This window comes from Catharus ustulatus, chromosome 3, assembly GCF_009819885.2.
Source record: "Catharus ustulatus isolate bCatUst1 chromosome 3, bCatUst1.pri.v2, whole genome shotgun sequence".
Taxonomy (NCBI): Eukaryota; Metazoa; Chordata; class Aves; order Passeriformes; family Turdidae; genus Catharus; species Catharus ustulatus.
The window spans coordinates 81,009,938-81,136,261 of NC_046223.1; the positions used below are offsets into that span (position 1 = coordinate 81,009,938).

At 41.8% G+C, this 126,324-nt stretch overlaps 3 protein-coding genes across 9 annotated transcripts; 2 read left to right on the forward strand and 1 right to left on the reverse strand.

The window, feature by feature from the left end:
* The first annotated feature begins 502 nt into the window (after positions 1-502).
* On the forward strand, positions 503-2,143 carry LOC116994093 (LYR motif-containing protein 2-like). Of its 2 annotated transcripts, XM_033055529.1 has the most exons (3): positions 503-576; positions 685-825; positions 1,740-2,143. In XM_033055529.1, the coding sequence occupies exons 1-3, from the start codon at positions 532-534 to the stop codon at positions 1,818-1,820; spliced, it is 267 nt and encodes an 88-aa protein (XP_032911420.1). In that variant the 5' UTR covers positions 503-531; the 3' UTR covers positions 1,821-2,143. The 2 variants fall into 2 exon arrangements, with proteins under 2 accessions (XP_032911420.1, XP_032911419.1); XM_033055528.1 differs by lacking the exon at positions 503-576 and having other exon boundaries at positions 604-825.
* A 3,436-nt stretch (positions 2,144-5,579) lies between these two features.
* Positions 5,580-93,223, reverse strand: LOC116994136 (ankyrin repeat domain-containing protein 6-like). 6 transcript variants are annotated; one of them, XM_033055600.1, is made up of 18 exons: positions 93,122-93,223; positions 92,653-92,785; positions 48,542-48,683; positions 37,220-37,476; positions 28,629-28,727; positions 20,341-20,439; positions 19,734-19,832; positions 16,503-16,601; positions 15,532-15,630; positions 13,875-13,973; positions 13,571-13,648; positions 12,661-12,765; positions 12,274-12,411; positions 11,868-12,044; positions 10,007-10,159; positions 9,344-9,457; positions 7,254-7,593; positions 5,580-6,209 (listed from the first exon to the last, which is right to left on the reverse strand). In XM_033055600.1, the coding sequence occupies exons 4-18, from the start codon at positions 37,337-37,339 to the stop codon at positions 5,650-5,652; spliced, it is 2,379 nt and encodes a 792-aa protein (XP_032911491.1). In that variant the 5' UTR covers positions 37,340-37,476; positions 48,542-48,683; positions 92,653-92,785; positions 93,122-93,223; the 3' UTR covers positions 5,580-5,649. The 6 variants fall into 6 exon arrangements, with proteins under 6 accessions (XP_032911491.1, XP_032911487.1, XP_032911489.1 ...); XM_033055596.2 differs by having other exon boundaries at positions 12,274-12,414; XM_033055598.2 differs by lacking the exon at positions 93,122-93,223 and adding an exon at positions 92,878-93,001 and having other exon boundaries at positions 12,274-12,414.
* Positions 93,224-97,923: 4,700 nt separating this feature from the next.
* On the forward strand, positions 97,924-117,644 carry LOC116994099 (ras-related GTP-binding protein D). Its single transcript, XM_033055541.2, has 7 exons — positions 97,924-98,169; positions 104,637-104,932; positions 105,349-105,548; positions 106,524-106,638; positions 112,412-112,554; positions 114,313-114,461; positions 116,345-117,644. Exons 1-7 carry the CDS (start codon positions 98,022-98,024, stop codon positions 116,494-116,496), a joined length of 1,203 nt encoding a protein of 400 aa, XP_032911432.1. The 5' UTR covers positions 97,924-98,021; the 3' UTR covers positions 116,497-117,644.
* The last annotated feature ends 8,680 nt before the right edge of the window (positions 117,645-126,324 follow it).

The following is a 126,324-nucleotide window of genomic DNA, read 5'->3' on the forward strand; positions in this document are numbered from 1 at the left end:
AGTAAGCCTTCCTCAGCATCCCCCATGTGGAGGTGCCTCTGGGAAGGAAGAAGTGGGGAGCAGGAGAGACAGATGGTTTGAATCAACCAAAAAAAAAACCCAAAAACTCAAATACTTGAAACTATTCTGCGGTTTCAATACGGACGTTTTAATTGTTGCTGATTTTTGCCTGACGACAGCAGCAGGGAGTTACCTGAATCTTGCCATATGCTGATCCCTGCCTTACCACTTTACACTGTGAAGTTTGCCCCGGTCCGCGGCAGGCGTTGGGGATGTTTCAATAAATCCGGTGTCTTGGAGCACGGACGTGATTTTTCATTACAAAAGCTATGCATCTTGTATCGTCTGTACTAATAAAGAGAGGTACCGCTCTTTGTAATTACGACGTCTGTGCCTTGAATTGATGAAAGCCTCGGCGGAGCGGCCGTGGCTGCTGGGCCGAGGCAGGAAATGGCGGCGGCGGCCCCGCCCGCGCGGGGCGGGCTGGGCGGCCCCGTGGCGGGGCAGGGGAAGGGGAAGGGCGGAGCCGCCATGGCCGCCGGGCGCCTCCCGCCGGGCGCGCTCACCCTCAAGCAGGTACGGGCGGGCTGGGGGGCTCGGAGCTCGGCGGTTGTTTAAATGTGTGCTGCGCAGCTCGCAGCACTGTTCTGGGGCAGCGGGCAGACCTCCCTCTCTCCTTGCCAGTTCCTGAGGCGGCAGCAGGTCCTTCAGCTGTACCGCAAGATCCTGCGGGCTATCCGCGAGGTCCCTGCTGAGCAGGATCGCCGCTACTTAAAGGACTGGGCCAGGGAGGAGTTCAAGAGAAATAAGGATGCTACAGAAGAGGTGAGGATCGGGAATCCGCAACTCTGATGGCTTACCCTCGGGAATGGTCACTGCGCTGTCCTGTGTCTTAGGGGTTTGTTTTGTAGGTGTCGCTTCCAGACTGGTGAGAAGTCTCCTGTTACTATTTCCTCATGCGAAGAAATAATCCAGCATCTCTAAATATTATCCCCTCTCTTAGCTGTAGTAATGTTTCTCAAATTTCCAGAGAATAATGTGGAATTAAAAAACAAATACTCTGCTTACTGAAAATCACAGATCAGGAAAACCTTTTTGAATAATATGGTAACTAATACTAACTTAGTAATGGTTAAGCTTTTTATAGGTTTTTTCGTGTTGGGTTTTTTTTTAGCTTTAATTTCACCTATATTCAAGCAGAATGAAATCAAATGGGATGGTTTGGGATGTGAAGAAAGTGCAAAATGCAGAAACTTTCACATTTCTTGTATGTCTCATGTCCTCTGCTTCCTAGTTCATTCCATTTTCTAGCCAGAGCCAAGGAATTGGTGGCTGAATTATGCAGAAAAGGTCTCAGTCTTTAGATAATGTTGAGAGAAACCCGCACCTGCTCTGTAAAACCCATCTCCATAATGCTCATGTACCATTCTCACTACTGGCTTGTAAAAGCAGTACACACAGGCATAAAGAAAACATTTTTTATGAGTTTGAATCCTGTTAAAAATTGAGTTTCAAAGCAAAGCCACAATCAATTGTTAAGGAGCTGGAGAAAATTAATCCATTTATTTACCTGGTTTTAACCATCTCAGAGACAGCAGTGTTATGTCACACAAAAAGTAAATGACAGCAGTGCCAGTAAGAATTGTATGTAATTTAATGCATTAAAAGTCTGTATGCTTGTGTAAAAACCCGTGCTGTGTATGGATGTACAGTTCACTAGATTCCATTCTGTTTTACAGGATGCAATCAGGATGATGATTACTCAAGGCAACATGCAACTTCAGGAACTTCAGAGAACACTTAAACTGGCAAAATCCTGATCTTCATTTTGTTGACAGTTGGATTTTAATCTATTGCAAATACGCACAGTGTTTTTTCCAGAATGTGGTTATAATGACAGCCTTTCCTGGCAACTGGTAATGTTTGAAGGAGGAATCTACCACTGAGAGGGTTTTGTTTTTTATCCTTCCCCATCCATTTTTCAGTTTGGCTACCCTCAGAAGTGGAAATCACTTGGACACAAAGGACATTAAAGAACTGCATGGATAATTGTAGCATGTGCTGCAGGAAAATCAGAAAGCAACAAAAATTACAACAGCTGTGTTAATGCCAGTGCAATGGAAAATAAACATATGCCAGATTATTTTGTCTGCTTCTTACTGTGGTAGCTGTAATTGGTAATATTCACAATGACAGCTCCTCATGTACTGTCAAGAATTTTCACCAAAATTTGTGGTTAGAAAAAGAATTTGGGATAAATAAATTGGCCCAGAATAAATATTAAAAAACGTTTTGTTTGTAGATGTTGACTTTCAATAGTAAAGGAATAAAAGTTAAACGGGGAGGTCTTTATTTAGGAAGATGGGAGATTTTAGCCCAAGATGTTTATTACCAGGTACCTTCAAACTAGTGTTTAAAAGTCAATATATAAAGAAGAGTTACAGATAGAAAATACTAACTGCAAAAGTTGTGGTTTGTTTATTCAAATGTTACACCACTTCTAATTACTAGCTTGTAACTGTTCACACTTGCCTTGAGCTGTGGGTGTATCTTCTTTCCCCCCATATAATTTAAAAATGCCTGGATGAGCTGGGGATTTTTTCCAAATAACTACATGGGCAGCAGTAGATTGATGCCTGACTCTTTTAGGTTGTGATTCCAAGCCATGCAGGAACTCTTCCCTCTTCCACTCTGCTATTGTAGTTCCCTTAGGGAACACTCCTGCTTTTCAAGGTGGTTTTCTGCAGAGTTGCTGAGCTGCACAAACTGGCAGCAAATATCACCGCTGGCACCAGGGAAGGAGCAGGACAGAATTCCAGGCTACAGGAGGAACGACCCCAGTTGGAAGCAGGAGCTTTGGTTCAGATGTGTACAGACTGAAGCCTCTGAGCTTCAATTTGAAAAATACGTATCTAAAAATGCTTCATTAAAAATCGACATTTTGTTAAAAATTTTCTGGTAGAACAGAGTGACAGAACATTTTTGTGTATGGGATTTATTTTTCATGTTAAGAGAAAGTGCTGCTTAGAAAGGTATTTTGACTGAACAGCCTTAATCAATGTTGGCTGTTACCACAGTAGCCTTCCCTTCCCCTTCAGGCAGTGCTTGGATTTCTGTTCTTTAATCAGGAGACTTTATCCTGCTGCCTCAACTTTCAGGGCGTGGAGCCTGCATTACCCCTTTGACTCCCAGTTTGTATGTTTCCAGGTAGTGGGCAGTGATCCAGAACTAGGATTGACAGGTAGGGCCCTGGACAGGTGCTGACCTCTTGAGTGCTGCTGCTCTTCAGCTCCTGCTTTGTGGGTTTACCAAGATAAAGTTGCCAGCCAGAAGCCTTGAAGACTCCAAGTACAGCCTGCAAGGGTAAGTAAATTTACCTGAATAGAAGGTAGGTAGATCACACCTGTTTTATAAAGTCCTTCACAGTTTTGAAGAAGAGAAGGGTATATAAAGGAATTAGCAGAAAATACTTCCCTTTCTTTTACCATACACTCACTGGCTTCAGAGAACCTCTAAAATCAGCAACCTGCAGCATGGTTACTGCCTTAGATTACTTGGTAATTACTTGGATTTACTTAAATTACTTGGACCTATGAGTGTGGTCTGTATGGGAAGTAGAGCTGAAGCCACAGCCTCTCCCTTGAGCATGGCCAATCTCAGGAGTGTGTGTGTGATCTGTGCACAACTCAGCCCTGTGCCTGTAACTTCTGAAAGGGGCACCTGCACCCGCCAACAGACAGCACTCAGTCTCTGCAACCTCCCTTGGCACAGATGGCAGACTCCATTTCCATGTTACCTCCCTTGGCACAGATGGCAGACTCCATTTCCATGTTCTATAACCACAAACAAAAAGCTTAGCAGCTGAAGTCTGATCTTCTCCCCCTTCTGAGTCAAGTGAGGGGACTGTGTCAGATTTCTGTGGCTAGAAAATGTTACACCGCACATTTCTGAGCAACACTTACTTTAATTGCTTGGCAAAACATTAACTTCAGCCAGGTGATACAAAACTTCAATAGCATGCTTCTGCATTCCTACTGTAGCTTAAACAAAACTGTAAACATACCAAAGTGTCTATATTAGACTACAGAAGTCGGAGCAAGAAAACTAGTATTTCCATAGCTGCAGATACACTTCTCTTGTCGTGACAGTGCATTAATAGGAATTTTAAAAATATTGTTATATAATATGACTTCTTTTTGTTTTATACATCTGCTAAGAAGACAAAAGCTTAATTACTCATTAGTGAATGGAGTTTTTCAACACTGTAAAGTAATTTGTATTGATTTTAGAGCTCCTTAGTACAGAAAAAAAGTATTTTTCTCCTTGGCATAACAGTACCATTCTGTGTTGGAACTATCATGATCTGGTAAATAAGCTTACTTTTCTAGCAGAATCTAATGGAGCCTTCTCAGATGTGTAAGGAAGAAACCCTAAAGGGATGCAGATGCCATAGTTACAATGCCTTGAGATTTTTTGGAGTCTGTCAGTATGGACAGCACTGGTCAAGGAAAGTTCTGATTTTAAAACAAAACACAACAATTAAACTTGTAAAATGTTGAGTACTGTTTTGTGGGACTGTTTGTCCTAAAACCTGTAGATTCACCAGGGCTTGGTCTCCTTTTTAGAGATAGAAGGGGAAAAAACAGAGGAGGAATCATTCAGAGGAACAAAGGTAGACAGTCTGGACAAGGTGCCTGGGAAAAAGTCCTGACTACAGAAAAAGAAACATTTGAATACAGAGAGGCAAGCTTTCACTTCCTTAGCTAAAGGACTTTTTCAAGCTTCTCCAATAGTAGACAATTCAGCTATTTCCTGCTTGAAGGAAAAAAGATTATATAAACATTCAACCTAACAAATAGACCACAGTTACAGTAACATACTTGCCATCCATGCCCTAAACAGAAGTACTCAGTCAGATTATTGAGTACAGCCCCAAAAATAGTGTAACCACACCATTAAAAAAATAAATCACATTTAGCATTTGTTTTAATAATGGAAAACCAAGAGAAAAGCAAAGTGGTAGCTGAAGCCTCTGTACCTGATGGGATGAGTCACCTTAGCATCACCCTCCATGGGTGCCTTGCCCTCTCCTAGCTGGAAGCCTGCATCTGTCATCTGCCTGGGCTTTTAACTGGAGTGGGTTCTTTTGTTCCTCTCCACTGACTAAAGAGAGGCCCTGGGAGTATCTAAAATAGGATCAATAGCCCTTCATTACTAAGTAATTCTGTCAAAAGCTTTCAAACATCCTGGATTTATTTCAGTACTGGTATCACAACATGTTTACATGTGGTATACAGTAGAACCCTCTACTCTGTGTCCTGTGTGGAATTAGGGGAATTCCCTTTTCAGAAAGCAGTTTTGGTTACTAATGCAGTTTGGTTTCAAGCAGCATCTGGAAACTGAGAGTGCAATATTGAAAGACTCTTGGAAATAACAAAGAAAGGATCTGATCTGCAGCATCTCTTTGTTATCAATATAGTTTGCATATGAACTCTCCTCAGTTATGGAGTTTCCACAGTTATTTCAACTCCTGAAATAGAGTGTTGTGTTTGGATGTAACAGGCACTACATACATCTATCAATATTCCAAATTCTCATACAGCAGGCTCGAAAATGAGTCCTGTTTCTTGATCACCTGCCTGGCAGGTGCTAGCTCTCTTTCTGCACCTTAGTCCTTAATTTGCTCAGCTCCTCTTCTAAGCATTTGATGTGCTCCTTGAGCGCAGCTTTGTCTTGCTGCGCTCTCTGGTTCGCTTGGCACCGGGCTTCTTCTATCTTCCGCTCGTACCACTTCTCCATCTGTGTGGAAACGGCCTCGAAGAAATACTGGGTTATCTCCAGGGCCTGGGAGGTGTCTCTGAGCGGAGGGGCAGGCGGGGCCGAGGGCTGCTGCTCCTGGCCCTGCTGTGCCCCGGCATGGTGCAGAGCTTTGTGCCTCGACTGCCCACTTTTGCTGGACTTTTTCGTCTGAGTTCCTTTGTCGATGAAGTAGCCACTCTGTGGTTCAGTCTTTGCAGGTTCAGTCACAGGCTGCAAAGCAGCTTGAACTTTAACGTGTCTTAATTTGGAGCCCGAAAGCTCAGAGGAGGGCAGGTCCTGCTGGAACCTGTGAAACGTGCTGGCACTCACAGCTTTGTCCTTTGGCCTGACATCTTGAGCAGGGGCAGAAGAAGAAACTGGTCCACCAGCCACTACCTGTTGCTCTGTACCTACAGAATAAATTATAGACAATACAGTAAGAAAAGCTCTAAGCATTTTTTTTAGCACTCACAAGACCTCATTGTTTAATGAACGATGGGGTTTTGTGTGTACCTTGTACAGGCTTATACTAGTTCATCAGATCTTCACAGTCAGGTGATGTAATAAAAAGTCATTAGAGGAGAAAAGCTGGCACAGACAGTGAGGTGCTACATTGCAGCGGTGGGGCTACAGATGGACAACAGGCAAAGGACATAAATATTAGCCAAAAATTCTTCACTGTGAGGCACTGGCACAGGTTACCCAGAGAAGTAGTTGCCCCATCCCCAGAAGGCCAGGCTGGATGTGGCTCTGAGCAACCTGGTACAGTGGAAAATGTTCCTACGCATTGCAGGGGCGGGTGGAACGAGATAATCTTTAGGGTCCCTTCCAACCCAAACCATTCTGTGATTCTGTGACTTTGTCAGAAGGAGATGTAGCAAGTATCAGTCTAGATTTCCAAAGTAGGTTGTGTCTGCTGATATTTGTGAACTACCTGCTTCTAAAAAACTGGAAGTCCTGGTAATTTTGGAAAGGTCACACATTTCTATGCTTTTGAACTGTTCCAGTGCAGAATAGCTCACACTCAAGCACAAGATTTCTTATATGCCTTTCTATTTGATGGGACATCCATATCTGTTCACTTGGCATAGCATTTAGGGAACATATACATTATGTTTTACAGAAGCCAGGGCTCAGACAGCATTCTACTTTGCTGTGGACACCTGGTTGTTCTGCACATTTCTTTTCTTTTTTTCCTCAAAAGCTTCCAGGGCCAAGAGTTATTCAAAGCACCAAAGGACTTTTGCTTCAAAGACATAGTGCAAGCATCAGGAACAGCCAGTGGAATTCCACTCAGCCACCTCTTAAAATATTCCCAGTGGCTGCCTTGAAGTGAATTCAAATCCCAAGACATTAGGCATATGGAGGGGGGAAAGCACACCACCAGAATTACGTAGTAGTAATAATACAAGTACCCCTCAGTTTGCCCTTGAATGGATATGACAGCTAAGTACCTGGCATGGTTGTACCCAATGCTCCATCTTGTTTAACGCAAAAGTGTTGCCCAAAGCTTTGTTCTGGCATCTGGCCTCTGCTCCTTCCCCCATCTTCCAAGAGGCTATTTGGAAGTGTGATATAGGAATGCTGGTGGGAGCCCTCTGACTGCAGCACAGGCTGGTTGGCTTTACAGTCCTTGGCACTGTGGGGGTTGTCAGTATCCAGGGTCTCAGTGAGAGACTCACAAGTGGACAAAGTTGATTTTGGTCTTGATGACCTGGAGTCTCCAGAAAGCTTGAGCTCCAGATTCTGAATCTTCAACAAGCACCAGGTCTTCAGCTCATCAACCAAGGAAATCTATCAGAAAGAGACCGTAAATGACATGATCCTGTGATGAGATCCTATTGTTCCTGGGCTGCTGAGGACATGTGGCAGGGACAGAGAGAAGCAAGCTGGGTATCTGTGGGCTTAGACTCCCTGTTCAGATGTGCATGCTGCCACTGGGAATATTTAAAAGACTGCAGATCAAAAAAGGTGGAAAATATGCACTAGCTTATGAAAGGCAGGCTCTTTAGTATAAGCTACCACCTCTTAGATATGAATATGCTACTTCCAATGCAACTCTGAATTCTCTATCAGGGATGACTTGTTTAATCATACAGTCAATGGTACCTTTTAAGTGCAAGAACACCACATGGGCATTTATAAGAACGAAATTCAAATTAGACACTGCCGGGGAACAGCTTTATACAACTACCAACCTCTGCTTCTCTATTCATCCAGTGATGAAGGTGAGTCCCCCACTAAATGATAAATCAGTAACAGCTTTCAGATTACACAGATGTTTAATAAGTGTCAGCTGCAGATGGATTTAAATCATTTAAAACAGGAGTAGCTCTTTTCACCCTGTTGTTCATATGACATCATGAATTTAGGTCAGGCCCTCCTAGGCACAAAGATGTCCAGTCAGTGTGTTTAGTAAAGCCCAATTCTGTTTTTTCAGATGTTTCAATCAGACCCAACTGAGCAGGAGCAGCTGATATCACTTAATTCAATTCACTGATGTATCACTCCAGCATCTTGTGTCTTAAATGGAGATTACAAGGAGATGGAGCACAAGCCTAGATGTTCAGAAGCCAATAAAATACTTCTGTCTTTTATAAAATAAAAATTAAAGCTGCCTTAGTTTGGTAAGTACTTTTCATTGGTGAAGAGTGTATGGTGGATGTTAGACCCAAGTATCTTGACCAGTATCTATGCAAGGATTATCACATCTGTCAGTCTTCTTACATGGATTTGGAATGGTCTTAAAAACACTCATGACATTTCTCTAGCACAAAGTGTATTTCTCAATTCTTGGAAGAATACCAACAATGAGAAAACAAACTATATTTTAAATTCACCTGTGTGAGTGGAGAAACACAAATATCTCAGAAGGTTTTAAAGCGTGAGTTTTTGCAGAAGCTGGAAGGGCAAGAGCTGGATCTCTATAGGAGCAGTTCTTGTACTGCTGGTTGAACAAGAATACAAAAAAGGACTTTCCTATTGGCAGTAATACACAGCTTGGAGATGGTGCCATGCTGCTAACATCAGAGAAAAGAACCCTTTTATAAAATACATGGGGGTAAAAAGATCAGATAGAGAAGAAGGGAGAGATTCCCAGGGCGCACAATCAAATGGATGAGAAGGAAAAGAAACAGCACAGATCTTAGCCTGTTTTACTATTTGGATATGTTTCTGCCTATGTCCTCTAATGAAGCAAAAGTGGAAAGCACAACTGTGAAAAATTTAGTGCTGGAAATTTTTGCAAATCACTATGTTAGAAAAATGGTATTTTGTTGCAGAACCCACACTAGAGACACACCAAATTAAATAACAGCAGTGGGACTGGATTTCACATTCCTCATTTCTAATGCAAAAACTTCATAAATTTGGCTTAGTGACTAAGATGGTGGGTAGGAATAATTTGGACTTTGAAGCTCTTTTCCCTGTTTGAACAGATGTGACACATCTCTAATATCTTTTGCTTGCTGGAATGAAACTCCTGAGCTGACATACCAGGGGATGGACTAAGAGGGAGTAGGGGAGTAGCTGTTTCAAGCCCTACCTGCCGCTTCTCCCCCTCACTCTTTTCCAGCTCCGCGTGCTGCTGCAGGCGGTGAAGGCACTCTGTCCTCTCTGCCGACAGTCGCTCGGCCATGAGCTTGTCCAAAACTCGGAGCTGTGGGGAAAAACAATGTTCAGCTGAGATCATCATGTTAGAAACCGAACTCCCATCTGTGAACCCTGTACAGTCTGTTTTTCAATCTTTGTTTCTAGGAATGCTGCCAACTACAATTAGATGTAGCTTGCAAGGAGGCTCAATCACAAAATTACCAATTAATAAGTATTAAATTAAAAATAAAATTAATTTAGAGGATCTTGAATCTCAATGCATACATAATTCAGCAAGAGGGATTTTAACAATTATGAACTGACCAGTCATAGGACTGCCTTCTTTCCCTCTTAATGGCTGAAGCCCTTAAGGTTCATTGTCTGAAGAAGCACCAGACACCACTTAACACATTAAATGTGTTTTTTCTCAAGACCCTAGTTTGCAACATCAGTTCCCAGTGGAATGTCACGGTTCCCTGGACTTGAGTATTGGAGTTCAGGTTTGCTTTTACAACACAAGAAGCAAAAAACGAATCATTACAATGAAAATATTAATTAAGTTAATTATATGATTCTAAATCATATAGGCAAGAAGAACTTCAGGTCATGTTCTTACTTGATGTTGAGTTTTGCTTTCCATCTGGCCCAGCTTAATATTCATTTTATCTTGTACTGTCCCAAGCTCAGCTTTTATCTCTTCCACTGTTGCCTCCAGCTGATTCTCCAGTTTATTTATCAGGGGCTCACAACGACATCCATTTATAGGTGCCTGAAAGGAGTGAAAATACATTTACCTGCTACACCCCACCACCCTCTTAGCACACTTGGAACATTATCACAGCGACCTTCAGTCAGTCTTCGGTTCTTCTGTCCCATGTCCTGTACCTCACCCTCCTGACAGTATCTTACAGCAGCTCAGCAAATGGGCTGTTAGTTGAAAAGGCACAGCCTACACAAGGATTGATCTGATGTGTATGGACACACCCTAACACAGCAGTGCTGATTTCACTGGGGCTACAAGCAGCATTGAGCTCAGATCCTGGGTGCTGGCTGAGGGAATACATCACAGGCCTATACCCTGTGTCTCAAAGCTGTAATTCTCAATTGGAAAAAAAAAAAACCAAACCTGATTTTGTGGATGTGCGTGGGTTGTGTGCATTTGCTTTTTAACCTAATACCAATCACGTGCTCTGGCCTTTTTCAGTACTGAATGGCAAGGCCTGGCTTCTTCCGTTTACCCTCACCCTCCTGGCATTCAGCTGCCCCTTGCCTGCTGGGCACTCCTCTGCCTGCCTTTGACTCATGTGGCACCATCCCATGGTCCCTCTGCAAGGGCAGCAGCACTGACCACATTTAAATCTCTCAGGGAGATGGTCACAAAAGACTCCCTTAAGGGAGGACAGCTAAACCTCATCAGCTTCCTCTGCAGCCCAAAGGCAGAAACTGGCTCCTTCAGGGGCTGTGCCAGTAGGCCTAAGCAGCTGCTCTGAATCTGACTGCAGAGGAACCTCCCTTTTTTCTTTAGCCCCACAGCAGTGTTTCATAAACTGGGGGTTACTCCCTTGGCAGGGAAAGGTGGGTGGTGGTTTGCTGAGTACCTAAGAAAGCTTCAGAAGTACACATACTTCAGAAATTATGTTTGCTATTCATGGCCTCAAGGCATCAAAGAAGACAGACAAGCGAAAAAGAAAATGAGAAAGGAGTGTCATGTATTTTAGGAAATACTCTATGGGAGTCTAGCTCTATTAAGGTAATCTTTGTGAATAGATGAGATTTGTATACAAGTCCTGTCTGCTTTCTGCATCTCTCCACTCCCCAAGCCTTTCTGCACCTCTCTGTTCCTTCATCCTTTTAATATATGAAAGGTCCCTCAGCCTTCCTGGTGACTGCTGTAGGATAAATCCATAGCACCCCCTCTGGAAATTTCTCAAACGTTATGAGGAGAGGTTGGAAAGCAGTAAACAACCAGTAAAAACCCTTGCAGTCTTACTTGAATGGTCTTCAGACCTTCAGGGACTGACAAGAGCTGATGAATGTATGGATGCGGGAAGCTAAGGAAATAAAAGGACAGACCTTCCAGGAGTAGAGGAGGGTAATATTAAGACAACAATACAGATGTCTACAGTGTCTACAGGATAATTTAATGACTGTTTTTATCTTTCTTATAAATGTCTACTGGTAATTAATTGTGCAATAAAGTAACTAAAATATTATTCTCCAAACTGGAATAAATGCACGTGGCCTGGTAGCTCCAGGTTTATTTGTTTACCAGTTTCTATAGAAATCTGCCCGCAGTAAACACAGAATACCCAAAGACATGTTGCACAACCCAGAAAGCAGCTGAAGCCCAAGCAAGGAAAACCATTCTCAAGTCATTATTTCAGAGTGCAGTTAAGTGGAGCGTATTTTCTATGCATTACTTGTGTCCCAGCTCCACAGGCTGCTCGCAGTGTCTCCCTCTGGGGGCAGTGGCTCACCTGCATCACCTTCCCGTCCTTTCCTCGGTACAGCGTGTAGAGCTGGTAGGCTCGGACCTCGTGGGGAGGGGGTGGAGAGGAGCAGTGGTGTTTACTTCTGCGCTTAGGCACGTTCTTCTGGGGCTGAGGGAGTGTTTGCTGATCAGCTGGGGAGATGGGGTCCGAGAGTGCTGAAACCTGCATAACATACACACACTGTTTTGCCTATATGAGCACCTTGGTGAACTGTTCCTGGTGGGAATGGGCCAAATCCACTGTGACAATTACAGTGAAAATCACTTTTATCTGAAAACTATCTCTGCCCCAGGAGCATGGTGGGGCTGCTGCCACAAGACACCAAAGGGACCCACACCACCTCTGAACAGCTATCCCTTCTTTCTCTCTGCTGTTTTGAATCTACTGATACCTTTTCCTTTGGCTTTTTCTTTTTGCTCTTTTTCCCTTTGGGATCTGGTGAGGCTGACCGGGGTTTATCCTTCAGATTGTTCTTCCTCTCTGGGGGCTGGTCACTGCTTGGTGTGTCATCAGCAGCTGAGACACTGCCCTGCTTGAAGCAAAGACAGGGAGTTCAGAGCAGTTGCAGAGATGGGGAAAAGGAGCCTCTTTGATTGCCCAGCTTTAAGCTGCTCTGCATGTGTGAATGGGAAATGCTTTAGCAGCAGAGCATGACAGACTGCCTTGGGCAGCTGCTGGGGCCACGCACAAGTGATGGTGCCAAACAGACTGAGTCCTCAGTGGGTTTTCGTGACAGTCCCTCCTCACAGCAGATCCAGCTGGTAATGCCAGGCTGTACCTTGCTCTGTACCACTTCATCCCGTGGCACCGACTGAGCCCTCCTTTCCTCCTTCAGCCTCTCTCTCTTCTTCCTCAGGCTTCTCCCACGGTTAAAACGCGAGACCTGACAACACAACACACAGTTACTCGGTGATGTCATGCTCTTTCCTACCACAGAAGACAAGTAAAAGAGCAGACCTTTTCCTTGTCAGTCTGAAAGGCAACGGATAAAGGAGAGTGCACTGCCAGATGGACACTGGTGAGCCAAGCAACGTGCATGTCTATGGCTGTGAAAATGCACCAGCACTGAGCTCAATCTGTTGTGGCACTCTGCTGTCCCCTAGAAGGGTGAGCACCTCCTCTGCTGTCCTTGGGCTGGTTCCCAAGCCAAGCCCAGCCCTTTTCATGAAGAGGTGACAAGGAAGAGGAGGGCAAGGATTGTGCCTAGTCTCATGACCTTCTGCCTTCTGGCCTGAAGAGCATTGCACCATTTCACACACAGCTGCAAAGTATAAACAGGACATAAACATTTTGTCCCCATTGCAAAGCATACTCCAGTGCTACCCGCTCTTCTGTGGATGGGATATGCCTGAGGCACACAACAGAGTGACACAACTCAGGTGCTGCTTGGTACAGGGCAACTTTCTAACCCCTGGGCCACTGCAAGGAACAAGTGCTTCTGACTGCTCCATCCTCTGCCAGTCAGGACACAGAGACCTCTGACAGCACTTCATGCTGAGGCTTAATCTGCACACCTTGCTCACCCTGGGGGCTGAAAGGCTCTATGTCAATAGACCTGAGCCTAGCCCACAATGCCAGCAGAAATGTAGGAACCTTTCACAGCAGAAGACAAGGAGCAGGAGATGCAGCCTCCCAGGATTAAGTGGCGTCAGCTCCATGTGTGTGCTGGGGAGAGATGTTTCATGTACCTGTGATGCTTTAGTGAGCAGGAGTGCAACTTCGGGGTTATTGTGCTGTCTGGCAACCTCTAGAGGGGTCTGGCCTGCCTGAGAGAAAAAAGGAAACAGCATTTCCTTGAAAACACAAGCTACTGGAAACATGGAATTTCTCTAACCAAGTTCAGTACATACTCTGCACACACAAGAGTAAAGTGACAAATTGCGTTAATATACCCAAATAAAATGCAACACTTCACAACCAAGTATGTTGAAGGGACTCTTCATTAATATAAAATTAATATAAAATACCAAAGAAACTCCGTGTCCTGCTTACATTGTTGACAACGGATGCATCAGCCCCTGCCTCCAGCAAGAGCTTCACCACCTTCTTGTGATTTAGAGCAGCAGCTACATGGAGTGCAGTATCCCCTGCCTGCAAGTCAGAAAGCAGAAAACAAAACTTGTGACACTAGTCCTTGGGTCTCACCCTACAGAATTCACAGCTTCCTAAAAGATACTCAGAGATTAAAAAAGCCTACACTTAGCGATGCAACAACTAAGCTTAAATAAGGCCTGGTCAATAAAAAATGAGTGGGGAGGAAGATGACAGGAGGGGCAAAGAGCTACTTCAGCCTGGGTTTGAGAAATGCAGCTGGGGGGCTGGTGATCTGATTTATCTAAACCAAGTGACACATGATGCAGCTTGGCTCTACCTCCAGCAAATGGATATGACATCTGAGGGTAGAACAAGTTTTCCCACCACAATCTTTTCTTTTTTTTCCCCAGGTTTGATTATTTGGTGCGCAGGTGGTCACGTATCACATTACTCAGAAATACTTAGGTAAGTACCAGCAGCAAGATGGTTGGCATTCTCTTCACAGGGTCCCTCAGGAAAGCTGATTTTGGATCAGAGCCAGGAGGCAATCTGGGTCCAGCACTAACACACTGCCCTGCCCTTGTCCTGGTGCAGTGAGGTGAAGACAGCTGTGATCAGATTTGGGCACTGGTAACAGAGCCAGCAACTGTTCAAGTGAGACCAGACATGTGTATAATGCCTTCCTGTACCCCTGGTCTTGCATTTTGCCTTTGTAAAATTAGAATTCCTCAGGACTAGTGCCTGTTGCTAATTTAGATGAGGTGTGCTCCTAAATCAAATAATTCTATGGGCAAATATGGAACAACTTTGGGTAGTGCTGGGAAAAGAAGTCTCTCTGGGCCAGGTTCATACCAGTTGATCTTAACATTCAGTAGCTCATATTGCAAGTTAAAAAACTCATTTCCAAATATAATTACATAGGTAAATTTAATATGCTGAAACCCATTTTGTTTGCTATAATATCTCATAGTGAAGAAAGAACATTAAATGTACAGGTCAGAAAACATCTTTATGATCCTCAACTACACATGCAAGATTTCCCAGGAACATGAGAAAATGTGGGTAAGCACCACATAATATGTTTATTTAGCAGATTTAACATGTTTTAATGTCCTAATTTCATTCCCTTCTACCACCCAATTAGGCTATGCTATAGGTACAGCAATCAATTACTTCCCTATAAAACAACTATGGGTGATTAATCCTAGGCTGGACTAATCATTGCTTTGAATTTAGAGCATGCTTTGTCTTCACTTTTATGTCCTCTTAATTCCCTCTGCTGCAAAATGCAGCAAATAAAAGTATTCCAGACGAATTCACACTTTAATAGCAACTAAATGTCAGTGAGTTGTGCTTCACAATGTCTCTGTAATGGCTATAAGACCATTAAATCACCTCATAAATAAGCAATGCAGTAAAGAAATAATGTAAATGCGATGGCAAAATAATAAACCACTGATATGCCATTACTTTAAGGCTATTCTTAAAAGCTTAGGCATTTGGTGGTACTGTGGAACACACAGAGTGAAGCAGGATTACTTGGGTAGGAATTACTCTTCCCAACAACTGGCCATATGCAAAGGGCACAGAGTCACAATGAGGTTCATGCACTGACCTGGTTCTTTTCATGGACAGAACAGAAAGCACTGAGCAGCACCCTAATGATGGGCAAGTGATTATAACGAGCAGCCACATGCAGACAGGTATCTCCTGCCTGCAAACAGAAACAAAGCTCTGAGCATGTAATCACAGTGAGAAAGCCTGTACTTGTCATGATGTTCAGGGATGAAATAATCCTATTAAATCAGGAAGAGCAGTAAACACCACACATCTCCACAGAACAGCAATGCTGTCTTCTCTGCAGTACAAAATCTGCTATTATGGGTGGGAAAGGTTAGCAAGAGCTGGGGTCAGGCAAGGTGAGAGCATGAATTCTTTAACTACTGATGGGAAGTACTGGAAAAATAAAATGCTGTTTTACTGGCACTACAAACCCCGAGTTAGTTATATTTTCCCATTAAATCTGTTCTTCTGAACCCCAAACCAATGCAATTTGGAATCTCAGCTTAGGGTTCCACATAATGTAGAAAGCATGAGTGGCAGCCATAGCAGCATTCCCATGAAGGGTGACACTTGTGCAAAAACCCCACAGGGTTCAATTTCTCTGCCCACTTTGTTATCAAGCAGGGCAAAAATATCTGGCTTTCTTTTGTAGATTGTTTGGTTTTTTAATCTATCATTCCAGAATCATTATAAAATAGGAGGAAAGCTGTTTGAGACCTTGAATCTACCTCATTTGACAGACTGACACACGGAATATATGTTTTGCAGATCTGAGGCCTTTCACCACTGTCTGTGAAACAGCAAAACCCCATTTGGCTCCTTCTATCCTTGCTCAAGAGATGGTACAGTACTGCATCACTCAGTCCTACCAAAAGCATTCCTGTGCATGATGAATACAATGGTTGGGTAGTGGGGTGTTTTCAATATAATTTATAATAAAATCATCACTTAAAGCCTTTCTGAGTATTTCTACAAGTTAAAACAAAGTCACACAAAAATTAACATGTTATTCCCAAAACTCACATTATTTTTGAGGTCTGCTCGAGATCCTCCAAGTAACAAAACACGAGTACTCTGGGAATGGCTATTCTGGCAAGCCAGGTGAAGAGGTGTGTTACCTGCCTTAGAGAAATACAGGAAAATATAAAAACCACATTTAGAAATTGGACATAAGCATTGAAATATAAAACCTCACAGATCTTTGCACAAGAAGATCCACCCAAGGGTGGGAAACTGTCTCACAAAAATGTGAGATGAATGAACCTGGAGACTGAAATCCCCGCTTCATTCTGGCAGTGGCTTATCTGGCATATAACAAAGGCAGAAATAGGACAGTATAATGATATCTGCATTGGTCAAATCTGTTTACAGAACTCTAGAAACTCTCTCATTCTTTAGTCTCAAACAGCAGTGTTAAATATTTAATTTAAAGAACTGCAATTTTTGTGTTTCGGGTTTCTCGACACAAACACAAAAAGCAGACACAAAAAACCAAACTGCCATGGCACAGGACCTTTGATCCCAGTCATGAGTGCTGCAGGGCATTGAGCCGACCAGGGTCACAACTCCTGTCTCCTTATGACTGTAACACAAACCAGCCTGCAGTCTGGCTGAGTCTGTAGGTGCTCTCACTGGGCAGGATACAGATTTTAGGCTATCCAGAAGCTTTGATGTTCAGGAGGCATACTAATCTCCAGCCAAAATGGGAAAGGAGGGCAAAAAGCCACCCAAGCCCCAGAGAATCACATGCTGTGGTTCCTCAAAGAAGAAAATGTGCAGAAATCAAAGAAGTGCTGGCTTGTGTATTGTCTTTCTAACACTGTGAACGATTTTATGACAAGTTTTATTGGTCTGACAAGTTTTTCTGGCAGCATTTGGCTTTTTTTAGTCTAAAAACATTCAGGATTTTTGCCTCTTAGGAGCTAGAAATTAAATCACCTCCAGTAAAAAGGTTCACCAGGCGTACTAAACTGCCTGCTCACCTTGATTGTGTCCTTTGATTTGTCCCCCTTGCTTTCAAGACACAGGTCAAAGCCAACTCTTATATGCGGTCTTAGGCCTTCCATATTACAGACGTGAATGTAGTCTCTAAGATGTGGCAGACATGAACATTTTTCTTCTCAGATAAACTGTGTTTAAGTGCCAATTTTTTCCCTCACAGGTTTATCTCTGAAAAGTCTCTGCAATGCCTTTATCATTTTCAGGTTGGCCCTGGTGGGAAGGCTGAGGTCCTGTGTGGCAGTAAGGACCTCAGTTCTGGAAGAATCACAGTGCCAAGGGTCAGAGTTCACAGAGTGGCTCATCTAACTCATCTCCCATGGGGTGACAAATCTCTCACCAACTTCTGACAGGGAGAGAGGGTTCAAGTTGTACCAGTCTGGGAATCTTCACTGAAATGTACAGACTGATGGAGAATCTAAAAATAAGGCTATGACTGATCTCACTGGATGAGCTATCACAGCAGAAAAGGTTTTATTAAGAAAAATTAAATGAAAATAAACTGCACCTCCAGGGTGACTGCTGTGTAGAAGGAATACAGCTACCCAAAACACAGTGTCAAATCCTTCCCATCTTCTGCTGCTTTACAGGTTTGGCAAACCCAGCAGCCCATATCTGTCCCATTCATCCAAAATCACACAATGCCCAGGTATAAGTCAACAGACTGTGGGATGCTCCTGCACATGGCACTCAACCCTGGCTGCCAGAAAAGCTGTCAAAATGATAATGCCTTGTCATCAGTAACACAAAAAGCTGAGAGAACAGAGAAACCATTTTGGGATTAAGTAGACTTAAGCTGTTCATTTTTCTTGAAAACAAAGGGGGTAAAAGCACGTGCAAGCATGCATGATTCCCACATTTTTCAGCAGCTCCTGAGAATATATCTTGTCCATTAAAAACCACCCAAAGAGTGAAATGCAAAGGGTAAGACATCAAAGACTAGCACAGGAGCTGCTCAGGCAGTATTTAAGTTTGCCAGTCATATTTCAGTCATCAACCCTGCTGAGCTATTTTGTGCACATACTTTCCCAGAGAGGTTGCCTCCAGCTGACTTAAACTGGATTGTAAGCTAAATCTTCTAATTCCCCGAGGCACCCAAGCATGCAGGATAACCAGACTTGCATCTTAAGCCCACACCTTTGTACAGAAGTGTATGTGTATAGACAGACAAGCGTATGCAGGGAGAGCAGCAAAATGGTTCACAAGACTTACAGTCAAGCATGGGGAGTTTTCTAAAATACCCTTGATACAAATCTATGGGGACATTACAGCAAAAGTAATTACAGTAAATAAAAATTGGTAGTTGAAATAATAAAAAAGAAGGAATACACATGGAATAATATCAAAGATGATGTAATTGCAGACCACAAAGTCACCACAACTGTACAAACATATGCTTCTGTAGTGCCTATATACATGTGCACATAGAGAAACACTATGCCCAAGCTGTTTTAGAGGCACATTTACCAAAAATGCTCAGAGATTCCCATAAGCAATCCCAAAGTCCTCTCCCTGTCACACAGGGCACAGTGCCAGCCATGTGATCTGACCAACCCAGCAGCACACCTGTCCATACCCTGACTCTGCTCACACCATGGGCTGCTACCCCCATTTCCTGGACTGTTTCATTAACTTCTGAATTAGTGAACTGAAGTGCCTCTCAGTTATAACAATTAGAGTGGAACTAAGCCCCTTTACTTTGTTTTTCTTTCCTCTACATGGCTCTTAAGGTATTATAAATACCAAAAGGAACATAATCCAGGTTCATTACAAGATTCTGGGAAGAGACTTTGCTAATATATTAGGAAGAACTAAATAAGGCACTTTTTTTTTGTTTCCCTCTGTGGCTTACATTCTTTTGGCTGTTTAATTTCTAGAAAAAAGAACAGATTTTCAATACTATTTTCTTAGTAGTACAATTAATTTCCATTTTAAATCACCCCAATCACATTGAATCTCCTCAGTATAAATTAAAGCACCATGGAGATTTCCACAGGAATGGCCGTGTTCCTCAGCTGTAATTAATGTATCATTCAACGCGTTATTGAGTTTCTCCTGCGTCAGCTGTCAAAATATGAATTTACTAATGCCTGTGGATGAACCATCCAGGCGTATTAAAGGAAAAGAAAAAGAAAAAAAAAATCCCACTAAGAGCTGGTCGCCCACCTGCTGAGAAATGCCATGGCCAGAAATCTCCAGTTCTGAGAATCAACCACCTTAGACCAGAACTGAAAGCTCCTCCTCCATGGGTCTCACCTTGTTCTTGGCAAGAACATTGGCTCCTGCTTTAACAAGCACTTTGGCAGACTGACTGAATCCATGCCAACAAGCTTCATGAAGAGCAGTGTTCCCATCCTGAAGAGCACACACACAAGAGGAGAATGTTAGGGGCTGTATAACCAACCTACTCTCTTAAAAATATTTTCATTTCTTACTAGCTTATTTTCTATTTTATTTTTAGAAGAAGGTAAAAAAACTGTTATTTGACTGGAACTTGAAATTAGTTATATTTCCCCCTAAATTAAACTTACAGCCTGGGATTCTCAAGTTTCTGGAATAATCATGAGAACTGTGCAGTCTTTTGAGTAGTGCATAGTATGGTTGTACATTCCTTTAATCCACCCCTTAATGAGCTGAGAACAGACTCTTAAATCAAAAACTATCAGTCTAATATAAAAGCATAACTAAATCAGTAATTTGTATTAAAGAGATGGTACAGCTTTTTTTAAAATGTAATTGTTCCAATTATTCTCAAAGTGTCAGACACTTACTAAGGAGTATAAACTGTAACTTTCTCTCTGACACCTTGACATTACTGACTGCCAAAGCTGCCATCCCACAGGGCTTTTGTTTTGTCTGTTACCTTGTCTTGTCTGTCCAAAGCACAGCCCTCTTGAATCAGAGTTGCTATTACATCAGTGTTCCCTACCACAGCAGCCCGGTGCAATGCTGTCTGGTCACCCTGCAAAAAGAAACAAATTTGTAATTGGTACAATTCTCACCTCATTTTGACTTAATGCAAATGCAGACAACACACACAGGGGCTGCATCTTCAATACACATAACTGTTTAAATCCAAACTGCCTTTGAAAACAGTCCCCCTAAACAACTATCATAAAAGTTTCCAAGATTAGTGAAGTAACTGAAAGTATCAGAGCTACAAACCATTTACAGAAGTTTGCAAATCATCACAATCCCGTATACAGCACAGAAGCATTCTGAAAACATGGCAGCATTAGAAGGCAGTGAATTGGACACATTTGGCTCTACATGTCTAATAGTCATCAGTGTCTGTAGGGAACTAAAGGGAATTAAAGGCTGTCGTAATTCATCATAGTGATCCTCCAGGACTTACACTAACTGGATAAGGCTCTCCTGCTCTGGCTCTGATTGCTCCATCAACCCTGCTTAGGATAAGGAGCATGAGATGAAATCGGTCTCTTCAGCACCTCTGATGAATTTACCAATTAGTGCTGAGAGTGGAGGCAACATCACAATGAGAACCACAACTGCAGGACCATCCACTTGTTTCACTCGAGCAACTGAGCGGTCTTGAGGTCCAAATGACTTTCATTTCTCATTGACCCACCAGGTAGCAGCAACAAGCAAGTCTCCTACATCAGTTTATTTCCTTTAAGGCCAGCTTTCCAAAAGAAATCATGCGGATGTGGTCATCTTGTCTGACTGCCCATCTGTGTCTTCTCTAACAACTGCTGAACTCATTTGCTGAGCTGGAGAGCCCAAGGTTAGTTTTCTGTAGTCCTTCCAGAAACTGAAGACTAGGGAAACTTAAACCACTGTCCCTGCCCACCTATATGTTTTTATGCACATGTTGGTGAAAACCTGATGAAAGAGGAGAAAGATTTATGAAGCAGTGTGTAGGGATGTAATACAGAAATGAATGGGAAAATGAGCTGCAGTAGCTCCACTGCTGCCACAACTGGTCTTGGCTTTCCATTGAAGTTGCTTTGAACCAGCAGTGCCAAAGCACGGCCTGAGTCCAGGAACAGAGACAGGTTTCAAAGCTGCACACAGACTTTATTGGGATGAATAAACAGATTTGGAATCCAATCCATTTCTGCTTATCTAGATAATGGTCACCACAAACACACACAGGGCAGAGATATGCCATGTGTCCTAAAAAAAGCTTGCAGGAAACCAAGTCCCAAATAGACACAAAATTTCTCTGTTAAAATTTTTATCAGATAATAGCATATTATATTAAATACGACAATCAGAGGAATTTCTGTATTTTTATTGTAGAGTGTCCAATTCTTTAGATAACTGGCGTATTTGAACAATTTTTTCTCAAAGGCAAATAGCAGCTTACTTAAAAATTGCTCTTGGTGGAGTTCTTTTGTGCTAATGATACCAAAATAGTTGTTAATCTATAAAAAACTGAGCATTGCCAACCACAATCTTTCAGTAATCCCTACCAGTAAATCATTTAATTGGCTTACAATCATGAAGTTGATTTTTAAAAACTGTGTTGAAAGTGCTTTTTAAAAACCTGCTCTCTATTTTTTTTCCTGTTTCTAGAGGTTACATATTTTTACTTTTGGTTTTGCAACTGGAAATGTATTTTAGAAGATTTCAGCAAAGACAGTAAAGCTTCCAGGAAGTGGGAACAAAAAGTATTGGAAAATTGACAGCATGGCAAGTGCTCTGAACTCATGTACTTGTTCCAAACTCAAAGACAACCAAAATGTTATGGAAAATGTCCAAATTATACCATCTCACAAATACAAATGTCAAATAGTTACCAGTTACTATGACAACATGGAAATCTGCTCACCAACAAACTGAGGAAGAATTTTATATCTGATTTTTTATAATGGCACAGCTACTGTTACTGCAGTAGTGAGTCATGAGGGACAAAGCAAAAATAATTTTATCTGACTATCATGAAATGGAAAGTAATCTGCCAACCTACTCCTGCCAAGTAGTATTGATGTACCAGCAAACCTACAGAAGATATTATAAAAACAGACTAAAACAAAATGGCAACTGCCATTGCAGTGGATAGAATCTGAACAATGAATGGTTGGTTCCTACTGCTTTACAGTCAGGAAAAGTACTGTGGAGAAGGCAAATTTGGGGCAGGAATGGATTGTACAGGATTTGGTTTGCAATTAAGTATCTTCTTACTGGGACCATTTAAATCAAGGTTGTTCCTGTCCTCATCACAGTAACTGCAGTGAGGTCAAAGACTATTCAGCTTTTGGGGCTTTGTTGATATGACAGCTACTTCTATCAGTATTTCCTTTAATTTTTTTTACAAATAGATTTGTCTGTTTGCAAAGTGGGGAGCACACCTCACTGCTGCAAGACTAGGTCCCCCTTGGTAATCCCAACCCATGTGCTGGGGGGCCATGCACTGCGGATGCAGAGCAGCACTGGGGCAGTTTCAGCCATGCCTAAGCTTTGTCCCAAAATACATTCTGGTCCCTGAAACGAAAGTAGGTGAAAGGACACAAGTCCTGAAAATGGCAGGCTCAGGTGCCTCCTGTGCAAGGTATGGGCTCTGGTTATAACATCTTCCCTACACAAGGTCCAACCCACACCCTGACTGGACAAAATAAGCACCTCATCCATGTAACAGGGAGGTTCAAAGGATATCTCAAACCTTGTTTGACTGAGGCACCTCCCAGTGAAGAGAGGGCATGTATCATTGTCCTGGTGAGGGTCTGTCCCTACCACCACCACACCTCTCAGCCAGCAGGATAGGCCAGCAACTGATCCACTGTTCCCTCACACCTCAGCACAAACATTAACCTTAAACTGCCTAAAGTGCTGTGGAAGCTGAACTACCAGGTTGTGATGGCTTCTGTGTGACAGCCACTGAGCAACCCAGCCGTGGAGAGCACAGCCATCCTATAAACAAAGTGTCTACACCACTGCACTTTAACCTGCCTTCCCTCCCCATCAGCAGTGGAGCAAATCCCTGCCTTGCCTTTCACGGAGTCTCAGAAAACAGATGAGTTGTGTTTTGTTCACAGCATGAATTTTCAGGCAGTATAATCACCGACCTGTGTACCTTTTATTAATTGCTGAAATAAATGCCTCTGAAAGCACTCACTAGAATTCTGCCTTTAGCAAAGCATTAGGGGTCTGTTCCAGAGGCTCAGAGAGCAATTACACCGGTAAATGCGTATTAACTGTCCAGACTATTATGTTGGGCACAATTTATGATCCTGTTTCCAAGAGATTTATGCCTCAGGAACAGACTGCAGATCAGTAACAATGAAGAGAGACAACTCCCGTGCTGTGTCACAGAAACATGACCTTGACAGAAACAACAGTCTGCCCAAATGCAGATGTGGGCCCAAAGCCAAAAAAACTTAAGTGAGGCTCAACAGAAGTAAAGCACTAAGATCTACACTGGTGAATCTCAAACCCCTTCCTCAGACTCTTCTTAGCCCCAAAGGCAGCTCAAACTCAGGAGATTTCACTCCAACATGTCCATGCACCAGACATGTCAGCTTGCAAGGCATGTACAGGGCACTGCATGATGGTGGCATGGCACACCCTGGCCCTGCACAGCCCTAATGCAGGCAGCTCCCCTCTTCTCTCTGGCCCTGTGAGTGCCTTCATCACACACATGATGGAAGAAGATCCACACGTTGCAGGTACAGCCACCACCCTTCAAAATTAAGCTGGCAAAGGAAGTGGCCGCTGGCTCTTCCACAGTAGCCCAGAGGTAGTGGTACTCACTCACTTCATCTTACCATGGCAGTGCTGCAGTGTTGAAAGTGCCCACTTTTAGGAAAAAAATCTCGGTGTTCATCAGGATAGTAAGAGGCTGACACTGGGAGACTGGGTTAGAAATCTACATGCCCTGATGCAGAGGATGCAGGACTGCACATCTGAGAGCTCTACCTATAACAGGGCTCCTGCACATCACCTTGATCCTGGGAGTCAAAACTAGTATGTACAAAACTAGCAGGTACATTTCCAGAGCAGGGAACCATGCTCTTTACAGAGGGCTTAAACACCTGCTTTCAGGAGAAACTTACAGGCTGGGAGTCCTGAAGAAAGGTGGACACTTAAATCTTGATTTTTCCCCATGGACTTTGGTAGTACCCTTTCTTCAGCACTTCTCTGTTGGCATGGCTGTTGGCATTTGCTCAGTGTCCTGGTGTTTGCAACTATCTCCCTGAGCTTCCTCATGTGCTGACTATCTTAAAACAGTGGTTGCAACCACTGGCACAAGGCACTTGGAAATTGGGCAGGTATCTTTTTACATCTGAAGTTCACCCCAAGGGAAAGGAAACAACACAAGTGACTTCCAATGCAGTCTCAGGTAGACTTCTGACAGCTCTCCTGGGTTACTGGAGTTACTAGACTCTACAGCCCCAAATTAATGAGGTTGGGTTTACATTAGTTTGTAATACATGTTAATTTATCATTTCTCTGACTTAAAAAACCCCAACCTATAACTACATTTTTTCCTGCACATTCCTATTCTCCAGGGCATCCAACAGTTGTACAGTTTCCTTTAAAGCCCTTCTCCCATGTGACACTTTGCCTCCCTACTTCTATGTTTGCAGAAATCAACAGACTATCTTGCTGCAGGAGAACTGGACCAAAATCATAGAATCACAGAATCATAGAATGGTTTGGTTTGGAAGGAACCCTAATGATCATCTGGTTCCAATTCCCTTCCCATGAGCAGGAACACCTTTCACCAGGCTGCCCGTCCAGTCTGGCCTTACACACTTCCAGTGGCAAAGCATCCAGAACTTTGACCAACCAAAAATAAACAACCAAAACAACCAGAAAAAACTCATGGCTTCAATCCCTAATACAAAGTGCTGACAAGCACTTGTAAAGTCATATAATATAAAATCAAGCCACTAAATTTACAGTAGAAGTATCAAAATATTCTAAAGTTAAAATGTAACAAGGAGCATACAAGCATATGTGATATCCTGAAGCAGATGTACACAAAGGGAACTGAATATGCTCTCAGGTTACTCAGTGTCTCTGTTCTGCTCTCCTTCTCCTTTGCTACAGAGAGGCAGTCATGATACACAGTTAAGAACAACTTCACTCTGCACAATAAATGATGATGCATGACCAGCAGAAGTGATCAAGGCATGAAAAATAATCATGAACAAAACAAATTACAGCTTAAATGAAATAGGACCACAGGAATAAGCCACTTCGCATATTTTCACTCAGCTAGAAATTATTATGAACCCTGAGCTATTGTTCCATTTGAAACTAATTTTCTGCTTCTTAAACTGGAGCTTCCAGAGAGGAAGTTCTGGGGCCTTTGTTTTAAATCAGCTTGTTTTCCCGACATTTTATATTCCCAAGGGTGCAGGCAGGGCAGGAGGCTGGATGCAGAGCACGGAGCGTCAAGCAGCCATGCAGCCATGCAGCGTGGGGAGCTCGGCCAGGCCGCAGCGCCGCACCGGGGGTCGCAGCATGCACCCGGACAGGCGCAGCGCAGCGTCGATGCAAGAGAGCTCTAACCTCCTTCTCTCTTTCTGATCTTCTAGGTTCCTTCCTAGCCTTTCTCTTCTGGTTTCTCTTATTTTTTTCATCCTTGATTTCCTTCACCGGGACAATTTTCTCCTGGACTATTTCTGAGGTGTGTGCTGTGTGGACACTCATTGACCACTCAGAGATGGCACTGGGATCCCAGTAAGAGTTGTCAGCATTGGCAGGGAGAAGGAAGGAGTCAGCTCCCGGAGTGGCATATTCTACAGAGCTGGACTCCACCGGCTGAAATTCATAATAATCCCACTCCAGGCCACTGGAGGTCATTCTTCAACTAATTCTTAAGGCTCTTACCGTGTTTAGGGAATATATCTGTAGAATATGAAAGGGAGCATTTTAATCTCTCCACAACAATTAGTAACTTTTAAGTTTCTGCTTATCATCTGGCAAATTAAAACTTAGTCTTGAATTTGATCAAAACTCAGAATTAAAGTGTTAGGTTTCTCTTGTTAATTTGAAAATAAAATGTCGGTAATCTTTTTGTATTTTTGTGTGCTATCACAACAATGCCATAGACCAAAATCAAGAAAATCATTTGCTTTTCAATTAAATATAATACTCTCCACACTCAAAGGTGTTTTTATATCTGAACCTAAATCTCTGTTCCTGGAAAACGGCAATGAAACATACAGATGTTACTCAACACTTGAGACTAAGATGCCTTCACTGCCACATAAGCACACAGTAAAAGTGACTGGAGGCATAATCAATAGATTGCAACTAAAAGAGACTGCAAACATATTCTGTGGGGCATAAACCGTAAAAATTAATTATACAAGAAGAAGCCATAAGCAGAGAACCTTCTTTGAAGACCTATGTAAAAGGAAAGCAGAAATATTTTAGTTAATACCTATTGCAAGCAAAAATCTTCATTTGGAGTTTTAGACTTCCTCCTCCTACAAGAAAAATGCAAACATACCCTTTGAAATTCAGCAGCTCCTGAGGTTCTCCTCAATCCCAACCAAATTACTACTACTACTAAATACAGAGTTACACATCAAAATACATTTTAAAGATACAGTGTCTATAAATCCAGTATGCATCTACTCTGCTCATATTAATCACCACATTTAGAAGCATTATCCAGTTGTTGTGAACAAAGTCCCTGAGAAGCTCATAAGACAATACATCTATGAGCTGAATATTTCTACAAGTGCAAGAGTCTTCACTGAACTGAAATGATGCTAAACACTGGTTTACTGTTTTTCCATCATGGCTATCATGCTTACATATGAACAGCATAGACTTTATTCCAAGATGATTAAAATCAACCAGACTTATTCAAAAAACAGTTTCCACAGAAACTCAATTTGACCTAATTAGTAGAAGCTCTTGCTTTCTTAAAGCAGTAGTTTTCTTTTCTCAAGAAAACTGGCTGTATTTATAAAGTATCTGCAATTAAATACCTAATGAACCATTTCTGCTGGGAGAAGTCAAAAAGCATACCCAGGATAAATCTGAATAAACTGATTCTCCCATTGCACTTGCAAATCTGCTCCATTTCACAGATGGGCACAGGGAAAGAATAAAGAGCACAGGAAGCAAACTTTCTTCCCAGAAAAACAAGTTTCCCTGCAGAAAGCCGGCCACAGTACCCCGGCCCCAAGCTTGACAGGCAGACTGCTCACATCTCACAGGGAATCAGCTACTCATGCAAAGAAACAAACCAGTTTTCCAGTTGCTATAGACTTTTAACTCTCTAGATGCAAACAAATGCCCAAAGGCATTTTTAAAAGGCACCTAGACATTTCCAGTGTCCTTCCACTAGTCATAAAAGTGCCTCTACTAACACCTTTGGACCTCTACAGCCTTTGAAGACTCTCCACCTTATATATTACAGGGAAAACAAAAACAACCCTACCTCAAACTTCTTCCAGTGTGCCATCAGAAGTTAGCAATTAATTTGAAAAAATCATGGTTATTCAACTGCTACTGCACATTTCAGCATATACCTTTTTTACCACTGAGGGAACTAAAGTCACATTACCTGTCACTCCAAAGTGCCTTAAAGCCCAGTCCTAGATTAGCATTACTCTTACAGAAACCCAAGAAATTCCAGCAACTTAGGTATTTTACCAAATGAACACAAACCACCTTCTGCTAAATTCAAAGCTGGTTTTTGTGCTGATGCCTCACCACACAACCTCAGAGATATGACCACCCCCACATGAAGCATGGTGCCATCAGGATTATCTCCCCATGGCACAATACTGTGCTATGGGCAGCTGCTCTGGATGCTGAGGGATGTATCTACTCAAAAAGCATCTCCCACTTCTGGCAAACATCACAATGGGTTGTGCCCCCTACCTGATACCTTCCAGCAGGTTCCCACAATGAACTCCTGGTGCATTTCTACCAGAAGTAGCAGATGACAACTCTCACACCCATCTGACACAAGCAGCGCTCTTATAAAGCTGTGCATCTTGAACAAGAGCACTAAGCTATTCACTGAAAACCACCACATTTAACATTGTTTCCCATGCATTTTTGCATTTCCAAAATTAGAGGTTACATCTCTGACTTGGAAAATAGAGAGACAGATTTTGTTTCCATTTAATCCTACTTCAAAGACGTGAATGTCTACTGTTATTTGCAAATCACCTTTTCCCCTCCGCCCCAAGTTAGAAGGTTGCATCTACTTACATCATCTTGAATATCCAGATCACAACCTGCCTTCAACAAAACCTGGACAACGTGGAGATGACCCTTGTAGGCAGCAAGATGCAGGGGGGTCCGGCCATGCTATGAATGAGAAGAAAACAATAATATCTTAAGATGAATTTTTATGCACGGTAGTTGAATAGAGTTTTATCTCCTTTTTGTCATTCTTCTGCTTGTACCTCACAGTCTTGAAACCTGCAATACTAGCAACTGACATAGATTATTGTGTCAAAGGCTTTACCTTGGTTTTGTGAAAGCTGAAAACTTCTCCTCCACCTTCTGCAACATTTTAGTTTATCCCAACAACACTCTAAAAAAGGGATATTACACTCATGTAAAGGTACTTCCTTACAATTGCAGATCCAGCTCTGTGTCCATGCTTAAGCAGAATTCATGACCCTTTTGTTTCTGTCCCTCTGGAGCAGAGAACTGTCAACAGCTTTTACTTGCACTCTGTACAACCAAGTTGAAATAACTGGCAAATTCATATATTGTAAGCTGCACTGTCTTTGGAACAGAGGTAAGAATTACTGAGCTGCTGCACATGACAGATGCTCCTCTGAAAAGGAATGGAAGGCCTGCAGTCACTCCAAGTGACTTCACGTGTATGACAACCCACTTCACTTTGCTAAAGATCTGCCAGGTTTTTTAGACAATACTTATTTTTACCTCTCTCTCTAAAATCTCAAAGTGAGTGAAACACCTTAAGATCTGTGAAACAACAACACTAAAATTATTCACTGCAGATTATTTAATGTCTGTAAAGAAAATGGGATTCCAGCAATTGCTAAATTCACAAAGTATCTTCACAAAGAATGCTGTTTTCTCCACTAGGCATTTTCTATGAGGGTCACATTAAAAGTCACATGACTCTTCACCTGTATCATGTATCTATTCCTTCACTACCAGTGCTGTTGTCTATTTTTCCACCCAATGATTCATCCTGCAAAGGAAGAGAAACAGCCCTAATGCATCCACCACAGAAGGGGCAAACACTTCAAGAGCTGTCTGACTAGTGGCTTGAAGTACACAGAAGGCAACCATTGGCTCTCTGGTTTTAAGCATCTTCACTTCTTCAGTAAGAAAACTATTTCAAGTATATAGTAAACTAAGCTCAAGACAAGATTGTTTTCATACAACAAACCCCATACTCACATATCTGGTAAAGCCAGATATAACTTGGTCTCTTCAGTGCAAAAAGGAAAAACACTACTGGGAATCAAAGGAATGGCTAAGGGCAAAATGTCCCATTACTGATTAGTCGTGCTGTGCTTCAGAAACACTAAGTGTTGATTAATTGTCCTACATTGTTGACTTAAAGGGGCAAATCTGAGGACAAAATTCTCACTCACACTTACGACACATGGGTCTCTCAAAACCTGCAGGTTGTCCCCTGCTGGCAGCAGTTCATTCCCATGAGAGAAACTTCCATTCTTGCCCTGCTAAAGGCATGGGAAGGGCTCATTTTTGTTGTCACCGTTGCCCCTGGGCACCATCCAGCCTCCTGCCTGGGTGCCTCTGGCTCTATCTGGCCACAGGTCCCTAAAATCCTGACCCTGTATCGAAGGGCACTGAGCTGCACTGACCACATTTCTCTCTCCATCAGCCTGGAGGAGAGCCAGGGGTATGTTGCTGTTCCAGCTAACTCAATAGCAGGAGGCATAAAATCCCCAAGCAACAGAGGGATTTAAAAAAAATAAAGAAAAAAAAGAATAAAATTAAATTTAACAAAAAAAAAGGAAAAATCATTCCCAACAATGAACAGTATGTTTGGATTATGATATATGTGCTCCAGCACATTCAGATTTACAGGTCCTGACTTTCTACATTCCTTAATGCCAATATGTAAATCACCTAATCCAGGCATCTATCTCACTTCCTGGAAGGTTATTAATACACCATGAAAACAATTTATAGCAATCTGTGCATGGAGAAGGAAAAATCCCAAAGAAACCCAGCTTGAAGCCAGCTCATGTGCTTTAAAAACAAAGTGTCAACAACATGAATATATATTCCAGCAAGGAAACTTTCTGATAAGAAAACCAGCTCTAACCACAAAAAAATGCTGACATGCAGGTAAAGGTAACATGTTAAAAGTAAGCTATGAAAGCAGAATAGGAGTTTATTTGAATACAAGGGACATATTTTCCTCACCAAACACCTTCCTGGGCAACTGCCAAATGAACCATGTCTGCCAGCATATTTGAGCTGGAAGACCAAAGGATCACTTTTATTCCAGAGTGTTTGTGTGTTTCAGATTCTCTATCCAGAAACATAGGTTGAGAGGCATCTCACCTACTGGAGAACCCTGAAGAGAGGCTTCAGGAACCAGTTTCTGCACACATGCACTCCTTGAGTTCTTCCTACTTTAAAGGGACACTACAAACAAAAATATCATACTAACCAGGACAGGAGACTGGGAAGGAAGATCAATTCCAGCATATTACATTGATTAGAGGCTCAGGCATTTGGAAGAGCACTGATCAGCTCAAGATTAATCACAACCCTGCAAGAACCAGCAGTGCCAGATTTTCTTTTTCTTCCCAGCAACATCAAAATGTGAGCAGAGATGGGTGGCAGAGCTGGACACAGTTCCAGTGTGGGCAATGCAAATACTGGACAAACATGCAATCCCCACACAAATACACATACACACATGTATGAATGTACATACACATGCAAACACCAATCCAGAACAAACTGTGAGGAAAAGACAAAACAATTTGGGTGCCCCTCATCCTGTGATGACAAACTTGGAGCAGAGCAGGACAAATACTGAACAAGTCCATGCCACAGCAGCAAGTCAGGGCTGCTCTTGCCTTCGTATCTTTAAGTCAAACCACCAGCCCACCAAGTTTTTCTCTCACAGCAATTCATCCTACCCAAGATATATAGGGGGCAGAGAGATGAAGGCAGACAGACAAAACTCCCTCTGTGTGTCTCCTCCATAAAGACATTCTGCACTCAACACAGCAACAAAGAGGGGGTTTATCTGATACACACAAGGGTCCTAAGGGGAAAGAAAACATATAAACCAGAATGTCTCCTAGATGCTCACTTCAAGGACACAACACCAAATCCAGGGATTGTTTGACATACAGATTACCAAGTTAGAAGCTTGTGAGCCTTGCCAAATATGAACTGTAATGTTTTGGGGATTATTACAAATACAAATGAGAGACTGCTACAACTTGGGATTAATGAACCAATAAAGCAGTCATTCAGATGTTAAAAAAAAAAGCAATTTGGACTTCTATTCAAATGTAAACAATTGCTTCATCAGGCAACAAATCATACAAATGGCCCTGTGTCATGGACTTATTGACAAAATAAATGGGACCTATTGGACTAAGGCTGCAACTTCCAGCCATGGTGACACACTGCTGTAGCTGTGGGGGTGCATTGGGTTGCAGCCAAGCACTCTGAACAACCACATGAACTTCAGCAGTAAAAGGCAAGGGTAGTTTTGGTTTGCATTAAATCCGCTCTCTAACTTCCAGACATTGACAGGCACCTGTCAATACACACCACTCAAAAGCAGAGTCCTCTCAGCATTGCTGCCAATGCACATGCACTGCACAACCAAACCCACACAGGGGGGCCTTAGCACCACAAGTTCCATGATCTTTCTTTATGTTTATGCATCTGTAGGTACTTTTCTGCAGGTACACTCAGTTCTCCATCTCACCCTCCTCTTGTGATGCACAAGGACTGTTATTTATTCATCTGTTCTGCACTCACAAAAAACATGCCTGTCCACATTTTGTTGGAAACCCTGAAAGCAAAATCCATGTCCTGTCACATTGTTCACACTGATGATTTGTTAGACTGTTCTCCATGAATAACCTGCTCGCTCAAGTCAGCAGAAAGCTTCTCATTGACCTCAATACACATTCAGCAAGTTCCTAAGTGTTTGTTACTCCCTTTTAATTTATCTTTAATTATTATTTAAAACAGACACAAATAGCTCTTCAAACTGAAGGAGTGAAAAAATGTGAAAGCACCAAAATACATTTATTTTTTTGTGTCTTAGCTTAAAAAAGAAAAAAAAGAGAGACTGCTTTAAAGAACTCAACATGCTCTGAAGTTGAGACTTAAAGAACCGCAGCATTACAAGTGTTGCCATATGGTGTGTTCATAACATGACTACTTCAAAAGTTAAATCAAACAATCACTGAATCAAAACAGAAGCACTACCTTTTGCATTTCTTTAGGGCTTTTTTTTTCTGAATGATCATCCATTCTCTGCAGAATTCAATTTTATAACTGCTCCAGCACAAGTTTCTCATGGATTCACAGGCCCCTTTCAGGCATCCACCTGCTCTGGTATGGGTCTGCTTCCATGGGCATCTCTGCATCCCCATGGACCTCCATGGGCTGTAGGGGACAGCTGCTTCACCATGGGCTGCACCACAGGCTGCAGGAGAATCTCAGCTCCACCATCTGAAGCACCTCCTCCCCCTCCTTCACTGACCTTGCTGTCAGCAGAGTAGTTCTCACATATTCTCACGGCTGTTCCCTGGCTGTAGTTACATCTTCTCTGTAACATTTTTTTTTCTTCTTAAATATGCTATCCCAGAGGGGTTACCACCATTTCTGATTGGCCAAGCCTTGACCAGCAGCACATACATCTTGGAGCCCCCTGGCACAGGCCCTGCCAGACCTGGGGAAGCTTTTGGCAGCTTCTCACAGAAACCACACCTGTAGCCCTTCCTGCTACCAAAACCTGGCCACGCAAATCCAACACCCTCAGGAAAAAGACAACAACATCCTGCGAGGACAGCAAGGCACATCAGCTCAGCGAAAGTCCCAGGGCTTTTGTGCCAAAGATGCAGCTGTCACTTTGTGACCGAAAAAAAGCTCTACTACAAAAGGACTGAACGAAGGGACCAGCTTTCTTGTTTGACAGAAAAGGCTTAGTTTTCCAGTTTTTGCATCTTATTCACCCAAGTACCTGACAATGGCACCTGCCTTGTCAACCAGTATGTATGACCAATTGTTCAGGGTATTTTTGCCCTTTTCATAAAGGCATCAGCTACGCACTTCACACCTGTGAAGAATGTCAATCAAAAAGGTGTAAAAATGGAAATTGCTTTTTTGTCACATCAGGCAGAGCAGCAACAGAGCACCCTAACCAAGCAGAGAAGAGCAGAGCCACAAAGCCTCTGCTGAGCATCACACCTGCCCTGGGCCACAACCCCAGGTGCCTGGTGGCAGAGGTCCAGCACTGCAGTGAGTGCTCAATGCATGTGCCACGTAGTGCCACCTGGCCTCTCCCACTGTGGGCTCCCTGATGTCAGACTGCAGTCACCTGTGTGACCTCTGCCATCAGCTCCTCTTCACATATTTCAAAAGGCCCCAAATCTGGAATGAGCCTGAGTGTCCCTCACTGGAGTCAAAGGAGGTGCACATTTCCTTACAGATGTACAGATGCCCTGCTAGTAATGCTGTCAAAATGAAACAAATGCATCCTCACTGCAATGCTGAAGTCAGCACCTGGATGTGTTTGTGTATTCTCCATTGGATTTTGTTTCTTTCGTATTCTTCCTCTTTTTTTTCTGAAATCATCTACTCAAAAGTGACAAAAATGAAATACTATTTTGCAGCTGAATTATTGTTTACTGAAGCAACAATTAACTATATCATATGACCTTCCATACAGGACAAAACCAGAATTGGATAAATAAGCTATAAGGTGTTTACTAGTACTTGGTCTGTTACAGAAAATATCCTTCATTTTTCTTGAGCTATGCTCTATTAATCCTTTTTGAATAGAGAACTCTAGCATTTATCTCTAGATCCTGGACACTTTAATCTGTGGCTCTGCAGTGTTATTCACAACAATTGGTCTGTGCTTACAGATGCGGATCAAAAATACATTTAAAGCCTGCTGTGATGAGGGCACTTTTTCTTTCCCTCCAAAGAGCTTTGTCTCCATGTGTCTTCCTCCAGTAAAACCCAGAGAATTCAGCAGGAAGTTTGGTTGGCAAGTACCAAATCCATTTTTTTTTCTTTTTTGGAAGTAAACTCCTATAATTTATAATTAGGTAGAACAAACTGAAAACTGCTAATAAAAGCAGAAGACATACAGGTAAATCAGGACTAACGCATGCACAGGGATAAATTTATTTTTATGCTTCATTGTGCAATGAGTTTTACCTTGGGGGAGAAGAGGGTTCTGGGTTTCAATTTATCTGAAAGCTTGGTCTATTTTACTGCATTACAAAAAGTCTGCCATCCAATTTCCATTCTAAAATTAAAAACCTCTATGCTGAAAGCTGCTCTTATTTTGTGCTTGTTCTGCTTAGTAGAAAACTGCACAAGAACCTGTTGCTGTGATGACTAAAAAACCCCTCCAGATTTCCAGTTTCAATATACTTGCATCTAATTTATACATCCTTGCTTTTGTGACAACCTTGTCCTTAACTTTAAACAGCTCTTTCTCCTTCCAGCCTTTGTGTGTCATCAGATTAGCAAACCAAACTCTTCCAGGCTATGTTTATACAGCCTCTCGTAGGCAAATATGCACATGCTGTCCCTATGCAGATGGCTGGGTGAGAGCCAGATGCAAACTCCACGTGGTGTAAACCTGGACAGGACACCACAGAGCCTAAATGGATGAGCTCTGGTGAGGGCACCAGGCTGGTCTCATGCCTCTTGGTTCACACTGAGCTCAGCTCTCTCTGGCTCACAGTGTGGGAGGAGTAAGAGTCTGTGTGCCTTCAAAACCCCTCGTACACACAGCCTTGGCTGCTGCTCTGAGAGAGTCCCTGCTCCTCTGTGTGCACTCCTCCACAGTCTTGCAGATCTGACTTCATCTCTTCTGAGCAGGGCTTGTCACCAGACTACCCAAGTACAGCATCTGTACTGTCTGTCGGAGTGCTGGGATGCATCCAGAAGGACAACAGGGACAGCTTTTGTCATCTTCCCTCTCTGGGCTCCATGGGAATGACCCACAACTTCTAGGAAAAAATATCTACAGTGCTGTAGTAGCTGGTGAGCTACAGAGATGGCCTCAGACCTCACAGTTCTCCAGCATGGTTGGCAAGCACATGTCTCCACAGAAACACCAGCACTTTGCACCTGGTTGCAGTTTTGCTGCCAAATGAACTTTGTTTTGATTTTCCACACAGGGCAGAACAACAAAGCAAGGGACCCACCTAAGTCATATAGGAAAGAAAAACTTATCAACTCTAGGAAATCTGCATTATAGCAAATTAACCTGATTTTGTATTTCAAAGTCAAATCTACACTATTTGTTTCTTACTGTAATTAGTAGAGGTCCCTCAGCAGCCTCATGGTTCATCATCCTAAAAAACACCAAAAAACCCCAAAAAACAAAACAAAACAAAAACAAAACCCAAAAACAAAAGAAAAGACAACTACAATACCCTGAGCTACCATTCAGATAAGTCAGTATTTCCTGGTCTGTTACTGACTACCTTTTAATAGCTGTTCATCAGCTACAGAGCTGCTTGGACAACAGAACCAGCCAGCCATCTACATGGGACTATTAATGCTTATTACATCTGTGTTTTGTATGTACCAGTAAGAGGCTACTTATTTTGGCAAACAAAACTTACAAACACAAGTTTGTCCTTGGATCACTCCAACTTTCAAAATAAATATTATCTACAACTCAAACACTGTGAAGGGACTGAAAACAACTGTCAGTGACAGATAAGCATTCTGCCTTTTCCTCTTTTTATCAAATGTGTTTTCTATCTGTAAATATTAGCTTCCATACATATGTAATGTTCAAAACCAATAAGGAAAAACAAATAAAAGTAGATAGGATGGAGAACAACAGTTTATCAAAACAGCACACCCCAAATTTTATGTAACACTTCTAATGATTTGACTTACCTAGCTCGTTTTAAGTTTTTTTGCTGATGAAACCTCTGCAACAGGTAATTACATTTCATCTTTTCTAAGACAGTATTATTTACAACATGTTTAACATTAGGAACAGGTGAATATCAGTTTGAACTCACTTGAATGTAAACAGAAATCATTTGACTCTGACTTTTCTCGAAGGTAGGGGAACAAAATTTGCAACCCACAAGTTTAGAACTGACTAAGGGACTACATGGAACAAATAAGTGAAGATGTTGGGTATAAGTAAGTCTGCTTCACCAAGAGCAGCAGCAAGAAACACTTTCTGCATCCCTTTACCCTGCCACAAGAGGTGGTTTTTCCCCATCCCCTCACCCAGGGAGATGGGTGCCCTGAACGGCCTTCCCTTGACAGTGATGAATCGCTCCATTCATCAGGTCACACAGTGTTCAAAAGTCAATGTACGCTTTGAAAACTGTTGCTCCCCTTTGTCGATACACTGTGTTTGCAAGGACTAAGTGTTCATCACAGCTGCACCTACTGCAAAGGGTATAAAAACAAGGCATGCACTATATCACAAATTTGCGTGAGCTATTAAATGCAAACTTCCAGGAAATTTGAACACTAACTTCAGTCACATTCAGATTGGTAAAGCTAGGGGGCCATTTTCACAGACAATGGTCTAGAAGAGTTACATTAGTTCCCAGGGCTTTTGCAAAGCGTTTTTCTCTCGTTACCTTGGTAACTGCTACCTTGGCACCCCTGTTGATAAGCTGCACCACATTCTCCACTTGGCCTTTGTAGGCGGCTACAAGCAGGCGTTCTGAAAGCACGGCGACCACATCCTGCTGGCTCATGAATTAGGAGAGAAAGGTTTTCAGGTTTCTTCAGTCCAAAAACAAAGGCTTGGGATCAGTTCAAGCAGCATGCAGGCAGGCAAGGAAGGATTCCAGCTCCCTGGACAGTGATGTTATTGCTATACCATCCATTGGACCTATGGATCAGAAAACAACACTGCTGTCAGCCAGCTTTCAGAAACAGAGCTCAGAAACTACAGCAGCTCCTCTCTAAGCATTGATCTTTGTGTTGGTTTGGGAGGGGATCACAAAAATTCCTCAGAACCTCCAGAAGACATTGCACTTCTGTTGCAAGGTGGAGGGATGTAGACAGTAGCACATTTTCAATGTGCCCTCATTCCCCTTGTTTGGGACAAAAATCCTTAAACTTTCTGAGACCTTAACTCTCTTTCAGTTCTAACTTCTATTTGTGTGGCCCCTTTTCATCCTCTCTCCCCCCGCCAGGTTTCCTGGTCTTTAATTAGCCAAGGATGGGTTAACTACTGTTGGCCAAAGGAACAAGAATAGGTTATAGTTACTGGCTGCTGATATAAATATACAAACCTCTGCCCCGGAAAGATTGAGTGCAGTCAGCAATTAAAGGCAGCTGACTGTTCTCTCACGAGTATAAAATGCTTCACAGCCTCCCCTGAACAATCCCAAGGACACTGCTGGGAGAGACCTCAACCTGCTATTGGGAAACACTCATCTTTGCTGTCACAGAGAAATTATGTTTTCCCCACCGAGCTGACATCATGCCCCACTGAACACGGAAACAATTCAGATTTAGCAGTCATCATGCAAACTGTGAGTATGTTTGTCTGCCCAGGCTCCACTGACCCATCCAACAAGCCATCAGAGCTGAAAAGAGTTTTCTGATATAATTACAGAAAATGTATCCACTGATCCCTTTGAGCTGTGGGAAGTCTGGGAAGTCCAGTCTGGGAAGATTTCAGCTTTATGTGTGCTTTTCTCACTTTAGTATTTAATTATTTCAGTACAGGAAAAACACTTCAGGATATCCAGTGTATCTATCCTCCTCTCTTGAATTATCACTACACTGCTCCTTAACAGCCAACAGTACTACACACTCTGCATAGTCGAAGAGTAATAGGTACAGGATCCAGATGATCTTGGAGATCAGTACTAGAATACAATGTCTTTCACCCTTATGTTATCTTCTAAATCCATCTCAGAACACCAAACACTAAAACTGTAGGTTAATTTGTAGTAGTAGATGATAACAGAATTTAATTTGCCCTCCTAAGGTAATTTATATTAACAAATCTTAGAATGCTTTATGAACTTCAATTCTTACAACACCCTTCAAGGTAAATATGCAGAAAAATAGTACATGCATTTTAGAAAAAGACCCTTGAAAGTACCGAAAAGTTAATGCTCTCTCTGAGGTCAATAGAAAGTTATGCCAAAGCCCATAAAAACTCCAGGTAATTGACTCTTGCTTTCTAATTATAAGCATAGGTAATACCATTTCCAGGTAAAAGATCCAAGTTAGCTGTTCCTCACCTTTCTTTTCCTTTCTAAATGCAAATATATTTGGAGCAACATGGAAATAGCTGCACATTTATTCAGAGAAACCAGACAAAGAGTTTCTGGGCACCAAAGTCAGTCTAACATAGGGTAACAGAGGAGTTGTACCCTGTGCCACTGGACTGGTTTCATCCACACCCTCAGTGTGATGGACACAGTTTTGTACCCTGGTAGCATGGAAAATAGGGAATATGGAAGAAAACCCCCTCATGTACTTCACTAGCACATCATACCCTGCTCCTCTGGCAGAGTGCTGCACACATTGTAGTACAAACCATTTAAAAAGCACCAAAAAACACAGATGGCCTACACTTAGTAATTTGACCTGTGACAAACAATCCAAGTTTCAATCTTACCTCCTCAAGTATTTGATTTCCAGTGACTTGTGCTTCCAAAGCAAGCAGAACACCCACTCTCCCTCCATACCCCCCACCATCCACCCATGATCCCAGCCCCTGCTCCCAACACATGCCTCACTCTCCCATCACGTCCCAAAGTGGTGCTTCCATAACCCAGGAGCACACTGCATAGCTCCCCTCTGTGACCAGTACACAGTGCAGGGCGCACCTTAAAACAGGAAGCTTTTCAGGCAGAGGATGGTGTTTCTGTGCCAGCCCCTGCCTGTGCAGTGGTAATTTCCAGGTGAAATGTGCCATCACTTGTTTGTCCCCAGCCTTACTCCTAAGCTGGCTGCCAACACTTTGGCTTGAGGCATGAACAATACACTGACATCTTCAAACATCTGTGGTCAGAACCTGCTTGGTTTTCTTACCTCTTAAATTTAAGAAAAAAAAAAACAAACCAAAACAAAAGCAATGCAGTGACATCATTGTCACTGACAGATTTGCATATTCACTACAAAAATCTCAGTCTCAATGGAGACATCTTCCTGACATTTCCTGTCAGTGGGGAGACACACTGACATTTCTGAGCAAGTTTGCAGAAACCACAGATGCTCATCACAGCCACACCCCTAGAAAGACATTAATACCTCAACAATGTAGGGCTGGAAAAGTCTGGATAACCTATGCAAGGTAAATGCTGGAAATCATACTCCCTAGTCTGATTGCTCTCCCTCTCTAATGCTGCCTTCCCATTACTGCAGCACAGTGAGATCATGAACCTGCTCCTGCCATACCCTGTCACACTGGAGAGATGGACTGTGACAGCATCACTGCTATCATGGAGTTTGCCTTCTTGTCTTTTCCACCACTTGGATCATACACAAAAGCAAAGCAATGAGCTGATCCAGCTACTGTTCTTTTAGGGGAATCTCCTTTTGCCCAGGTCTCCAGCAGGTGTCGGTCCTGTTCCCAGAGGGCAGTCACAGCAGGAGCCTGGTTGCTGCTCGAACAACAGGTCACATTCCCTACCACATCTGCTTTACATCTCCGCAACTGGGATTATTTGCAATTCAGAAAAGTGCCTCCAATTAGAATAGGAAGCCCAGACAACTGAAAAACCAACTTTCCTTTTCTCCTGAGTTGGCAGAAGAAGGTGATGGGTGAACAGTGGAAGTGGGAATACCCTTCTGATTCCCCTCTCCAGGGACCCATCCCCAGCACAGTGGTTACACTGGCAGTGGCATCGCTCCCCCAGCTTTAACTCTCTGTGTGCCTCAGACACAGAGCGTCTTTCCTTGACCACGTCTGCACCCCCAGCAGCAGGAGGAAGGTACCAGATGCCCAAGGACTGCAATTAAAAGCTTGACTGCTCCTTTCACACCCAGATGGTGCAAAATGAACCCGACAACACGATTACAGGCACTGCATCACATCCCTGCTGCCAGCACCTGCTGCCCAGAATTAAATCCCTCATTATCACCCCCAAGATCCAGAAGCTCAAGGGAGGCACAGAGCATGAGAATATTCAAACCTTATGCCTTCAAAACAGAAACTACAAAAATTATTTTGCTTTAACAGTTTTTAAATGAAAAACAGCCATCTCTGTGCTTCTTTGTTTAAGATCAGATTACTTACCTGGGGCGGGCTGGGAACGCAACACCTACTTCCCAAGCAAGCCTCTCCAAGGAAACTGGCCAGATGTGATGCCCACAGGTTCAGCTGCTTTGTTGTGGGTCAATCCCTTCCGAGGATAACGTGCTCACCCCATCAGTGGAGTGTGGAAAAGGACAGGTTGACTGTGGATTAGTGTTCCAAATCGGCAGCCGCCAGGCACCATCCCCAGGCACGGAGGTCCAGCTGCATCCCCACGGATTATGCTCTCAGCTCACCGAGCCACACTGCCCTAGGGATGCTTAGGAGATGTCTGTCTGGGGTGGCACAGCACCCAGCGGGTGGGCAGCTGGCAGCTCGATGGCAGGGTTGTAAAGCTCCCAGCTCTGTCCTCTCTCCCATGCAACTGGCAGAGCTGGCAAAAAACACTCTCTGCACCTTTCCCCTCCCCAGCTCCCTCCCCTCCAAACTGCTGCCAGGCTGCTTCAGTGGCCCTAGCGCTTACACGTCAGTAACAAAAAAACCCCACAGGAATAATGGTTTTCAAAAGCCAAAGGACAGTCCAGGAAACATCAAACATCACAGATAGTGAAAGGCTAGGAGATAGACTCCTAAATTCCTGCAAAGGGTTAAAAACAGCAGCTTCCTCGCTGAGGGAAGAGAAAAAAGTCAAAACTATGAAAGATTTAGGAGCTATGAGCTAATCAATTTTAAGAAGTTCCCTGTGCTAAATGGAAAAGATGAAATGCCAGAGCACAGGTCATTCTCAATGCAATCACTAAGTTAAATTAGTATTTGAATAAAAGAATGCTTACATAGCTGACAAAAAGTTTCCATGTGTGCTGAAGTACAAGATGAAAGAGGAAAAAAGAAGGAACTGCAGTTTTCTGCAAGAGATCCCAAATTCTCTTTTTTAGTTTATTAGCAGAAATTATGCTGAATAAAACCACAGAATCACAGAATAACAGAATTTCCTGAGTTGGAATGAATCTACAAAGATCACCAAGTCCAGCTCCTGGTCCAACACAAGATGGCCCCAAAAATCCCACCATGTGCCTGAGAGCAATGTCCAAATGCTTCTTGAACTCTGGCAGGCTTGGGGCTGTGACCAATTCCCTAGGGAGCCTGTAGTCCAAAAAAAAAATGTCAGCACCTGGTAGCTTTATTTTATTCAAAACAAGCAATGGAATAAAATTAGTTTAAATTATTTTGGAATAGCCCAATATTAAGATATGGAGCCAGACCATCTTGTTATGGGAGACAAGATAAAAGCTACTAATTTACAATAATAGTCTAAGAAAATTTCCTACATCTAAATACTGCTCATCTCTTCTTTGCTTGACTCTCACAGCAAAATGGGTTTCTTTTTTTATTAGTATAAGATCTATAAAATGCTCTTTTTCTCATCCAGCCTCTTTGCAAAGCAGTTTGTCATACATAAAATATGATGCAAACAGTAAGATTGTATTCACTTTAGAATAACAACATTATTCAGCAGAGTGGATTATTGCATTAGAAAGAGTGGGTTTCTTGGAACTCATTTATCATTTACTCCAGGATGCTGATATATCTGCCATTTCTCTCAGTTGACTTTAAAAGGCTTTGTCCAAGACATGCAGCACTACTTCCCTTTCAGTGATTTTTCTTTAGTTCCACCATGGATCTAATATAAACTACTCAGGAAAAATATATTTTGCTAAAGGGAGGATATTGCCTCTCACCCCTTCCTGCCCCAAAAGACAGTTAAAAATCAGTCAAAGGTGTAATTGTGAAAGCCAGCAGCAGCTTTATCTGGGAAACAGAAAAGCCCCCCACCAGGTCGAGAACAATGTCCTTTTGATTCACACTTCTTTCCTTTACAACATCATTGATACTATTTTTTGAGTTAGGTTTTATACCAACCAACATTTTGAACTGGACATCTACATAGACTTTTCGTAGATTATATGTTGGTCTGGGATGGGGGGGTACTGTTCTCATTATTCATTTTATTGTGGCAAGTACAAGCATTCAGTTTTCATATGGACAGTTGCATATCCAACACCCTAAGTATCACCACATCTGAAAACATTTTCTGAGACTCCTTTCCCCCCCCCCCCCACTTGTTGTTATTAATTACTTCAACAATGACTATTTAGCAGCCTCCCAGGGAGCATCTACATGACAGTTGCTCATCAGGCTTCCCAGCACAACCAGAGCAGACTGATTGATGTCACTGTTCCGCTGCAGGTGGCCGCCTGCAGCCGGACCCGCAGTCGGACCACAGCCAGCACAGGGGGACAGCAACTGCAGCTTCCCCAGCTGCTCTGTCCTGTCCATCTCTGCTGCCTGGCCTCCACTGCTGGCTGTGTAAATCCTCAGCTGCCTGGCAGCTCTCAGGCAATGCCTTGGTACCATCAAAACCAACCTCTAGAGTTGCACCTGCCAGACACAATGCTCTTGGAGAGAGGCACAGACACATGGACATCAGTGATGAAGATCAGAGACAGTTTCAAGTCATTGCTTAGACATAACTAATCTTGTACGAAAACAATTGGTTTTTCTTCCCCTCTTACTTCTCTCTCTGCCATGTAGCCCTGACCTCCCTTATGCAACACACAAGTTATATACTTACCACTTTCCATATAACATGATTTGGGGGGTTTATTTGGCTTATTGAAGTTTCACAGCTTTGTTACTCCCCACTCTTTCAACACCTGCATACACACACGTCAAAACCACTCAGTACAAGCAAGCTCAACGCCCAGCAAGCCCTGTCAGTTGAGTGCTATTTACATGACAAAACAATATCTATTGTTTGATGAGGACAGTACCAGTGTGCAAACACACATGCATGACATATCTGCTCCCATTTGCATAAAACCAGTTAGGAAATCTTTCCAGCTGACTGCTGTTTAATAGAAGTGCTGGAGCCTAACCTTGGGAACAAAACAGACGCATGGCTGTGCTCATGGGAGAGTGGGGGTTTATGTTACCCTCACAAACAGTGGGGCTTCTGGGTGGGAGAACTGTCCCTCACCATCACCTTCTGTGCAGGAACCAATTAAAATGACTGCAGGATCTCACTGTGAGCAGAAGGCACCATAACCCTTTCCACAACCAACTCCCTCTCCTTCTCTGCTGTTCTTCCCTTTCTTATCCTTTGTCCTCTGCTGTGAGGGCTCAGGTTATCTTTAGCATGGACAGTAATTCAATCTGGGGACCCTGCTGCTGCCATGTCAGAGTGCTGGTGCAGAGGTCTCCTCCTGTCCATGTATGACATGAACCCTCTTCCCTGATAGCACAAACAGCCCCACACCCTCCCAGAGAGCATATAACAGTAACTCAGGTTAATACTGCAAAAGATACTCCAGAAAATTTCAAGCAAAAACTAATTCCTATACTTAGAGATTTTTTTTCAAGGCCAGAGAACACCACTACAATAATCTAATGCCAACCAGCACCAAGGCACGAACTCCTATTTGAGCTAGATCCTATATTTTATACACACTATTAAAGATGTGCAGCCAGGCAGTGATCAGGAAATGCTCTGGCTGGCAGAGCAGATAAGAAAAGAACACATTTACCAGCTTCAAAATATTTTTCAGCTGGCAAAAGAGCACTGGAGATGTTCTTCCTCTTCAAGAAAAACATGACTTAGAAGTTGCCAGCAGCGATGACACAGCCCCTCCTGTGCCCTCACAGATGATGTCTTGGGAGAGCAGTGGGAGATGTGGTGAGGTAGGGGGACCAGTGCCACCCAACTCAGCACTGAATCATGGAGACATGAGTACACAAGATGTTTGGATATTGGCACAATATTCCTCAATGTTGCTAGGCTTTTGGCACGAGAGCAAGAGCCTGGCAGGCGGTGTGTCAATTAAAAGCTTAACAAGGCTCAAGCTGAAAGTCAGTGGATGAAATCTTAGGGATGGAGTGGCCAGGGTGTAAGAAAGATATATTCAGAGAAGCATGGGTGGAAGTGCTGAGTATGTCCACTGTAACCCCCAGAGAGGTGTGTGCCCCTGCTATGATGCACACCATTACCATCAAGAGATCATGATTTTTTTGGTTGCCTCCCACCACAGGGTATTGTAACAGCAAGAGGAAGCACAAATATCCAGGGACTTGGCACACCCTGAAAAATGGGCAAGGGAGAGAAACTGAACACAGCAGGGAAGCAGACATGGAGGTCATATCTTTTTGCATGGAACCACCTCATCAGTCAGCACAGTTAGGACAGTAATTCCCATTTCCTAAACCCATGCACTGATCCCCCAGTGCTGCTGTTGAGAAACTGGCTCTAACTTCCAAGAAAAAAACATTAATAATGAGATAAATTAGCTGCATCTGATTCAGACAGGGAACTGCTTTAGGAAAGACCCCAGGAAAGACCTGCTGAGTAAGCCAGAGGGCTCTCTCTGACCTCAGCAGACATTGGAAAAGATCTGAAAAAACTAGGGAATAACTTTAAATCATCTCTGAGAAGATCCTAATAAGGAGAGAAAAGTGTAGGTTTAGGGACTTTATATTATCCCATGTGTGAGTTTGGGCCAAAGACAGCAAAGAATCTGATGCAGTGCACAAAGCCTCCATGCTGCATGTGTGTTGGGTTACACAGCAGCAGCTGAAGGTGACAGAGCTTTTCCTCTTGAGACCATAGGCTCAATTCTGTTTTGGTAGCCAAGTCAAGTCAGCTACCGAAACTGCTGTTTCCTGGCTATGCAGAATCCTACATGACACTCACAGGTCTCTACTCCAATTCTACTGCAAAGATGTTCACAAATGACAAAACTATTCCAACACATATCAAAGAATACACTTGTCAGCAGTCTCAGCATCTTGACCGAACTACCATGTGAAGGCATGTAAAGGCACAGAAACTGAGGCAATGAACAGAAATTTCAGTACTATGAATACTGTACCCCAGACAATTTACAACACTCTCTGCCTCACAAAATAAGCTGGTTTATCAAAATTATATACCTAATATTTGTCTACTATATTGACAAACATAATGAAGCATGGAAGATCACTCCAGAGGATCCCTGTCCCCTTCCCTTCTTCCATTTCCTTCACTGCTTTCTTGTCTAGATAAAACACTAGAATTTATTGCCACTCCCCTCTAGATAACTTATTCCAGCTCTCTGCTCATTCATCCCCTGACGTAGTTTTTTTGAGGCTTAGTACTCAAAACTATGCAGAATATTTGCAGGGGCTCTTGATGCGAGCAGCCCTAAAGCGCAACCTGGTTGCAAGGAGAGAAATACTGAGCACAATATATGTGCTGAAAGAGGAAATGCCTGCTGGACTGTGAGCCTGGGAACCAGCAGCATGTTTGAGAAGTTCAGTCAGCATTGTTCAAGGGCAGCTGGGTGTCCAGAAACCAGAGGCACACAATACCAAGGAATTTATCATCTGAAAAGGTGAAAGAAGTGGGAAAGGTGGAAAAGGGGAAAAATATCCTGAAAAAATAAGGTTCAACAACTGCCACTGGCTGTTCTAACTGCAAGAACAGGAAAACAGCGGTCTGAGAGGTGAGAAATCATCATCATAATCTACTGGTTCTCCCAGCTGAAAACCAGAAATCAATAGCACCTCTTGGCTGCTGAGGGAGTGTGTTGCACACCCTCTAATGTCTCTGTGCCATAGAAAGGACTTTTTACCCAAACTGGAGCTTTATCCACTGGTTATTTCCTGCACTGCTTGAGGTTTTCCAACACAGACTGAGCACCCCTCATGAACTTTCCACAAGATCTTCCAGACAAACTCTTCAGCCCTCATTAGGGATGTCTGGCTGACTTCCAGCTTTGTGACAAGGCTCATCATTGATGGTGTTACAGCTTGTTACTGTTCTAGTATTCCCCTGGGACCACTTCTGTATTACAGAATCCCTAAAATCCTCCATGGTCAAAATCTTCTTATTCCTGTAGGCCAGTTAACCCTTCAGGTCATGACAACCACACAGTTAATAATTCCCTCTGATCTCCTCTACAGACCAATTTCTGCATCTCAGAACCCTGGAGATGGGCTTTGCCTTTCTTGCAACTGCATCAGACAGATCAAATTCACTTCCCAGCACGCGCCAAGTTCTCAGACTTATTTCTGCAGCTTAAACAGTAATTCTCTGCCTTGTAGGAATCAGAGATCCATTCTTACAGTGTAGTGTTTGGCACTCAACTCAGCAGAGTTTAATCCTCTTGATTTTGGAGCTAGTGAAGCTAAATCCCCGTGGATTTCCTCTCCTTTTGAAGTTCCTGCATTGCCTCCCTATTCCACCCTCCCACACTGCTTAGAGGTCCCTTCTGTCCCACCACCCCATTTATGAATTGAGGGTTAAATGCTGTTTCTATTTTTCATAAGCTGGGGGCACCAAGAAGAACACAATTGAGAGTGACAAGCCCACTGGTCCTGTTTTAACACTCATTTCTCTGTAGTGACACAAGGAGGAGGGGCAGAAGTAGTAATAACTTGCAGAAGCAAAATTCACAAACATTTTAGGCAGCAGCAGAGAATATATCTACCTGGAAACCCTTTTATACTGCATTAAAGAATTGTTACATCCTGTCTTACAACATACCACAGTCCCCTCAGGAATAAAGCAATTATGTACTTTCATTAGCAGCATCCCACAATACACAGTACCTAAATAAGTCAAATCTTTGAGAAAAACAAGTCAGGGAGATAAAAATAACTTAAAAATAAAACTAAAAAAAATAAGGCGTTTTGGTGTTTCTATGGGCTGTATGCATCACATCAGATTACGTTTTTTGTTGCTTTACTGTATTGTGCTATTAACTTGAAGATATCTTCATGCTAATGGCACGGCTGATCTCGCTTTTATGTTGACTTGCAAGAGTGACAGTAGACAGCTGTGCAGGGATTATCTCAATGGAAAAATCTCTGGTGAGATCAGAAAGTGCACTGGTGATAGTATGATAATGAGGGATGCTTTACGAGGGAAAGGACTCTCCTTGGACACTGCCAGTTAATAGCTCTTGAATAACTCGCTCACCTCTCAAATCAGAGGTGTCCATCATGGAAGCTGAGTACAGTGGGACCAAAGAGCTGGAGCAACCATCTAAAGCAAACACTCTAACTTACCAGGGGAAAACACTCAGATTGGAAAAGAAATGCAAAAATGAACCGGTGCAGAAAGTATCAGCAAATCTGAGTAATGACTTGTCTTCTGCATGGACCTCAGAAAACACATTACACTCTGGGGTCTAATTTTTCAAGCCCTAGTCAGTGATCCCACAAAACCAGCAAGTACTCCAGCACTGAGAGTGCCTTGTTTACCAGAAAAATGAAACACTTAGTGCATGGAAAGCCCCTCCTTGTTCAGAGGAAGGGGATTCCTAAGGGGACAGTCTGTGACTTTGTCTTGAAGAATTCAAGCTACCTAAGCCAGACTCCTGCTTAGGGAAATCCCATTTCAATGGCATGTTTGACATCCCTCAAGCCACTGGTCCTTAAAAATGCACCTCAACAGAGGTGTACAAGGACAGCAGAGGAGGCAAGGAACTACACACCCCAAAAAACACAGCAGTATGATGTAAATATTATAACCCAGTGCCACAGGTTCAGTCCAAGCTCTTCACAATCCCTAGTTACCCAGGAACGGGAATGCATTTCTAAAATGCAAATCCATGGCATTATTAAAATCTTAATCCATGCCATTATTTTTATACATTTTAGATCAAGATTCTGAAAGGTTACATTTGTTTTCTTTACTCACTCTTAAGGATCTAAGGTTCAGTTTTTCCCGATGAACATTTTTAGCTGTGTCTTGCAAGGCAACCTCTGGAGAAGGACTATGGGGATGCCAGCTTCAGTTTTTCCCAGTGTTGACAACAACAGCAGGTCTCTGTGCACTGCTCCTGGGTGAGGAGAAACACATCAAAAATGGAGCATCACTGAGCAGACTGAGAAACACAGAAATTTAATACCAGTGTTTTCTGCAGCACTCAGCTGCCTGCATACACCTGGGCAAACCCAGGTGTTTCCTCTTGAGGTTTATACACCCACTTCTCATTATAAACAAGTTCCAACCACAGCTCTCCAGTTTGGCTCCCACTAACTGACCTCGGGAAATAAAACTGCAGCTCCCACTGCTTTGTAAGGATGAGGAAAATGCAACAGAGACCTTCATTTCTTCCCAGCAATCACGTGACAAATCAAAAAAATCAGGGAAGGGACAAGTTCACAACAGTGCTCACGAATGATGGAAGTCACTTGGCCTGCATGAACTTTTGAGAGTTGAAAACTGCTAGGGATAAATAATCTCTCTTGATCTCTGAAGCAGAAATCATTGCTGAAATGCCAGTTCAGTGACTTCAATTAGAAAATGCTGTTGGAAGACCTTACCATCCCTCTTTCCTACTAATTAAAATCACCACATAATTTAGCTGCTATCCCTTTTCCTAATACATTTGGATGAGCAGATGTGTTTAAGTACAAAAACCTCCTGATAATACATAAAGGCACTGGAAAACTAAGCACTAGTTATGCCTGTGACTTGACCTTTTGGTACTGTTTTGCTGACTATGTTGTCAATGACAATGCCACTATCTTGTGAATACACCTTGTTTCATTTTAATTGGAAATACCAACTGAAATATAAAGAAGAAAAAAAACCCCAAAACTGTATTTAAACTACAGTCACATTCAAGATGATGTGCAAAAAGGCATAGCCTAAAGTGAGAATCAAGAAATGGAACTTGGAGAGACATCTCCAGAGCTTATCCCTTCTTATAGTTTGGATGGACTTATATGCTACTTCTGTTTAGGAATAAATTGTGTACTCTGAAAACAGGTTCCTAAAATGTCTTGGACGTGGTACAAGTCCCATAGGTTATGTGCTGTCACAATTTCATGTAGGAACTAGAAAAATAGAAGGTTCTTTAAAAAAAAAAAACAAAAAAACCCAGCAAAACCACAAACAAACCATAAACATTCTTGCAGAAATGTAATTAAGCCTAATTCAAGATAATTTGATTAGCTGCATCATTCTGTTCACCTCACAGGTTCATCAGGAACACAGCTAATGTGATTTCACTGCATACTAACAGAAGTCACTTCACAACAATACAAATAGTCTACCTGGCAAATAGTATCTCCAGCATGAAATTAACATAAAATGCTGCTGATTTACACATTACTTGTTAAAGACTACTCACAGTTTGAAACTCGGTTCGAAGAAAAGGGTCCAAAAGGGGAAACAGATCCCTATTCCGTATTTGTGAGAAAAATCAAGCAGCAGTGATTGGACAAAGTGGCAGACAGTGCAGGAAGGATCCAGCAGCAATGCCATGAACAGTTTAAGAGCCCAGGCGTGCTACCCAAAATCTTGCATGAGATCAGAGAACAAAAGCATGGGCAGGATTTCAAGGACATCAGGAACTGCAGACAGATGACAGCTGATGTGAGGCTGAGGAAGAAGTGCACATTGTAACCTCTGATGAGGATGAGGTCAGAAAAGATACTGCCCAGAATGAAACCTGCAAAGCTGGACTGGAAAAGTCACTGTACCACCAACCACCAACAATTACTGACAGCACACTGAGCAATAAGGGGGAGAAGAGAATTGCAGAAGGTATCTAGAAGAGCAAATATAACTGGTGATGGTCTGGTCTTTTTTCATGCTGGAAGAAGTTCAGATGAGCTTATGCTGCTTGTGAAACCAGAGGAATGAGATGAGAGGGTGGATACTAAGAGAAGAGATAAAGCATTGAAATGGTCTGAGATCGTACATAATCATCAGGCAAGTGGAGGGGTTAGCAAGGAGGGCAGGCAAAGAACTTCTGCCTTTGGTGGAGAATGAAAGGCTTGTAAGAAAGGGGAAGAAAGTACAAGCAATGAAAAAGCTTCTTTTGCCAGTATTCTTTTCAAAACAATTCCTGAGCTCCTACACTGAGAGAGAGCTGGAGAGAGAAAAAAGAGAATCTCCCAGGAACAAGCCCATGCTGTCAAAAACCTCACTGGGGCTTATTTATAAACATATTTATAAACTGTCATATTTGCTTAGTGCACATGATTTAAGAAATACACAGGTATTTTTCAAAATGCACTCCAGTCCATTTAGGAGGAGGTATTTCAAATGAGGTATTTCAAATTTTCTTTAGGTGAGAATAGACAGTTAATGTACTTCTCTCTTTTGTATCAGTCATGCAAGTCTTTGTTAATAAAGATTATTAAACTCCCCCCCCCATTTTTGATGTATGCACAAATCACTTTAAAAAGCAACACTGTAACTGTGATATATAACACAGCCAATTTAATTGCTGAAGATCAACAACAGAACTTTAATTATCCCCAGTAAGACAAGAATTCGAGTTTAAGAAACCATGACTCTAAAACACTAATAAAGCTGTCCTCATCTTTGAACTGCTGAGTGTTAAGCATTTCACTTTAGATTAAATATTGCATTCATTTGATGTGCAGTATTCCTTTGTACACTGTATGCACACAGAAAAACACACAAAGCTGTACGAACCCATTGTTTTTCATGCATATTAAATATATTTTGGCAGCATAAATATTAGTTATTATATTGTACAAGAGCAATTGTTTCTCTCTAGAACCATCAACTGCATATGTTCATATAAATCAATTAAATGTTCATATACTTACATTCAATTAATAAAATGCAAAGCAACTATTTCACTACATTTAAAATATAAATATGTCGAATTCCACCATTCACGTGGTGTACCTAGCAAAGTATTTTAAGTGATGTTGGAAAATACAGTGAGTTATAAAGCAAAGGCTGACAAGGCTAGACAAAGTTGATACTGATGCTGTAATTATTATTTAGGTTTTAATCTTCTAAATCCAGGTTTTGTTTAACAGTTAGTCAACAGGACAGGATCTTTGAAAATCAGCTGTTCACTGACAGATGGTGTGTTTCCTCAATACTGACATTGAATAAGGTGGGGGTACATATTTATCACAATCAATCAATCATCATTGATCACACCTTATGAGGGTAAAGCCCACCTAGAGTCCTCTTGAAACACATTTGTTTTATTTCCTAATGGTGAGAAATCTTTGGTCTGCCATGCTAGAGATACAGAAGAAGAGAAAAAATTCTGAAAAAAGGCCAGTCTTACTGAGCAATGAGTTGCAATTAAAGCCTTCCACACATTAGCCATAAAAAACAGACACAAAATTATAGCATACACAGCAGCAATTTTTTTAAACTGAATATGGGACTGATTGTACAAACCTGTCCTAGTGAAGGGAGGCAAAAGAGAGCTAGCACTGTGCTTTATAATATATTTGAGGAACAGCACTCATAAATGGTAGTCTGTAGCCATTCACAGATGGTGCTCATATTTTGTTACTAACCAAGTCGCTTCAAGCTCTGGATGGAAGCAGAAACAGATATTCTCTTTTCTTTGAGACCTTTCTGCAAGTCCAGCCTCAGTGGGGACATGTTTGTCTCTGCACACCCTGCAGAGCTGCATTCTGACACCTCCCTGAGAGCTTGAGCCAAGAAAAAATGATTTGCTATAATTCTAAGAAAAGACGATTCTACTCAGTGCAAAACTGAGTAGAAAAAATGGTAGACTTAGCTGGACTAGGTTTAGCACAGTGTATTGGACAGTGAGTGTCTGAAGAGTGTTCAATAATGTGCATTATCAGGGCATGATATACTAAATTTCTTTCAAGATTACTTGACTCCACTATTAGTGCAAAAAACCTGGACTGGTTGATGTTGCAGCAGCCCTCAGTAATGGCAATAAATTGAGAGCACAGTAAAAACCCCTCTCACACCAGAGCATGGCAGAGAGACAGAGTCTGTCCAAAGAGGCACTGTCATAGCTCATACCTGTTTTCATGCGGCAGCATCCAGAGGGGGGAGGTGGTAATTGGGTCTCTTTGTTCATTCAGTTCTTAATCTCTCTGTTGAGACTGACAACGGGGGAGACCATTAGTGTCAGCTCTGCTGGGACTTTCTGTTATTAAGGCTACTTAAGCTTTTCCAAGTAAATTGCATGTGTCAAACTAACAGCACACAGTGATGGGCAAAAAAAGGCCATTAGACAACTGCTTTCCCTTTCTATTGATCCACCCAGGTGCAAGGGGGAAGGGAAAGAAAACCCTGGAGACTTCAGACAAATTCTCTGCAATTCCCTGTGTCTCCCACTCATTATTACACTATTTACAGGCAATACATTAGTCATTTCCTCCACTTCTTTCTCTTACAGGAGACTGAGGACTGAACACACAAGTTCCTCACAAAGCTTTGTAATAGTCACCAAGCTGGACACACTTTGCTGGAAAACTTAAATCTTTTAGGTTAGTTAAAATTCCTTCTACCATGGTTGGAGAAAGGTAAAAAAACTATAATGCAGGCACAGAAGAATCCCAGCTTTTTTCTTGCCCTCTCCTCTGACCACAAAGGGACATAACCTCTAATTTTCACACACCTCTACCCCATATGTAACAACAACCGGGTCATCCTTTACAGAAAATATCTTTCTATGTCAAGGCTTCTGTCTTCTTAGAGAAAGAGCTAAAAATTGTTTCTAGACTGTCTTCTGAACTGCATTATAGCCCTTAGTTCCAATCTGAGGCTACGGGATTCCCAGCACCTTTTAATCACCATTCATTTTGCTCTCATTAAAGCAGCAAAGCCATTCCTGGTGCCACCTTGACTATATCCAACCTTATACATGCAAAACTTTAAGTAGAAAATAAGTATGATCCTTGACCCTATTATATCACAGGGAATTTGCTGTTAACTTTGATAATTTCACTCCAACTCCTGATACACAGAGAGCTACAAGGTTTGTTATTGTTCATATTTACAAAAGGCTTTAAATCTCTAGGCTACTTTTTTGGATCTTGGAATATTTAGTCTGTGGATTTCAATCTATAACACAGCATGCTGAAGAATTCTTTCTGCTAGGTTTAATGTTTGTTATAAAATCCATGTAGGCTTTTTGAGGCAAACAGATTTCCACCCTGCAATACAGCTCCAAAATATTAATTGTAAAAGGAACAATTCTTAATTCAAGTATGAGTTCAACTGAACTATGGCATTTCTCCATCATATCTTACTTCCCTCTCTTTTGGTAGCTTCTTTACTGCTTTTCAGAAGAAAATCAAATGAGAAAGGGGAGAAACAGTAGAGGGGAAAGTTTAAGCAGCTAGAACTTAGTCCTTTTAAAGTTTGGGATGCCAAAGGAAGGACAACTCAGGTACTTGTAAAGCCACTGTAGGGCACACATTAAAACCAGATACTGTGACAGGCTGCAAGGCACAGGCACTAGAGAATCATTATGATTCTTGCAGGAAAACAAGCATTTATATTTATGAACTTACTGGTTGTTTATCTGTTCTCTGTTTAAAAGTTTCATGATAAGCTCAAGTAGCTGTGTCACTGTTTCATTAAGTACCCTGACATTTTAGCTGGATGTTTCAAAGAGATTTATGCCCCTCCATCCAAAGGGGGCAAAAAGAGAGGCAAAAATGAACAAAGGGCTCTGGAGCACTATGACCGTGGGAATGAGGGGCCTCCACATGAAAACAGAAGAGCTCTTTAGATAACAGAATGGACAGCCTATGAAATGTCACTTACTCAGCCTTCTATAAAGATGGGGAGTTTTAGGACCACCATGTGTAAGAATTAATTCAAATAAATGAACAAGCTGTTAGATTTTTCCTCTAGAACAATCTGATGGCCACACTGCCCCACCTTGCTCCCTCACCACCACCATTCAGGAAAAACAAGGGATTGGGGATACCTATCCACAGGTAGCCCAGATCACTTCAATGACTGCAGAGCATGCTTATGGAGGTTGAAACAGAAGGCAGTCCACACTGACATTTAATTTGGAGATTCTAAACATCCCTTTGGAGGAAAACATGTCTCTTTCCATTCATTAAAAGAGAGTCCCAGGCAGACAGGTTGGTTTAAGACCCAAATGTCCAAATTTGAGTAGCCTGATGTTTCAACTAACACCTGAAAGGCTTGGCAAAATGACCTTTCTCACATTAATTCCAAATCAACATGTTTAAAATATAGTAGAAAATACAAGAGCTATTTTCCTCACCTAATTTAAGCTAAAAAGCATACTTTTTGTGTATGTATATCAGGGCACTAGATTAGTCCCATTTCAGTTTTCGACAGTGAAACCCAAATATGGGACTCAGCCTCAGTGGTGGTTCCCACTGTACTGCCACTACTGACCATTTCCAGTCTTTCCATAAGATTCCAGCTCTGAGCAGATGCACAGATACACCTGGACAGGCAAGGCAGGTCTGTCTGAAGGCACATCCGCTGTGTTGGCAACTACATACCTGCTCAGCACACTGCCTGCTTCCCATCTGTGGCACAAATTAAAAGGGCAAAATGCTCAAAATCAGCAAACGCAACTGGATAGCTACGAACTGGATTATCTGCAAAAAAAATCCTAAAAATACTCCAAATACTTTCTGCTTTGTTTGTGCTCTTAAGAGTAAACTCCAATAGAAACAGCAGAAGAAAGCAAACCAAAAAAAAAAAAAAAGGTCAGGAGTTGAAAGGCAATGTTCAAAAGAAAATAATATATGTAATTTAAAGTCTTTTTGTGGACTTTTGTGAATTTTTATACACACCAACTATTTTCAAGGTGTTATTAATTTTGTATGCTCTGAATATATATTACTATAATAGAGTCAACAGCCATTATTTTTGTTAAGTCACTTGTGCACATGAAAGAAAACCAGGAAACCCATACCACTATTTGATGTGAAGGTCTTCAACTGCAACATTTGTCAAAGGTTTTACTCTAAAACTCTTACTAAATGTTTGAGGAAACTTAACAAAGATAACTGTCTGATTCCTGTTCCCTGCTTGCCTGCACAGGAGGGCAATTTCACTTTCAAACACAGACAAGGATGAAACCTCTGCTGACTTAGATGGTGTAACAGAGCATAACAGATAAATGCTTTTGCAGAATGAAAGAGAAAGGAAAAAAACAAGTATCTCTGCAGTTTTGTCAGACTTTTTGATTTCTGGTAACAATCAAAAGAAGTGCAACGATTTTAGAGGCTTACCAAAGTAGCACAAACTACATGGAAGAAGCCAAGTACTGAGATATACTCTAGTTCTGTCCCATCTACTCAGGATTCCTGTATGGTATGTAGTAATGAAGAAATCTGATTCTTTATTCAGTAGTAACATTAAAAAATGCATATCATACAAAATAATAAATAAAAATTTCCTTGACAAAAGAGAACCATATGGAATTTCTGAAACCAGTGATTTAATAGAAAAGCAATTTAAATGTCCATATATTTTTCACAAATTAAGGTAAAAACCATTTGATTGGTCATCTTGTTTGTATGAAAAACAAGAAGGAAAATATTGCCTGAAAGTAATTCATTAGAGTATCTCATATCTGGACTCTCATCTCATTAAGAGGGAGAAGTGCAGCAGGCAACAGCTACCCAGGCTGTCGCCAGCTGTAGTTCATGGCAGAAGAACTGGATGTGACCAAAGCAAAGCAGTGCACTTGTAAACACACCCCAGCCATAGAGCAAATAATTCTGAACATCTAATCCCTACCAGCAGCTAAATAGACACATGGCTGGGCTGATGTTTTGCCATTTCAACCCAGGAATACAACCTCCCACAACTGCAACAGAAAAAATACATTCCACTCAAACTCATGCCTTCTGAAGATGACCCAACCTGCCCTGGGATTTTATGGCCAAGAAGAAGATTCCTTAAGAGCAGATTTAATTGGCATGTAAGTGAGGTATTGAGAGGAACTGATTTAATTTTAAGAACTAATTTTTTCATGGGATTTTAAAAATGTGAAAGCTTGGCATCTCTGGTAATAAAGACACAATCTCTTGCAACAAAATATAAACTTTACTATAAAATTTGATAGTTCTACTTTTTAACCAAATAGATTCTGTATTTCCAAAAATGTCTATTCAGTACTAAGAAAAGTATTAGAAAACATTAATTGTTTGGTGTATTTTTCATACAGTAAGAACTCTACTTCCCAATATTGTGCAGAACTGCTTTTAGAGGGAATGTTACTTCAATTACAGTGGTGAAAAATAGTGGGTTTAAAATAGTTTTATTAATTATTCCAAACCACTTTAAAGACTGGCTACAATAAAAAAAGCCCCACATATAACATTTTTCTTTCTGATAATTCACCAATTGTTTTGGGGTTTGGTGCATTTAGAAGTTTGGGTTTTTTTATTTTTAACTCTAAGTACCCACTCTCTGTCAAAGCCTACTTTGAAGAAATCGAGTACCAGCTCCACTTTGCTACACAATCTTAAAAGCAACATGGTTAGCTAATAAGATTTTGAAATCTTTCACATAGGACATATCAAGTAACTTTTGACACAGTCAGCAAATAAAATTCATATTAATGGAGCACACATACACTCGAAACATCTGATACGAAACAGTTAAAAGAACAACATTCATTAAAGGGCATTTCCAAATCAATTAAAAGACCTTGAAAAGGATAAAGATCAAAAGAGGAGTAGAAAGCATTACTCAAATTAAGCTGCACATTTCACAGCAAACACCTGCACCATCATCACAGACACCTGCAAGCTCCAAAGCCAAAGTCCAATCAAGAAAGAAGAAAGCAATGATCACACACTGGTGTCATGCCTGCTACTAATCACCTACTATGGAGCAAAGCCACCTTCTCAGCAGGAGGGAAAAATAATATATAAATATAAATAAGTGTACATATGCCTCTGTAACTCTCTCTGAATGATAGATGTCTCATTAGACACTTTCACCCAAGTAGACAATATACTGTAATTGTACTTGCCAAAGTTTACGAGTGAATTTCAGAAACTTCACTTCCTTGCCTTCCCTCAGTGCTGATGGTTCAGTGGAGAATGGGCTCCCCAGATGCTGTGGGATCCCGAGATCAGTGGCTCCTGTTCCTGAAAGGTCTCTTCTTAGCACCTGGGGTGTCTCTTGTCTTCCTAGCCTCCACCTGATTTCCAAAGAGGCCCCCAGTGCATTATTCCCCACCCTGCAACCCCACAGAGGGAAGCAGGAGAAGAAACCCTCTGTGCAGGATCACTCAAGATTATATTTAGCCCAGTTTGATCTTATGCTCTGTAATTTGGGCAACAAATTACTGGCTCCACTGAGGGTGGGGAAGAAGAGCACATGCCCCAGTGTGCCTGATCCTGCTCTAAGTAAACCAACTAATCCCCTTCTGAACTATTTGAGTCCTCCAAAGCAATCATTTTAGACCAGACAGCAGTCAGTCTGTATTATCAATATTCAGAGATTTCCATAAGGCTCTTGGATAAACTCTCAGCTGTTTCTTTCATGCCCTCAGTGATAACCAACTGATGCACAGAATTGTGTGCATCAGGGTGTGCAGGGTTGTGCACAGCTTTGGACATCTCCAGCAGGAAGAGCCAGTAGTACCTGGCTGCATCAGGTGGTCAACACACAGCAACAGGACTCAGTGCACAGACAGAGAGAAGGAAAGTTACGAGGAAGCAAAAATAAAGAGCATTAGAGGTTCCTGATAAATCTACATCATCATAAAAGCTGCAGAGACAAGAGACATACGCTGCTCTGCCTGTCAAAACCTCCTGTAGGGCTACAGTTCTAAGTAGGCAGACATGAGACGTGGTTACAGCTGCCATTCATCAAACTTCAGCATCACCAACACAGAGAAAAGGAGAGTAAAGACAAAGTTCAGACGTCAACTTAAATTCTGTTTTCAAACTTCACTCCTTCCGTGTAACATAATATCATAAGAAAAGGGAGCAAACAGTTCATCTGCCAAAAGCTTGTCTAATTACCGCAAATTTGTTTGCTTCACATTTCTTGAATTCCTTTCTCTTTGCCAGACAATTGACTAAGAAATACTCCTTTCCTCAAAAAAGCACCGAAGCAGAATAAATAGAACAACTAATATAAACTGGCAGCTGTAAATTAATCTATATAGTAGGCAGTCTGGAAGGCTTTGTTCATCCCTACGGCTTTGTCGGCTACAAACCAGAGGAAACAAAAACAATCCCAAATACTCATGCACATCTGCACACTCTTCATTAAACAGCAGCACTAATACTTAATCTCACCAGATGCCGGGATGAAACAAGCAGCCCAGTCTGAGTGCACTCAAGTGGTGCTGTGCCAAACAAGAGCTGCTACAGCGCTGGCACAATTGTCTGAAAAACAAGCAAGCAGCCGTACACGCCTGCATGCGCAAGCCGGCAAGTGAGCAAGGGCTTCCACTGCTGCCTCAGTTCCTTCACACTTTTTAAACTGGTATCATTTGAGCCTGTTACAAACAGATTACAGAGTAAATTTATGTTATGTTTTTCCAAACTAACCCCTGTGTCCCCAATTTATATTCATGCACGCTTAATGAAGAATTTCAAGCGATTATACCTATTTTTGTCATTTTTTTTTCCCATTCTTGTCAATTTAAAAGAAGGTGAACCTAAGAAAAAGGATGGAGTTTGCACAGTGAAACAAACTAATTTATCACTCTTTGGCAAGGAGAAGAAACCCACAACTGTTCTGTAACAGTTAGTATAGTGCTGGGTTATTAAGTTCTTTATTCCTCAGACATATCTCAAACATGTTATTACATCTTAATCACTCTACAACTACAGAAAAATATTTATTGAAACCTCTGATGAGTAGTTTTATAACTATTTTTCTAGCACTGATCTTGGAATGAAAACACAAACAAAGAGGGCGGACTCGAAATGTCTCTTACATTCGGGTAATGATATTTGCCTCAGAGATACATTATCCAACATAAAAATCTATAGTTTTATTCAACATAAATAGAACAATATGTTCACGTGAAGCATTCAGATCTAAGCTCCTGGGCTTTTCAGGGGAAAAAGCAAAGTCAGTAAAAGCAATTCAGCTTTTTCAAAACTCTCTCTTGATTTATGGTATCATAAGGAGAGAAAAAAAAATTTGTGTATAACTGCTCATATTACATACTGCAGTATTCAAATATCAAGGGGGAAAAGCAATCAAAATAAATCAGAATCTACTCCTTCCCTGCGATTTAAATGTATAGGAAAGTAACCTCCATCTGATTACTTGCAGCAGCAGCAGTAAGAGTGTGTCACAGCTCATTTACCAGAGCTGCAAGAATGAAGCTCCTATGCTGGAGATATACCTTCATAAACAAAGTGAACAGGTGCTTGTGGAAATACCTTCTTTATGAGGTCTTAGTTTTGGGTTCTTGGTCTGCAGCACCACTACCTAAGAAAGTTGACAGTTTCAGGTAACCAGGTAACAATGCATTAAAAAAAATTAATACTGAAAATGAGTTATCAACCAGGTCAATTCATATAGCAGTAGAATAAGCTTCTCAAGGAGGTGCTGGGATAATAAAAACATTAATATGCTGAAACATTAAAAACAGAAGTAAAACCAACTGAAAGATAAAGGAAGGTACATTTTTGCCACTGCCACCTTATGGTTTGGAGTGGATCCATTATATTTTGAAGGCAGAACATCCACAGCAGTGGACAGATAAGCATCTTCCATTGAGACACCACTCACAAAGCACTTGTCCAAGTACATTTGCCTCATTCATGTTCATTTCACCCTAACTCATCTTGAACCACAGTTGCTGGGGGCTTTTTTTTTGATCCTTACTTCTGTCAGATACTTGAATGACAAAAGTGCAAGACCACCAGGGTTGAGCATGGAGACCAACAAGGTGAGCAAAGTGAAACTTTCCTAACCAATGTCATATATATAGATATAGATATAGATATAGATATAGATATATAGATATAGTTATATTTGACACATTTATATATATACCAAATATATTAATGTAGATATGGTTTTATTCACATTACTTTCTACACTCTGCATTATGGTTTATAGATACCTTAAGGTGATTTTTCCCTCCATCACCTATCACACTGAACCTGGTAACCCTGCTCTGGGCACCTTATGTATCCCTATAGCTGGGCTCTAGCCAGCTCCAAACCCTGCAACTCCAAGTTCCAGGGCTAAGGCAAGCCCTGGCTTCACCGATCTCACCACCAACACTGTACAAAACCATCCTGCCATTGTAGAAGAAAGCTTCTGCTCCCCATCAAATCCTCTCTAGTAACAGCTGGACCTGAGATGTCTCCTCCAGGCAACTCCCACTTCTCTTTGCATCAGCAGTCCCTCCACACTGCCCTGGCACACGATAAGCATGAGTCCAAGAGAGCTTGTTTTTGGTCTGGCTTTGCACCACAGGTCTTGTGCTCACACTCCCACCTAGGCTGAAGGGAACTGCAGCAAGCCCCAAATACCAGCCCTGGCACAATCTGCAGCTGCTCAGCTGGGAGGCTGCAGGGAAAAGCACTTGTGGAACTCTAACCCCAAGTGAACTGATGCACACATTCACCCTGTCTGTGTCTGGAAGGACTACATCACTAAAACGTGGAAAAAACCTTGGCAATAAGGGCTAAAAGGGTTACAGCGAACTATCAACACACCCATTTCTATCTCTGTAAATTGTGCAATTCCTTACAGGATTATGTCCCCAGAGCACCATGCTGTGGCCAAAACACACCCCCACACCCCTCCTTGCAGTGCCTCCCTGGATAATCCCTAGCAAATAAATCCTCTCCCGTGCAAAGGTGCTGTCAAGTGCAAACAGAAACAGTAGCCTGCAGGAGCAAAACTACTTCCAACCTTCAAAGGCAAAGCCCCCCACAACTCCAGGCCAACACATCCCTCCACTGAAACATAAATACAGAACAAAATTACCTATGAACAGCAACTATGTTTAGTTCTCCTACTTGTGTGTGCACCTACATGCATGTATATATATATATGTATGTATGTATGTATGTATATATTGCACTGCCATCTGTCAGAGGCTTCTACCAGCAGCTGCAGAAGGCAAATGCCCCCCTGCCTAATCCCCTCCCCATGTGGGAAAATAGCTCATTTTACTAGCTGAATGCATGCTATATATTTTCTTTATTTATATGTATCATTAGACATTCTTTTCTCTGTGTCATGAATGAATTGGGGAAGAGTCACTGATTTCTAATGAGGAAGAGCAGAAAGGCAGGGTGACAATAAAGGGACCCTGTATTAATCAAATGGCCACCACAGACAGAAATTCCAAGGCCTTAATCTCTGTCTGGGAGAAGTGTTGCTTAAAGCTTTCACTCAAAGAGAAAAGGAGAGATTTCACATGGCAGGTGCTACACTTGTTGCAGCAGTGTAAAAACTCCATTATTCCACATTTCTGGTGAACATTAAAAGAGAAAGAATGAAAAGAAGAAAGGAAACAATACAAGCAGCAGCCTCAGTGCAGAAGGAAGTGGGAAGGAATGGGATTCCTTGCTAAATTCTTACATTATTATGCATTAATAAATTTAAACAGACTAAACAACGTGACAGGCCAACACACTTGCTCCTCATCTGTAAGTAACTCAGATGAGGCCACATTTTGTTCTGGCACTGGTCCCCACGTGACTGGTAGTGGCCCATGCAGGACAGAGACAGAGCACCAGAAACCATGTGTCTGCATAGCTCCACAGCACAGCTTTGCCTTCACATCCCTTGAGCTGGGAGTCTGCTTTTGTCTCTTCCCAGGAGAATGTTCCTGAAGGCCTCTTCTGTGCCCATCCAAATGCACTGCAAAACATTTCCCTGCTCATGAAATCCGGAAGAGCCTTTGTAAACCTCCCTCCCTCATCTACTTTCTAACTTATTTCAAACCCAAGAAGAAAATGTCTTGCCTTTCTTGCCTGAGCTTCTTAATGTCCCTCTGTAACAGAATTACTTAAGTGAAGTGTTTTGGCATAAAAATTGTGTGGAAGATTCTTAAAAACGACCTGCCAAAGAAAACATATCCTCAGTCCCTGCAATATTAAATTACATATTAAAGTGAGGAGAAGGAAAGCTCCTGTTTATTACTTATATTAGAAATTCATGTCTTGCCTCTCCTGGGATGCCACATGAATGACTGGAAAGGTGATGTCAGAGTAAGCATCATAGCAGAAGCGCCAAAAGAAAGGAAAAATCCTTTCTGTTACTTTGTTTTGTTTTGGATTATGTTCAGGAATATGCATCACTTCAGTACAATTGCCAAAGTGTTTCCTGCATCATACCAGACTGCAGCCTAGAGCTGGACATTGCCCATCCTGATCATGCTGGCTCTCCATGGAGACCTCCAACACATTCAGAGAAGACAGTGGTGCTAGAAACACTGTTATAATGGAAAGTAAAGCAATCAAGGGAAACAGCAGACCATTTCAGACTTGCTGTAAGCAACACTGAAATAGAATTATACAGTTTTCTTCTTTCATTCACAGATGAACTATAAGCAAATAAAGCAGTGGGTTTGATTCCTAGACGTAGTGAGGTGTTTGCAGAGCCTAATCTGCCCAATCATCAACTTCATAAAACACACAAGTAACACTGACACTCACATCTCATGGACTAATCTCTGAAACTTATACAAATTTACAGCTCTTCAGCTCAAAGCACCATGACTTCAGTACGTTCACCCAGCTGTATCAAATGTATCCTGCACCTTGTATTTCTCTCCTATGGTTTCATCAGTCTGTAATCCTTCTTTCATCACTCTTCCCTACAAACAGATTTCTGTTTTCATTTAAAATACAAGCAATGCTGTTTAACCATGCTTATATCAGTCATGTTCATATCCCCAAAATAATGTTGCAGTCATTCAATTTTCACACAATATATAAGTAGTTGCCTTAACTTTCTAGGTCAGGTACCCTTTCCAAAGTCATGCCACAGTTTAGAATAAAGGAACACTGCAGCTACTACTACAGTCGTAGGGCAACATCAGGAAAAATTACCAGAAAATTCTGATGAAGATATAAGCATTTATTATTTAAATATCCAGAAACAATTATGTTGCAGCAAAGGAACTGTTCTACCTTCAGAAACTAGTACAAATATTAATTTATGGAATTTAGGAAATCAAGTTTAGGTCATTGTTATCCATCTCCTTCTTATCCATAAAAAGGATGATGTAGATATTGAAGATTCATATGCAGTCAAGGGAGACATACACTTCTGGCAAGGAGGAGAAGCTTTTTGGTCCAGATAAGCCAATATATCTGCTCATTTTCCTGCCTTGTCTTATTATACCAAAAAAAGCTCATGAGATACAATAAGGGGGAGGTCAGAACATTCTGGAAAATATGATAAATTAAAATGCTCAGCCAATGTCCCTACACCTGTTTAGGTTCTTATTTATAAACTTGCTGAGAAGAGAGAAAATAGGCAAATTCTACAAAGGAAGGTCAAGATTGTCATTGAAAAGGTGAAAAGAAGAAAAACTAGAAAAATTACAAACTGCCACCCTCCCCTTACCACCAGAAATAAATGGTTAAGCAGCCACAAGTAGAATACAAGAATGGAACTAAGATAACAAAATTCTAACAGCACAAAAATAATCAAAAATTATGAAATTATGTCTGATGTAATATTCCTCTTTGACAGGGTAATCTCTCAGTAAGCAAAAAGAAAATCAGTATATGCATCTTGAATTCAGTAAGGCTTTTGACACTGACTCAAAGAAAAGAAAATACAATCAATGGGTACAAGTCAGTGGTTTAGAAAATCAATAGCTGAGTAGTTATCTCTGAAAGTTTTTTTATCAAACTGTTCTGAAATTTTTGATAGGCTCCTATGTATGTATATGCTGGGTCCAGTTTTGTTCAACAGTCCCATTCGGAATCAAGCAGAGATGCCACTTGTGAAATCTGTCTCTAATATCAGAATGGGTAAAGTTTCTTTAGAGAGAGACAGGTCACTTATCAAACTAATTTCAAATTGCAGAAATGGTACAGAATAAAGAGGATGCAATCAATAAAGTGCAAAGTTCCACATTTACACAGGAATAATCAACTCTAAAAATGCAAAAATAGGAATTGACTAAGCAAGAAATCCCCTGTTAGACACAGTGAACCAAAAACTAAATGAAAATAAGGATATACTGCTGAAGGATAAAACTTACCTCTCAGGCTGGACATGTTAGTAGTGGCTAGAGAATTGTTGGTTCTAGTAGGTAAAGGAAGAAAAATGCAGAGGCTCTTTTGTGTGAATAAGATATGCCAGTATGACTTAGATTGTGAGTTAAAACCAACTTTATTAAATGGACACAGAAAGTAGAGTGATGTTGTTATAAAGCAGCCCATGTTCAATTAATTTAGCATACCTTGATAAAGAAATCTTAGATTACTTATCAGAGTTACTTATGTTCCTCCAGATCTCTTCACCTCAAAAATGGGACTAAGAAGTATGATAATGTATATTTTTCACTTTATTCACTTTGAATGTGACCACTAGACCATATTAAATTACAGTAAAACTCACCAGCAAGTTTTCTGAGAGAAGCAACTTCTACACCATCCCATTTTTGCTAATCAAATTGCTTTAAAAATGTACATGAAAAGCTGAGCACTTGCAGCTCTTTATTGGAAACTGAGTGAAATCAAACAGTCCCAGTGCCAAATCTCTCCAGTGTTAATTCCAAACCAGCACAGGTCTTGCCACTTTCTACAGAGCTAAACAGCTTTTTCATTTCAGAAATAAATTTTAACCATCTTTATGTGACAAAACTGATTTTAGTGTGCTCTTTTATTTCACAACTAGAAGCATTCAGCATACAGGATCATTGTATTTATCACTATTAAAATCTCAAAAATATGAAAGCCTCCTTTAGCAAGCTGCCAATTGCCATCCTTCTTACAATGCAAGGTGGAAGGTGCTCTTGCACTTTGACTATTAAAGTAAAATATGCATTTCCCATTTAACATAATCCCCTACTGACTACACCACATCAATTGCACAGTACAGTTAGAGACACCAGGGGATTTTCAACAAACTGTCAAAAAGACTTCGTCTACTTTAGGAAATATTCAATCTTTAAATAGAATGGTGTCCACATTTACATAAATCAGAAATAATCCTGAAGACCCCATTCTCCACAGATAACAGCAGTTACATGTTCTGCAGTCTTTTTTAATAAGCTGTGTATCCATATCCCACCATATTATATACTGAGCATATTTATAATACCAGAAGAAGCTGTGTCCTATCGGTGTTACAACCATGCTGGAAAGCATTATAGAGAGCCAGGTGAACATGTACACCAAGGCAGCTCCAGAGTGGCCAGGCCTGAAGCAACCCAGACTGCTTGAGAAGACTCAAATTAGGAGAGCAATGAGATGAGAAAGATGAAAAGGTCAGACAGACAGGTAAAGTAGCAACTAGACACAAAGGCAGCATGGTCCAGCGATGTGACCAGAATATGTATCTATATTTCAGTCCCAGGTCTGAGAGAGGCTTTCTCTGTGCTGCTGAGAGAGTAATTTAATTTTCCTACACTTGCGGTTTACAAGCTTTAGAGACCTGATTTTGGATTTACTGAGACATACAGTGGTATTGCAAGAAGTAATGCACTACCATTTACACCCAGCTAAGTTCTGTAGAAGGAACATAAAAGATGACAGTAGAGAGTAGAGGAAAATTATGTAAGGGAGGAGAAGGAAAACACAAAGAGGAATACAGAAATAAACAAATAAAATCCCCAAATAAACAAACAAACCCCCCCTGAAACAAGGAGCTTGCAATAGAAGTTTGAAACTGATTCTTTAACTCAAGATTAGAAGTTTGAAAAATCATTAATGTTTGTGAAATACAGGTTTCTGTTAAGCCATGTTATGGTAAGAACTCCACCACCCAGCACAAAGCAAGCCAGCCTCTTCATAGGGTCTATATAAATAAATATGTACAAAAAAGGGGTATGTTTATTTAAGGAATATTCTCCAGGATACTTCTACTGACCGATCACAATGAATCGGGGCACCTGTTCCAGGAAAACAGCATATTAAAAAAAAAAAAAAAACCACCAAAACTGATTTTCTTTCTGAACACTTACTTAGGGTACATTATAAAATTGTCCATGTGGCAAAAATTTCTGCTGGCCAAAAGGTACCTCTGATTTCCCCAAGCTTCGGACACTTATTTTCAGGAAGAAAGGAATACTGTGTGAGTGTTCTGAAAAATGGCTTTGTTGACTCAGTCTTCTACTTTGAATGGAGCAGAGGTTCAGAGGCAATGTAATTTCAGAAATTACTAATGCTACTCAAACAACCATATGCCTCTATTTTTACACTGCCCTCCATTCTTCTGCCAGATGCCTCTCTTCTTTCATTTCATCTGCTTAATGAAGCTCAGCTATTTAGGCCCCAGTGCTTTGATTTTAGAAAATTATGTAAGATACTTTATAAAAATACATTATCATTATTATTAAGAAGATGACTGACTACCTCTTTTTTTTTTTTCTCCAAAAAAAGTAACATTTAGTTTAGTTGTTCAAAAAGGTACTTGGTGGTGCCAGTATCCCACCTTGGGTGGGATACCTTGGGTGAAACCAGAGAGAAATATCCAGACATAATTAAAATAAGCACAGGATACTTAGAGCAGATAGGGACATACACATGGAACTGTACATGACATTTTGTCCCCATTTAGGTAGTGGGATATTTTTTTGCACTGACAAAGAAATGACAATGTAATATGAAATAACTAATAGTCTACAGGTCTGGATGTTTATCTAGGATCTCACTGTACAGGATTCCAGACATGTGGATGGTTTGACTATCCTGGGATCCCTCTGAATCTAGCAAATCTCAGTCTGTTATTTTTCACATCTGTAAAGAATTTCTATTGTAAGAGCCCCTGAAACCTCTCATTTGATCTTTATGCCCCCATCATACTCAATGAATTCAATCTGCTACCTTGCATGACCTTAGAATACAGGCTGCTATGTGATTAATTTTTAATTTGCCTTAATCAAAACACTGAGGAAAGAATATAAAAGTCAAAAAGCAATATTCAAACTCACATTTATTACTACTCTCAAGGGTGCAATTTATCTACCCTGAGGAAGCCAGAGAAGGGTGGAAGGTCTCATTTGGATGTTTTCTGGCACAGCAAGGACCACTGTGACAAAAGCAGAGCATAGCAGTCACAAAAAATTGTGCTGCTCTGGGTAGAGGTACAGAGCAGATGCAACCTCCACAAGGAGCCCTCACAACCTAGCATCTGAGTTACAGAGTGGTACCAGCACTTCTGAACACAAGTGAAGAGACAAGGCAAGCAGCTCACAGCTGTAGGTGTTTAGGATCAGCACCAAAAGCTGCTCTTACTGCCACAGGGTAAAAGGAATTCTAAAACTGCACTACAGCTCTCACCGCATCCACAAAAGCTGCTGCACTGCATGGGAACACAAAGCATCTCAGGTGTCCCTTAATGCAATGGGCAGTTCCCAAACTGTCTAGGGGACATGCTCATAAGGTGAGAAAGGCACCAAGGGTCAGTAAATGACACGTGAGTTTTAGGGTTGACTTACTCATTTCTGTTAGGCAGAGGGATTGCACTTCCACATCGCCCTGTTACATACTGTGTTATAGGGCAAAACAGTGTTTTCCTTCACTAGATGAGCTGTGCTTTTGTATTTCATAACACAGCTGTTTTTACTGACAAGTGAGATTTTAAAGACAAGTTAAACTTCTTGCATACAAAAGGCAAAGAGGAAAGAGATCAGGTCCCCACCTGTGTCAGGAAGGAAAACATTAACACAGCTTTGGAGCAGTCAATTCAGTGTTAGCTCATCTGCTTTATTTTTAATGAACCATGAACAAGCCAGCAACTTTGACTAACAGTTCATACCTTGACATGGCACATATATAACACCAGACATAGCCCCAGGGAACAGGTCTACTCCCAGGGTCAATCTAACCAGGAGAAAAAAGTGTTATATATGGGCTTGGCTTGATCTAATTCAGCCACAGCACAAACTGGGGCCAAATACACTGCAGAAATGACCCTTGTGCAAACATGGCACAAGGGGCAGCTGACAGGTATTACGCAGGCCAGAAAAAAAGAGCCTATTAATGCAGGGCTGCAGGAGAGGTTTCATAGCATGCAGTGACCCTTCTTCCTTCCGCGCCTTCCACTGCTCAGCAAAATGACTATGCAGGGTACTGGAGCAAAAGCTGTTCAAGAGGGTGATGGCTTTCTGATCCACCAACTAAAAAGAGAAATTCAGCAATTTGCTTTCAAGAGGTATCTTTTTAAAATAGTTTGTGATATCTATGCTGCAGATAATAGGTGTTGCAAGAAATTCTCTTAGCACGAGGAAATTTACCCAGGCTCTTCTTTCTCCTCTTACTTTAGGATGATGTGATGATTCCCAAATCCTAATGCACATATTCCTTCTGATTTGCATCTTACAGCAAATAATGACAAACACTTGCCTTGAGGGGCTGTAAAAGAAACTAGACTGTTACAACTATTATTATTTCAGTTCTCACATGCCCACAGCAAAGATTACCACAGGACCGAACGGCCCTCCTAACTTGGCAGTTAGTCTATCCTAACAGATGAATTCAAAGTATTTCTCTCTTTCTTTTCTGCTTACAGTAGCTTTTTAGGCAGATGAACACAAGTGGCAAAATGGCCTTTAATTTCAGCAGCAGCTGGATCCAAACGATGTCAGCATACAGGAGGTAAAGAAATACAGAGGACAGGCTGGAAAACTAGTAATGAAGTAACAAGAACCCTACTGAGTGGGTACTCCACTCTCCTTGTCCACTTTGGAAAGCCATAAATGCACCAAACATTTCCTGTAAATGGCAACTGAGGAGAAGGGGATTCCTAAACTTGATCCCTTTCTAGTCCAAGGAAATTGTAACAAGTTTTATATTTATGCCCAAACCTTTAAAATACTAACATTAAAAACTCATGAAATAAAACATGCGAGCACAGTCAAAAGCATTTCTGAGAAAAAATTCAGTGTCTAGACGTGGCTGGCACCCTGTGGTCACCCTACTCCTGTCCCCGACTTCCATTACTGACTAAATTATTCCCTTCACTACCCCATTTATTTTTTCCTTAAAAATATTAGGAAATGAAAGCTTGCCTTCCTTCCAGTATATGAATGGAAAGTGAGAAAACGGAGCATGCTCACATACAGTAAATCTCTTTGAATGGTGAAGACAAAGATCATGCATTATAACCACCCACTGCCATGGAAGCAGGGCTTAACTCTGACATCAGGGAAACACCTGCCTCCAACATCACCACCAATACCTTCCAAAAACAGAAAAATCAGCTGATGCTGACAGATGTGTAAGCCTGGGACTAGTATTGCCCTATGTGGTATTTCCTCACCTGAGCACACCAAGGACAGAACTGGCAAAGAAGGGGAGTGGAGGTGGGACATGGTCACTGATTAACAAGTCCAGGCACTGCTGCTGCTCAGCTCAGCAGTAAAAAAAAAAATCATCTGATTGAAGAACTTGGCATTTCTTGAGCCCCCTTTCTGGTCCAAGTTGTTCCTTGTGGTGGTTTAATCTCAACTGGATGCAGGTGCTCACCAAAGCTGCTCTATCATTCTCCTCAACTGGACAGGGGAGAGAAAATAAAATGAAAGGCTCATGGATCAACCTAAGGGCAGGAAGAGATCACTCACCAACTACCATCACAGTCAAAACAGACTCGATTTGAACTCATTACCAATCAAATCAGAATAGGATAATGAGAAGTAAAATCAAATCTTAAAAGCACCTTCCCTTCACCTGTCCCTCCTTCCTGGGCTTAACTTCAATCCTGGTTCTCTGCCTTCTCCCTCTGGGGAACCAAGATCAGGGGAAAGACTCCTTACATCCTTCCCCTGCTCCAGCCTGGGGTCCCTCGCACAGGAGACAGTCCTCCACAAACTTCTCCAACATGAGTCCATCCTACAGGCTGCAGACCTTCACAATCTGCTCCAGTGTCAGTCCCTCCCATGGGTTGCAGTCCTTCAGGAACAGGTTGCTCCAGTCTGGGTCCCCTGCGGGGGTCACAAGTCCTGCCAGCAAACCTGCTCCAGTCTGGGCTCCTCTCTCCATGGGGTCTCATGGGGCTCCAGGAGCCTTTTCCAGGTCAGTCTTCCTGTGGGATCACAGACTTGTCCGGGCATCCACCAGCTACAGCATGAAGTCCACCATGGGCTGCAGGTGGATCTCTGCTGCCCCATGGACCTTATGGGCTGCAGGGGCACAGCTGCTTCACTGTGGGCTGCAAGGGAATCTCAGCTTCAACTCCTGGAGCACCTCCTTCCCCTCTTTCCTCACTGATCTTGGTGTCTGCAGAACTGTCCCTCTCACATATTCTCACTCCTCTTTTCTCTGGCTGCAATTTTGTCTCTGTGCAGTAACTTTTTCCTCTTCTTCCCTCTGATATCCCAGAGGCACTACCACCATCAGTGATGAGCTCAGCCTTGCCAGAGGCATTGCCTGTACAGAACACAGAGAAAGCTTCTGGCAGCTTCTCAGAGAAGCAATCCCTGTAGCCCACCTGTTACCAAAACCTGGCTGCACAAACCTAATGCACTCCTCACCTGGAGAAGAGCCATTCCCAGCTTCCTGCTGGCCTGCCTGATCACTATGGTCATGCAAGTCTTTATGCAACTGGACATTAAACTTAGGTCTGCATCGGTGAGTTAGGGGTTTGCTGCCATTTGAACCTGAGTAATTGTACTGCCAATGTCTATTTGTTACTGTGCTGTTACTTAGAAATTAGCTATTGGTCTGGTGACTGATACAGTACCCTGCACCAGATGTCAATGGGGCTGTCTCTAAGATCCATCAAGAACTCATTCACTCATTCCTTAAACATCTGACCATCAGTGGTTTGACAGACAGCAAAGAAAACAAGGTAGGAGAGGAGGGAATATCTGCAGATATCCAACACCTAACACAATTTCAAATATTCACAGGCTATAAGTTTGCCATGAAGAAAAGAGAGACAAGTGCAAGATCATCAGGATAGTCAACCACCAGCACAAATCTAGGAATGAGAGAAAAAGTGGAGGAGAGGATCTCTTTTTGGACACTAGTTTTGTGGCAGCAAGAGATGTTGATCTCTTTTTAAAACAAAAATCAAGAGATTACTTTTTACTAGCTTGAAATTTTGGCCAGCATGACCACTCTTCATAACACAAGATGAAAACTTGTAATACCCTGTTCAATCACTCTCAAAATGAATGACCTCCTGACAAGATTTCACTGCTTCACCTATCAAGCTGCATACCCAACACAAACCTCTTGATGCAAACATCCTTGGTTGCTTTTTTTTTCTGAATGGCTACTTCTTCATTATTGTCATCACTTTCACCAGATGCTCATTGCTCAAAAGCTCAGCCAAGGGTGAAGGACAAAAACATGGCAATGATGTAAGGGCAGCTGTGAAATGATTGCTTGAGATGAAATCGATAGCAGTGTGCTACTGTTGGGAGATCAGCAGTACAATTGAAAGCTACTGAGCCAAGCTGCTATGGCTTCATCTTCAATCAGGAAAGCACAGTGTATGAGGATCTGATTTAGTTTCCTTCAGGTTTTTTTCAGCTTCACTGTTCCACCAAATGAAGTGTGCAGCTTCCACAGATCTCTACACGTCCCTTCCAAACCCAACTATTTTGTGGTATGAACAAGATTAGAAAATATTAATCAGCATATATACTGGGAGAATATGGAAAGACTTTAACACTTCTAAAATAAATTAATTTGTACAACGACTGTAGTAAGAATTCAGTTTCAGGGCTTATGTTGCATGCATTCTATTTGCCAGAAAAAATACAAGATACTAGTGGGTCAAAGGATGGTTTCATATGGGAATATAATTGTATCCAGTGGTGGGTTGAACACTCCTTCAGCAAGGGAATATTTACAAGAAACCTTTTTTAAATTGTGATACACAATTTAGCTAGAAGAAAAAGTTACACATCCTTCTCTGAGAGAACAGGAGGCTGCTACTGCTATAAAGTCATTTTGTGACTGCCTTAATGGTGTAATTGCCCAAGACAACTACTGGCAGTGACTTATTCTATACCTCTTGTTGGGAGAAAAGTCCCAAAATGAAATTATTCTTTAAAGACAGGAGAATTAAGCTCCTTTTCCATATAGACTATGCAAGTTCTCTTTGTAAGAGATTTTCACTGTGCATTAATAAGCACAGTCAATATTACTTCCAAAGAACAATGTGTTAATGGCATAACACATGTTCCCTGAGACACATGCTCAAAAATGAAGAAATCATGTTCTGGTTATTGAATTTGTCCACAAAATGATGGATGTGTCTTTCTAGAAGCAGTTCTGAAACAACAGTTTATCAGTCCTGCTTTAATTGTATGCCCATCAGGAAAGACAATACTGTAATATGTGCTGGCTCACTTGGAGCACAACAGAAGGTACAAAAGAAACAGTAGGAATATCTACGACAGATGATCAGAACCAGCTAACTAAAAGCACATTCTATAAGGAAATCTTAGCTGCTTCTTCCACGAGAAGCCAGGGACAAAACAATCCCAATGCCTTTATACAAAAATAGATCTGCCCAAATTTCCCTCACGAAAAAATGTGATCTAAAATTGGTTCTTTTAGAGATTCTGTATAGGTTTTCACATCTATTTGGTTTGCCAGCTCAGAGGCTTTCACATGTGGTGAGACCCAGCTCCACATTTACCTGTGTGAGCAGCTGGCATTGTTCTTCCTCAGCACTTTAGAAGGGACCTAACTCACAATACCATCCACATCAACTTGCAGCAGGAAAGACTTGTGGCTGCACAGATGGTGCCACACTACAAAGTATTCCTAACCTGCCTTCCCTTCCTGCATAGGAACTGAGTAAGACAGAAACCATTCTTACAGCTACAGATCTCCCTGAAATAGAAAACACCAAACACCTGGTACCATTCCACCAGCTCTCCTGCAACACTATCATATTACATTTTCACTATCATACAATAAAGAACCCTCTGTCTTCATTAAGTGAATGAGGAAGTGGCAAGCTGGGGTTAGAGAGAGGAGGGCAGCGATGAGAGAGCAAACATCCTGCAAAACATGTTCAGTCCTGGATGCTACATCTTGGAGATCTGCAGCAACAACACTAGGCAACAACCTATTTTTTTGGTTTAAAAAAAAAAGAGCCAAAACAAAGCACCCAAACTTTCAGAATGGGCAGAAAACTCCTCCTCTCCCTGCCATTCTACAGAAAGTGTAATATACAGCCACAAATTCTCTTGGGCAGTGCACATTACAATTTTAAAAATATTCAGTATTTTCTGACTTGAATCAGTAGCTTCTATGAGCCCATAAAAATACCTAGGAAATGTCTGAAGAAAACTGAGGATACCAGCTCCTCCATCTTGCCTTAAGAATAGAGCCTCACTTTTATAGTAAGGTTAAAGAGTTAAGACTGATGAAGTCCCTTTGCTGGGAGGGGAGACTGTCAACTGCTGGCACAAGAGAAAAGGATATCCCAGCACACTTGCAGGGAACCATGTGTCTACAGCTCTATTTTTTGCAGGGGTCTATCTATCTGCTTCCCAAGAGGCCAGTGCTGCACTCCCCTGCAAGAAGAACAGACTCCACAGGGAATTTTCTCATGTGAGCAAAAGCAGCAATGTTGGTTTATGGCAGAACTCATTTCCTTAAAAATGCTTTATGCCTCCAATACCAGCTTTCCAGCAGGGTGGAGAACACAACTGGTCACAGAAAGCATTTTTTGAAAGAGGAAAGTGCTTGGTAGGGGGAAAAACCCCTACACCAGGAGCAAGTTCACCATATACTACTCACTCATCTGTGGTATGCAAGTCGGGCAGGCCTGCTCTACCCCTGTAAATGTGGGAAGCTTTCCAGAAGGACTGTGTTCCTGGAATGCTCTGCCACAACAAAACCATCAGAGAGAGCAGAGAGCCCATCTGACATCTTCAGACTGCAAGGAGAAGGGAAGAGCCACCAGTGCAGCTCTGCATCAGGTGCAGCTGGTGGCATGGGCTATGGGGGTGCTTCCCTCACAAGTACAGGGAGAAGAGGCTACCTTGCTCTTGAAACTTGTACCCACTCCCGGTTTCTCCCCTTTCTTGCCTGGTGATGGAGGGAAGTAGCCTCATCTAGCCAGATATCTTGCAGTGCTCCTCAACAAACACCCTGCCAGGGCATTCCCCCAGCATTGAAAACGTTTGGATGTTTGCCACTGCATTCTGAGGTCTCCCCCAGAGATCTGAAGGGATGCTGGCTGCTGCAACTGTTCAGAAGAACAAGCAGCACAGAGAGGGAGCACAGTCAAATTCCTTGTACATAATACAGAAGTGAAACACACCACTTGGTGCAGTATGGAAAGCAGCTGCCTACCTCCTGAGTTAGATATTTTGTCCAGAAGATTTCCACACAAAATAACCATTGGAGTCTCTAAAAAGCTCCCCCAGACAAGAGTGGCTGCCAAGCCGATGCACCAGCAGCCAATACAAAAAGCTGGAAGAGTCTGAGGAGACAGGGCAGGTCCCTTGAAGCTGGAATTTGATGGCTCTGGCACCAATGCTGAAAGGATGCTACAGTGTTTGCTGCAGCAGAGCTGCCCACTTCAACTTGGGAGAGAAGGAAACATTGCAAATGGAGACAACAGGAGCTTCCACAATAACTGAAGAGGAAAATACAGAACTGTTTAAAGACACCTCTCTCTCTCTCAAGTTGTTTAAGTTTAAAAGCATCATAGGAATTTCAAATAATGGATTAATTTTAAAGCCATTTGTATGATACCCTGTCAGACCTACTGAAGAACTAAGGGTTTGGAGAGAAGTCTGTGACACTCAATTCTGCTAACTGCAAGCTTTCGTAAGCAAGGAGCCTGTCAAACTAGAAGGCAGCTCCTCCATTGCATCAAGTGCCCCTTCTCGAAGTAACAGCTCACACATCTATGTATACATGTTACTTTTGCCTATTAGTAATCAGATATTACCATTTGAGGTATGATGGTTAACTTCACCAGAGTGAACTGGGACACAGCTGCTGCAGCCCTAACCACACACTGTACTCCCACCTTGTTAAGACAGAAACTGCCATACTTCTCCTGTTACTACAGGAAAACTCTATGTAGGAAAAAAAAAAAACAAAACATGTTTGGGATTCTGACATAGCCTGGATAAAATATACATGTAACTCAAATTCTCCTTGTAGGAAGCTCCAACCTGAAGTATCAACAAATAAACCAAACCTGAGAAGTTCAAAATCAAACTTCCAACATAAATTTAAATATCCCAAAATTGTGTAGTTTCAGAAGTGAAGCAATACAATTGCTGCATCTTCAGAACAAACTGAGTCAACTGCCTCTGCATTTTCCCCCATCCACCCCACTCCCTGTCAAAGCAATTCACCCCTCTGGTAATTCAGGTATGCTAGAGGGAAGTGTTGCAGGACAACTTAACATATCCTCCTCTCTCCAGCAATTCAAAAGAAGGCAACAAAAGACTCGGTAATTGAAAACTATTCTCTGAATGAAAAGGTCCAATTTTACAAGATTCATCACAAAGTCTCTTATTCATCAGCAGCCTTGGCACTCTTACTCTTCTACCTCACACAGACATTTCTGGAATGTGTTTCAGGGCTACTGGGGGGGAAAAAAGGTAGTTCAACAGAACCAGCAGAGGGTAAAGAAAAGAAGAATTTGAAATTGATCCTGTTCCTGTCCTACACAGCAAAACTTCTGTGAGAAGCATCAAGCAGAGCAGGACTATGCCCTTGGTGAGCACAGCTTCTCTTCTGTTTTGGTACCTCCAGTAATATTGACAAACTATTTACACAGAAGAACAATACTTGCAATTTTGCATCAACAGACTTGTAGCTGCTCTCTTAGAAGGCATCTGAGATTTTATATAAACTAGAGTTGAAGATTGAGAACAACAGATTTGTATTTTCATCTGGTTAAAAAAAGTTCTACTTGAAAAGTTTCCTCCTTGCTAGACTCCGTGTTGGTTTATTGACAGACCTGCTAGGATGAGAATACACAGAAATTCACTTCAAAATCTGCAGGAGGTTTTGCTACCCTTTTTATGAAATGAATATTGCTCTTGCTTGCTCTGGTTCAAAGCTTACAAAACCAATTAAGAGATTGAAACTAAGTCAGCAGAACCAATACAGGCAAGAAATGTCTTATTGGAGTACTGGACCTGGCATCTGGGCAACATTTGCAACAGAGTGTCAGTCTCCTCTCAAAGAATACTTTCTCTGCATATTCAGACATGGTTCTGCTTTGGACCAACAAGGGACAAAATAATAATAAATAATAATAGTAATAATAATAGTAATAGTAATAATAAACAACCATTATTGATGTTGTTATTGTTTCATTTCTTGGATTTAAACTCATGTGAATTCATCCTTGCTAGTGCAGCGTAAACAAACTTCCCTGGAGATCTAACCCCTCAGTATAGTATTTAGAGATATTAAAACAAGGAAACAAAAATCCTGAAACACATTTTTTTCAGACTTGTGTGCAGTGTAAATGCATGCAAAAGAATACAGTAAAAGCGAGGTATGCGCAGAAAGTTATCCTAGTTTTGATGAATGTGTCTGTTTGGGAGTGCAACAAGAAACCTAAGGAACTTGTTTGCCCCAGATTAATGTAAGTTAAAGGAGGAGTTAATCTAACACTCAAACTGCAAAGCAAATCATAGAGAGAGCAGGATTAGTCAAGCGTTTCTCCCGATGGTGTGAGCCTACTCTTGAGTTCCAGGTCAGGGCTTCCACACAAAAGTGCACTCTTACCTCTCCAGAGCCTTGCCCAGTCCCTGCTTGTCCCACGCACCACTCAGGGCATGTCTCCCACACAGCAACAATACTTGATGACGTCTTTAAGGTTTACACCACAGTGTTCTCCTCTTACAGTTTTTCATGTTTAATTTCCTTTTTAAATAAAAGCCATGGAAAACCAAACACCCAGCAGTACCCCTTGCCTCTGCATTCTCTCATAACCACTTGCTATGCTAATGAACCACAGGACTTGCACTCAAGGGTGTTTAAAACCACAGTACACACCCACTCCAGCACCTGAACTACAGGAAAAAGTGCTGGAAGACACAGGCATATAAGGCAACAGAAGAGGACTGGCTAGTGGTGAGGAACAGAGTCAGCTTCTTGCCACAGACTTTCACATATGTTTGTAAGATATGAGAAGAATGTTGGGAGCCAAGCTTTTTTTTTTTTTTTTTTTTTTTTTTTTGAGGGGGAAAGGAGAGGGAGGTGTTACCGAATAGTGAGAAATTACATCTAGTGGCTGAGTGCAGCATAAATGAGAACAGGTTTGGCACTTTCTGAAATGCAGTGAAGATCTGATAAGACTTAGGGCAGCTGTTGTAACTGTGGCCTCAGCATGGGCTGGAGTGAATTTCTATATCATGAACATGCTTATGCATTATGATTCTGAATGTGTAAGTATAAATAATGCAGAATGATTACACTTGCTTTATTTCTGTGGCTGTAATGTAGTCTTCAAAAGAAAGAAATAAATGCATACATTAACACTTGTGGGCTGATGAAAGGAAACTAAAAGTGAAGACGTTGCCATGTTTGTCTTACTTTGTACAAGTTACAAAAACCTCCTTAGAACAGTACAGCAAACTGCTAAAAAACTTCTCAGCTTTATTTCTCAAAGACAAGTTATAGGAAAAGTTTTCAGCATACATCCAATGCTGAGGCCCTGAATGTTTATTTAATCTTCAATATAGAATAAAGACATCTAGTCTTTTACAATTCCACTTCCCTTTCTCTTGAACTGTCTTGCATTTAACCAAAGAAAGTCTGTACTTCTAAGTGAAAAGCAGGTAGACATATGGTTATTCCATTTGCAAAAAGTTAAGCTGTTATCACCATAATGTTGAAGGCAAAAATTTTAACAGCTAAGAAAATAATGTTTCTGTGATTATTTTTATCTTTACCACAAAAATCAAGCCAGGAATTTGAAAGCAATTCTCATTAAAAACACCCTTTGGGTTCTTTGAAGACATGTGGTGGCAGGCCAGTAAAACTTTTACAACTGTAGATTTTGGGGGAGGAAGGAGAGGTACACTTGAGAAAAGCCATGAGCTGGGACAGACTGCACAATAATGACAGCAGCAGTTTTGGTACAAGACCTTTGTTTCATTAGAACATACTGGGCTGAATACAGTGGTAGGACACATTTGCTGGCTCACAAACTACAACATGAGAATCCAGGAGTAAGTTTAGGTCATGCAAACAGAGTCTAAGATAGTCCCTGCATTGGGTGAAAAACATCAGTTTGAAGAAGTATCTGCAAAAAGCCTTCAGCTGCACCAGTCCATTTCACACCCTGGCCACTCTTGTTTCACCTTCTCCTTGTCGTGGTCCTGCCTGGGATAGAGCCAATTTTCCTAGTATCAGGTTCAGTGCTGTGTTTTGGATTTAGTATGAGAACAATGCTGGTAACACACTGGTGTTTTAGTTGTGGCTCACTAGTGTGTACCCTGAGTCCAGAGCTTTTCAGTGCCCCTTGCTCTGCCAGTGAGGAGGGACACAAGACACCAGGAGTGAGCACGGCCAGAACAGCTGACCTGAGGTGGCCAAAGGGATATTCCATACCATAAAGCAGGTTCTGGACTTTGGGGACCAGATTAGGGACTTGATTCCCCACAGAAATAAGACTGATGTTTAAAGCACTCACCATTATCAATATATAGGGACAGAGTGTGATGCTACACAAATATTCTCTAAGTTCTTCTGGAAGGAAGGCTATCACAGGAAACACAGGCTATCTTCAAAAACGAATCTAAAATTCCCCTTAAAGCTGTAATACAACAAGGTCAAATTTCCCTTCACAGCTGTATCTGTATAGGTGATGTTTATGAGTAATCTCCAAACAAACAAAAACTCCATGCAAACAAAACTGCAGAAATTCTGATTCTCTTGCCTGGACCATTGGCAGACGTAGAGCTGAAGGATCTCTCAGTGGGTGGTAGCACCCTCTGTGCTATCTTTATTACTTGCTAAATTCTTTGGAAGCTCTGCAGAAGACTCTTCCCCACTGCACGCAGAAGTTCACTGGAGGGACTCTCAGACAATATAACAAAAGTGATTCACTACCTCAGGGTTCTTTTGTTCCAACCCAACTGAACAGCCAGGTCTCAAAATGTCCTTCCTCATTTGTTCTCTGTGAGCCATGCAGAGCAATAGTCTCAACTCAGCATTTGATTCAAGAGGAATGCCTCCCCACCAAACCAAAAATAAACAAAATCATGTTTTTGTCCCATCCTACTTATATTGCAAACTAGATCTCAGTTAATTTCAAAAAGCTATGCATTGACTAAAAATACTTCTAGAACAAGTAACTGAAGTTAATCTCTCTCAGCTCAGGCCACAGCTCAATTAACAAATCTCACTGTAAATATCACAATCCTCTTCCCTGAATCTTGAGAATCTTGCCAACTGTACTAACATAGGAACAACAGAAGTAAGTAGCTAACACAAAATCTTGGCTCTTGCATCAGGTGAATGAAATGAACATTGCACAAGGGTGTTTTGATGTTATAAAAAGCCTAAAAAAAAAGCCAGGGGATTGGGATGTATTTCTTGCTGTGTTTACTCTCTTAGCAAAGGGTACTTGTCATACACATGCCATCTGCTGCATTGAAACGCGATATCCAACCAGGTAAAATAAAAATCTCCCACACCAGCGGGCTCTTTGTACAGACTAAAAGGATCACTACTAATATAATTTTAGGTGTTTCAAGAAACTATGCTACAGAGACTGCATTTCTTGAAAGCTTTTCCTCTTGTAGGACAGAACCTCAGCTCCTAGTGAAGACTCTGCCCTCATAGCTGCACACAAGAAGTCAGGGGTTTATAATCCAGAAGTATTTGTACTCTGTCAAGTACAGAGAGCTCAGAGTGCAAAATTTACACAAATGACCCCACTCCCCCTCACTGCTCCCTGATCCCTCTCCTTCCTCCTGTATGCTCACAGACAATGCAGGAACCCAAAGGAGCAGTCCTGCAGTAGAAGCCATCTCTCTGGGAAATGAAACTGGCTTTAAAGACACTCAGTCTCTTAATGCTTGTGGATATTTCCCACAGCCTAAAAGAAAGGAAAATCTGGAAATGCATTACTACATGAGATTACCTACAGCACCTTGCTAAAGTCAGGATCCCTTAGTACAAGCACCTCCTTGGTCAGCCACTAATAGGAACCATGGAGGATGTGCTATTTGTTGCACCCATCTCAGTCTCCTTAGGTTTTTTAGAGTCCTTTTAAAAACTCTCCTAGGTTTTTTATTTGTCTTCAGTCAAAACAAATTTGGTCTATTTTGAGTACTGAAAAGGATCGTGCAGTTCAGTGTATCTGCTTTATAGTTTCTGAAATCTCAGCATATCTGAGTCTTCTTCATACTTTACAAGAGGCCAGCTCATACAAGATTGTGTTAAAACATGGAGAGCATTTTACATTATCTGCCCACAAAGGCTGCCCAGGTCCTAAAGTGGTAAAAAGCAAAAACACCCCAAAACTGATGACTGAAAAAGAGAGAAGGACAGGATCATGCTAGAGGGACCTCATATTCCAGGACCATGTTTCCAGAAACAGGCAGGACTTTTCTCATGGCCATCTCATTCCCTACCCTCAAGAAGCTCAGCACACTCATGCCTCTTATATTTGAGGACACCCTTTTGAAAGAGATTCCATTTTCACTTTTACAACACACAAGAAAAACACAGTAAAAATCTCAAAGAGAGGGCAGTTCCTGTCCAGCAAGATAGAAAGAGATATTCCTTAACCATCACTCCTACCAAGGAACAGAGTGGACCATTGTTATCAAAAAGCCAGCACACTGATAAGGACTGCAAGCCTAGCAAAGCCAGAAGCACAGTCAGAAAAGCCCATAAGCTACTGATGTTGGAACAGAGAGAGTTGAAAGCAGTCGGAGATGGAAAAACATTCCCCAAGACCACAAAAAAATTAGAGTTGAAGTGAAAGCAGAAAAAATAAGATTGCAGATTGAGACAGGTAAAGGCTGGAGGACAGGATGAGGAAGAAAATACTGAAAATAGCTTTAAAAAAGCCTCAAAGATGTATCATGACAATCAATTTGATCTGTAAAGATGACCTGGAAAGGTATGGAAGAGGGACATGTATCCTTTTACATTCTCTCGCAAACCCTTTCTTAAAGGATTGTCGAAAAACAATCTCTATTTAATATTATTACAAATCTCAAAACAATTTTGCTCTATTCACATCTCTTCTGGGTTTTAATTGTTGACTCAGTACTTACTAACCACTGTTAGAAGCACAACTAGCAAAACAACAGGGGATTTGTAGGGGATGAGGAATAGATCAAAGAAAAGCAGATGATTCATTAATCAAAGATACAAAAGCACTAGGATAAAAGAGGGGGGAAGACTAAACTGGGGAACAGAGCAGAGCTTTTAGAAGTGGCACAGAATGAAGAGAAAATGGGAAAATTAAATGGTAAAAAGGTCAAAGACATCATCTTTACCTTAAAATCACAGGAGTGACCTAATACGGTAGAAGCACTCATTGGTGTTTCAGTGCAGACAAGATCAAGCTTCACTCCTGAACTGTGCTGCTCCATCTCTGGATTTGCAGGTACTGCAGTGTGAGTAAGGAGGAGGTAACAGCAGAGTTCTGCTCTGTCGGCACTACAGGACTGAATCACACCTTACCACTGCCACACAACCACCAGCTCCCAGTGGTGTATAAAGCAGAGAGAGAAAACAGAGGAAGAGGAGGATTGACTCTAGTGCTGTTTTCTTACAGTCTCCCCCTTGTTTTTTTGGCTCAACACAGGGAGGCAAAAAGGAGGGGTAGAAAGAGAATGCAAGTAGATTATATATTTGTATTCTTGTTTTCCAGTCCTTCCAGAATGGCCAGTTTTGTAAACAGAGAGAAAGCTGAGATTTTCTTTATCTTGTTAACTACTCCCATGACTGTAACACACTGTGCAGAGTTCACAATTATCTCTCTGCTCAACATTATCAAAAATGCACTGCACTTCTTTTGCAGCATGTTATTTTAGTCAGATTATCTACACCTAAAAACACTCAGCCTATTGTTTCAACAGCACAAACCTGCATGTAGAATTACAAAAATTGTCTAATATCATATTATCTTGGCTACAGATTTAATTTCACGGAATATGAAACTTCACTGAAAATCATTGTACAAGACAAGGAAACACAAACATTAATTTCTTTTTTTTGTCTTTTTTTCCCTTTATATTAAGTGTGAGCCTACTACAACTCCCTCTGGGAGGATATTTTTCATACAAAGCCACATTCTTTGGGTCTTATTCACATAAACATTCATTGAACTGAATGAGATCAGCCACAGAAGCAGGGAAACCAGGTTTTGATCCAGCATTACTGATACACAATACAACATAAAATTCAATTCTAAATAAACAGGATAATAAGCATCCATCTTTAAACTATCTAATAATGCAAAAACTAGTCAAAAATTTTGTTTTTCCATTCTACCCTTCTGAGATTTAATACAGTAAACTAATTTTAATTTTACTACACACAATTTGTTTATAATTAACTCTCTGTGGTCATATTGTTATTTGAGTACAAATCGTGGGAATGTTTTAAAGTCATTATTTCAGTATCACTTTATTAATGATCCTTAATTAAGCAAGGCCTGAAAATCCTACTTACAGAGCATAAGGGAAGTGATTTTCAAATGGTACTTGGTAAAATACAGTAATTTCACGAATACAAGCCGCACCAATTTGACCAAAATTTTGGTGGAAACCCGGAAGTGCGGCTAATATTCCGGGGCGGCTAATACATTAACAAAATTCTAAAAGCTGCCAACACGGAAGTGAGAGCCCGCGGCAGCCCCAAGCCAAGCTGGAGCCCGGCCGGCCCCGGCTGAGGTGGGAAAGCCTGGCAGAGGCGGGGCCAGCAGTGTGGGGGCGGGCGGCAGAGCCTGAGCCAGCAGGGCGGGGCAGGGGGGGCGGCAGAGCCCGGGCCAGCAGGGCGGGGGAGCCTGGGAGAACTGGGGCTAGCAGTGCAGGGGAGCATGGCAGAAGCAGGAAGGCCGACGGGTGGGGCTGCCTGGCAGCGGGGGAAGCCCAGCATAATCGGGGCCAGCAGCGTGGGGGAGCCCGGCGGTGCGGGAGCCTGCAGTGCCGGCCAGGGCGAGGAAACGCGGCGGCGGTGCAGATGGGAGGGGGCGGCCGGCGAGCCTGGCAGCGGCGGCAGCGGCGGCAGCGGCTGGCCCGCCGGCAGGGCGAGTACGTAAACGCAGCGGCGAGGCGGCCGGCATGCCTGGCAGCGGCGGCAGCGGCTGGCCCGCCGGCAGGGCGAGTACGTGAACGCAGCGGCGAGGCGGCCGGCATGCCTGCCAGCGGCGGCAGTGGCTGGCCCGCCGGCAGGGCTAGGGAACGCGGTGCGGCGCGGCTGGCGAGCCGGGCGGCGGCAGCCCGCCGGCAGGGCTAGGGAACGCGGCGCGGCCAGCGAGCCGGGCGGCGGCGGCGGCAGCCCGCCGGCAGGGCTAGGGAACGCGGCGCGGCCAGCGAGCCGGGCGGCGGCGGCGGCAGGCCGCCGGCAGGGCTAGGGAACGCGGCGCGGCCAGCGAGCCGGGCGGCGGCGGCGGCAGCCCGCCGGCAGGGCTAGGGAACGCGGCGCGGCTGCCGAGCCGGGCGGCGGCGGCGGCAGCCCACCGGCAGAGCTAGGGAACGCGGCGCGGCCGGCGAGCCGGGCGGCGGCAGCCCGCCGGCAGGGCTAGCGAACGCGGCAGCGGGGCGGTGCTGACGGGAGAGGGGGGCCAGCGAGCCCGGCGTCGGCGGCAGCACCACCCGGCCAGCCCCGTCGAGCCGTGGCGCTGAGCTGGGCCACCCGGCCCCGTCGGCAACCATGAGCGGGCCGAGCCTTCCTGGCCCCGCCCCGAGCCAGTAAAGCCCGCTATGCCGCGATCCTGTTACTAATTGGCCAATTTGTGAAAGCTGCGCACGGATTCTCGCGACGAACGAAAGTGCGGCTAATATTCGGGGTGCGGCTTATCTATTGACAAAGACAGCAACATTGTCGAGGCACCGGAAGTGCGGCTTATAATCCGTGCGGCTTGTATTCGTGAAACTACTGTAATTTGATTACAGACACTTTTACCTGACTCTGTTTTCCCTGAAATCCCATATATATTTTGAGCTAAGCTTAACATATACAAACCATGAAAACTTTTTGTTAGCTGAAGAGTGGATACTCATTCTCAAAATTTGAATCATGACAACTGATCAACTGAAGGTCAGTTTGCTTTTTATAAGTAAAAAGCACAGGCACACAACAGATGCTTGCTGCTATATTAAAATTCACAATGTGACTTCATTAATAACAATCAAACTAAGACATAGCCTATATAGTTAATGATTTCCAAAATCTCAGTATTTTGGGGAAGATGACAAGTATACAGCTTCATAGAATGACAGAAAAATCCTTTATCTTAGTGTGAAACACTGTAGCACATATTTACTAATGTGCTGAGAAATTCCATGGTAGTGTCACTCTCCTCTGGTAACCTTCCCTGGCTTAGCTTACTTGAAAAGCACATTTAGTGCTTTTTGCACTAAGGCAGAGTATCCGTGTGTTTCATCAGAGTTACACAGGACTGAAACATAGAGCAAGTTCTCAATTACACTGACGCTTTTTATTCCATGTCTGGGCAAGACTGAGAATGGGTCCCAGACAAAACTAGCTTTACACCACAGCCTCCTGAGTAGCTCAACACTTATTTCACCCAAGTCAAGGAGAGAGTCTTAATTTCAAATTCCGAAGAGAACAAATAAATCTTTAAAATGTTGATTTGCTTTTTTCTTTCAAGTGCTGTGCTCAGTTCTTCTGAATGCACCCTTACCTGTTTTGCTGGTGTGCCTGCTTACCAAAATCAGCTCATCCCATGTAAGTATATTCAGACACTTGCTGCATGTACAAACCCATATATGATATGTAAGCAAATTAATATTATTACGAATTTAAAAAAAAATATTCTTAAAAGCTTGAAATACATGTGACTAAGTGCTGTATGTTTGATTTTGAATAAAATATGTTTCTGTCTTCCATCCCAAGTATCCTACTTTCAGGATTACAAACAAAATGAAGAAAATCTTGCACAATTCTAGTAAATGAAGCAGCAACATCCTCCTCATTTGTATGTCTGCAGTTATAGACATGAAAAGCTAAAGTCTCTAAAAGAATATGGAACCCGAAAGTATGCTTTTAAACTTCTCAACCATGTGTTGCTGGGCAGAGATAAGGGGAAAGGAGGCAGAAAAAAAATTGTTTGGTTTTTTTTTAAATCTAAATTACTCTTGTATGGAGACTATGAATCTGGGAACAATTTCTTAAAATAATAGGTTTTTTTCAGTTAAGATACTCTGCCAAGGACCAGCGCTTACACCTACGAATTCTGCTTTGATTTATTGATATGGCATGCTACTTAGTGCAAGTATTCATACCACTCTTTTAATTCTGCCATTCACTTTCCCACTGGGACCCATCTTGCTTCCAGGTAAACATTATTTATTGAGAAAGGATGAATAGGCAAAGCAGAGCTAAATATAGAAAGAGTCAACCTGCTCTGACAAGTAGGAAGAATGAGAAGCAGAAGTGAGTTACTGTAATACATGCGGGGCTCTCTTTGACCAAAACTAAATCCCAAATAGAATAGTGAGACTTATATTTTTATGAAGCAAGCTGGGATGTGATTGCAATATAGATTAGATAGAGCTGAATGTTGATTGTTTGGATGCAGGACAGATGTTTAAATTAAGCTACAATACATTTGTGATGAGTGTACTTGTAGCCTGTTACCGCAGTTGCACTGTCTTCAATAACTCATGTCCAATCCCCAAAGATTCCCTACAAAGGAAGGAATGCTGCTTAAAGAAAAAAAAAAAAACAAACTCACAAAAAGAAGTCCGTATTATAAAAAGTAGGCAGTCATGGGGTAACAGGAAAAGTCCTCATCTGTACAGAGAACCAGTTAGACAGGAAATAAACAGTACGAGGTCAGTCTTCCCGAGAGAAGGACACTAAGCCTGCAGTCCCACAGCCATCTGCATTAAGCATATATTGTGTTCATTATACCCACTAATGAATAACAAGGGGACAAGGAAAGATTATAACTGTTAAAATGGTTGGTAGATTTCAATACCATTTAAACAGTCTGGTATTTGTGGTGAGAAAAAACACCTCAACTTCATATGCATAATGATGGGCTTGGGATGACTCAGGAATGAAATCCTGGATTGACAGTGGACTGTTCTTATGAAAGCATCAGCACAGTTAAAAAGCACAAAGGGTGCTAAAAAATTATTACTGCAGAGAGTACAGCCAAACTCACCTTTATTCAGTCATCTAAGAAACTCAATTGCATCTCTGAAGTTGTAAGTCTGGCCTTCTCCTCTTTGAAAAGGTTTAGCAAAACTAGAAAAGCTTCAAGGAAGAAGAACATAAGACAACCAAAGGTAGGATATAATTAAATAGAAGAAAATCAGGTTGGAGAAATACTAGAAGACATCAGATTAAACCAGCATACTTCAAACTCAAAACAAGTGAGAAGAAATAGCTCTTCTTATCAAATAGCAACTTTCATGCTGTGTTTGTCATAGCCTTTCTTCTCTGATTTTCTCAGGCTGTTTCCTGTTCACTCACATTCCCTCCTCAGCTTGAGAGTCACTGATATGGATGCCCTACAAGAGTGAAAGGCATTAAAGAAAATATGTCATCTTTCCCAGCAAATGAAATGCAGCCAACTTAGAGATGAGATTGACCGGGCTGACCATGAAACTTCACCCATACCTCCAAACCAGGCTCATCATACCTGCAGCCATGGGACTTGCTCAGCTCCTGGCCACAGTGCAGGAAGAGCTGAAAGAAATCTCCCCAGACAGACAGTCCTGCCCTAGTCAGCAAGAGATGTCCACCTCCCACTGCCTTCAACCAAACTACGATTTGTAAAAATGGTGATACAAGAAGTTGCTAACGTTAGGCACTCTGTTATGCCAACATGTCAAAAGCATTTAGGTCACTTGGTAAGTTTTTGAAAACTCTTTACATTATTAGAATTTTTAAAAATTAAATTTGATCTTGTTTATTTTGAGGCTAGCAGTAACAGACAGCCAACATCAACACCCTCTCCTGACTAAGCTGTCCTCATTCATCCCCAAATCCAGTTCTACTTAATCAGGCATGATGGTAATGAAGCTACTCACCTGCACCTCCACTTGTCTGTCAAGACACCAGGGAGTAAGTGAAATGGATGACAGCCTCACCCAGTGCATGCCAGGTCAGGATTTCTTAAACCCTGGCTTCTCCAAACTGATTAAGTGTAGTCTTACAGGGATAGAAGAGAATCCAACTTAGTAGCTGGCTGTTCATTAATAGTATACTATACTTCAAATTCATGTTTAAGCTTACTATTGTCTGACATTCATAGCAATACTTACACCATAAGCTTTAAAATAAACATTAAAAACTACCATAAACTTAAAAATTAAAAAGAGCACATGGAAAGAGTGTGACAGGATTTTACAAAGAAGCTGTGAGAAAAGAACAACACATACTTGCAAGAATTCAGAAGCTGCTGCAAAATCTGGAAAAAACAAACTGATAAGGAAGTGCTGCTGGATTCAAACCAGAACAGTAACATCAATGAAAAACTGTAGTTGTCAGGCAGATAATTCTGGAGCCAGAAGAAAGACACCGCCCTTCCCTCCATCCCGTAATACTCTTGAAAGACTTCAGCCAGACACAGTCAAAAGCACTCAGACAGAAAATGAAGGAAAATTACTCATATGTAAGCTTTACAAAATACTAAAAAACTGAGTTAAGCAACAGGTCTGCCTGGCAGTTATTAGTGCAATTATTTGCACCAGTGAAAAGATCACATCCTGCCCAAGACTATGAACCAGCTGCAATTTCTGCATCTGTTGCACTGACATCAAACCCTGAACAGAAGTAAAACATACCTAAAATTATTCACTGTGACCACTATTAAAAAGTTACTCAAATATTAATCTCATATGTAATTTCCATACATTCACGGTGCTTTCTTAGTTTAAAAGGCTGGCACTTTTCCTCAGTGACTGACCCAACTGAGACAATTTAGGGCACTTTAACTCAGAAGTGTAATGGCACAATATAAATAGACCTAGCAACAGTTCTTCCTAAGATGTCACATTACAGATGCTGTTAAAACCAACAGAAAATATTCCTGACTGGCTGAAAGCAATTGGCATCTCAAACTGGAAAAGGAATTATCCCACTGCAATGCAGACACAGTGAAGATGGACACCCTTTATGAACTAATTTCCATCAATTCCAAATGCATTTTCCATAAATCAAATGAAAATGCTTTTGTCTAACAGCATGCCAAAATACGCACACAAAACCTGTATCTTCAGTGGCTCACTTCACAAAGTGGATGATGCTTAGGCGGGGAAGGTGGCAAATCATGAGAGAGTAAGGGATAGGCTATTAGAAGAAGCTTGTTTAAATCCAGGGTTTGAAGGAGGTGTGATTTAATGATTTGAAGAGTACTCCAAATACGCTTTTGATCACATAAGATTAAAAAACCTAGGACTTTTTGGCATAGGAGTATATTAATTTTTCTTCAGGATTACAGCAATCCCACTATGCTCAGCACATCACACCCCAGCTGCCCTGTAGCCCCAGTATGCTTCATCTGGCTGGCATCCACATCAGATACTTTCATCCACCACTTGCCACAGATGTGCCCCAAATCCCATCCCATCCCTAATCACAGCCAGATTCCCCCCCATGGCTGTGGGCTTGGCTATGATGCACCTAGGGTTTGGAGGACCAGCACTGGGTGTGGGGAGCGGGAAGGAGAGAGCCACAGAGGAAAAGCAGGAAGACACGAGTGCTGGCTGGAAGAAAGAGTCTTCCAATTCATTCCAAGGACTGTTAGTTTCATCTCACACATGGCAGGATCACTGACAAGTGATCAAAAGTGCAAAAGCAAGCCAGCAATCTACAGGCCTGCACTGTATCATAAGCTACTTATGCATTCAATATTGCATCAGAAGTACATCACTGAGGCTACTCTCCACAACTGGATAATGCAAGAATTCAAGCTGATATTCAAGTAATTCAATCAATTAGGTCACCCAATGGGGATTGATTTATTGCAACAGGCTATATCCAACTAACTGTTAGTGTTAATAAGCTAGATTGCTTTTAGCCTCAAAGTCCTGTGTAGCCTTTTAATGCTTCATTTATCATACACCTCTCAAAAATGTCAAAAATGTGCCCTAAATTGTCACTCATTTCATCTTTTTTTTTTTTTTTAATAGCATTCTTGTCCCTGGTATCAAATTTCTGCACACCAACAGTATCCTTCCTGCTTTGCTCTCAACACCTGCACATCTCCAACTCGACCTCAGTGTTTTCCAGAAAACAAGAAAAATACTTGTCTAGCCAAACCAGCAGCACTTTGAATACAAAGCATCACTGTGTCATGCACAACCTGTCAAAGAACATCCCAGTCACCGGGAGCATCCCAATACTCATGCATCTGAAAGCTATGCAGCAACTAATCAAGGACTCCACACATTTATTCTGATTCTTCCTAAATTTGGAACACCTCCCTTCACAAATCCAACAGTCTTCTGAATGGCAGCATGAGATAAACCAAATACAGACAAAAGGAGTGGAAAAAGTTTAGAAAGAGACCAGTTCACATAATTCAATGACAGCAAGGTCACAAAAAGACATAGGGTATTTCAGGATTTCACTATTCTCACAACTGCTGTCAATGAACTGTAACAAACTATTCTTCAGCAGCACCTGCTAGAACGGAGTGGTGTAGTCAAGTGAGAAGTAACTAAGCTTTTCCTAAAGAGTTAGCAATGGTATGCAAGAATATTCTAGTATTGTACTTTAGAAACTATTCTGGAGATTCTTGGGATCAAAATAGCTGGAGAGAAGGCAGGGAAGAAAATTAGCCCCTTGCTGCTACGAATTAAGGTCTTTCCAAAGTGCAGCTCTACACCTATTTTTGGCTGGATCATTTTTGAGGAAATAACATATTTACTTCCCAAATAAACAAAAGGAACTAAAAATACCTCAAATTTTTATTTGCCCAAAGCAATTACGTACAATCAATTCAGGCATTTGACAAATATCTACCTAGATCAATCTTGCCAATAAAATATGGCACCTCATTTGTGGTTTTAAATAAAATACTTCCACCAGGGACGTGTTGTACTGATATATCTCTAAAAAAAGATACAACTGTGAGTTCTCTGCAAGTTCATCCAAAGTCCTAACTGTTGAGGTAAAAAGAGGAATTGCACATCTGAAACTAAGGAGAATAAATATAGTTGTCTGTATAATTAACTTAAGAATCTGGTAGTGCTTTAGATACATTTGCTGGTACACCATCTATTCAAACCAAGAAGCATTGTTCATCCCACTATGTAGATTTAGCGAAAAAGGGACAGTAAAGTCTTTCTTTCACATCACAAAATGACTCATTGGCAAAGACAAACAGAGGTGAAGCTAAAGACACATGGAGAAATGCAGCTTGAGGCTCAATTGCTCATTGCCACACTCTACAAGCACCTTATTTATTAAGGTATCATTCATCTCACCTAGTCCAAGAACATCCTAAGTTTGACAATCTGAACTCCAGAACGTGCCACCTGTGACAGGGCAAGATGCTAAGCTTGGTGCTGCAACTACATTGTATCAGCCAACGTGGCAGCCCCATTAGTGCAGACAACTTCTCACAATTTCTGTTCCTTCACACACAAAAAGACCTCTGTGAAAAAAAACTTGAAGTAAAGTACCTGCACAAGCAGGAGGTTTTCACTTTATTTTTATCAATCATTTACTGGCTATTTCATTTATTGTGTTCAAAGCCAGTCTCCCATATGAGGTGGGTAGCACTGTCTGGGTAAATCTTAAGGAGCAGGGGAAAGTGAAAACGTTCCAACTGAGTACTATGAGTACTACCACAAAACCCCTTTCAATTTTATTATTTTCAAACAAAAAGCCAAGGAGAAAAGCAATGCCATTACTACTGCTTCTACACAATTCCCATTTACCCTTGCAGACTAATGGGTCGTCACAGACAAACAGGCATACATCATCTACATACCAGGCATCTAAATACTTTATGTAGCCACCCAACTGCAGGTTTTGCTATGTGCAGTGTATTTAACTATTTTTGAGTATTTTCTGCTCAGAAATTGTTATGAAGTTCTGAAGGAGAGTCATTACACCATGTCTTGTGGTCTGCAATGCAATGGCAGATCTTACATGTAATCACACATCTCCAGAAACACCTTGTTTTCCAACTATCTAGAGAATGAAGATTACACAATACTTGGAACCTGAGCCTGCCAAAATAAGTTGTTATAAAACTAGCTGCACAGCCTGACACATCACCTTGAAAGAAAGTAAATAACATTCTCCTCAGAATAAACCATAGACTCAAAACAGTTCTACCAGGGGATCTGATCCATGCCTAACCAATGGTCACATTTTTCTGTCTTTGGACAGAAGCAGACTTACTGATCCTCCTAATTACTCCTTTAACATTGGTAGGACATTCGAAGTTCATTTAAACAACTCATGGAGCAAAGATTCACTGATCCATCCACCAACAAGCTAGTTTCTAACCCTCTCAGTGTTTTTCCTGTGAACAAAATGTATTCAGTAGCAGACAACACATCCTTTTGGTCATGTGCATTGCAGAAATACCAATCAAAAACTCAAACAATCACTTCACATATAATTATAAAAATATGAAGATATTGGTTATGCCTTTTTAAAAAAACAGAGCACTGTCTACAGCCTATGCTGTAATACACACAACACCCCAGGGCACGATAAGCTCTTTATTAATGGTTGCAATAAAAAGAACACTGCAGAACAACTACATGCCGTAGCCATGGATTTCCACAATCAGAGCTCTACCACCAGCCAGCGTGTACTCACAAGGTATTGAGACCTCAGGGGAGGATGATGTTTGCAGCAAACTAGTGGAAATATTTCCAGTGGAGTTTTCAGGTGATGTCAACAACAGGAAGGATGACTTTGAGCCAGATTTCCATTTCTCATCAGACGCGGCCTTCAAAGTTGGAACAAGAGCGTTAAAACTCCTCATTTTCACTCCCAAGCCTGCATTTGAACCCCTACGTGGACACAGGCTCAGGCACCTACGCGGCATCCCGGAGGGTGCGGGTCTGTCCGACGCGGGTGGTCCCCCCACGGGCTGGAATAAGGGAACACTTTCACTACTCCGGGGCACTGGCTTCGCCGCGGTCGTCCCCAGCTGCAGCCCCGCCAGTCCGGCCACCACCGCCATCACCTGTGCAGCCCCGCCGGCAGCGCCTCCGCCCCGCCCGCCTCCCGCCGCCGCTCCGCGCTCCCCCGCCCCACCGCAGCCACACGCACCCGCGCTCACCTGCACGGCCCCTCAGCAGCACCGCTCCCGCCGGGCCGGGCCGGGCTGGGCTCAGCACTGCCCCTCCAGCGGCGCCTCCGCCACCGGGCCGGGCTCTGCACTGCCCCTCAGCGGCACCGCTCCCGCTGGGCTGGGCTCGGCACTGCCCTTCACCGGCACCGCTCCCGCCGGGCCGGGCTGGGCTGGGCTCGGCACTGCCCCTCAGCGGCACCGCTCCCGCCGGGCTGGACTGGGCTCGGCACTGCCCCTCCAGCGGCGCCGCCGCCGGGCCGGGGCTGCCCCGGGGGAGGCGCCGCCGCCGCCGTGCCCGCTGTGAGGGCGACACCGAGCGGCCGCGGCGGGCGGGCAGCGCCCATCGATCGGCCCGGGCCGCTCCCGCCCCGCCGGCCACGGCCGAGCCAGGACGGACCCCCGGGCCCCGGCCAGGGACACAGGGCTCTGACCGGAGCAGGTTCCACGCCCTGCTAGGCGCTCTCCTGGACCGAAGCTCCTTAGCACCTTAATTATGGAAGCTCATCATAATTTGCGTGGGAACAGAAGCGCTACAAAAGCACAGAATCAGAGTGGGTCAGGTTGGGAGGGACCACAGTGATTAAACAGGCTCGTCCTAGAGTGGAACAGGACTGCGTCCTGAGAGCTCTTGAATGTCTCCAGTGAAAGAACTTCCACAACCTCTCTGGGAAATCTGTTCCAGTGCATGGTCATTCACAGAGTAAATAAATTCTTCTTATGTTCAGGTGGAATTTCCCTTGCATCGGTTTCTGCCTGTTGCTTCATATCTGAATGGTTGAGACCACCAAGAAGAGCCTGGTTCCATCATCTTGGTAACCTCCCTTTAGATATTTATGCACACTAATGAGGTCTCCCCTCAGTCACATCTTCAGCAACCAGGTTCAACTCCCTCAGCCTTTCCTCATAAGAGAGATGCTTCAGTCTGCCAATTGCCCTCATTGTCCTCCACCGGACCCACAGCAGCTAGGTGTCCCTCTTGTACCGAGGAGCCCAGAACTGGACACAATAAAATTTCCCCAATTTCAGGGAGGCCGGATACCCTTCCCTCCAGCAGGGAGCCAGTCAGCGGACCTTGAAGTCTGAGCTGAAGGTCAGAGAGGGAGATGCCTTGAGACCTGACTGTGCCTGCTTAATACCTCACCCAGCCCTGCAGCTATCACAATATCACTGGGACCTTCTGCTCACCCAAGTCATGTGTTTGTGTGGGCAATTATGGGTGAATGTCAGTAATTCACAAACTGGTAGGGAGGCAAGTTGGACAGGACCATCTGTAGACACTGGGAGAGGAGAAAGGAGTTTGTATGAGTAGGCTGAGTAAAATTATACAAGTGGGATTGGGAGAAGGAGACAACAGAAAACAAGGAGCTGTTCTCCATGCAATGCTTGCTCTCACAGGTTCATCGCTTTTCCAAGGCTGTTCCTCTGGCTTGAAGGCATTCTCAAAATGCCCTAATTGAACTGATGCCCTAAACAAACTAAACATTGAAGTATCACAGGCACTTCCTAGTTATGTCATGAATATATTATTTTGAATTTTTTTCAGATTATTCTACTTACACCTTTTTCACTAAACAATTACTGTGGTAATTATCGTTCTGTGGCAATAGTCATAGGAGAGGTTCACACCTCACCTGGTTGGTGCTTCCCAGGAAAGATTGACTGACTGACTGGATTTATTGATTTATTGACTGGAGTTCTGATGCCTCCCTGATCTCAGCAAGGCTTTGTCAAAACTACAGCATTAATCTGAATTCTGATGTCATTACTTAAGTTAAAGTGTAGTTGCCAAAACACATAAAAACACTGTGATTTTCACTACACACTACAGTTTTGTTTGCTCATTTCCATATTCAGGATAGGCTTACTTAATGTGAATTTTATTTCATTTTATACTGTGAAAAATTCTAATGTAGGAATAGAAGTATTTGTGTGAGCAACAGTTAATGTCTATGTTAAGTAAGTTCCGTATATGTAAAAGTTTGCAGAACTATTTTGGTTATGTTTGATCATTACAACTGAGAAACAAGATGTTAGCACATTGTAGAAAAAAGCTTGCTTGGCACAGATCTGTCACCAATGTATTTCATAGAAATTTTCTCTCTTTATCAAGAACAGGATGAGACCCTATCGTGATCCTGCAAACATAGGTGCAGATAGGCTCCTTGATGCTATGGATGTCAGTGGGACAATTCCCTGTGCCTAAGTAACATTAACCTTTTTGAATGTAGACAGTAGGTTTTGTATTCTTCTGGATTTTTTTTTCTGGTGGGGAGAGAAATGAATGACACAGAAAGAATATAATGTCTATGAACTGAAGCTCTCAATGGACAAAGTCCAGTCACATTGTACATGTCATATATGCAAAGACTCAGCCTCGTATTTACCTTCCCTTACTACAAATCTCGTGACTGGAAGGCTGGGTGCAGTTTCATTATGTGCACCCAGCTTCGAAGTCAAGTGACCTGACAGATGGAAAAGAGGAAAAAGGCCCAATGCAGAGGGGACTGAAAACACCCTGGTGGCAAAGGGACAGAGGAGGAGCAAGTCCTGAGGCTTATGCAGAGTCCATGACAGATTATATTGCCAAGGGATTGGCAGAAATGCTTCAGCCCTACTCTAAAAACCTATCTGGCAATGGGCCTGCAATCTATGTGGCTTTGAACCTGAAGCTGTGGTCAGGTAGGAGATGGCTGATGTCAGTTGCGAGAAGGCTGTGGGAAGAGCTGCATTGCAACCAGTCCTCTTCTTTGAGTTTCTACACCCTGATGTAGTATTTCAACATATCCAAATTATTCTCTCTCTCATTGTTTGTGTTTCATAGCTTTTTGTATAGAAGAAACCTAATACACACATTTCTGGGCAAGACCCCCTTGGCCTTGATATCTAACAGTGCTTTGTGCACATAAGTGATCAGCTGGTGTGTGAGACAGATGGTCCTTCATTACACACTTGGAAACTCTCTTCCTCTTTCCATCAGTTTTCAGCAGGCTAATGTCTGTCAGGGCTGTCCCAAACACAGTGCTGGTAAAAAATGTGACACAATGCGTCTGGTAAAAAAATCCTGCTCCAAAACCAAGTCCTGATTCCTTTTACAGGATTTAACTTTGAAAGGTTTCCCATAATCTTTTAGTACATTGTTAATCTGTTCAAGCAAAACTTCCAAGCAGGGTGATATGTTGAGAATAAAGGCAGGCCTTTCAATAAATTTGTGTATTAATAACAAGGGGGATTTCTCCCACCTCTAGACAGATGTGTATCTCCATTGGGTTGGTGCAACCTGGAAGGGCTGGTGATAAGATTGTCATGGAGAACAGAGGTGGGAAAAATAATCAGCTGCAGGAAAAAAGTGGAGACTCCAAACAGAAGTCTAATCAATATACTGAATGCAAGGAGGGAGAACAGGACAGGAAGAAGTAGAAAGAGATAAACAAACAGAGGAAAATTTGGTTTTGGAGAATGAGGAATTCAGCTGCCAGTCACCACAGCGGAAAGCATGGGATGACAGATAGGGGCTAAGACACACACTCTGGAGCTTAGACTGGTACAAGATAAGAGCAGCCCTGGAGACTCCTGAGAAGGGGCTTGGGTAAGAGGCAGGAGGTCTGATTTTGCAGAGCAGGCCTGGAGGAAACAATGTCAGGGAGATGAGTACACCTTGGTCTGTCAGGGGCATCAACTTCTTTGGAGATTTCACTACTATGTCTCTCTTTAGTGCTCCTTATTAATCAAGTTATAAAAATAATCTAACTCATACTGCAAATACATTACCTCCCACCATCAGTGCCTGACTTAACATTTTGGGCTTGCCCATGTGATGACAGTGGCATGGAAGGAGTATGGGTCAGGCAGCAGGCAGTGCTGATGGGACATTTGGGGCTGGAGCGGGCTTGGCAGATGGGTGACACTGGTCCTGCCCATGTCCCAGAGCCTCCCACATGCTGGAAGTGTGTACAGATGATGCAGGAGAGTCCTAAGTTTGTCCTTGGGGTTTGTGCAGGGTGAGGTTGCAGGACATGACCAAGAAGAGGAGGCTCAGGGAAGACCTTACCATTCTCTTCAAACTGACTGAAAGGAGTTTGTAGCCAGATAGGGATCAGACTCTTCTCCCTGGCAGCCAGTGACAGGAGGAGAGGACATAGTCTTATGCTGCCTCAGGGGAAATTTAGGCTCTACATTGGGCAGAAATTCTTCACAGAGAGAGTGATTAGATTCAAAATGTTCTGCCCAGGTAGATGGTGGAGTCACCGTTCCTGGAGGTGTTTAAGGAAAAACTGGATGTGGCACTTAATGCCATGGTGTATATAGTCGACATGGTGGTGTTCAGTCGCAGGTTGGACTCGATGGTACCAGAGGTCTTTTCCAACCTATTTGATCCTGTGACTGTAAGGAATCTGAGCAGGGATGCTTGTAATAGAAACGCCAGGTGCCATCTCGGTGCCGCTGCCGGGCACACCTGGCCACTCCGCTCACCCACCGCGGCGCCCCGCACGCCAGGGGCAGCGCCTGGCGCGTGCACCGCTCCCACGGGGGTCTCCCGGGACAGCAGGGTCGGGGCGAGCGGCGGCGGCGGGCCCCGGACCCGCCGGTCAGCCCGCAGCGCCCGGCTATGCCCGCCGGCGCTGGGGTGCCAGCGGCGCGGCCGGGCTTGGGAGCGGGCCCGGGCGGCTGCGGAGGCCCTGGCGGCCCGTGACCGGGCGCGTCAGGTGACGCGGGTCACGCCGCCTCCCCGCCCGCCCCGCCGGCAGCTGCGCCGCGCTCCGCCAGCGCCGGGCGGGGGGAAGGAGGGGAGCGGCGGCGGGCGCGGCGCCAGCGCGGGACCTGCGCCCCCCGCGCCCCGAGCCCGCCGCACGCAGAGGGGCCGCGGAGCCCCGCGAGGAGCGCGGCCGGCATGAGCCAGGTGCCGAGGAAGCTGCCGGAGGAGGAAGAGGGGGACGAGGAGGAGGAAGAGGAGGAGGAGATCGTGGGCTTGGCGGGCTATGCCGACGGGGCCGAGTCCTTCTCGGACGGCGACGCGGAGAGCGGCGGCGATGAGGCGTGTGAGTGCCGCTCGCGGCGGCCGCAGCGGCACCGGGGGCGGCGGGGAGCGGCGTGGCGGCGGCCGCGGGGCTGCGGGGGCGGAGGCTGGGGCTGCTCCTGGAGAGCCGAGGGGCAGCACCGGGCTCGGAGGGGGCCGCGGGGTAGCGGCGGGCAGTGAGTGCGGGTGTGGAGTGAGGCGGGGCGGGGGCCGGGGTGAGGCCGGGACGGTGGCGGGGACACAGGGCCGCCGCCAGGAGGTGAGGTTTGGCGGCCCGCGGATGTGGGTCAGGGAGGAGGCGAGGCTCCCCGCGGGGTTTGGGGCATGAGGGGAGCCAGGGACAGCGGTGCGGGAAGACGAGCGTCCGGAGGGAGAGCAGGCCCAAGTGGGGACGGGGTTGGGCGCTGAGAGGCCGTGCCGAGCGAGGATGCTGCGGAGGTGGCCATGGGAAGGGCCGGGACAGGGACAGGGTGCTCGGTGGGTCAGAGGGTGAAGGGAGCTCTGAGGAAGGAGCAGGGCAAAGGCTGACAGGTAGCAGGAAGCGCTGGGAAAGAGGGAGGAGGCAAAGGGAGTGCAGGCAAAGTGTGTGTGTCTAATTTCTTATCAGTGTTCTTCGCGTCTGGGGTGAGAGTTATTAGTTATTAGAGGCCACAGCTTGATGATGTGCCCCGAGTGTGCCAAGGCGGTGGGGGGTTGGGTGTCACGCTATAAAAGGCAGCGGCCACACGCAGCTCTGTGTCCGGGGCTGCTCCGCAGCTGCGAGTGTCAGTCCCACAGTGGCAGGTTCTGCTAAATGTCCGTCTGTCAGTGCCTGTGGAGCCGCCTTACTCACTGCATGTCCGTGTCAGTATGGATGGTGATGCTGAGAAGGACGGGCTTACCAGGAAAAGCAGTCTGATTCAGTAGAAAAAGGAAATGCCAGCTCAGAGCCTGTTGCATTCATTCAGAGCCTGAATTCATTCTTCTGAGACATATTTCACAAAGAAGCTTGGAGAACTCTCAGTATCGCAGGATAAAAAAAGAAGTGCTTTTTTATAAGAGCATAATAAAAGGCCACATGTTTTAAGTCTACTTAGATATTATCATGCAGAACTCTTCTCCTTAAAGGCCCAGTCCTCCAGGCTACCATGGGAGGTGCTGCATTGACTAATGTAATTTTGGGGAGTGGAGGAAGGTCAGTGCTTTTAGTATAAACCTTTATGGTTAAAAGTATAGGAATGTTAGACTGTAGAGCTGTACAAGTGTTGTATAGCTTACTTAAAGTTTTACTTAAACTTGCTAAAGAATTGCCTTAATTTTGATACAAAGAGAATAAATTTTAATGTGTTTCTTTAGTGCTCTACTAACTTAGTATTTTCTGTAGAGAAGTAACCCATATACTGTCTTCAGACAAATTCATTTGGATATTTTTGAATAGGAAGTTGTTGGACCGCTAAAAATTCCAATTGCTTCTTTATAGTAAACACCAAAATATTGTACTTAACAGAAAAGAACCTTTACATACTGAATAGCAGGAGAAGACAGTCCATGCAGGGACTATTTTGCACAGGATTAAAACAAAATCCATTTTAACCGTTCAGATTCCCTGGTTTTCTGTTTCATTTTGAATTCTCTAGAGAAAGAGGCATAGAGGCATACAACACCTGAAATGCAGGGGGTTGGGATTCAGGTCTGTGTTTTGTGTAACATTGGGCTGCAGGGCAAGGGACTCTCCCTTTTTTATTGTCCTTTCTTCCTGGCTCTCTTCAGCAAGTAGTCAAAAATTCAGTGTCACAGCCTCCACTTTTCTACAAAGAAAGGATGAAAAGGGCAGTATAAGAAGAACAGTTTCAATGCTTGGCTGTTGACAGTGAAAAGAAATGCCAGGCTTAAAAGTAAAAGCATAATTTCTTCTTGTAAGCATGTGGAAGATTTCAAAACTCATATTGGTCATCCCTCACCCTATACTGGGTTTGTGTCTCCAGCTTCACTGCTGAAACCATGGCTCTTGTCCTTAGTTTACACTTAGGGTCATGTTCAGAGGCCTGAAAACACTTGAATTTACATAAAGGCTAGTCATTTTTTATAGATGCAATTAAAAAGTGTTTAGAAGCAGGAAAGCCCTCTGCAGAGTGTCCAAGGAAGTGGCTTTAAGACATACCACTGTGGAGTCCTGCACTTGTGGCAGCGTGGAACCAGGTCTTCTGGTTCTGAGTCTTTTCTATAGCCACAAGAATTTCCTTCCATGAGGCATTTCTGCAACGTTTATGAGCCCACAGTAGCTGAACAGCCTTCTTCATTGCACAGGCTTTTTCTGTTAACTCCTTAGTCTCAGGCCATCTGTTAGCGTTGAAGATTTTCATTGTATATGTTTTGTAAGGGCATTGTCTTGACAGCAATCAGAAGTGCTGCAAACACCACAGTCCCAGCAGTACTGGAAATGCTTACAAGATTAATGGGTTTGAAGGTAAGAGTAGAAAGTTTGGGACTGCTACCTCTTCTTTACACAAAAATGGTTAAAATTTAACTGCATTAGTGGGAAAAAAATCATTATTAGCTGTATTAGTTCAGAGGCTTGTTACTGTGTAGATGATAACTTGAGCAAAAGAATTCCTTTAGGCTTTATGTTACTTGAACAGATGAGCTGTAATGTTTTATTTGGATGTTTGTAAGCTAGTGGGATGTACAGAACGTGGCATCCCCATCCCATACGCCTGCAAAGCAGAGATAGTCACCTGCTTTAACAATTAACTGCAATTGATCTGGAATTCAGCATGGGCTTCAAAAGCTGGTTTAATTATCTATATATATCTAATAGCATAAAGGAGATACTGAAGTATTCATTGTGTACTGGTGAGACAGGTTAGGACTGCTACGTGCAGTTCTCAGCTCCTCGGAGCTGTGCTCTTCTGCATGTTGCAATGCATGCAAAACACCCTGTAAGCAAGGACACAACTGCAGTTAACAGCAGTTTTATAAGGAATTGAGTGCTTCTCTGGGGGAAAGTGCTTTTACGAGTGTTGAGTTAAATTTGTGAATACTTCGAAGGAATGATCTCTAACCAGCATGGTTTCTGTTCTTCATGGATGCTTAGAAAACTTGAAATGTGAAGGGCTGTTGATATGCATTAGGACTGGCATTTTACAACATTTACTCTTTGCAGAAGTGAACAAAGCAGGACATGTGTTGCATCTCACAATAGGGAAAATTATCTTTCCCATTATAGAACAGAGAAGAGTTTAGTGTTTCTCTTGAGCGTATTATGATCTCACTCAGTAACCTAGTCTGGGAAGTTGCAATGATACATCTACTGGCATTTCTGTGGCAAATTAAAAAAGGAGTTGTCATGTACTCCTGCAAAGGAATGTGGGCAGGCAATGCATCGTCCAATTCCTTTACATATAAGGTAATCTCTTAACTCTCTGAGAGGGAAGTGCTGTAGAAGCCTTGCTATCTCATCGGGTTTGGATGGTACTCTTACATTTCCCTGTCTTTGCACTGGCAGGATTTCAAAATCTAAGTAACAGTCTTACTAGCAGAAGAGCTGGTCTTCATTCTTCTCATCGCTTGCTAATTCTGTTGGCAGTTGTATTTTTTTTTTTAGTATGGCTTTAATAGAAAGCAATTTCCTGCTATTAAGCATTACAATCAGTAAAAATCTAACAGCCTGGAATAATTTAATACCACAACATAAAAACTCCCGAGTTATTTAAAATATTTCTTCAGGTATATGTGGGTTTTTAGCTTGTTTCTCAAAGAGGAGGGAGTTAGGTAGGTAACCTGTCCTCTGGTTGTCTCATCGGTGGTCAGAATCTTGGAAACTGCTGTCCATCTTGAACAAAATCTGAAAAAAAGATGTCTCAGAGGTTATTAAGTTCCCACAAGTTTTGGAAATCTGTCATTCAGAAGAGAGGAGAAAGCTAAATGAAGTGTCCCTCAGAGGGACAGGTGGGCAGCTTTGTGTGTTCACTGTGGCAGCAGTGGGTGTACACAGTGTAGCCAACTGAAATGTGCTGAGCTCCACATCAGCCACAGCATGTCATATCTATTGTTTGGAGGAGATGTCATAAGACATACAGGAGGAAGTTGGTGTTATTGTGGTGGGAAGAGGAAGGGGACACAAAGTACAAATCCATGGTAGATGAGACTTTGTAAGTTCAGTTGCGTACAGAGCAACTGGGAGACATTTTAACTTTTTGAAGCATGTAATAAAGCCTCAGCTTAAAGACTGTACTTTATATGCTTTTATAAAGTCTTTATAAAGTTTTGTATAAATTATTTTCTCTTCTGATGGCCAAAAAAACAGAGATGGAGGATACACCATTAAATCTTGCATGTTTGGTTTGGTTTATTTACAAGACTGTACCCCCAAAACAAAAAATACCGTTACATCATCCTAGAGCAGATGTTTATTATTCTTCTGGAGGTGTGAAGTGCTGTAGGCACGTGTTTCTCCTGGCCACAGGAAGTACTACCACTGTTCGGGTTGATGCGAAGCGTAGAGGAGCGTGTTGACCTGAGTTTTTTACTTGTAAAGTTGTGTGTAGATCAGCAGAAATGGCCCTTGCTATGTTTATAGGATTACATTCTTGCAGAGTTACCTGTCCCTGTTCCGCCTGAACACTGTGCACTACTCCTGCCTGGCAGTGTTCCTATGTGATAATTGACAAGACCACAGTAAGTAAGGCCTTTCAGTTGTCTTTGAAAGGGACAGGGTCCCTCCGATAATGTGTTGCAAACTTGTGTTAGCCACTGGTGACATGGACCTGCACTGAGAGGCACAACCTCTCACAAACCAGTAGATGGTGCCAGGAGATGTTTTATGCTAACACTGCAATACCTTCAGTTTGAGAAGCCCTACTTCTCTGTCGCTCAGATATGGGAGGCACAAACAGACATGGACAGGCTTCTGTACCCACCTGACAGACATACCCTGCTCTGTGTTTCTGAAAGCTGTGAGTGAGCCTTCAGGCACACAAGAAGACATAAGATGTAGTCACCACCCCTGGGTGCAAAACATGCTCCTGGGCAAAGGATTCCTTTAAGCTTTCCATACTTTTTGGCTGATAAAAAAAAATTTGGCAGGTTGAAATTGTTGTTGAGGTTTCTTGTTTTGGATTTTCATATTTTGTAAGTAAAGCTGACCACTTAACATATGCAGGGCATATCCAAGAATGATGCATGTGAATAAATGTGTGTTAGTTTTCTGCAATTCAAAACTTATCCCAGCAGAAAAAAAGAAGAAGAAATGCAATTATGTTGTGCTGTGAAGTATAATCTGAATGGTCTGTAGTACAGTGGATGGGAGGAGGTCTACCAAACCTCACTGGATAGTATGTTTAGCCTGTTGTGTGATCAGTATTTTAAACCTGACCTCTGTGTACTCTGAGTTGCACTCTGTGGGTTTAACACACAGACAAAAATGACAACTCATTTTTTGCATTGCTTGTGTTTGACACTGCAGAATCACAGAGGTGTTTCAAAGCTTTTTACATATGAGGGCAGTGCCATTTCACCTCAACACCAAAGGACACTTCAAAGTTTTAGGCCAACTAAATGCAGCAATTTAGACTGCTTTAGGTGTTTTGATTAGAGATACCTGAAGCTAGAGTTGGTATGCCTATAGGAATAGATAGCTATACATTCATGTCCTTATAGATGTAACAGCATAGTTTACTGTTGGAACTACTTGATGCTGATATAACTGCATCAGCACCAGAAAAAGTGGTGCCAGTTTCAAACTGGGGTAGGTAACACAATGAAAATCCTGCGTTCCCAGGCCTTTGTTTTGCAAATACGCAGATGATATGCTGTAATCCAATTTATTGGATAACAAACCTTTACAGATCATAACATAAATTACTGAGCAGCAGGTGAAATCCTAAGCACCTTAGAAAAGGACTCCTCATGAGCTCAGTACTCTGAGTTCCAACACAGAAGCATTGTGTGCCTGCTGAGTTGAACTCTTCTTGTAGCTCCTTGCATGTGTGATTTCATTTATTTATTTATTAATTTGTTGGTTGGTTGGTTGGTTGGTTGATTTTAGAGAAAGGAAGCCCTCAGGTAGAAAGATCATGCAGAGGTACTTAACATAGTCTTACTCTGTTCTTCTAGCAGCATGATGTAGCTGTCTGCTGGAAAGGGTATTTGTTATCAGATGATACTCTTTTAAAGAAGAATATATGTGGCATAGTGTTAATAAGAGTAAAATTAGGTATTTTAAGATGTCTATGTGTGATAACAGATTTTTCTCATACAAACAGAGCAGTCAAGCCTTCTGCAGTTTCTGTCTTGGAGGTGAGAAGTGGATTTTCTGATAGTATACCCTAAGGGGCAAATAATTCAAGTGAAAATGCCTGTAGCACTGCTCTCTAAAAGCTTAAACACTGGTAACATTTGCATAAATTAATACAAAAATCTCACAAAATAAATATCAAATGCATGTTATCTGGCCGTTACTAATTATATTGCCATAGTATATTCCTTTTCTTCTTGTGTGATTTTATTCAGTTTTGGATTTCAATGATCCCTTCAGTACTGAAGTTAAGCCAAGAATCCTGCTCATGGGATTGAGAAGAAGTGGAAAGTCTTCCATTCAGAAAGTTGTCTTTCACAAAATGTCGCCGAATGAGACTCTCTTCTTGGAGAGCACAAACAAGATCTGCAGAGAGGATGTTTCCAACAGCTCCTTTGTCAACTTTCAGATATGGGATTTTCCTGGGCAAATTGACTTCTTTGACCCTACGTTTGATTATGAGATGATTTTCAGAGGCACTGGAGCACTGATATTTGTTATTGATTCTCAGGTAAAAAAAGGGGCTTTAAGCTACTTTTTTCTTTTCTTCCTTCAGCAATAGACAAATGGGTTGGAAAGCACAGTTTTTTTCAAAGCAGATAAATAATCTACATAACAAACACACATTAAAAGAAGTCATTAAAACTTGAAGAGCTGCTTGGCTATTTTTAATCTCTCTGCAGTTTGTTCGGAAGTCAACTAATTTGTTTTAACATCTCAACGTTCTCGCTCAGATTCCTAAGTGCTGACAGAATGAGATTGGTGCACATGCTGGATGTAGGCTCAGGCTTCTACTTATAAAACGTTAAAAAAATCAAGCTGTTGTTGAGCTGTAGTACTATCTAAAAATAAATATAATAAAATTTAATATATACATATTTATTTTAAAACTTTCCTAACTTGTAGCTCTTCTTTTCCCTTTATTAGGATGATTACATGGAAGCATTAGCTCGACTGCATCTTACTGTGACCAGAGCCTATAAAGTGAATCCAGATATCAACTTTGAAATCTTTATCCATAAAGTGGATGGTTTATCTGATGATCACAAGATTGAAACACAGAGGGATATTCACCAGAGGGCAAATGATGACCTTGCAGATGCTGGATTGGAGAAGATTCACCTCAGGTGAGAAAAGTTGTTGTGCAGAGAATGCTAAGAGGACAGCAGCTTATTTGACAAGTTGCTATTTTCTCTCCTCTTGAAGTAGCAAGCAACATGATTTAGATACGTGAAGGAAAGGGACAATAATTTGACCTGGGCCAGAGTATCCTGTTTCTGATTGCTGTCTTGAAGGGAAAGATGGAGAGCTGGTTAATAACAAATTACAAACATGCCAGAATCCTATCAGTTTTTGCTGCAGTTGTTGTCTTGAAATAAGTTGGCTTGGACAGTGACAACAACCAGTAGAGTTCCAGGCAGTGGAGTGTATATGCCACTACATCACTTTTGCCTTCTTTGAAAGCTCTCTGCCACACCGTCCCCTCCCAGTCACTCATCCTCTCACTGCTGCAGCCTGCTTGGAGCCGCTTGGGAAGACCTGTGCTGTATCTTTGCCTTGTGTCTTCTGGTAAAATGGGTTGATGTAGCAAATAATGACAAGTAGTGGATTTGGAGACTGGGAACCAGAGGACATCAAGTTGTCTTGGCTTTCTTATCGCTCTAAAGCCAAGTACCAATATATTAAAAAGAGAGGCCTGCTCCATGAGCATGCCAGCTCTTTGGAGCTCTTAACTACTCAACTGCATCACTGGACTGATAAGTGGGTTCACAACTTTCAAAAAGTAGATCATAACAGACATACTCAGTAATACTTCTCTCCTGAAATTCAATAAATATTTTTGTAAGAATACCAGCATGGGAGTTGCATTAAAAAGTTCTACATCAAGTTCTAGGTTTCAGTGTCTAGGCTGGGGGCTTTTTTAATATAGAGATGAAGTCCTGTGCTCCAATCAATCATATCATGACTTTTGATCACAGGGAGTAATTGCATTAGTGTAGGCACTTAATGTCTGACAATATTTTATTTCACTCATATTGTGAAAGGTACATCATGTTCACAGTATGTGGCTAAAAGGAAAATGTGGTGACGTTTTTTTCCAGCTTTTATCTGACAAGCATATATGATCATTCTATATTTGAAGCATTTAGCAAAGTGGTACAGAAACTGATTCCACAGCTCCCAACACTGGAAAACCTGCTTAACATCTTTATTTCAGTAAGTACTTACTATATCCTTTGTTGTAGATCTGGCTGTGTCCAACATGATTGTTCAAATACTCTGTTCACTGCCTGCTTAGAGATCATGAGCGATGTGAACTCTCAGAGAAATTATCAGAACTTAGTTGAAGTGCACCTCCATGCAGCTTGGCCTCAGCTCTATGTCTATTAAACAGCTTTGATGAGGTGCTGAGATACTCATAGTATTTCCTGAACCTCATAAAGTGGGTTAGCAGCCATTGCTTTTCTGCTTATAACATCATTCTGAATGTTGCAAAAGTCTGTACTGCATGTATTTAAGTTGCACTTAAAACTTGTATAAATAAATATTTAAAGGAACATAATCTAGTCTGACTTCATAAGTGGAGCTGTCTGTAGGGCTTCCCAGAACTAATTTTATTTTGTATCAGAAGTTTACGGAGCTTAAAGAAGAAAATCTTCTTAGGTAGTGAAATTTTTAGATGTAGAGTCCACCACACCTTTAACCACTTCTATAGTTACTCCGAAGGCCAGTTAGGGAGTTTTGTGTATCTAGTGGTTTGTTACCACTGTGGAAGAGATTGCTTGCTCCACTCATCCTGTATGGCTGATCCCTTCCTTTCCCTTTTACTGATTCTGACACTCCCCTGTTCCCTCATGGGGTTACCATACCATGCACTTATGCACTGTTTAATTTAGTTAAAAGCAGGTGGTGGAGGAGTCCGACATGATCTTGTTTTGACACAAGGTAAGATATGGAAACATGGGGCAGTGAGTGAATGGGAGCACAGTGAGTAGACTGTAAAAAGGGGAAGCTCCTTTTAGTAGTCATTAAATCAGGTCATAGTGGCTCCAAAAACTGCACCCTTTCTCACATTATTCTGAGTTTGTGCTTTGCATCTAGGACTAATTTCTGAAGCTTCAGTTTCCAAGCAAGATACTTTGTTGTGTCTTTTTGTGATTTTGACATAAGAAATTACTTAATATTCAACAACCTGTATGATAAAAATGGTGGTTTCTCAGTGTGAAAATGGGGAGATAAAAGTTGGATGTGAAAGAGAAAGCTGGGAATAGGGGAAGGTCATTCCAAAACTTATTCTCTTACTATTAAACAGCGTATTTATACTGCTTCATAATGAATAGTTTGCTACAAAGATCTGTTTCTTCCAAAACAGCTGGACTGCATACCAGTTATTTTTGTGTAGTCTCAAAACTCCATGACAGAAAGGTAGTGAAGAAATGATGACAACGATTCTAGAGCAACGATTCTAGAGTGGTTTTGGCACTCAGTCTTACAGAGAAAGCTGGCTAAATAATAGTCTCTCTTGTGCCAGAGTCACTCCAGTCACTCATTGTGATCTCTTTATGGAGTCTCCTCACTGTTTGGAGTTGGTGAGGGGTTTGTACAGGATCTCCACGTGAACTGAGCACAGGCAGCTTCCTGAATGACTGACACCAGTTGCTGGTGGGTCGGGAACACCCAGCTCCAATTATACCTAGAATATCAGGTGTAGTTTGTAAAGAAGAGCAAGTAGTTCAAATGAAAGGGAAGTCCAGAAAAGTGAGGGAGGTGTGCTGTTTCCCCTGTTCAGTACGGGAAAGAGTCTCGGACTGTTTCTTTGCTCCAGTTTCTTAGTGACCTAGGACCGTGTGTAGCTGCATCACTACGTCCTCAGCAAGCTTGCTGCTTTTACAAGTATCTTCTGTCTGTAGACAGAGAGACTCAGAATGACTGTTTGCAACCACAGGAATATTAAACATCGTTTTCCCTCATACAATTAGTTAGGGGGTGCCTCTTTACCTTGGCAATTTAGTAACAACAACTTTTGGCATGGATTTTGGTCATGTCTCACCTCAGGAAAGCCAATGTGTTGGATATCAGGGTGTGGGTGTATTCATGTTCTACTTTTGGTTTGCAGCAGCATTCATGAGGAAGTGCTTTCATTTATGCCACACAGTCTTCCAACACAAAAAGCTGGTGATTACAAAAATTGATCTGTGATCACTCTTAAGTTCACAGCAGGTTTTTTGCCCAAGTTTATAATGTCACAGTGTGTGAGCATGTTTGAGGAACCACCAGTGTGATAATGCTGCTTCTGCATTCTGTAATGTAACTGCTTGTAAATCATTAAATAACTGGCACTCAAAATCCTTACCTACTCTTACCTAATACATTTACCAGCTTCATATAGAAGGATGCCTGTTTCTTAATTACTGTGGCCTAATAAACCAATCATTTTGTGTGACATGGGAAAATGAATTTTCATTTGAGAGTTGTTTGGTTTGTTTTGAGAGATATCACAAAGTATGTATTAAAACAAAAAATTATTACAATTAAGATAAAATAATGTACAGTTTTGATAATTTAATGATTTAAATTTTGTGATCTGTAAATTCAAATGTAGTGCTTAAAGTTAATTAAATTAACAAAATTTGCTATGTGATGTAAAGCCTGTTAAATAATTGTCCAAAAGTCATTACTAACTGGATGTTACTGGCTCTATCTTCTTAAGTTCCTTTGAGAGTCGTTTTTTAGTTCCAAATTCTGGCTTACTTTTATACATTAAAGACAGAAAAGGACAGGCCTCCTTAGCTATCCTAGGAATTGGAGGAATACTACTACTTTTACTGAACCCATTCTATTTAAGGTATAGAAACTATCTTCTACAGCATCACACCCCATATAATTGAGAAATATGGTTTGATTTTCAAGTACCTCATAGTTTTTACCTATCCAAAATAAAATCTCATATATTCATTGCGTATTTTTCACAATGACTCTCTTGGTTCAGATTAACCATGGAATATTCTTACACTGATTCAGAGGGCTTTTAGCACGTGTTGCATCTTCTCTGCAGACTGTAGGGTTGTGTCAGAGAGAACTGGTCCTTACTCAGACCCTGCTCTCATTTAATCAATGGCAGCCTTTCATTCAGTAAGGAACCCACCAGCTCTAGTAACAGAAACAGCTGATTTCTTACTGTCATTTTCCCTAGGCATTAATGATGTAATGTCTCTTTGAATAATGTCACTTTTTATCCACCTTTTACTGGTTTTTTATGACTTGTTATTATTGTTTCTACAATTTCTGTTCCATTTTTTTTGCAGGCTAGGGGCAGCAGGTGGGAATTGGGGTGTTGAGTAGTTTCTACAAAAAATTCTGGGAAATCCTTTGATATTTTGGTTACAGTTGTACTAAAAACCCTGGCAAATGAAATATTTGAAGGCATGTGGATAAATCAAGTGGTTGCTACTCCCAGCAGTCCATCCTACCATTTCACAAAGGTTTCTGTCACCGTAAAAAGTTCTAAAGAAGCAAATATGTGCAGTTTCTCAGCAGGTCCTACCACAATGGATCAGTTGCAATTGAAAACAAGCATAGTTTAAGTTAAGAGACCAATTTCTGCCCTTAACCAGCAGGTGTAACTGCTGGCATGGCAAATGTCTCAAGATGTTCATGGCAAACATTCAGAAAACTTTCTGAACTCTCAATGCAAGTACAGGCAGGCTGAAGCACCAGAAGTGCTAAGATGAAAAAAAATCACTTCTCATTGTTAAATGTTACTATATTGTCACTGGCATCTTAATAATTAGAAGTGCATCTTACCTGTACAGCTGAAATTGTTGCCATGTCTCTCTTTGTGTAATACAGAACTTTGTAATTGACTTCTCATGAATGACACTGCAGGGCTCAAGTTTCAGCTTCTTCTGTCTGAAATGACTTGTATTTTCAAGTACAATTTTGGCAATGAGTTACAACTATGTAACATGATATTTCAAGAGAGTCTTGTAATTAATCTTATTTGACATCATCTGTTGAACTGTGTAAGGTGCTGTCAGAATTACTATTTAAAAAGTGAAATTATAGAACTGTGTATGTGGCCAGAACAACCAGCATAAATAGGCGTACAGTTTTGTTCTCTGTGCTCAAAGAACACTGAATCATAGAACCCTGTAGGCTGAAAGGGCCCTTTAGAGGTCAGGTGCTGCTCAGAGTCAGGCCAGTTACAGCAAGTTGGTTATGGCTGGGTCCAGTGCAGCTTTGTGCATTTGGAAGGATAGGAACTCATGAGACTCTCAGGTCAGCATGCTCCCAATCCATCACCACTGTTACGATATGGTTTTTTTCTTGTATCATGTTGGAATTCCAGCCTGTGCCTTTTGGCTTCTGTCCTTCAGTATTGTAGCTCTGAGAGGAGTTTGGCTCTGGCTCTGGCTTCTCTGAACCCTTGCATTAGATATTTGTAGATAGCAATGAGTCTTCTTCAGGGTGAACAAAGCCATTTCTCTGAGACTCTCCTTGTACTTCCTGTGCTTCAGCCCATCTACCTAAGGTATCCACAGTGTATACTTCGGTTTGGATATTTTTTATTGCTGACTTAATGAAATATGCCACTCAGTATTTTACATTATGAAATGCAAGAAATTCACTTCTATACTCTGTTATTACTAATGGATGTTTGCAGCCTTGGCTCTGTGTGCAGTGATGGAAGAATGACACTTCTTTAAGAAGAAAATGCCCAAAATACTGCTGGCTATTGTTCAATAGCATATCTAGTGTTGGAAATTTTTCTGTCTATTTCAGTAAATATGAAAAGCAGGATAGTCACTTTAGCCACTTAACTATATGTTAAATAGCTGACTTACAAAAGAAGGAAGAATAAATTGAAAAGTTCTGTAACTGTACAAAAGAAGCTGAAACTGTTAAAATTCGTTAGGGATTTTCAGTGTTGGTTTTGGTGGTTACAGAACTACAGCAGTCCCAAACCATGTTAAAATGGGAATCCTGTATATGGAGACAATTCAGTTGGATGGAGAAAGTTGCTTGTCTTTCCATATAGGTGTATACTGAAGAATATTTTATAGTTTGTGCTTTAGCAATACTGTGACATTGCCCTTTTTTCATGCTGGGACAGCTGCGCAGGTGTAATCCCTTGACATCAGCCAGCAAGGCTACTGTTTTCAACTAAGCAGTAAACTTCTTTTTTTTTCCCAGGAAGCAGAGGCTTATGGCAGTTTACCTTATCTACACAAAGAGTAAGGAGCTAGCATTCCTGGCTAGTTTCTCAGAGCTGTGAATACGATACATCTCCAGTATGGAGAGCGTCTTAATTAGCTGGCAGGATGACAGGAACATAGCTGTCATCACTTTAGCAAGCCTTAGCATTTTAAATATGGCTTTAACCACCAATGCTACATGAAACCTAAAGGCACCCTCAGAACAGTGGTTTCTCTCCTGTGATTCTAAAAGATGTTCTACAGAACCAGACAGTAGAATAGCTACAGACTGCAATGAAAAAATTTCTTCATTTCCTTGAGAAAATCAGTTCCTGAACAATACTGTCTTCTTTGTCCATCAGAATCAGAATTTTCTTTCCTGTGTTTCTATCTTCTCATATGCCCAGCTAGAACAACTTTAGAGTACAGCTTTCTTTTATGTCTGTTGCTACAAAACCAAAAGCTTGAACTTGGACGATTTTTCTGCTCCACCCTTGTCCTCCATTATTTTCACTGAAAAGAAATGTAATCACTCCAGGTGGAGAAGTTTGGGAGTGTCACTTGGCATTATGTCTGCTCAGAGGCAGAAACTGTTGGAAGGTTTGTGACCATTATGTTTTGCTACAAATACAACAGTGCTCTATGTACAGTTCTTTCAAAATGAGCTTGATTGCAATTTATTTTCTTTAGCCTAGCCTTTTTTTATAACAGGCGAGTAAGGGAACAGAAGAGCTTGGGATTAATTGGAAAACATGGATATCACTTTATTTTTCTTTTTTTCTTCTCTTGAATAGAATTCTGGGATTGAAAAAGCATTTTTATTTGATGTAGTCAGTAAGATCTATATTGCAACAGACAGCACTCCAGTGGATATGCAAACTTACGAGCTCTGCTGTGATATGATAGATGTTGTGATTGACATTTCTTGTATATATGGGTAAGTAAATTGTGAATGTTTTCCATAAAGCTGTGTACTGAGAATCTGAATAGCCTCAAAATTAGAGTGATGTGGGTATAAACAACAGTGAGAATGGGTATTTGCCAAGACAGGGAGGAGGAAACGGCTGGGTTCTCAGGGACTGATCCTTTCCAGCAGCAAGCATCGCTCCCTGTTCAGTCTCTTTTGTGAGCATCTTCCTCTTTCTATGCTAATAATGTTATTTGGAGAAAGAAGTGAGAAGAAACAAACCTAAAATAAAAGGAAACATCATGTTTTTGTTCCCTAGGGATGAAATCAACAGAAGGATACCTCCTGTTTTAAAAATAAGTGAGGCCATATTTAGTTTTATTTAATAGCCAGTGGCCTCTAATAGCTTCAGAGAGTTGTTTCACTCTCACTTCAGTTCTCTTTTTGTCCCCTATTCCCTACATGACCTTTCTGGGGTTTTTCAGTTTCCCCTTCTTGTACATTAGCAAGTGGAAATCTCCTGGGCTGGCATGTACATCTCCTTGCAAGTTATGTGTTCAGTGGCTTGGCCCTTGGCCAAATGTAATGCCAGCCATTCTTAGGAAAAGCAGGGGCACATTTAAGAATTAGTGCATTAAGATTCTTATACTTGGAGGCCAATGCAAACATGATAGGATTGTGATAGGCTGGGCTAGCTTTGCATTTGTACCCACTGAAAGACTTCTTGCACTCTTGGAGAAGGTACAAGGGAGAGTCCTGGTGCAGATGTGCAGTAAGCACTGGAACAATAAACTATTGAATACTTAACCTATTATCCTTGAAGTTTGTATGTTCTACCGTGTGTTTCAGATTTTGGTGTCATCACTTCAGTAACTGTGTATGAACTTGTTTTACAGAAGTATAAAATAAAGGATGCTGATTTTTATAAAGAGAAAGATTCTGCTGTGTAGTTCAAAAGAGTGTGCATTTAATAATTATCTGTACAACACCACTTGTGGGGCTCTTTATTTACAAAATATCATTCTGCCACTGTGGTTATGTAGCCATTTAGCATTTATCACCAGAGAACTGTTTGCATTTTTTAGCTACAGACTAAAGACATGATATTACAATTCATTTCTTGTCCTCTGTTCTTGGAGCATCTGTGGAACTTGCCACTTTAATATATTACTAAGACTAATTGTTCTGGGAGGTTGGTGATAACCATCCATTTAACAATATCTGTATGTGCATTCAGGAGGCTAAAATGACAATGTTACAATGTACAAAAACATAATACAGTGATCATCATGACACAGCATCTGTGAATGAGAAATCTCTTCATAATATGTTGCAAAAGCTAACATCTCATGAGGAAAGTCTCATGATGTCTTAAACTATCAGTCAGCTGCTACTGCTCAAGCAAGGTTACTGGGTTTGGAGTTATCAGTACAGACCTACTGTTTCACATGTTTATGATAAGTCATATTATAAAGCACCAATTAAAAGAAAAGCAGCCTTGTGGTAAGTGGGTGGTAACTTAGAGGAAAAAATAAGGTTCCAGTTCAGGTACTTGGCAATCTGATTTCTAGCCCCAGATCTAAGGTTTGGTGTGTGATAGGATAAGCAGTTTAGCCTCTGTCTTCTTAGTTTGCATAGTGTGTAGTTTGAAGAAGAATCTCCCTGAAAGATTAAAATGAAGATTTCATGAAGTTTGAGATTCTTTGGTGAGCGAACCAATGCATCAGTACTTTTGTTAGCTAATCTGATGTCTTACCTTTTCTTGTTTGTTTGAATATTGCTCTTTAGGCTTAAAGATGATGGCACTGGAACTCCTTATGACAAAGAATCAATGGCAATCATAAAACTGAATAATACAACCGTCCTTTATTTAAAAGAGGTGACAAAATTCCTCGCTCTTGTTTGTTTTGTCAGAGAAGAAAGCTTTGAGAGAAAAGGTATTTTCGACTTTTCTGGTATTGCATTAATCTTCCCTTTTATTAGAGAGTTATTGAATAACTCAGGTTGTTAGTAGCTGATAACAGTTTCTAACTGTATCCTAAGTATTGAGGTAAGTACAGCTTGATAAAGCTTACATAACATTTTTAAAGGGATGAAAGTACTTGTGCAAGCATTAAGATGGGATGAAATCATAAATGTATTTGACAACTTTCTGCTATGGAAGCTTTTGAAAGTTTACATCCAGTGCAGTAAAGCTTCCACCTGCCACTGTAGACTGTGTTAGTTTATCTTGACTGACACTGATTTGTACGTGTTGACACGTACATACACATTTGGAACAGGTTGCCTGCCAAAACCAAGGGAAAATTTTTGAAACTGATTGATAGAATGTTCTTGCTGCTCTTATATCTGAAAGGAGGCTATTGAAAAGTTGTGTATTTAAAACCTAGTCCTATTTAGGAGTGTTTTAATATTTTGCAGTTAAAGTGCATAAAATTTCTTTGTTATCTTTCTGACCCTGGTCCAAGTCAATACTGTAGCCTTAGTTCGTGACCTCTCTGCTCACTGGCACAATGTTTACTGAGTTGCTGCTCTGAGACCAAAACTCAGCAGCGGAAGAGCAAGGCTGTCATCTGGGCTTGTGTGCCCCATCTTGTGACACTAACTTCACCAGTCAGTGTTGGTGTGTTTGTGAATGCAGTGTTTGTACCGTGTTTACTGTTTGACAGCCTGTTGAGCTTTTGATAGAACTTAAACTGGTCAAGTGTCTCTTCCATACCCCTACCACATTTATTGCATATTAATGTTGAATACAGTCATTTTTTGTTGAAAGCATAAGAAGTGTTACTTCTGCATATTTACTAACAGCACTGTTTCAGAAAGACACCCTGTTAAATAAACATTCTTTAGGGTTTGTCCATAACTGTGTAAGCTTGTTGTGTCTGCATAGCTGGGATACTTTGTACCCTGCACTCTTCTGCAGTACAGTTCTGCTATTGCAATGGAGATGAGCTTTTTGTCTGAACTGTAGGGAGATGGAAAACAGTTCCTGGGAAAAAAAACCCAAAGTGTAACACAGTGGATTTAAAGCACTTAAAAATATGTATCTCCTGTTAGGAAAATTGAAGTGGAAAATGCTGCAGTATTTGAGTTAAGAAAGCTTATGGCATTAACACTGAAAAGTCATGAGCTCAGTACCAAAATTATAAAATTGTATTGTGGTATTACAGAATTTTAGCCCTCAGTAAGTCTTCCAGTTGACTACCAATATGACTTTACAGCTTTTCTGTAGGATCACATTCAGCCCACTGACATGGTAATGTTATCTGCCTTTTATGTAAGTATCCAATCTAACAGCATCTCTATTGTGTTACTTTTTAATTACAGTGCAAGATGAAATATAGCTGGCTGAGATTTGGTAATAGTTCTATCAAGTATCCATTTCCAAGTTTATGTAGTGTCAAAAAATGAACATTTCTTGATTAATAGATACTACTTATTTTTATCACAGTTATTCTGTAAAGCAGCTTTCCAAAATTACACCATATTTTATAAAAGATTGCATTATTCTTGTAGTATACTGAGCACTTCTTCAAAGCCCTTTATTAAATTAAGGATGTGTTATCTGCAAATAACTTCTAATTGTTTTCTCTTAAAAGTATATTTAATAGCAAACACATTATCAAGTTGTAATGCTTGCTGAATTATTTGTGTTTATCAAATATGGTTTTGCTTAGCACAGAAAAAATTCCTGGACAGTTCACTGAACATGATCTGCAGACAGACAGTATGGTATTTCACTAAACACACACTATAAGCAATCATTACCTTATTTATGTGAATGTCTTTATTAATATGTAAAACATTTTTGTCTCTGTAGGATTAATAGACTACAATTTCCATTGTTTTCGAAAAGCCATACAAGAGGTATTTGAAGTAAGAATGAAAGTAGTAAGATCTCGAAAACATCAAAGCCACCTGCAAAAAAATAAAAGACCCACTCCCAATGGGACACCAAGAATGCCGTTGTAACTGTGGTTTTCTGGCAATGTGGCAAGCAAAGTTTTCATGAAGTTGACGTGACTTCTGCATCTCATTGCACTGAGTGAAGAGGAAAACAAATGGAACTGATGTATTATATGAATTTTCCCTGAACGTTTAGAAAGCACTGTTTAAATATTTTTATCCAATCAGTTTTTTTCATATAGTGAGCACTTTGAGCAAAATGTTGTATATATAAACATTGAGGTGAGCACTTGTAAGAATTTTCTTAATATATGCTGTAAACCTTTTTCATGCCATATTAAGAAAAAGCAGCTGTGACAGAAATACTGGGTACATAATTTGCACTTTTTCATGTTTTCCTTGTGGACTTGGACTTTGATAAAGTTAGTTTTTATGGTGATTTTGATGCATGGTGTCAGGTAAAATGTATGCTGTAGTTTATTTACCTGCTACAATCAAATTGGTTAGTAAACAATTAAGAAAACTTGGTACAATGCCTTTTTAAATTTGTGACAGCTAATATCTAACATTCATACAGATCTAATTTCATATATTTTTCAATTTGTAAACTGAAGAATAATATTGAAGTATTACAGCAATAAGCACCTTACCAGGGATCATAACTGGTAGGTAAATATTAGCTTTTATAAAACAGGCTTTTGGCCAAATTTCATCCGGAGTTCTCCTATTAACACTGGTCATGCCCTCTCTTGGGTCTGGTTTTATTATTTACCTCAGCATATACCACTAAAATACCTTTCTATAAAGATGATTGTTTTGTAAAATGGCTCTATGTTGCACTGGTATTTTTATAAGGCTTCAGAGGAGTATGTTGTATCTGTATGGCTGGATTTACATTGCTAAGTTTGTGTCGAGAGCCTGCACGTGTACAGTTGGTGCAATGAAGAATCTGTTTGTATTTTCACCGTGGCATTCTGATGTACTGATAAGTCATAAAGGTGTTAGCACTGGGTTCTGATTCCCTCTAACAGGGGTGCATCTGTGATTGAAATCAAGATGAGACTATTAAAATGAGGACTGGACAATCTACCTGCTGTAATAATCAGCGTACATCACTACTTTTTATATTAATATTGAACATGGGCAGATTTACCACAAGATCAGCCAGGATAGCAGAGCACTCTCAAACCTAAAAAGAAGTAGCACTTACTTTCCTTGTTCTGTATTTGGTGTTTTTATTTAATTAGTGATACAATTTTTATTTGGAAGGGAAACTAATTTTTACCAATTGCATGTGCAGTCCAGTGGTTTTGTTTGCAGCTTTTGGGACTGAGAAGAACTTGACCAGAATGGGAGGCAGCTTGCTGTACACCAGAAACAGGTAAGGGGAAATGTACCTTATTCACAGCCAATCTGCCCCTAGCCAAAATGGCTCTGGAGGCAGGCAGGAAGATAGAACCAATTGCTCTGTCAAGAGTTGTGTAATAGTAATGCAGTTCTAGGGGCTCAGGAAGGTAAGAAATACTGATAATAGTGAAAACCAGTGATCCTGGTGCTGATGTGAAGAACAGTGACAGTAGCTGTAGTCAAATCAGAGTGTTTTAAACCCACAGAGTTCAGATGCCTTTTGGTACTGTTACCATCCATCATCTTAGTTGAGGATGATTCTTCTGACTAACCCCTCAGTTAAAGTAATGCAAAACTGTTTTCAGAGTTTACTTAAGCAGTGATGGGTAAGAGAAACCTTTTAGCAGCTGTCCAGTCCACAGGACTCATTGTGAAGGGCTGCTGTAATTTCTGGCCATGTTTTGTCTTTAATTTTGTTGAGATCCCCCATTGGGTTACAATCTCTGTCCTCCCTTCAGCCCACTAGGTGTAGGTGGCTATGTGGGACCGAGAACACCTACCAGGCTGCGTCAGTTTTTGGTTTTTTTATGTGTAAATTATCTCATCATAGTGGCTATGATATGAGTCATAACTAAATGTAGCTTCCATATATTTTGCCTGAGTTCTGTGTAGCCATGCATGCCCTTCTATTAGACACCATCAACTTGTTTAAGACAGTGAAGTTACCTCTTGTAGTCCCCTCTAGAATTTAGAACAGACTATCTAGCATAATTTAGTGAAGATGACTTTAGCCAACATAAAACTTCCAACTGGATATTATCAGAGTAAGTGTAATTTTCATCAGATTATTTATGTTTCAAATATAAAGTTGAAAGAATGTTAAAAATTCATTAGTTTTAGTGTTTAACTATGGTATTTTCAGGTTACATGATGACTCATTTCACTTTTGAGTAATCATTTTTTAATGTTCTAGCTGAAGTGATTAAGCACTGAGTGAGGCATGCAAGGTTCTTTTTAAGAACATATTTTAAAACTTGCTTTTACTTAAAAAAAATCTTTTAAATTTTATTGAGATTCTAGTTTTTATTTTAAAGAAATTAAATACCCCATGTGCTACAAGAGCCACTTAAGGCAGTGTGGATACACCTTTTCTAAAATTAGAAATTGTGGAAGAAGTAATTACTTTCCAAATAGTCCAATATGTATAAAGCACTTGATCCATGAGTTTCCATTTCTTACTTATCATTGAAGTTGACTAGAAATGGTAGAGACCATTAATGAACAAGCTGTGTCTTTTTAAAACACTGGTCTACAATAACCCAAACCAATTTAGCATCCCATAGACATTTTAAAGTCAGGAGCTAGATAACTATAAAATACTGGTTCCAAGAACTTGTTTTAGTTGAGAAAATCCCTGTAAGTAAAGGCAGCAGCTCAGAAGTGTGAAGGATTCTCTGAAGAGTTCAAATGCACCTTTGAGCATGCACTGGAATGGCTATTTAAAATGTTACAGTGCTGGAATATGTTACTAAATCCGGTGATTACCAACATGCTGTGCGTTAGCATGGAAGTGTAATTGATGGAGCTACCTACTCTTATAAATCATTATTCAAGTGGATCATTTGAGATCTCATGTTTCACGATAGAACAATTTTTTTCCCACTAAAACAAAATTCTGTAGTTTCTTGCATGTGAAATTGTACTCCTGATGGTTGGATACTAAGGGAATTCATTCTATGAAAGTACTGCAGCAATTTTTAAGAGAGATGTTAACCTATGAACTCCCTCCATTTTTATATGCATCATCAGATTAAGTGGAGGAATTAAAATAACCCTTGTCATTGTATACAATAGCAACTGTTTGCTTTAATGACATATTTACTGTGCTGTCATTTGCAATAATCATTGTAGATTATTTTTTCTTAAATTGAACACTGAGGTTTTCCTATTTTCATACTGAGTGATGTAAATGTCATCATGTCATGATTTTTGTGCTGTAGCTTTGTCCTGTTTGATGGACAGATACAGTAACACCAAAATTTCTTACTCAAATTCTGAATAGTTGCATGTGAATTTACTCAATTACAGATAAACACATCAAATGCTCCCATTTCAGCTGTGGGGAAAATGAGAAACAAACTTGGTTGGCAAGTTCTTTTGGGCTCCTCTTATATGGTGGCATATGGTTGACATCCCACTTGATTTCTCACTGCATTAATATTTGCATATTAGCTCATTCACATATCTTCAAATAGCTACATTTAAAAATGACACTAACAGATTGCTGCTTTTAAATTGCTTTCTCCTTGGTATCTTCTATGTTACCTTTCTCAGTTTGCTATCTCTGAATTTCACATTTTGCTGTAACCAGGTCTGATACCCAGTCTTCTTGGTTCCTGCCAGCCTATTCCCTTTGGCTTGAAGGCATTGAACCACAAGCTAGGTCTTGAGCTAAAACCTACTGAAAGAAGTACAAAAACATTTACATTCCAAAAACCTATTACATGCTATTAACATCCCTAAAAAGACTCAACATATTTATGTAATCCTGGTTTGTATGCATGCCATCAAATATGTATTCATATTGAAGTTACAGTTTATGCTCGCAGTCAGATTTTAAACATTTCTTAATCATGTCCGGAACATATTTTAAAATTTAAAAAAATATATAAATATGTCCAGGACAAATGCCCCTAGTGCAGCAGTCTATCACAATGTCTCTTGGACTAAACTAACATATTTTTAATAAGGTAAAAGATTTTCATGCAACAAGTCAGAGAATATACTCTACTGAATATTTCCCTGAATACCTGGACCTGTACAAGAGTGATTATTTATTTCAGAATTGCTGAGTAGCAGAAGAGAAAAAAACCCATTGATGTCTTTTCTTTAAAAAAAAAGCAAACAAAAAAATAAAAGCAAACCAAAAATAAAAACAAGCCAAAAACGAACATGCACTAGCCTAAATTGGGAAGTACTGGGATTAGACACATGGATGAGTGCAAACATGAGAGGCAAGAAAAAAACAGAGTGGCCAAAGGTACAGCGTGTATGCCAAGCTGCCTTATACAAAATGTTCAGGTTGGATATTTGTTTAATCACAGAAAGGGTGATTAAACATTGGAATGGGCTGCGTGGGGAGGTAACGGAGTCAGCATCCCTGGAAGTATTTAAGGAAAGAGTGGACACAACTCTTAGTGCCATGGTCTAATTGACTTGGTGGTGTTTAATCAGATTGGGCTTGGTGATCTCAGAGGTCTTTTCCAACTGAATTGATTCTGTGGTTCCATGAAAATGCAGACCAAGGAAAGATAAGGGGCTTATGACAACAGGGTCAGCCACGGGGAGGTGGTGTGGGTGAGGTGAGTTTTACCACATGGTCCTCAAAGGTCCAAGTAGTTGACCGGGACAGTTGATAGGACAGTATCAAAGCTGCCTTTCCTATTATAGCAGGATTTACCCTTTCTGTTTTTATCTCCATTGAGTGCAAACAAAAAGCCATGCTGAACTGTGCTAAAGTGTAGTGTCAGTACAAGTATAAACCATATGAACACATTCACACTGGAAATGAAAAAGAATTCTAAAGCAGGAGAGAAGCATAGGGAGAGCAAATAGCCTGACTGTATCTGAAAAGAACCTCAGCTTGTCAGTGAAAATGGGTGTAAGTCATGGTGTGTCAATTCCTTGAAAGTGCTACCATCAGGGAATGCTATAGTCTTAACTCACTTTCTTATCAGCGCTGCAAGTTTCTGACCCAGATGAACTCGTGTTTGCATTTAGGTGTTTATGTGTCAGGTAGGTGCCCTCTCGGCCAGTTCAATCCATGTATCACTGCAAATTCTTGGTCCTCAAAACTGTGCTACCTCCTTACTCCTTCCCACACAAACCCCAAGTCTCATACCTAGTGCATGGTTCCTTGATAAATACTGGCCCAGTCCTTCCTCAGCTTTAAGTTATCTGGATAAAACAATCATCCAACAGTTTGGGAGCCAGTAGTGCTTTCAGACTCCTTTATAACTAGTGCTGCAAGCTCTCTTCTGCAGCTGGAGCTCCTCTTAATGCTGCCGATAAAACTGCCTATTTGGATAGAGTAATGGATGCCCCAGCAATAAACTTAAAACTTGCAGCAGCACTTCTGTTATTTTTAAAAGCCACACCATCCAGTGCAGTGGTATCATTCACCTCTGACTTGTTCTGAGGTTAAGCCAGTTGTGGATTGAATTCCCCCTTTGCTTATGCACATCTACATCTGGGTTTGGGGCTACTTTGATAATGAGAGCCATCTGGGCTGTGGGAAATGTAACCTGTTTCAACTCCTTTTGCAAAGCAGTATACAGAGAGAACAGATGTGCCTTTTGGGAAATCCAGTAGTACCAGATCATAAGGTCCTGGGACCATCTTTGTCTCCAAACCCTGTACTGAGAAATGGAACCATACTCTCTTTCTCTGCAATACCCTTTTCAATGACTGAATTGTCCTCTGGTGAGCCAAATGGTCCGATACACAAATTGCTTCTCTTTCAATACTCCTTTTGCAGCTGCTTCAGCTTCTTTGGACTGTCAGTATGCCATTCATCATGCTGTCTTGGTCTCATATCCTAAATGCTGAATGCAAGTTTTGCAGCAGAGGCACACAAATTAACTCATTCCCACCAGTCCTGTTCCCCTTGCTCAGCACTGTTTCCAGCTCTGCTCCTTCAGTAATTTCATCTCATATTTCAATTCCACATTTTCTGTCTATAAAGCAGCAGTTGTCATTCAAATTTTGCATTTTTCATAAAGTCCATTATGCAGAAACTTGATTATTTGCTTTAAGTTCAGTATTCTCTTGACAGATTATAAATGCCTTTCTGCTTTACTCAGTACACCCTCTACCATGAAAGCTTCCAGCTCCCATGAACTAAATGCATTCATAAAAGTTCCTCAGGATGGAAGTTCTTTCCTTCTTCCCTCTCCGTTTCATATTGCTACCATTAATAGTACCTATAAAAATCCAAGCTATAAATTTGAATAGTTATGACAACACCAGACCACACAATTGCTTTCAGCTTTTGTTATTTCTCTTTCAGAATAACAGTAGCCTCTGCAGCCTGCATCCCCTGAGTCTACATACCCATGAGTCACCTTGCTAGACACCTTTCAGCAAGGAAAAAAAAAAGCCTGCAAGCAGATACAGACAAGTTAGTAGTGTAAAGTAGTAATTTATTGGTTAATATAGGTAGCTATGACAAGCAAGCTACTAGACTAAGTATTAACATGCTCACCTCTCCATGCAAGATAACAAATGAGTATTCCCTAGCTCAAGCGTCACCAAACTGCCATCTTTTGACTCAGCCTTTTCTTTCTAGCATTTTGCACCCTTGTAACACTGCTGCCTTTTCCCTGGACCTGTGTCAATAGCCCTGCCTCCATCTCTGGGTCTGTCTTACCTTGCATGGCTCTGCTGTGCAGCTCTTTCTCTGAGAGGCTGTGGGATTGAGCCCTACCAGGGCTGGGCTGTGGAGTCCAAGCAGCTGAAAATGGAGAGGAGAGTGACCTGGTATCAGGCAGTGTGGATCAGGTCAGTACAGTCAGCTGGAGCCCAAAAAGCGGTGCAATTTGCCAGAAGGTAGGCATGTTCGGTCAGCAGAGCCACTCTCTGGAGTCTCCTAACTGCTATGATTAAGGCTTTAGTCCAAGTGTCCACATGGATCCCTTGTGTCATGGAAGGCACTGTAGGCACTTCACCTGGCCTCATGCTGCTGCTTTGTTCAGAATGGCATCAGTATCCCATACCTTTCTGCTCTGTATGGATACCTGGCATACCTTAGGGTACCTCAGACAGCATCAGATGCTTATGTGTGTGCAGTTGAATCAAGCCCCACATTTCCATTAACCATCTGAGAAACTCCTGTGTGTCCCAGATATCTGCAGGGGGCTGGTGAAGACAGCTGGTAACTCAATATATCTTGGTTAATGACACAGTAAGCTTATACCAATTGGTAAATGCTTTTTGAGGAGCTTTAAATTAAGAGCCTGTTCAGCAATCCTTTATTTCAGTTGCTGAGTCAGAGCTGTATGCAAACAGCTGTAGGCAAGCAGGAACATGCAAGTGCACATTAAAGTCGTGAATAATAGTTTTGGAATGGATGGGGTGGAAAGACTACTTGATGGCAGTCCAAGAGACATAACCCTGACTATTTTTCCTCTGCCTGATGTGTAATTGTGAGGACAGGTGCTCCCTACCCAGAAGGAAGCTTATGGGAGTAAGTTAAAGTGAAGGGGCATGCAGAGGAACTCACATATGGAGAAAGTGACGACAAATACTGGGGCCTGAAGCCCTGAAGTGATCATGAAAAACTGGCTGCATGGGTCAAAAGCTATGCCCAGCCTTTTCTCCTTAAATAGTGGCATAGGAGCAAAATATTTTTAAATCTCAGTAGTTTGCAACTGCCTCCAGCTATCTAGTATGCTCTGCAATTTGCACGGTGAAGAATATGCACCAGAAAAAAATTTCTGCCATTATCTGTAGCTGCTAAAGATAGAGTTGTGAACAGCTGTCAGTTGGACACAGCTTCAGCTTTGACTTGGGTCTTTGCACGTGTCTTCTGAACCAGGAGACCACTGGAACTATTGCAGCAATGATGCCAGAAGACTGTGAGTCAACTGACTGGCGTGACTCCTCATTCTTCAGGGAGTAAAGAAAAGGTGAAAGAAACCATACCTTTATTTTGACATCACATTGTGAAACATCTTAGTCCACACAACATAGTCCACACTAACTCTGCACCAATGGTCCAAATCGGGTACTCACTTGCTTCATCAGTTAAATCAACCTGGTAACTTCTTTCCCCACTATCTTTCTTCATTTCTGAAATAATGCTAATTAAAAGTCAGCTGGCAAGCCCCCCCCATTTTGTGAGATGGTTGCCTTAGAACTAAGCTTGAAGAACAGACAGTAATTGCTTTCCTGAGGCACCATCCATCTGTGCAATTGCTACAGGGCATTGGTTATTACAATGCCATGCTTGTTTTATTGATGAGGAGGAGGTGCACTTGTTGAATCCAGATTTACAAGGTCTGCATTCACACCAAGGATTTTAAAAGCTGAGACTGTATTAGACACAATGAGTGCCATGATGATTTCTCTTGCAAGTAAGTCATATCTGTTCCCACTGACAATATAGGCATAGGAATATTAGTTTCCTTAATTCCATTAAGAGTTTAATTCTGCAGCCAACTGTCTGTATTGAAAGGCTGGCATTATAAATGAGGCAAACTCTTCTACATTTTGTGAATTCATAGTAGCAGGGTGTGATTGCTCTGTATAAAGACCTATTATATTATCATAAGCTTCTTGATCTCAAACCTCTAGAAAAAATAACTCATAACTGAATTTATGAGACAGGCTACAAAGCATACAAACCCCACTCTGAACTGACTTTAGGTAATCACCTAACATATTTATACACTCATCTCCTACATGTACATGACCTGCACAGAAAAATAAATAGTAGTTCAGTGTCACATTTCCTAGCATAATTCCCTGAGATTTGTAAGAACATATACTGATGCATCAGACCTTTATGCAAAAACTGATCCCCTGTGTCACACAGGTGTTCTGCCTCTCAGAGAAGGGGGAGGTTTTGGGAGCAACTCCCTCTTCGTGGGCTCCTGCTGGATGCTTCTTAGTGTGCATCCCCCCCAACTCTGCATGCTGACCTTTGTGATCACATTCCTACTGGCTGAGCTCCCTTCTTGGACCTTTAAAATCAGTTCTTCAAGGATCTTACTGTTAAAAATAAGAGGCTGTATTAGAAATGCTTGTAATTCTTCTAAACTGAAGGGGAAATGCAGGATACATTTCTCTCAGGTACAGACAGCTATGTGTATCACGCAGCTATACATACCTACATAAAAAAATACCTAACTTTTAAAGCATGATTTGTTGGCTGTACAGGTAACATCTATTCCAAACAAGAGGAACTCCCAGTGCTCTCCATTAGCTATAAAGTGAGCCTCAGGAAACAGCTCAGAAATCTGTACCCATAGTCTGCAAGTGTTCAGCAGAATTCTGCCCATATGTTTACTCTGACTTGGCCTTTCTTTCACAGTAAAAACACCTTCAATTGAAAAATTATTCATTTTATCAAACTTTATGGTTGTCATTAATTTTGTAATTTTTTTTACATCAAAAGGGCCTGTATGCTTTTTTGCTCTGAAGCTAGGTGGATCTATCAGAGTTTTCATCCAAAGATAACTTGAAAAAAGTACACATAAACATGAATAAAAACTCCCAGCACAGATTCAGTGTGGCATTAAATAACAAAATCTTTGTTGCAGCAGTGTTCAGGCAAGCTTTCAGTTTCTATGTGCTTCAGCTGAGCATGTTTATTTTTTCACCTAGTTAGATCATATGACAGGATACACAAGCTACACGAACTGCTGCCAAGCATGTAGGATTTGACTGCAATTTTGCTACTATATTTGGTGTTTGGTTTTAAAACCCCACAAGTTCTAGTACAAAATGGCTTCTTCCTGCAAAAGTCTAAACAAAAGGCAGATGAAA

Excerpts from the sequence above, each read along its gene's own strand:
- LOC116994136 (XM_033055599.2), bottom strand. The coding sequence starts at position 37,339 with ATGAGCCAGCAGGATGTGGTCGCCGTGCTTTCAGAACGCCTGCTTGTA. Across the intron at positions 19,833-20,340 it reads CTTTGGACAGACAAGACAAG|GATGGGAACACTGCTCTTCA; the intron begins GTAACAGACAAA and ends TGTGCTCTTCAG. Across the intron at positions 12,415-12,660 it reads ATGAAGTGGTACAGAGCAAG|CAGGGCAGTGTCTCAGCTGC; the intron begins GTACAGCCTGGC and ends CTTTGCTTCAAG.
- LOC116994093 (XM_033055528.1), top strand. The coding sequence starts at position 619 with ATGTGTGCTGCGCAGCTCGCAGCACTGTTCTGGGGCAGCGGGCAGACC. Across the intron at positions 826-1,739 it reads ATAAGGATGCTACAGAAGAG|GATGCAATCAGGATGATGAT; the intron begins GTGAGGATCGGG and ends TCTGTTTTACAG.
- LOC116994099 (XM_033055541.2), top strand. The coding sequence starts at position 98,022 with ATGAGCCAGGTGCCGAGGAAGCTGCCGGAGGAGGAAGAGGGGGACGAG. Across the intron at positions 104,933-105,348 it reads TATTTGTTATTGATTCTCAG|GATGATTACATGGAAGCATT; the intron begins GTAAAAAAAGGG and ends TCCCTTTATTAG. Across the intron at positions 106,639-112,411 it reads TGCTTAACATCTTTATTTCA|AATTCTGGGATTGAAAAAGC; the intron begins GTAAGTACTTAC and ends TCTCTTGAATAG.